At 42.0% G+C, this 144,179-nt stretch overlaps 2 protein-coding genes and 1 long non-coding RNA gene across 12 annotated transcripts; 2 read left to right on the top strand and 1 right to left on the bottom strand.

Annotated features, from left to right (window-relative positions):
• Positions 1–30,029: 30,029 nt before the first annotated feature.
• NSMAF (neutral sphingomyelinase activation associated factor) lies at positions 30,030–90,590 on the top strand (the record flags this gene model as incomplete). Of its 9 annotated transcripts, XM_079722622.1 has the most annotated exons (32): positions 30,030–30,088; positions 46,068–46,157; positions 49,031–49,109; positions 49,209–49,276; positions 49,356–49,392; positions 55,038–55,088; positions 57,608–57,679; positions 57,978–58,025; positions 58,130–58,182; positions 67,400–67,540; positions 67,987–68,110; positions 69,192–69,263; positions 70,936–71,044; positions 73,057–73,233; positions 74,271–74,350; positions 75,010–75,100; positions 75,199–75,262; positions 77,187–77,238; positions 77,342–77,462; positions 77,855–77,986; positions 78,718–78,760; positions 79,071–79,234; positions 80,690–80,789; positions 83,066–83,124; positions 85,337–85,404; positions 86,158–86,225; positions 86,632–86,755; positions 87,685–87,768; positions 88,642–88,792; positions 89,233–89,335; positions 89,455–89,564; positions 90,496–90,590. In XM_079722622.1, the coding sequence occupies 32 exons, from the start codon at positions 30,030–30,032 to the stop codon at positions 90,588–90,590; spliced, it is 2,889 nt and encodes a 962-aa protein (XP_079578748.1). The 9 variants fall into 9 exon arrangements, with proteins under 9 accessions (XP_079578748.1, XP_079578755.1, XP_079578750.1 ...); XM_079722629.1 differs by lacking the exon at positions 67,987–68,110 and having other exon boundaries at positions 67,400–67,529; XM_079722624.1 differs by lacking the exon at positions 67,987–68,110 and having other exon boundaries at positions 67,400–67,529; positions 89,233–89,359.
• Positions 90,591–90,712: 122 nt separating this feature from the next.
• On the top strand, positions 90,713–96,384 carry LOC307065765. The gene is made up of 3 exons (XR_013811348.1): positions 90,713–90,947; positions 91,322–91,395; positions 95,692–96,384. It is a non-coding gene; the product is annotated as an uncharacterized lncRNA (long non-coding RNA).
• Positions 91,717–123,357, bottom strand: SDCBP (syndecan binding protein). 2 transcript variants are annotated; one of them, XM_079722712.1, is made up of 10 exons: positions 123,227–123,357; positions 116,823–117,203; positions 107,171–107,236; positions 102,803–102,881; positions 101,571–101,680; positions 98,517–98,678; positions 96,601–96,776; positions 95,057–95,228; positions 94,212–94,303; positions 91,717–92,822 (listed from the first exon to the last, which is right to left on the bottom strand). In XM_079722712.1, the coding sequence occupies exons 2-10, from the start codon at positions 116,892–116,894 to the stop codon at positions 92,768–92,770; spliced, it is 984 nt and encodes a 327-aa protein (XP_079578838.1). In that variant the 5' UTR covers positions 116,895–117,203; positions 123,227–123,357; the 3' UTR covers positions 91,717–92,767. The 2 variants fall into 2 exon arrangements, with proteins under 2 accessions (XP_079578838.1, XP_079578839.1); XM_079722713.1 differs by having other exon boundaries at positions 98,517–98,675.
• Positions 123,358–144,179: the final 20,822 nt, after the last annotated feature.

The raw sequence follows: 144,179 nt of genomic DNA, 5'->3' as shown, positions 1-144,179 counted from the left end.
AGCTATCTATTTTACGTTTGGTAGCGTATATATGTCCATGCCACTCTCTCACTTTGTCACAGCTTACCCTTCCCCCTCCCCATATCCTCAAGTCCATTCTCTAGTAGGTCTGTGTCTTTATTCTTGTCTTACCCCTAGGTTCTTCATGACTTTTTTTTTTCTTAGATTCCATATGTATGTGGTAGCATACGGTATTTGTCTTTCTCTTTCTGACTGACTTCACTCTGTATGACAGACTCTAGGTCCATCCACCTCATTACAAATAGCTCAATTTCATTTCTTTTTATGGCTGAGTAATATTCCATTGTATATATGTGCCACATCTTCTTTATCCATTCATCTGATGATGGACACTTAGTTTGTTTCCATCTCCTGGCTATTGTAAGTAGAGCTGCAATGAACATTTGGTACATAACTCTTTTTTTTTTTTTTTTTTTTTTTTTGGTATGCAGGCCTCTCACTGTTGTGGCCTCTCCCGTTGCAGAGCACAGGCTCCGGACGCGCAGGCTCAGCGGCCATGGCTCACGGGCCCAGCCGTTCCGCGGCATGTGGGATCTTCCCGGACCGGGGCACAAACCCGTGTCCCCTGCATCGGCAGGTGGACTCTCAACCACTGTGCCACCAGGGAAGCCCCATGACTCTTTTTGAATTATGGTTTTCTCAGGACTCTTCCGCCATCTTGTAGCTCCTCCTCCAAGATCAAGTTTTAACTTGTCTTCTTCTTTACAAATTAAAAAAGGTAAAACATAGTATCCATTTTTGTTTAAACTTGCATTTTTTAGATTACATATATATTCATTCAAGGGATGCCTTCCAGAAAATAGCACAAATGAAGTCAGGAAAACACAGAGTCATCACAGCATGGTCCCCCTGACAACAGTCCCAACATTGTATATTGGCAATTGTTCTTTTTTTTGGAGAAATTTTTTAAAATTAATTAATTAATTTTATTTATTTTTGGCTGTGTTGGGTCTTCGTTGCTGTGTGTGGGCTTTCTCTAGTTGTGGTGAGTGGGGGCTACTCTTCACTGCGGTGCACAGGCTTCTCATTGCGGTGGCTTCTCTTGTTGCAGAGCACAGGCTCTAGGACCCGTGGGCTTCAGTAGTTGTGGTGCGTGGGCTCAGTAGTTGTGGCTTGCAGGCTCTAGAGCGCAGGCTCAGTAATTGCAGCACGTGGGATCTTCCCGGACCAGGGCTCGAACCTGGGTCCCCTGCATTGGCAGGTGGATTCTTAACCACTGTGCTACCAGGGAAGCCTGGCAATTGTTCTTTTTTTTGTTTAAAATTCCATGTTATCATGGCAGGTTTCCTACGATAACTCTTCTATCTTTTATACAATTTTTGGACAGTAATACAGACTGTAGGGATATTTATGAGGCCCCTCACAATATCAGTGGATTTCTACCAATCCCTAGCTGCACACCAGTCTACTTTCTGTATTAGTTATCTATTGGTGCTTGACAAATTAACCTCAAATTTTAGCGGCTTAAAACAGCATTTATTATCTCATGGTTTCTGAGGGTCAGGAATGCGGGAGCAGTTGGGTGGTCCTGTCTCAGGGTCTCTCAGGAAGTGGCAGTCAAGCAGTCACCTTGGGATGCAGTGGTCTGAAGCCTTAACTGCGGCTGGAAGGTCCTTTTCCAAGGAGGCTCGCTCGTGTGTTAAAGCTGGAATCCACAGTTCTTCCCTGACTGTTGGCTGGAAGTTTTATTTCCTCACCACGAGGGCCTCTCCCTCGGGCTGTTTGATTGTCTTCAAGACCTGGCAGCTCGATTCCTCCAGAATGATGAGTGATTGTGGGTGCGGTTTGGGGGGGAGAGAGAGGACACCTGAGATGGAAGCTGCAGTCTTTTATAACCTAATCTCGGAAGTGACATCATCATTTCGGCTCTATGTTATTGGTCACGTAGCCCAACCCTAGTCAATATGCAAGAGAACTAGACAAGGCTGTGAGCACCAGGAGATAGGGATTATTGGGGCCATTGTGGCAGAAAGAATCGTGCCCCTGCCCATGAACTGTGATTTATAATGAGAACGTATATTTGGTCTTTATCCCTATTCCTGGCACAGAGCTCCTAAAACCCTTGGAACTTCCTAAGAAGAGCCATTAAGGCGTCTTTGGTTATGTTTTACATAGAGAGTTTTACAGCTTCTAGTGTGGGTTTTGCTTGCCTAGAGAGATCACACCTGATCTTGTTGTGGCATTTGGGGTTCCCTAAGCTTTCTCTTAAATAGGAATGTCAATCATAAATCACTAGGAATAGGAGAAAACCCAGCAGCATAAAAGTCAAACATAAAGAAAGAGCAAACAGAAAATTCAGAAAATAGAAAGATTTTTTTAATGTATTTTTAGTATACTCAGGAAGAACTGAGATATTATAACCACACAAAAACAGAACAGTATGCCATGAAACAGAATAATCAAGAAGCCAAGTAAGAGCTCTTGGGAAAAAATCTTTAATGTTAATAGTAAAAGCAGAGTTTGTAAAGTATAATAAGTGGGTAAAGATATCCCCTCAAAAACAGAGAATGAGAGAAAAGAGGCACAAAGGATCAATCAAATATGGAAAGTTGGTAAATAAGGTTGAGAAAATATCCCAGGAAGTAGAACAAAGACTACCACCAAATAGGAGAGAATATATAAGAAAATTAAAGGATCATTTCTTTAGGTTCAACATCTGAATAATAAGTCCAGAAGGACGGGACCTACCACTTGAACGGGACCATGGAATGAGTGGGGAGAACATTTACACACATTGCTATGAAATTTAGATCATCAGGATAAAGAGAATTTCCTAAAAGCTGCCAGAGAGAATGAACAGGTTACCTACGAAAACTCAAGGGTCAGACTGATGCCAGACTTCTCATCAAGAACAATGGATGTGAGAGGACAATGGAGCACGGCCCTCAACGTTTTGACATAAAGTGAGTTTTAACCTAAATGCTCTACCCAGACAAATGATCAATCACATGTGGGGGCAGAAAAAAGACACATTGAGCCATTCAAAGAAAGACTTAGAAAATTTAACTCCTTCATACCCTTTCTTATTAGGACATTACTTGGAAGATGAAAGAAAATAGAGGAAAGAGAAAGATGGAAGGTTTGGTTAACCATTGAGGGGTTGAGCAGTGAAGACAAACCCAGAGGTGACATAGTTCAGCAGCTCCAGAGAACACATGACCCAGATGGGGGCAGAGGACAAAGCCTGGGGAGGACTCCCCACTGGGAAAGGGGACCCCAGGCAAAAGGACCTCCCACAACAGGGAGCACAACTGCAAGAATGTGAAAAGACGAGGATACGAGGCTATCAATACTACTATTTTGTGAACAAGAAATAAAAGTTTATTAGAAACTCTAGGCAAAACCAAATGCTGTAAAAGAAAACTAGGGTCCAAATTAGCAAATTCAAATGTCGTATGATTTTTATGGACCCACCAAAAAGGAAATATAATCCTAGCATACCACTTGGTCTAAAAGTAAATAATAATTTAGTAACCATAGTAAGGTAACTGCTTATCAGAAGTAATTCAGCATATAAAGAAGACAAGGTTACAGAATATAATACAGTGGTAGCAAACTTTAGCAATATTTACAATGTGAAAATAAAAGTATAATTTACAAAGGCAGGTAAGGGGGAAGAAATTTAGACGTGCCAATATCTTCATCTTATATGCAGATGAAGATGAAACAGTTTTATTTCATGCAGATGAAATATGAGATAGAGTTTTATTAGCGTTTTTAGAAGAACTGAAAATAGTTGTCAATCAGAGATGAGTAGTATAGCTCAGCTCAATCTAAAATTAAAATTTAGATTTTATCTAAAATTTATAAATCAAGAAATTTTACTTAGTGTTCTGAAAGTAACCACTAGAAGAAATAAGGATAGTGTAATAAGAGCCTCTGCGGAATGAGTCTAGAGGGTGGGGAGGACCAGGGGGTGGTTGTTGCTTGTGTCAAAGCTGTTATCTACTATTGGATACTGTCAACGAAGGATTAATCAGTCCATTTAAGAAGGAAATGGAAAATTTTATTCAAGCCAAATTGAGGATTAAAACTCAGAAACAGAACAGAATCTCAGAAAGCTTTGAGAACTGTTGCACGTTAGAAGTCAAGGTGTGGTTATATAAGTTTTTTGAAACAGAGGGCTGTACATTAGATGATGTATTATTGACAGTTTACACAATCCAGATCTGGCCCCTTACGTGATCAAGTAGGAATGTTATCTTCTAAGGAGTTGTCCTGTTGATGTTAGAAGAATGTTGCTCTTTATGGTTAAGCAGGTATTTCTGCCGATGGGGCAGGTTTGGTCAATGCATTATGTAGATACACAGTGCACAGAACTGGGGAGAGAGGAGGTCAAAGGGCAGAGAAAATTTTTTATGTTTAAATTTTTCTTGTCTTGCCATAAATACGAATTTTATTTCACAGTACTTTACTGTATGCATGTATTATCCTGATAGAGCTTTTAAAAATATTTATCAAAAGTCTTTGTGGAAGATTGCCGAAGGACAGACAATCTAACCCTTCCTCTACTCATATTGTTGGACTAAGGTCAGAGTGTCCTGGTGTTGGTTACAGGGCCCATATTCCTTAGGCTCCCTACCCAGAAAGTTGCTCATTGAACTGTGATGGATCTCTATTGAGATCTTCTCTATGAGAAGCAGCCCTGAGTAATTCATTACTCTGTTTACAGTATGGATATTTTAAAAGATATTGTTCAGTCCACTGCTCCTGTCCTCCTGATAAGAACGCCATAAAAACATTTTCTCTGGACTTAGTGCCAAAAATAAATGTGCTTCTCCTGAGCCGTGATTAAGTCTTCTCTTATGATCACTGACTCACCTGAGACACCACATTTCCTTCTCGATGTCATCATCTCAGAGTCCAAGAGGTGGTCCACTTCTAGATCATCCAAGCAGACATTATTTCAATTCACTTGCCCTATGCTGAGTCTCTCTTTGCCCAAATTTACTCACTTAATTATCTTTACTTTTGCTTTATCTAGTGCATGTTTGTAAACTGCCTTAAATCCTTTCTGGAAAAGATGGAGGGAAGGGAGTCAGGGAAGGGAAAGGGAGGAAATTTAGTCCATAGATTGAATAATATTCTTAAGGAGACCTTAACCCATTCAGGTACTTATGCACAGAGAGACGATGAAAAATAATATCTCTATGCTAATAAAGAAATATTTTCTCCATTTATAGAGAAGATATTAATTTAATTTGACCAATTAAGATGTTATAAATCTAATACATAAAAAATAAACTTTTGGGCTTCCCTGGTGGCGCAGTGGTTGAGAGTCTGCCTGCCGATGCAGGGGACACGGGTTCGTGCCCCGGTCCGGGAAGATCCCACATGCCGTGGAGCGGCTGGGCCCTGTGAGCCATGGCCGCTGAGCCTGTGCGTCCGGAGCCAGTGCTCTGCAACGGGAGAGGCCACAACAGTGAGAGGCCCGCGTACTGCGGGAAAAAAAAAAAAAAAGTAAATAAATAAATAAATAAACTTTTGAAAGTTGTAAAGAAAATTCTCAGAAAAAAAACCAAAACAGGAATAGGTAATATATGGCCTATGGATGGTGCTTAGATCACCCACAGATTAACTATAGGCAAAATTCTGAAATCATGTACATATTCCAGATGAAAGAGAACTATAGGCAAAATTCTGAAATCATGTACATATTCCAGATGAAAGAGTTCACAATTTTCATTAGAATTTCAGAGGTTTTTAAACAAATAGATCAAAGATCACTAAAAAACGTCCAACCCCACCATATGTGTTCCTATTCAGTTAGTTTAGAATAATTTCTTCCTATATACATTTTCAAGAATTTATCTATTTAAAAAAAAACTCCTCCTCTTCTGAAAATTTATTTAAAGAAAATACAAATTCAAGGAAATGTAAATTTAAAGAACAATGAGATACTACTATACACCTATTAGAATGACCAAAATCTGGAACACTGACAACTCAGTGCTGCTGAGGATATAGAGCAACAGGAACCTGCACGTGGTTATTTACAGCAGCTTTATTCATAGCTGCCAAAAGTTGGAAGCAACCAGCATGTCCTTCAGTAGGTGAGTGGATAAACTGTGGTACATTCAGACAATGGAATATTATTCAGCAGTAAAAAGGAGTGACCTATCAAGCCATGAATAGACATGGAGGAACCTTACATGTGTATCACTAAGTGAAAGAAGCCGATCTGGAGAGGATGTACACTGTCTGATTCCAACTCTGTGACATTCTGGAAAAGGCAAAACTGTGGAAACAGTCAAAAGATCAGTGGTTTCTGGGGAGGGCAGAACACGGGATTTTAAGGGCAGTGAAAATACTCTGATATCATCATCTTACATATACGATGGGTATATGTCATTATGCATGTGTCCAAACCCACAGAATGTACAACACTAAGAGTGAACCGTAATTTAAACTATGGACCTTGGGTGATTCTGATGTATCAAGGTAGGCTTATCAGTTGTAGCAAATGCCCCACTGTGGTGCAGGATGTTGATAACGGGGGAGGCTGTATAGGTGTGGGGCAGGGGGCATGTGGGAAATCTCTGAACCTTCCCCTCAATTTTGCTGTGAACTTAAACTGCTCTAAAAAAGTAAAATCTTAATAAAAAAAAAGGAACTGTGAATTGTGAACTCTGCAATTCTTTTGAAATTGATTTTACAAATAACACCTTTTTTCTGATGATCAACACATACATACATGTTGTTTCAAGAAGAAAATAATATCATGTTATCATTCAACTGTTAACAAGTTGGACAGATATTCTTCCAGACTTCCTTCCCATTCATCAGATAGTTTTTTAATGTGACAAGATCTATAGGTTTATGATAAGAGTTATCTGATTTTTTTCATAAAGCAAAAATACCATAAGCTATATATCTCAAATAATGTCCCTGAACAGCTAGTCACTGTAGAGTCGTGGTGGAGCTAAAAGAACATGGGATTTGCTGTCCCATGTCCAGATTAATCACTCCCACAGTGGACAACTACAGCACCTTGAACCAGACACTGGACCTCCACAGTCTCTATTTTCTCATCCACATGCTGGGGACAATCATCATCATCATCATAATAATAATAATAATAATATCCCTTTCATCTACTTTTCTGCTTTGTTATGGTTAAATGAGAAAATAAGGTGAAATGCTGTGTCTCCTCCAAATAGCTCGGCACCTTTTTTTTCTTTATTCCAAAAAATGCTGCTCTTTCCCAAGACATTTTAAAATTTCCTGTTTGGGAACTGCCTGGAAAATCCATTTACAAGTTATATAGGAAAACACATCTCCTTAATTAAGCTGAGGTTTATTTTTGACCCAATGAGCTGTGATTCAGCTTTGCTCATCTGTGTTATTAACCATACCTCTTCTGTCAGTTTCTGAAAACCAAAACCTATATCTGAAGATGGATGATTCTGCAGCAAGGAAGACATAACTCACATTCAGTATCCTCTGAAGTAAAAGCCAGAATTTTAGATAAAGTCTTTCTAGTAAGTGTTTTCTAGTAAGTGTTTAATTTCCCAAGGTTGCGACTTTGAAAAGAACGCTCATTCTGATATACGTCTAGGCTTGGTTTTTTGCTGTTTTTGAAAGTTTTTCACAAGGTTTTCTGGTCACATCATAATGCGGGCCAGTTTATCATTGTAATCCTTATGTGTTTTATTTCATTTCTATATCAGTACTTAAGTGTTATAAGTAACAAGGAAAAGGGCGTGATCAGACGGAGAGGAAAAAAAAAAGTCAAGTCAGAAAGGCACGGAAACTGCACACTTTAAAAAGGCTAAGAGGGTAAATTTAATGTGTTTTTACCACAATAAAAGACAAAGAGTAAATAAAAAGAAAGGCACAGAGACCTAGATCGTAAGGCAAAAGAGCAATGTGAACACAAGTCACTGAGCTCTTTCTTCTAACGATTCATCACCAAGTAATAAAAAGTCTTGGAAGGAGCTAGTAATTAGTCATATTGCCCCACTCTAAGAGACCTTAATATGAGCATACATAACACAAAGCCAAAGCACTTTCTCTACCTTCACCCCAGACTGAAAATTAGCCAAATTCAGCAAGCAATAGAAATACACAATGCATCCTTAACAATATGTTTTATAGTTCCAGGTGGAAGAAGAGCCTTTGCTAGAGTGGTTGTAACCTGCCTCCCCAAAACTCTCCTGTCCTTTTCCTGACAGTCACACGTTGAGTAATTCTTAATTTGTAAAGCTGAGCATCATTCTGCTGCAATCTATTGCACACATAACTTCTATTATTGTTTTGGTGAGCAGGTCTTAGCAATCACCGTGAGATGGAATGGATGCAGATGCTACAGATGGATGTGTCATAATAGCTGTAAACCACCAGAAGGCGCTCTAAAACAGACTCCTGGGAAATATTACACCTGCTGGCAAAGAGGGGGAAATAATACATTGTCTACAGATGGGGAGTTTAAACCACATTAAAACTTAATAAAGAATTACAGAGTGGCTGAGGGAATTATAACACTAAAAAGTCTCCAGAAGACAAAATACAGGTTTCTAAAGGCATTGGATTAGTACTGTATTTGGTTTTATTATTTTTATTTATTTTTTAATTTTTTTGCGGTATGCGGGCCTCTCACTGCTGTGGCTTCTCCTGTTGCGGAGCACAGGCTCCGGACGCACAGGCTCAGCGGCCATGGCTCACGGGCCCAGCCGCTCCACGGCATGTGGGATCTTCCTGGACCGGGGCACGAACCCATGTCCCGTGCATCGGCAGGCAGACTCTCAACCACTGCGCCACCAGGGAAGCCCTGGTTTTATTTTTTAAGAGAAAAAAATACACAAGAAATATTGATCCAATTAGTGAAGCCAGACAAGCCATGAGAGTACATTTTCACGAGCTTCTCAGCCCCTCCATCTGCCAAAATATTCCTTTTAGTGGAGTCAGCCTTTTGCATGAGCTTTGGAGGATGATTCCTAAGATGTTGAAAGTTTCCTTTACTCAGAAATCTCTCTCCTGATTAACTCCTGGTACCTGAAATTCTTAAGACTTATATCCCACCTTAAGAGCTTTAATTATGTCGTAGCATTCTTAACGTCTTTGAGTAAAGGCTTTATCTCAACTTGGAGGGCTAATATTGACTATTGCCAGGATTTAGCTTAAACAGCTTAATCTTTTGCTATGCACCATCATATGATAGGAAGGCAAGGCTTTGAAGATTAACCTGATGATAATTTTTAATTATGGGGAGAAGGCCAGGTGTACAAAGCTCTGACTGTAGCCGGTGGAATATTGTATTAGGAAATCTGCCAGGAACGTGGGCATCTGTGGAAAGAGACCAGTATCAGCAACTGCAGAGAAGCACAAACAAGGTAACAAGCTCCCTGTGCTGGTTTGCTTGATAGAGGCTGTCATAGCAAAGCACCACAGACAGATAGCTTAACCATCAGAAATATCAATAGACTTTTTCACAGTTCTGGAGGCCAGCAATCCACGATCAGGGTGTCTGCAGGTTTGTTTTCTTCCCCCCCCACCCCACCCCACCCCCGGTACGCGGGCCTCTCACTGCTGTGGCCTCTCCCGTTGTGGAGCACAGGCTCCGGACGCGCAGGCTCAGCGGCCATGGCTTGCGGGCCCAGCCGCTCCGCGGCATGTGGGATCCTCCCAGACCGGGGCACGAACCCGTGTCCCCTGCATCGGCAGGCGGACTCCCAATCACTGCGCCACCAGGGAAGCCCTGCAGGTTTGTTTTCTTCTAAGGCCTGTCTCCTGTGCTTCTGATGGCTGCCTTCTACCTGTGTCTTCACACATACATGTCTGTGCCCAAATTTCCTCTTTTCATCAGGACACTGGTCCTATTGGATTAGGGCCCACCCTACAGACCTCATTTTAACTAGAGACCGCATCTGCAAATATGATCACATCTGAGCTACTGAGAGTTAGATCTTCAGCATATGAATTTGAGGGGGATGCAGGTCAGCCCATAACACTCCCATGCTTTCAGCGTTGCCCAGTATTTCTTACAATTCTGCAGGGCAGCGGGGTGGCCACGAGGCAGTGGAGAGGGCTTGAGTGTGGCAGTTAGGTCCCTATTAAACGGCCAGCTTAAGCGTTTCCTAGCAGTGTGACCTGGGGAAATTATTTAGCTGCTTCTTAGCCTTGGTCTCTCCTTTTGCAAAATAAGGCTAAACATACCCTCCTTGTCAGGCAACGGCGAAAAGCAGAAGGAGCTGATAAATGTGGGAAAATGGGTACAGTGCTTCTCAGGTGTGGACGGAACCCCTCTGAGGCTCCCACTGCCCTGGGGAGACGAGTCCAGTCCTTCCACAGCCAGCGAGGCCCGTGTGGCCCGACTCGCTCTCACCAGCAGAACCCGAGGAGCCCGGGGCCCCAGCCACGTAGAATTTTAGAGGCTGTGATGGAGAAGAAACCCCTAGAAAGATAAAACGGGGAGTGAAAAACTATGGTATGTTTTACAGTGTTTACTTAACACACCAGTGCTTTAAACACTCACATGCTGTGACTGTAGACACAGCTTCAGCTGGAGAGACGGTCAGGGTCTAAAGTTGAGGCTCTTCTGTACTCGGGGCCACAGCCTTTTGCCACAGGTTCCCTCACAAGTCTGTGCTCCTGCGACTCCAGCTTTCTTCTCTTCAGTCTCCCTCCTGCCCCAGGCCCCTCGCTGGCCACACAGGACGGCGGGACAGTCAATGTTTCAGGTAGAGCCTCCGACAGCACTTCCTTAGGGAAGGATCCCCGCACTGGGGACGTGAGCGCACCAGGCGCACACGGGTCGGTTTCCATCACACCCTGACCTCCGAGGGCTGCGTGCTCAGCCTTTTCAGCAGTGACCGCAGTTGCCATGACGTAACTCACTGCATCTGGGATGTTTAATCTCTGCCTCTGCTGCTGGAATGCGGGCTTCCCTTTCCAATCCCAAAGTGCGTGCAGGCTCTGCACAGCCAGTCGGGCAAAAGCGAGACCCACCCGCCCTCCCGCGCCTCTCGCACCTCCTGTGCTCTGCCTTCGCCGCCGAGGACGACCCCTGTTCCCCAGTCAGGCCATGGTCTCTCATGATCTGTCTTGTTTTAATCTCCCTGAAATACCTTCCTTGCCCTGTCTGCTTGGAGAAATCCAACTTGTCTTAAGGCCTAACTCCTCCTTGAACTACGTGGCAGAAGGCAATTGCTGCTGCTGCTTCTGCCCTGTGCCCTCCGTTGTGGCACTTACCGCGTGGGGTCTATTTCATTGTGTACATGTCTATTCCCTCAGCTAGATTATACGTTCTCTGAAGACAAGCCATCATTTTGTTCTCATCTCCGTATCTCCCACGTCTGGCCTAGGGTCTCACACAATGCCTGGGGCAGCGTACAAATTGTGCAGTGATTCTTGAATGCAGTTCTTTGTTCTCATGGATACTCGAGGTGTTTGAATTGACCAAGGTTTGAGGGATTTATGCCAGTACTCTCTTGCACACGACCAAGGCTAATGCTCTTTAGGCAGCGTGATATTACAACTCCTCTTAGCAGGTTTAAAGGTAATACGTGTATGGACACTTGCTTATACGGGGGTTCTTTGGTTGCAAGCCAAAACCTGGGTGTTCAGGCTCTGGTTAACTTAATCAAAAAGGAAGTTTTCTGGACAGATATCAGGAGTTGAGAGACTCAGGGGCTGGAAGAGCAGGGTTTTATGGTCGGAGCCCAGGGAGCTCCAGGGGCAACTGACTGGAGCAACAGGAATGAAATGGCAGCAAGAACAGCTTTTTCTAGTTTGTTCCTCTAGAATAAATCCCTTAAGTCATCCTCAGTTTCTGTCACTCTATTCAAGATTTAAATTGAATGGAGGACGCATCCAGTTTGGGTTATGTACCCAACCATGGGCGTGGTGAGGCAGGAACATCTGTCTAACAAGAAGTTCCCCCAGATTAAATTCAGTGGGAGATCAGACAGTCCTCCAAAGGAAATGAGTATTCTATGGGAAAGAGGCAAGGGATGCTGCTTGCCAAAAAACCCACAAACGCCTTCTACATTTGTGTCCTAAAATTAACTGTAACCCAACACTGTAACGATTGTTTTGCAGTTATTATTAAATCATATGATTTTTCATCTATAGCTTCTCACTCAGAGTAGACCCTTAATCCAATTAAAAAAGAAAAAAAGCTTTTATATTTTTTTCTAAACTGCTAACTTATGGGGACTTCCCTGGCAATCTAGTGGTTAAAACTCCATGCTTCCATTGCAGGGCGTGCGCATTTGATATCTGGTCGGGGAACTAAGATCCTATATTGCTGCATGGCGCAGCCAAAATTAAAAAAAAAAAAAAAACAACTGCTTACTTATGAGACAGTAGATGTGCTGTGACGGGACTTAAGTGAATGAGCAGTAAAAAGAATGGCCAGTGGTACAGTGACATCGGTGAGTTCTAGCCATCCATCTGGATCACCGTCAAGTCGTTATCCTTGTGGCTGAAGGGTGTGGAGCAATGGAGTTCTTCAACAGCCCTTTCGGGCCAGTGCTGTGTTATAGCCCATTTAGCTCCTGTGGGTAGTGAGTGGAGCCCGAGCGATGAAGGAATCATTGGCTCAATTAACCAGCATTAAAATACTGTATCCCTAGATCATAATCAGGGGAACATGATCATTTACTCTGGAAAATATCTGAGACATTTTCCCTACTGGGTAGAGAGGGAAAATTAAATTACATGAAACGAATTCCCAGTTCTCCATATGTGAACTATTCACACTGCAGATCATCAGTTCAAGGGCTGTTATTTGCCACCATGGCCATGACCATGACCCAGCTAGTCAGTGACATGGCAGCTGAGAAGTTGTATGGATAAAAAATATGTTTTCCCTGGTTATTTACATTGATGGTATACTTTATAAAAACTACAGGAATAAAGAATGTTTCTTAAACTTGAGGTTTTATTTTAGCTGCCATATTACTCTTTTTGTTTCAAATATCCCTTCAGTCAAGTTAGAAATTCCAGTCTTTTCATGGTCTATAATTCTGTTTATCACAAAATTTCTTAGTGGCTATTTTCTCTAGAATGGCTCCACAACTCTTACCTGGTATCAATTTCCATTCATTTTTTTTCCTCCCTTCTTTTTTTTTTTTTTTTTTTTTTTTTGCGCTATGCGGGCCTCTCACTGCTGTGGCCTCTCCCGTTGTGGAGCACAGGCTCCGGAAGCGCAGGCTCAGCGGCCATGGCTCACGGGCCCAGCCACTCGCGGCATGTGGGATCTTCTCAGACCAGGGCATGAACCCGTGTCCCCTGCATCGGCAGGCGGACTCTCAACCACTGCACCACCAGGGAAGCCCCCTCCTTTCTTTTAATAAAGTACCATTGTCCCCGTAGCAAAGGATCAAAATGTCTTCAATACTTTTGGACTTTTTATTACATATAGGATAGGAAAATCTCTTTTATATTAAAGTAATTCATTTACAGTTCAGTTTATCACAACAACCAGAAATCTTAGCAGTTGTGTGGATAACTGGAACTATTCTTAGAACCTTCATATTTTTAACCCTTCCTGAAATGACAGGTGTGTCAAATAAACAAGACATTTCTGGCTAACAAATTTTGCAATCTCTCTTTCAGAAGCTGTCAGATTCTAGAACTTCCTGATGGCTTTGTTTATTTAGCCGTTCTCAAACTTCCTCTCCCAAACCCATTACTCTCTTAAAAATTATTGAGAACTTTTGTTTATGGGAGGTTACATATGCTAATATTTACCTTATTATAAATTAATAGCGAGGTGTTTTGAAAATATTTTTAAATGACTATAAGGGCTTCCCTGGTGGTGCAGTGGTTAAGAATCCGCCTGCCAGTGCAGGGGACATGAGTTCGAGCCCTAGTCCGGGAAGATCCCACATGCCGCAGAGCAGCTAAGCCTGTGCGCCACAACTATTGAGGCTGTGTGCCACAACTACTGAAGCCCGTGTGCCTAGAGCCCATGCTCTGCAACAAGAGAAGCCACCGCAATGAGAAGCCCGCGCGCCGCAACCAAGAGTAACCCCCCCTCACCGCAACTAGAGAAAGCCTCCACGCAGCAACGAAGACCCAACACAGCCAAAAATAAATAAATAAATTTATTTAAAAAATTAAAAAAAAATAAAATGACTGTAATAAACCCACTGCCTGTTAAAATGAATATTTGCATAAAACCATGTTTTGGGATTAAAATTAATTAGAAGAATAGCATTGTTTCATATTTTGACTATTTCTTTAATATCTGGCTTAATGGATTCCCACAATATGCTTGTGCATTTAATCCGTTGTGATATCTCACTTTGACTGAAGTATATGGAGAAAATCTGATCTCACAGGGATATGTAGTTAGAAAAGGGAGGAGTATTTAATAACCTTCTCATGTATTGATATTTGGATTTTCTTCTTTGGTACAACACTGGAACTCAACAAGTGGTAACTTCTTAAAGGTTGGTTGAATGGGGAAACCAAAACCATATCAGTGAACTTTTCTTCCTCTGTTACATGAAAACCCATCAATCTGTCTCCTACTCTGAATGGATCTTTCACCCATGTATGATTTTGTAACTTCCAAATGTTGACAAATTTCATTATTACTATGTTAACAAAAAATCACAGTTGCTAATATCCACACTGATTTCATCAAGAACATTCTTTTGAATATTAGGAAACTCTCAAGCTCATGGCGGTATATGAAGGTTTTTAAAAATTCTAAATTTTTAAAAAATTAATTAAGTAATGTATTTATTGGCTGTGTTGGGTCTTCATTGCCCTGCGCAGGCTTTCTCTAGTTGCGGCCAGCGGAGGCTACTCTTCGTTGTGGCGCATGGGCTTCTCATTGCAGTGGCTTCTCTTGTTGCAGAGCACGGGCTCTAGGCGCATGGGCTTCAGTAGTTGTGGCACATGGGCTCAGTAGTTGTGGCTCGCGGGCTCTAGAGCACAGGGTCAGTAGTTGTGGCACACAGGCTTAGTTGCTCCACGGCATGTGGGATCTTCCCAGACCAGGGCTCGAACCCGTGTCCCTTGCATTGGCAGGCGGATTCTTAGCCACTGCGCCACCAGGGAAGTCCCTAAAAATTCTAATTTTTGATTCACACATGTGTGTGTGTGTGTGCGCACATGTGTGTGTGTTGCTACCTTAGAGTATTTAGAAAGAGAATTTCTTACTGACTGGAAGACTTGCTCTTGGCTCATGATTTTTGTTATGAGTGACCTTTGAACCAGATCTTTTTGCAATGAATCATTTCTTCTTTTGCTCACTTCCATTTGTTTTTGGCCATATATTTTGTTAATATACAAAGTGATATATATTTGTTGTAGAAAAATTAAAAAACTAAACAAGTATATAGATAAATAGATAGCATCTATATATGTGTGTGTGTGTGTGTATATACACACACACATACAGTGTCCCCCCCCTTATCTGCGGGGAATATGTTCCAAGACTGTCAGTGGATGCCTGACACGTGCAGGACCAAACTCCATGTGTCCTGTTTTTTCCTATACATACATACCTATGATAAAGTTTAGTTTATAAATTAGCCACAGTAAGAGATTAACCACAGTAACTCATAATAAAATAGAACAATTAGAACAACATACTATAATAAAAGTTGTGTGAATGTGATCTCTCTCTCTCTCTCTCACAATATCTTATTATACTGTGCTCACCCTTCTTCTTGTGACGATGTGAGATGATGAAATGTCTACGTGATGAGATGGAGCGAGGTGAGTGACGTAGGCACTGTGACCTAGTGTTAGGCTGCTACTGAGCTTCTGACGCTAAGTCAGAAGGGGGACCATCTGCTTTGGGTCAGCTGTCAGGAGCACATGGCATCTGTGGCTGGGACCCTGCATTGGGTGGAGATTTCATCATGCTGCGCAGAATGGTGCACAACTTAAAACCTATGAATTGTTTATTTCTGGAATTTTCCATTTAATATTTTCAGACTGAGGTCGACGGTGGGTAACTGAAACCACAGAAAGCGAAACTATGGAGAAGGGGGGTACTGCTGTACCCACAATGTCACTAACTAAGACATCACTGTGAGCAGTTCGGTGCATATCATGTTGCCTTTTCCTCTGTTTTTTTTTAAGTAGTCATTGGACCTGTCTAGAAAAAAAATAATCACAAGTAATTCATGCTCCAAACTTACTTTCCTCATTTCCATCTAAATTAGATACAACTCTTAGCCAAGTTTTCACTGTTTTTTTTTTTTCCTTTCCAGAAAGCAGTTCTATCACTTTTACAATACTATCAAGTTTTAGTTTCCTATGGCTGCTTTGTCAAACTACCATAAGCTCAGTGGCTTCCAACAACACACTTTATTATCTTACCATTGTGCAGGGTCCCACAGAGCTAAAATCAAGGTGTCAACAGAGCCGTGTTCCTTTCTGGAGGCTCTGGGAGAGAATCTGTTTCTTTGCCTTTTCCAATTTATAGAGGTCGCCTACATGCCCTGGCTCACGGCCTCTGTCTTCAAAGCCACCAAGCATGGCTTGAGTGCTTCTCCCACTGCCATCTCATGGTCACATCTCCCTCTGACCACAGCTAGGAAAGGACCCATGTGATTAGATTGGGCACATGCAGATAATCCAGGATAATCCTGCCATCTCAAGGCCCTTAATTTAATCACATCTTCAAAATTTCTTTTTCCATGTAAGGTAAATAGTCATAGGTTTTGAAGATTAAAGTGTGGATATCTTTGGGGAGCTATTCTTTTGCCTTCCACGATTATTGGCAGCATTCGGAGGAGGCTTCATTGTTTTCAAAAGCAATTGATATCATTTAAAAAACAGTATGCCATATCTGCATAGTCTTCACCAAATATCTTACTCATTAATCTGTGCTAAAGTAGATTTGGATGTTTTGTATTGTCCTAACCATGACTATGTTCTAATTTCCACACTCTTCATGTATCCAGAAACAGGTAATCCGTTTACACCTGTCATTTGTCAATGCCCTTTAAATAAATGATTATATTAAATGTGGCAAGCAACACAGCACCCAGTGATCAGAAATCTAGTCTACTTTTCAGTTAACATCTCTTGAATGTTAAGGCCATGTGTAGAGTGATATTTTCCACTCATTCACACAATGACAGCCAGGCCTGTTTTCAGTCAGCTTTCCAAGTTGATCTTAAGCCCTAGTGAAGAGATTAAGAAACAAAAGTAGAGTAAAACAAGTAGTGCCTTTTGAATAATGAAACAAAGGGAGTCTATACTTATTAGGGTGGAGAAGGGCAACTGATGTGACTGAAACGGTGGAAGAGAGAAGGTTCATTGGAAGAACAAGCTGCAAAGTGCTGACACTTCAGTTTGTCAGGATATAGGCTCACACACACAGCACACACAATTCTAAAGCACGTGAGTAAGATGAGATGGATTTGTTAGCTGAGCTCAAAATGCTAAAGGAAGGAGCACCCTCTAAAACTTGAACAACATAAGTACAATAAATAAGAGGAAATACGACCTCACAAAGCAGGTAATAAATAGACCGATGGAGTTGAATTTCTTATTCTTGCAGTCAACTTCTGTTGATAAGGTGTGCATGGGACAGACACTCGTGAATTGCTATGATTGCTACAAATCAGAAATGAGTGACATGATCTCTGTCCTGAAAGGGCTGTTGTGAGAGTTAGGTGGACAGATACGTAGATGGATAATTACATTGTAGTGTAAGCTCAACCTAGGCTCTGAACGGGGGGCTGTGAAGATGCTTGAGCTTCCGAGTCTGCTCTGTCTGACTCAGGCTGTGGGTCGGTAAAAACAGTGATGGGGGAGCTCAAAGAGGAAGTGAAATTCGACTTGAATCGTGAACGGGAAGTCAGAGCACAGGGAAATTACCGAGTCAAAACAGCTTTACAGAGGCCTGAGTGTGTGGACAAGCATGTTCAGACTCCCAGTCAAAGCACCCCCTTCAGGCTTCTGAATCTTGGAGAAAGCAGAAGTGAGCAGTAGCAGAAGCCATGGACCCATATATTCAGGACCCCAAACTACAATTTTCCCACCCATCCTCCCATTTCTCATCTCTTTACTCCTGTTATGATTAGTAGCCCAAACTTCTCAAGCCGTTGACACAGGACACTCACTCTGAATCCCACCTCCTCGCCATTCTCCCCTGTCCTCCCAAACTCTTTGTCCTTTGTCCTGTGTACTCCTGGTTTCTTACACCCACACACCTTAAGACCAAGAGATAAGCATCTTCCTTGCTCCATTTTGCTGCATTCAAACGATTTCTTTTCCTCCCTCCTCCAAAAACCAGAATTCCTTAGAAGTTAATGACATCAGGGCTTATCATCTGCTGGCATCTTGGGAATCCGCCTGCTTCGTGAAAGGTTTTGGCCCCGCGCTCACCGAGTTCCTCTTTCCTACCCTATCATTACTCTTGATGACATCTGCACCCACACGGCAGACCCCGCCGACCTCCCAGTCTGTTGTTCTATGATCTCACCTCCAACCATGTTTTCCTCTGCCCTATGACAGCTAGCTAGTGTCATCTCATCTCTTGTTTCTTTTGTAGCACTCATGATCTGCAATCACTTTCTTTTGGCCGCGCCATGTGGCTTGTGGGATCTTAGTTCCCCAGACAGGGACTGAACCTGGGCCCTTGGCAGTGAAAGCGCGGTGTCCTCACCACTGGACCGCCAGGGAATTCCCTGCAATCATTTTATATGTTTGTTTGTTTATAGTCAGTTTTACCCACTAGATGCTCTGTAAGGACTGGGATTGTCTCTGCTTTGTTCATATTTATCCGCAGTCCTTAGCATTGTTTGGGTGCACAGATGTTGGATTAATGAATGAATGGACTACAAACTTTTGTGTCAGAAAATATTTAGAGATACAGTGGGAAAGATAGACAGAGAAAGGCTCTTAAAAAGTATCATGTGCCATGCTAAGAGCTGGGTTTTACCCTGGGAACCTCCAGGAGATAGCCCCCAGGACATGGGAGAAAATATATATTCCGGCAAAGACTTGTACTCAAAAATGTTAATAGCAGCTTTATTCATAATAGCCCAAAACACTGAACACATCCCAGATTTCCATCAACTGTTGAAGAGATAAACAAATTGTGGTGTATTCATACAAAGATTACTGTTCAGGGGAAAAAAAAAAGGACTGAACCAGTAGTCCAGGTAGCCACATGGATGAATCTCAAGAGCACGGTGCCGAGGGAAGGAAGTCAGACAGGAGTTAGTCCATACTTCATGATTCCAGTTACATGAAAGCCTAGACAAGGGGAATCAATAGACGGAAAGCAGATCAGTGGTTGCCAGGAACCAGGAAAGGACACAGGGCTTCCTTACAACAGGGCACAAGGAAACATTTTAGGGTGATGGAAATATCTGTATCACAAGCAAGGTGGAGGTCACGGGACTGTACACGTTTGTCAAAACGCATCGCGTGGCGCACTTAAAATTGATCAGTGTTATTGTATGTAAACTGTACCTCGATAAACCTGACTGAAATACAGATTTACGGATTTACAATATTTGTACAGATTTACAAATACTATAAATTACTAAGAGAAACAGAGGAAGAGCAAACTTTAAGATGATGTCAGAAACATGAGTTTGCCCTTCCCCCTCCTACCTTCTTCCCTTTGAAGCCACTGCTGTCAGGGAAGATTGTCCAGGAGCACCTCTCACTCTTTGGGGCCCCCCTGAGTGTATTGACAGGAGTGGAAAAATTTGTTTTCTTCCTGTGAGGTTACTTAGAGCTTTACTACAGGAATGAGGACTTGTGATTCTTAGTTTTTTTTAAAGACCTCAGAATTGCTACTAGACATGTACAATTGCAAAGAAAGTAGACTCTAGTCATGCAGACATCAGATCAAATCTTGTCACTGTCACTTAGTAATTGACATTGTCACTTACCATTGGACATGTTATTAAACTGCCTAAAGCTTCAGTTGTTCTCTTCTAAAGAATGGAAATAACAGAACAATCTTAGAGACTTGCCAAGAAGTCAAGCAGTTCCTCAGGAGTGGCCGGTGACAGCTGCTAGATCGGCATGGCAAATGTCCCTAGATTTGGCTGGTATGGGGACAATGTGCCCACGTGGATTTGGATAGTGTGTTACTTCCGACGGAGCAGGCAGCCTGAGTCAGCATCAGTCTCCTTGCCCCTCAAGTCACATGGGAGAAATGAAGAGGCCCAGTGGACGTGGGTGCACAGTGGTCCTGCGTCACAGCTCAGGAATACCGAGCTTCAGAAACCCCCAACCGCATCCAGAGGCTGCTGGCAAACCTGGCCGCTCTGTGCTCTGGAGAGAACTATTACATTAATTATCCTGAGATGTTAGCAAGTCTTCCCTGGGACAGGGAGGGTGAGGTCTTCATTGTTACTCTCCTGGATGTCTCCAGGGAGAGGATGCTCTGGATCTTTACTCTCCTGGAATGGAAATACTTCTGAACAAATTGACTGATGATGCCTAACATGGAGAAATGTGAGCAAGTCATGGAGAATTAGCTCCCAACAGGATTGAAGAATAAATGAATGCAAAGTACTAAGTGTAGTGTTTTCTACAAAGTAATCACATCATAAATTCAGATGGCAATAATATTGACAATTATGATGATGAGGCAACACAGTGGGGGAAAAATGGCATCTTTCCTTTAAACCTGGCACACAGTTCCTTTTAGAAAGGGAGCTGTATTCGTTGGGGAAAATGTGCTGATAAGTGCTTGCAGTTGCAGTAAAATGTGAGCACCCCAGGGTTTGCGTGTTTGCTGACACCAGGATGAATAGAAGGGAGTGGAACTGCTCTCTTTAAGAGTGGAAAGGAATTTGTTTTTCTAAAGCAGTGTTTCTCAAAGAGTGGTCAGAAGACCAGCATCAGTATTACCTGCGAGCTTAATAGAAATGCAGAATGTCAGGTCCCACCTCAGATCTACTAGATCAGAAACAACGAGGTGGGCCCAGCAATCTGTGTTTCTAACAAGCCCCCAGTTGATCCTGAGGCAGAACTACTTAGTCCTGGAGAGGCTAGATGGAAGGGGGGTGGGAATTTGTGAGCCTGGACTCTTTATGGAAGAACATGAGGAATCCTCAGCAGTAGACCTAAAATGACTAAGAAAATATTAATATGGATTTAAAAAAATTAATTACTTTATTTTAAAATTTATTTTATTTTTGGTTGCATTGGGTCTTTGTTGCTGCATGCAGGCTTTCTCTAGTTGCGGTGCGCGGGCTTCTCTTGTTGCGGAGCACGGGCTCTAGGCGTGCAGGCTTCATCAGTTGTGGCACGTGGTCTCAGTAGTTATGACTCCTGGACTCTAGAGCACAGGCTCAGCAGTTGTGGCTCACGGGCCCAGCCGCTCCGCAGCATGTGGGATCTTCCCGGACAAGGGCTCGAACCCGCATCCCCTGCATCGGCAGGCGGACTCTCAACCACTGCGCCACCAGGGAAGCCCCCCATCCAACTTTTAAAGCTGTCCATTTAGGTTCTGAGCTTCTATCAGGCTAGTTACAGTGTAGTCAAATTTTAAAATTTAAATCAGATCATGTCACTCCCCTGCTCTTAATCCTGCAGTGGCTTCTGTCACACATTACTAACAATGACGATAATAATAATGATAATAATAATAATAATGAATCATCTAGTACCCTCCCTGGCCACATGCCTTCTGGCCCCTTGTTGCCTCAGTTCCTCCCTCGGTGGCTCCAGCTGCTACAGCTCTTGTCTCAGGGCTGCTGCACTTACTATTCCTCTGTCTGGAGTGCCTTTGCCCAGGGTCTTCACATGTAAGTCTCTGACTTCCTTCATTTACCAGTTCAACTATCAGTCATCAGAGGGGCTTCGATGACCCCCTCATCTAAAGCAGTACCTACCCCCTTCACACTCTGTCCCTTACTCTGCTCTAGTTTTCTTCTTGGTACGTATCCCTGCCTGAATTTATATCACTTGTTCTTTAAATCTGTCAATCTCACCAGAATGTAAGTTCCATAAAGGAAAGACTTGACTTTATTCACAGCTGTGTCTCCAGCACCCAGAACATTTCCTGGCATACAGTAAACAGTCAGTAAATTTTTATTGAAGAGAAAATAAAGAAGAAAATAAAAGTCTCAAAGAGTGATCTTCCTTAAGAAGAGCTATCAATGTCCAGTTGTTGGCTATTTTTATCTTAGTAATGGGGTACACACTGCTGGTCGGGTGACCCAAGAACATTCCCTACCCGCTTCTTCTTGGATGTTTTCCACTATCCTGCCAGCAAATTTTATTATTTATTTATCTTATTTTTGGCTGTGTCGGGTCTTAGTTGAAGCATGTGGGATCTTTTGTTGTGGTGCTCTGGCTTCTCTCTAGTTGTGGCCCGTGGGCTTAGTTGCCCCGCGGCAGGTGGGATCTCAGTTCCCCGACCAGGGATCGAACCCGCGTCCCCTGCACTGGAAGGTGGATTCTTAACCACTGGACCACCAGGGAAGTCCCATGCCTGCAAATTTTAAATACTTGTTTTTCTTAGTCTTCAATGCTGCTATGAGCTTGCCAATACAACAGTTCTGGCTGATGAGACATAAGTGGGAGTCTGGAGCGTGTTTCTGGGAATGCTTTTGATTGCCTGGCAAAAGGAACAAGCAAGGCTGATTGTCTTTCCTCCTTATTTCAGCTCAGAAGCCAGGTTGATCATGGGGATGAAGCAGTGATCTTGTGACCAAAAGACTACAGGACTAAGAGAAAAGTCATCAGATGCCTGAGCTATTCAAACAATGCCAATAATGAGAAAATGAACTCCAACTGTTGACTGAGTTTTCTATTACTTATAGTGCAACAAATCATAACAGAGTGGTGACAAAAAAAAGTACAATATTTAACAAATATTTATTGAACATCATAAGTGCACAACGCTGTGGTGAGTGGCATTGTGGCTGCAATGACCAACAACTCACTGTTCCTGGTCCCCGAAGATTCCAACCTAATGTGGACACATACCCTAATAAGGTGGAATGAGATCACTGCTAAAGTCCCCACCTGACTGTGAGATTTGTGAAGTCACTACCCAGTGCCCACCACCTTGCCTGAGGTATACAGGTGTGAAATAAACGTACTGAGTGAATGGATGTGAGATGAACTCCCCTTGGGTGCATCGGGGAAGACTTCAGAGTCTTGAGTGGCAACTTAAAGTATGGGTAGGATTTCAACAGGGAGAAATGGTGGGAGAAAGGTAAACAGGCAACGTAGGCAGAGAGAACACAGACTCAAAGGCCTCATGGAAGGAACTCATAACATACATAAGAGAATGGAGATGGCCCCTTTTTTTCTAGGTATAAAATAGGCATTTTTTCTAGGTAAAAAAATGTATGCTACCGCTTCTAACTTAAGAAAGGGTGATAGGTAAATATTTATGTCTTCATAAGATTTTAAAAATTAAGCAGATACACACTGTGAAAAATATTTATTTTGCAAACAGAATACAGTGAAAACAATGTTCTTGTTTACTCTGACAGGTGATACCTTGCAAATGGGAGGTACATAAATTTGCATATCCTCATCTGCAACCAGATGCAATTTTTAAAGACTGATGAGTACAAAGCTCCTTAACGTTTTTAGAGCTTAGTCTGTGAAGTGAAAATAGAAACATTATCAAGAGCTCAAAGATGTGTTTTGTGTATGCAAAACAGCTCTGAATGGAAATTGTTTCAAGAGAACAAAGCTCTGAGTTTTATGGAAACTGTTTCAAGAGAGCAAAGCTCTGAGTTTTATGGAGATGAGAATCAGGGGGCCAGGAGGAAGGGATAAGGTCTCTCCCAGAGCTTACAGTATCTCCTGCGATGTGCAGTTGAAACAGGAGGGAAGGGGCGGGGCACAACCTTTAAAAGAATGACACAGCTGTTGAGGACACAAGAAAAACCGGTTAGAACAAACTAGGCCCTAGATGGCAGAAGGCTGAACTTCCAGTAGACCTTGATCCTCATTATACGCTCATTACAATACGTCAGCTAAATGACACACCCGTGGGCACCATGACAGTTCTGAGTCCGACCATAAAAGGCTAAAAAGTGGGCAGTGACCCAATTCATGGAAATCTCTGCCCTTTCTCCAAAACAGTTGGAAGAATCCTCCCCCTCATTAGCCTGTGAAATCACCCAGCCTATATTTCGGGGCATCTCGCCTTCTGAAATGGCCCACACTGTCTGTGGAGTGTGCATCTCTCTCAATAAATCCACTTCTTACCTATCACTTTGCCACTCACTGAATTCTTTCTGTGATGAGACATAAAGAACCTGAGCTTCATTAAGTCCTGAGATCAGGTGTGTGATCTCAATAGAAAAGACAGTGGGTTCAAGTCCCAATCTGAGTTATGTGGTTTCACAATCACCTTCATTTGAGGTACGTATTATTACCTCAAACTATGGTTGTCAGCAACTCAAGGTCAAGGTAAGACTGGCTCAAGGTTTTCCTCAGCTTCAGTGGAAGTCCAATGTCCTAAAACTTCTATTTCCTGAGGGACATCCATTTCAAAGTAACCTCTCACCCAGCCTCCACTGAAAACTGCTACTTGGCTGTATATCCTGAGACTTTTTCCCCCATGTCTCCCCTGGTAGATATCCACGTGAGAAAACCATGGAAATTGGCTACTAAATTTAATTCACACACAAACGGAAGATGTTATCCTCCCCTCGCCTGCCACCCAATCACAGCACTCTTTGGAATGACCTGTACAGTGAGTACAGAGACTCAACATTAAGACGTTATGCAGGAGAGAAACCAACCAGGGAGACTGAGAAAGAGGAAGAAGCAAGGTAGGAGGAAAGCAAGGAAACTGTGGGGTCTCAGAAGTAAAGGGGGAAGAGGTCCGACGAGGAGCGGTGTTGAAGGCCATGTTCAACTGCGCTGAATTCTGCAGAGAGTTCACAAGAGTCGAGGGTGGAGAAGTGACCAGTGACTGTGGTGAACTAACAAGCATCAGAGTGGAACCAGAAGTCCAAGTGGGATGGATCGACGACCAGGCAGAGAGAGAAAATGGAGACAGCATGGGAGGCAGATGTTTCAAGAAGTTTCACTGAGAATGGGGAGATGGAGGGAGATGTGGGATAAAGGGAACATTTTTTGAAAACTATATTTAGGGACTTCCCTGGCGGTCCAGTGGTTAAGACCCCGTACTCCCAATGCAGGGGGTTCGATCCCTGGTCAGGGAACTAGATCCCGCATGCCGCAACTAAGACCCGGCGCAGCCAAATAAATAAAAATATGTTTAAAAAAAGAAAACTATATTTATATTCAGATGGGAATGGCTCACAAGTGAGGGAGAAATAGACAAAGCAAGAGAGAGAAAGAGGGAAGAGAGAAAGGATAATTACAAAGGCTGAGTTGTTGAGTGGGAAGGAGAAGTTTGCCTTTGATGGGAGCAAATATGCTTTGAAACAGCAGGAATGAAGAGAACGGAGCAGATGCCGGGGACTGGTGATTGGGGTGGGAGGGTGAGGGAGCTCCTGCCTCAGTTCTCCCGTAGTTCTCCACAGACACACACCCTGTGACAGCAGAGGCGTATCCTTCCCAGCTGTTGTTCAAGAAAATCCTTTTGAGTGAGTTTCCTCCCCTTCTCTTGTCGAAGATAAGGCTGGGAAGTGCAAAATCACAAAAAGTGGGTGTAAATGCCGTGTCTCCATCTGCTGGCTGGCAGTTATCTTCCCATGGAGACCAGGAGACAGAAGCCCTGTCCTTCCTGATGATTGTATTTCAAAGGAATGGCATTCAAGTCCTTGAGAAAGGCCCTCCTGGGTTGTAAGAGATACAAATACATCTCAGGGGTTCAGAGAAAGAATTCACAGCTGTAAGCCCTTTTTAGTAAATGCCCCAAGAAACAGCATTCAGGGGCCCATGTCAGGTGTTGGCTATAACAAACAGTAAATTCTTTGGGCAGCCTTGCGCTTTCTCAGGCAGGCACTTAAGGGGGGTTGGGGTCATCTTAGGGGTGAGGCCTTGAGCTGTCAGAAACTGTTAGTGTTGGGACTTCCCTGGTGGCGCAGTGGTTAAGAATCCACCTGCCAATGCAGGGGACACGGGTTCGAGCTCGGTCCAGGAAGATCCCACATGCCGTGGAGCAACTAAGCCCATGTGCCGCAACTACTGAGCCCGTGCTCTAAAGCCCACAAGCCACAACTGTGGAGCCCGAGTGCCACAACTACTGAAGCCCGCACGCCTAGAGCCTGTGCTGCACAACAAGAGAAGCCACCGCAATGAGGAGCCCGCCTCCGCTCGCCACAATTAGAGAAAGACTGCATGCAGCAACGAAGACCCAACGCAGCCAAAAAAAAAAAAAAGACAGTTGTTTAAAAAAAGAAAAAAGAAGCTGTTAGTGTTTGTACAAGTCTTTTAATGTGGCGGGAGGGTGATGGGCAAAATCATTTGTGCTGAGGGTCTGTAGTTTTTCTAGGCCAAGGCTGAGGCCTAGTTGAGAAGAAAGCTCAAAGGGGCTTGGCTAGAGTTCAGTCAGGGAAAGAATCGTTGTCACTCTCCACCCACCAGGGTCACATCATCCTTTATCGTTTAACTAAATGGAGAAAACTTGCATGCTGTTTTCTTGCCTTATTCCAGCTGAGGTGAATTCTCTCTTCCGAACTCATAGCATCTATTGTAGTACTTCTCATATAGGAAGTTATCATGTTGTACCTCTTGGCAAATTTTATTATCTTATTTCATCATGTACCTGCTCATGTTTGTCTTGGCTACCCGACTACATCACAGTTTCCTATAGGAACATTGAGCTAATGTTGCCAACATCTTTTTACATTATAGATTCTGTGTAGCACTTGGTCATTACAAAACAGGAGGGAAGGGGGCAGGGCACAACCTTTAAAAGAATGATATAGCCATAGGACACGACAAAAATTGGTGAGAACCAAGTAGGCAGAAGATTCAACTTCCAGTGGACCTTGAGCCTCATACGCTTATTGTAATACATTAGCAAGGTGAATGACACACCCACCAGCATCATGACAGTTCTGAGGCCAACCATAAAAGGTTAAAAAGTGGGCAGTGGCCCAATTCCTGGAAAACCCCACCCCTTCCCCCAAATAGTTGGAACAGTCCTCCCACTCATTAGCCTATGAAATTACCCAGCCCGTATTTCAGGCCCTCTGACTTCTGAGATGGCCCACACTCTGTCCATGGAGGGTGTATCTCCCTGAATAAATTAACTTCTTAGGCATCACTTTGCCACTCACTGAATTCTTTCTGTGATGAGACATAAAGAACCTGAGCTTCGGGAGATGCAAGAGGGAAGAGATACGGGGATATATGTATATGTATAACTGATTCACTTTGTTATAAAGCAGCAACATACCATTGTAAAGCAATTATACTCCAATAAAGATGTAAAAAAAAAAAAAAAAAGAACCTGAGCTTCATTAAGTCCTGAGACCAGGTGTGTGATCTCAAAAGATTCTGGGTTCAAGTCCCAATTTGGGTTTTGGCTGAGTTCCATTCCTGGCACATGGGTTCAAGTCCTAATATGAGGTCCACGGTTTCAATTAGACTCAATCCAGGTCACAGGTCACCCATGTACCTTTATTCATTCCAAAAAATTGTAATGGTGGCCACCTTATGCATATTGTTTTCCACATACTAGAGAGCTGAAATACACATTGACCTTGAAGCTTTAAAAATTTAACCCTTCAGAACCTGGTCTGTAAGACAATATTAGGTATGTGTCAGCATATATACAACTTAAAGTTTGTTATTTAAGAATCCCTCAAAGGTGAACCACCACAGGCTCATTCTTAGGATATATTAAGGAGTCACAACTCACATCCACTAGGATAGCTATAATCAAAAAGTCAGATAATAACAAGTGTTGCCGAGGATGTGAAGAAATTGGAATCCTTATACACTGCTGGTGGAAATGGAACTCCTAGGTGTGTAGTCAACAGAAATGAAAACACATGTCCATACAAAAACTTGTACATGAATGTTCATAGTATTATTCATAATAGCCAAGTGGTGTAAACAACTGAAGTGTTCATCAGCTGCTGAATGGATAAACAAAATGTGGTAAATCCATACAATGGAGTATTACTCAGCCATAAAAAGGAATGACGTACTGTTACCCGAAAACTGGGTTCACCTCTTGGTGGTTGTAGAGGCAAAAGACACAACCAAGCCAAAGACTGGGAGAAGCAAGGGTTTATTATGACCTGCAGTGAATAAGGAGAACACTGCGAGTGTTTCCTGAAGCAGTGTCTCTCCAAACAACAAAATTAGGGAAGTCCTGTGCTATGGGTACATGCATATTCATGAAGGGGCTTGGGCCGTAGGCAGAGTGCAAACTTTAGTTGATTGAAGTCGAGCGTCAGAAAAGGTCACCATCATCATCCCTTAGATTGCACTTGATCTGGTGGTTGGGCACCGGAGGCGGGGATTTAAATTCTGCAGAACAGCTCAAGGCAGTGTTCTAGGCTAGTCTTTACCATTGAAATAGAACTGGGAGTCTTTACAACTGATTTGTTATCTTTGCTGTTGTTGCTTCTCCTGCCTGACAAGTTTGTCCTTTTGTTCTCTTAAGTTCATTATTACTGAGACCGGTTCAAGGACAAGCATTGTGTCCAGGCTTAGATCACAAAATGGCTTAGGCTTATGTCAAGAAAGCCATGCCTGGTTCACTTTCTCTGTGGACCCGAGAGGAACCTTGGAGACATTATGCTAAATGAAAGAAGCCAGACATGAAAGGCTATATAATCTATGATTGCATTTTATGAGATGTCCAGAATAGGCAAATTCCTAGAGACTAAGTTGATTAGTGTTGGATGGGGTTGGGAGGCTTGCAGGGATAACTAAAGGGTATTAGTGGGTGGGTTTCTTCAGGTGGTGCAAATGTTCCAAAATGCGCTGACAAACCCAAGTTCGCGGGCCTGACGCACAGTTAAGGCCGCGCAAACCGAAAACGTCTGGAGCAGAGAAAGGCTAACTGCAGGGGCCAGCCGAGAAGAACCGGTGGCCCGTGCTCAAAAGACCTGAACTCCCGGGATGGTTTTCAGGGAAGAGTTTTTAATAGGCGAAATTTGGGGTGAGCGACGAAGGGTGTGTGACTTATCTGATTGGTTGTTGGAGGTCACAGGGCGGAGCTCCAGGAATCCTGGGCTCAGCCTGAAGTTACCATCCTCCACCTGGTTGGGGGCCTTAGTTCCTACAGGATTCTGAGCTCAGAGATAGGTTATGTGGTTCCCTTGAGGAGGAACTAGGCCTTTGCTTGGTAGAAGCACTATTGTTTGACCGTTTTTCCTTTGTTTCTGCCTTCCCTCACTTCCCTGATTAGTAGCTGTTTGAATCTGCCCTTTGCAACTCAGCAAAGGCCTAGGAGACCAAAGCCTTTTTCTTCAAACAAAAAAACAAGGAGCACGACAAGGCTTTGGTACCCAGGATCCTCCAGCCCCGCGGGTCCTGCTTAGTTTCAACTCTAATGATAATTGGACATACCTGTGAATATACTTAAACACCATTGAATGGTACACTATAAATAGCTGAATTCTTTGGCATGTGAGTTATATAAAGCTGTTAAGAAAATGAGAAAGTCATGTGACTAATTATTTCAATTACCAAGAGATTAAAGGCCCAAATGTTATTCGGAACCCCTGTGGCCAACAAATTGGCAGAGGTTACGGGCCGCCTTCCGTCTTCAAGCGTAAAACGGAGCTGCGGGGTAGCTGGTGAAGCCGCGGACGTTTAGGGCCTAAGGAGAGACCCTAGGCCGGCCTCTGGGTCCCGGGCACCCGGCGGCTGAGCTCGGGGCGCCTCGGGTGACTGCGCGCCCCTCCTCCGGCCTGAGTCACGGCGCCCCGAGTCCCCACGCCGAGAGGATGCGGCGGTGAGCGCTGCCGGACGCCGGGCGCAGCGTGGGCTCCGGGACGCCAGCGCCGCCGCTCGGGACGCCAGGCCGCAGGCGCACTCTCCCGGCCGGGCCTCGCAGGCCGGCTGCCGGGCCCGCCTCCGCGACTCCCCGACCTCCTCGGCCGGCGGCGCAGCGGAGCGCCGGAGGAGTCCGAGCCGGAGCCGGAGCCGCGCGCGCCCCGCCCGCCCGGCCGCCCGCGCAGCACTCCCTCCCTCCCTCCCTCCCTCCCTCCATGGCGTTTATCCGGAAGAAGCCGCGCGAGCAGCAGCTGCAGCTCTACTCCAAGGAAAGGTGAGCGCCCGGCCCCGGGGAAGGGCCGAGCCGCGGGAGGAGGCCGGGCCCGCTGGGGGCCCGAGGCCGCGGGGGCAGCAGCGGGAGCCGGACCGGGGCCCATCCCGCGGCGGAGCCGAACGCAGGCGGAGCCCGGCCGGCCACGCGGGTCCCGCCGCCGCGGCGCGGCTCACCCGGAAGGGGCCGCGCGGGTGTGTGTGGGGGGGGGGCGTGGGGTGTAAGTGGGCTCGGCGGACCCCCGACGCGCACCCCCAGGCCCACGGCGTCGGGTTCCAGCGCTCGGCCCCCTGCCTCCGGCTTGTACTCTCGGGCGGCGCCGCGCGGCTCGGGGCCCCCCCCGCCTGCGGGGCAGACGCAGGTGCTCCCCATCACCGCGTCTTGTTACCGCGGACTTTAGCCTTCAAGCAAATGCCTGGGTAGATCCCAGCCCTCCTGGGCTGGGAGAGGGCCTCTGAGGGAGGCCTGATTCTGAGAAAAGCCCGGGTCCAACCCGCCAGACGTTGTCTGCCGAGCAGTGGACCTTATTGTAAGCGCATGTGGAGGCTCTGAACTCCTGAGGCACAGCGGTCATGATCACCGGCATCCCGGTGAGGATTTGGGGTCCCACGAGCAAAGGCTGAAATGGCCTCGAAGCAGTTACGGTTCGAGTTTCTGATCCTCAGCCTCCAAGGGAAGTCCCTTATGAGAAAGCTCACTTCTAAGTAGACTTCCAGTGCCCTTCTAGTGAAACAGCTTGCTGGTCCTTGGGTCTGTGGTCCCAGGTGCCAAAAGGAGCTGGGAGTGAGTCATTTTACAGAGTATTTTGGATGTGGGAGCCAGTTAGCTCGGAGCGCTGCTAGCCTGCCCTGATGTTGTGTGATCAGTGGGGACCAACGAAGCAGATTATACATGAGATAACAAGTGCAGACTTTAAGGCTTGTGCGATCTCGCAGCGCCCACACTTCTTTGGGGATTGACTGGACCCCGGTGCAAACATTCATACCCTTTTCTCATCTCTAATGTTGGCCTCTGCCAGGATATCCATAGCCTGGCATTTCACTTTCCACTGTAGAGAAGGAGATATACCAAAAAAACGTATCTTGGATAGGGCTTCCAAGAACGATTTTGGTAGCGTGATTAGGCTTTATCCACAGACAGGCTTGTTTATTGAGTAATGATAACTGGATCCTGAATGAAGTAACTCACTCTTGTAAGAGGCTTTTGGGACTTCGTTTGTAATGCTTGTTTCATGTGGAGAGAGTATGAATAGTTTCTTTGTTCAGTACCAACAACATTGACTTGGTATTCTGTATTAAATAGATGAATGTTCAAATTTACATTGTGAGAACTTTGAAACACTTGAATTGCCATCATGTTCTATGATCTAAGAGTCATTTGTAACAATTCTATGGCTTCTTTGATATACAGGGAATCCTGCTTTCTTTAGACCTGCCAGTTATTTCTACGACAGTAATTTGTGTTTAATTTGGTTAGCTTGTACGGCTCAGCAGCGTCGCACAAGCCTTAAAGTCTGCACTGGCATTTCTGTGTATAAGCTGCTTTGTTGGTATCCATTGACTGGGCAGCGTGACAGGCTAGCAGCACTCAGGGATGACTGTAGCTCTCACAACAAAATAATTATTCATCAGTCAGGAGGCAACAACTGTTCTTAAGCATCGGTAATTGGACAAAGTCAGTGCCACATATTTTTATTTGAATCCTACTTCCTGACTGCCCAAATTCTCTAATGCCCTGCCCCGTGGCTTTGCAACCATGGGTTGATGGGTACACTAACCAGGTGTCCCTAGAATAGCAGTTTAAATGACAGGAATATGTCTCACAAGCAGTCTCTTTCTAAATCTTAGAATTCTCTCTGAAAGACAAGAGTATTTTATTTTAAAATATTTATTTGGTTGTTTTTTTTTTTTTTTTTTTTTTTTGGCTGCATTGGGTCTTAGTTGCAGCACATGGGATCTTTCGTTGCAGTGGGCTCTTTGTTGCAGCGTGCGGGCTTCTCTCTAGTTGTGGCACGTGGGCTCCGGAGCACATGAGCTCTGTAGATAAGGCACATGGGCTCTCTTGTTGTAGTGCAAGGGCTCAGTAGCGCCGCGGCATGTGGGATCTTAGTTCCCTGATCAGGGATCGAACCTGCGTCCTCTGCATTGCAAGACGGATTTTTAACCACTGGACCACCAGGGAAGTCTCAAGACGAGTATTTTAAACCAACTTTATTGAGCCCCAAATTTACCGTGGCTGCACAGGTTTTTCCCCCTAGCTTATCTCTCTGTGGCAATAAACACCAATTAGCAAAATGATTGACAGAGGTCATTGACTCCGGCACACCCAAGAGAACTGTTACTTTCCTTGGAACTGTTTCAGAGGTCACCATGAAAGCCTCACCTCTTCAGAGGTGCAGTTTCATTGGTCCCTGTCACACTGCTTTAGAGATTTGAGATTTCTACTGCTACCAATAATGATACAGAAAGGAGAAACTTGAAGTTAGCATCAACTTCATACTAAGAGAAATAAATGCTGATATATTTAGAATAAGTGATATTTCTACAAAAGTAGAAGCAGAGAGGCTGTTGGGAGATTCTTAGATTGTGGCTTAGACCAAGGTGGTGGCAAAAGAAATGGAGAAAAAGGAATGGATTTTATTTTTATTTTTTATTTGTTTATTTATTTTTGGCTGTGTTGGGTCTTCGTTGCTACACACGGGCTTTCTCTAGTTGTGGCGAGCGGGGGCTACTCTTCGTTGCGGTGCGCGGGCTTCTCATTGCGGTGGCTTCTCGTTGCAGAGCACGGGCTCTAGGCGCGCGGGCTTCAGTAGTTGTGGCTCGTGGGCTCAGTAGTTGTGGCATGTGGGTTCTAGAACGCAGGCTCAGTAGTTGTGGCGCACGGGCTTAGTTGCTCCGCGGCATGTGGGATCTTCCCAGATCAGGGAATCGAACCCATGTCCCCTGCATCGGCAGGCGGATTCTTAACCATTGCGCCACCAGGGAAGCCCATGTGGATGGATTTTAGATATTTTTAGGAAGTAGCATTGATAGGTCTTAGCGGAGTGGACTGCATGTAGAAGGCAATAGAGGAAGAATCCCAGCTTAGAGTTCTCAGATAAAATACAGGATGCCCAGTTAAACTTGGATTTCAGATGAACAGTGAGTAACCTTTTATATAAGTATGTCCCATGTGATATTTGGTATGTACTTATACTAAAAAAATGTTTGTAATTTATCTGAAATTCCAGTTTAACTAGGTGTCCTGTATTTTTACTTGCTAAACATAGCAGTCCTACTCTCAGGTTTCTGATTTAAACAACTATACAGTGGTATCATTTATTGGTGATGCTATAAGGAAATGCTTTGGGTAGTTTTCAGTATTAGAAAACAAGAGGTACTGGCTGTTCAGATTAAGTAACCTGTTATCCCGCTTAAGACTTAGTGGGAAGGAACCATATTGATCTTACTGGTGTTCTAGAATGTCCATTGCTGGTGTTAAGATAAATGCAAAAATATCTAAAAAGACAATTCACATAGCTTCCCTTGGAATTGTTGGGAATGGCAGATGTGTACAGTGGGCTAGCATATGAGGATATTCTACAAACAGCTGCTATTTAAGATATTTCTATTTCAAGATTTAGGAGTAAGCTAATTGTATATTTTTTACCTTCACATCTAAGAGTGGTGTGGTGGAACCACAGCTGTTTTCTTTTTGGATGATATAGAAATTGAGATAGTTGAGGCATGTCCGCACTGGAAGAGAGTCAGTTTTCTCTCTAAGTGTCAGAGAACAAATTACTTAGCTGTGGCTTGTAAGCTGCCATTCCAGGATAAAACATGATGATGATGAGTTCTGTATTGGGCTCACATATTACATTAATCGTTTTACAGGCATTCCTTAGACTTCAACTTTGCTTCAAACATTCCATGTGTGGATAATTCTCTTGCTTATGCTGATATTAAATTTCTTGGCTGATATTACATATCTTTTACTTAATAGGTTTATTTTGTCAATTGATTCTGTATTTGTTATACTGAAAATACTTGCTGAGATGACAAAATGATTTGTTAGACTCTGGTTTAATCTTTCGTTTTTAAGACTGGTCATCCTATTCCTTTAATACCTCTCTGGGATTTGCCAGGTGTCGAAAATGGAGATAAGCTGCAGAATCAGCGCTCAGTTAGTCAGGACTGCTGATGGGCTGAGAGAAATCGACATAAATCCTATTTCTTTACATCATAGTTATTCTTACATAACAAAAAAAACAGTGAAAGTGGAAATAGATGTTGCTAATTTTTTGATTAACTTAGAATTTATACTGGCTTTACCCAAAATCCGTTACTAGCCTATCACCTTATTACTGTCTCAAATTAGCATCTTCCAAAATGGCTACCACTTAAGAAGACACCAGAATCTTCCATAAATGGATTCTGAGTGTGTTGGCTGTATGGTTTTTCAAATGTGATATAAAATGGGCATTTAAGGAATTCATCGCTTGTTTTTTTCCTAAATGCCACTGTGATTTCATCTTTTGCTCATCAGATATTTAACATTTCCAACTCATAGATTTTGAAAGTTATCTTTTTAAAAAAAATTTTTAACGTGTTCAGTGATTGGGGTCTGTATAATACTAATACTCTGAAATTTTGTATTGTGACTTAGTATGTAGTCAGTCTTCACAAATGTTTGATGTGAGGTGGAAAATAGATGTATATTAATATTGGTACAGGATTCTGTATATATATCTATTACATTAAGCTTGTTTAGATCTTGAATGAATTTTTTCTGATTGAGAGAGGGTTCATGATGCTAACTTCACCTTGTATTTCTATCAATTTCTGCTGTAACTGTTTTCAGGAGTATGTTATTAAGTCTATTTAAGCTTAGAATTGATGTCTTCTTAGCAGATTGAATCTTTCATCAGTGGATAACAACCTCCTCATTCCTAGTAATGATTTTTTTCTATTTTGTCTGATATTAATATAACTATATTAGTTTTCTTTTGGTTATTTGCATTATATATAATTTTTCATTCTTTTACTTCCAACTTGTCTTTAGATTTTAGGCTTATTTCTTATAAATAGTTTGTAGTTGGACTTTTTATTAATTTGTTCTGATACTTCTTGTCTTGACAGATTAGTCCATTTACATTTGTTAATATTACCAATTTATTTGGAATCATTTTTACTTTTTTATTTTGTTCTTTAATTTTTTCTTATTTTTCCTTTGTTTGGATTAACTAAGATCCCCTTGTTCCCTTTCATTTTTCCTGAAGAGTGTGGAAGTTATATACTGTTTCTGTTTCTCTAGTGCTTACCCTCGAAATTTTAACATTAATATTTAACTTAAGGTCTGAGGCTAATCATTCTCTTTACCCTCCTTCCTAACAATATTGGGACCTTGGAACACTTAATTCCTGTTGGCCCATCTTAAATTATAGTCTGGGGCTTCCCTAGTGGCGCAGTGGTTGAGAGTCTGCCTGCCGATGCAGGGGACGTGGGTTCATGCCCCGGTCCGGGAAGATCCCACATGCCGCGGAGCAGCTGGGCCCGTGAGCCATGGCAGCTGAGCCTGTGCGTCCGGAGCCTGTGCTCCACAATAGGAGAGGCCACAACTCAAATAAATTGAAAAATTATATTTTTCAATTTCTAGTTTTGTTTGGGTTGCTTACAATTGCCAGTGAGAGGCCTGTGTACCACAAAAAAAAAAAATTATAGTCTGTTATTGTCCAGTATTTTCAATATATTTTAAGCCTACAAATTAGGCATTATAATTATTAATGCTTGTATAGTTTACATGCATATTTACCATTGTCTTGGCATTCCTTCTTGCATATAATATCTTCCCTCCAGAATTTTCTCTTTCCTGAAGAATGTCCTTTAGAAGTTCCCCTGATGAGGGTCTGATGATAGTAAACTATGTTTGTTTTTGTCTGTCTGAACATGTCCCTATATTGCCCTTGTTTTGAAAATCGGTTTTGCTGGATGTATACTTCTCTCAGCCTTTTGAAGATTCTGCAAATGAAGGCAAATGGCCAGGAATATGCATCAGGCTTTTGCTGGAGCAACATTGGTGGGGGAGACTCAACACAGGAGAGAGAGGTCAGTAACAGATGCGCCGTGCCCTCCTGGTGTGGCTCTTAGTTCCCTGGCAGGGTCAGGCTGCAGACTCCAGGAGAAGCCTGGACCCCATGGGGTGACCCAGGGCTGGGACACAGCGGAGTTACGCTGTGATGGAACCTTGCTCGCCAGGCCCAGTGCAACATTTGTGGCTGTGGGTTGGCCTGGTCCCTTCCCTGGCTTGACTGGGGGCTGTCTAAGCGTTGCACTTGAGTCTGCATAATATGGCCGGGTAGGTTCACGTGTCTGTGTTCATGGTTAGGGAGCTGCCAACACTTCCTCTGGCATGATTAAGGTACTGGGGTCCAACCTTGTTGTTTTGTTTTTTAATATTTATGTATTTATTTATTTATTTGGTTGCGCTGGGTCTTAGCTGCGGCAGGTGGGCTCCTTAGTTGCGGCAGGTGAGCTCCTTAGTTGCGGCATGCCTGTGGGATCTAGTTCCCTGACCAAGGATCGAACCCGGGTCCCCTGCATTGGGAGCACGGAGTCTTATCCACTGCGCCACCAGGGAAGTCCCAGGGGTTCAATCTTGTTGACCCAGACTGTTGCGTTTAACACAAGTCAGGGCAGGTCTCTATGGAGCTTTGTGGGCGGCCACCTTCCGTTCTGGGAGACCAGCCTGCAGCAAACCCCTGTCATTCGTCTCATTGCTATTTGTAAGGAATCTGCCTTTTCCCTGGCTGCTTTTAAGATCTCTTCTTTGTAGTGTTTTGCTGTTTGTCTATACAGACATTTCCTTCTATTCCTCTCTCCTGGATGGGGTTCCTAAAGCTGGAATAGTTTTGGAAAATTTGTAGCCAAGCCTTTAGCTTTTGGAATATTGCTTCTCCCCATTCTTTTAATATCTCAAAATGACTGTTTAATACTTGATTTTTTCTGTGCTGCATTGTGGCTTATTTAAATCCATCTTACAGTTGTTTACTAATTTTTTTCTTCTAGTTGCCTAATTTGCTGTCTATCCCTCGAAAGTTTTAATTTCACTTATTACATTTTTAAATTTCTAGCTTTGTTTGGGTGGCTCACAATTGCCTGATTTTTTTTTTTTTTTTTTTTTTTTTTTTTTTTTTTTGCGGTACGCGGGCCTCTCACTGTTGTGGCCTCTCCCGTTGTGGAGCACAGGCTCCAGACGCGCAGGCTCAGCGGCCATGGCTCACGGGCCCAGCCGCTCCGCGGCATGTGGGAACTTCCTGGACCGGGGCACGAACCCGTGTCCCCTGCATCGGCAGGCGGACTCTCAACTACTGCGCCACCAGGGAAGCTCTGCCTGATCATTTTTGATAAAAGTATGTTCCTTTCTTGTACTTTTGATATCCTTCTATTTCTTTAAACTTATCCTTGTAATGATCAGATACAGAAAATAATTATCTGTAGCCTTTACAGGTTTCATTGAGTAGCTTGCTACTTGTACTGACCTCCATTCAGTAATCTTACTTCCTCACTTGATTTATGATTTTGGATTGTGGCCTTTTGTTCCTTGAGTTATTTTCGGGAATTCTTGGAGATCTGGGTTTAAAGTGTATTTTTCCAGAAAGTGTTTGCATGTATATCTGCCTGGGGTTGGGGGAGAGACCACAGTGGTTTGTTTTGAGTTTTATTCCGCTAAAAAGGTAGTGTGAATGCTAGCCCCAAATGTGTGTCAAGGCAGGCTTGTGGTTTCAGACTCTAAAGGAAACTTATTTTGTCCCCAGCCAGAGCCAAGGTCCTACCATATCCCTCTGGGGAAAGTAGGGTGGGTGGCTTTTTATTTCCACCCTCATAGGGTGTTACTTTAGGGATCCTAGCTTTTTCGACTCCCTCCTCCTCCACCCATGACTATCCCCTCCTGAATTCAGGCTCTGTTACTCAGAGTTGGGAAAAGACTGCTCCAGTGCCTGCTGACTTTTGTTTCTCTCTTCTAAGACTTTCCCTTACTTTTCTGTCACCTCAGCCAAGCATTTGAAATTTTTAGCAATTTATCCAGCAGTTTTAGAGGATCTGTATCGAGATTGTTTCTTTGGACATCTAATCTGCCGTGATGCCTGAAATGGAATTCCTGCTGATTTCTTTAAGCCCAGGTTTATTTAATCTATAAACCCACTGGTTAAGGAAGGACTTTTGAGGTAATCTAATCTATAGCTCCCTCCCCTCACTTTATAGCTGGAGGCCTGAGTAAGCAAAGTGGTTTCACTAAAAGTCCAAAGCCAAGACATGGCTGCACTAAGCCTAGAGCAAATGTCCTCTGATCCAGTCCAGCCCCTTTTCTGCCACAGCATGCTGCTTCTGTTTTAAATCCTAGGCCAGTGCTTATTTTTATGGTATCTCTGAAACTTAGTATGATTCAGGAATGCTCCACGCCTGGTTTATGGCGACATTAGTACCTTGTTACTAAGTGTGGTCCATGGGCCATCCCATCAGCTCTGCCTGGGAACTTGTTAGAAAATTCAGAATTTCAGGCTCCACTCAGATCTTCCACATCAATATCTGCTTTTTTTTTTTTTGTCTTTTTTTTTAATTTGATTTTTTTCTTTTCTTTTGGCTGCACCACACAGCACGTGGGCTCTTAGTTCACCGATCAGGGATCGAATCCACGCCCCCTGCATTGGGAGCACAGAGTCTTAACCACTGGACCACCAGGGAAGTCCCCCAGAATCTGCATTTTTTTTTTTTTTTTTTTTTGGTGTACGCGGACCTCTCACTGTTGTGGCCTCTCCCGTTGTGGAGCACAGGCTCAGCGGCCATGGCTCACGGGCCCAGCCGCTCTGCGGCATGTGGGATCTTCCCTGACCGGGGCACGAACCCATGTCCCCTGCATCGGCAGGTGGACTCTCAACCACTGCGCCAGCAGGGAAGCCCCAGAATCTGCATTTTAACAAGATCCCCAGGTGCTTAAAGTTCGAGAAGCACTGTTGTAGATTACAGCAATTAAGCATTCATCTAGATTTCTTGTTGTCTGTTCCTTCAAACTTATCTTCCACCTTTTATCTTCTTGATAGTGTAGAGAAGGCTCATGGAAGTATCCTCCCTGGGGCTGTGACCCTTGGTGAAGAAATTGAAAGACTTTGAGAGCGTAGGTGATACTTTGGCCATTTGTTCTCACAGGTTGTTGAGACTTGAAAATAGAAACGACTGGCTTTATGGATGGTGTCAGTGAAAGGGATTTGGGTATCTGAACCATCTTGGCCAGGAAGTAACTGCATCTCACATAGTCAAAGGAGAATGTAATTTCCTAGGGTCTGATAGAGAGAGTTGTAAACTTACGCCCAAGGGAAGGGATCAGAAGGCCAGATGAAATAGTGAAATTGGTTACACTGGGGGACAGTGGGCATGAAATGCTGCTCCAGGGGGGAAGGGCCAGTAATTTACATGAGAAAACAGTTGGTTCAGGGGCTAGAAATAATATTTAATCACTCAGATGTCTCTATGCAAAAATGCATAGAACATGGATAATAAAATGAGTCAAGTTTTATTACAAAAGGGGATTAATATGTGTTTAGGTGTCACTGAAGCTTGATGGGATGGGACTCAAGATCAGAATCTAGTGCTAAAAAGCTGTAGACCTATTCAAAAAGGGGAGACCCATTAGGAGGTGAGGCAGTGGGCTCTGAAGGCCAAGAAGATCTGTGTCTGCAGGGGGAGTCCATGAACCACATGGAAAAACCCAGAGGACTTATTGGAAAGAGGAACAGAGATAACATAATTGTGTTCATTTGTTACAGGCCACCTAAGTGGGTGGAAAAAAATGGTGGATGTGTACCTGATAGAGATTGGAAACAGGAAGTGGCAACACAGAAAATGAGAGACCTTACCTAGCCAAAGCTTGATGAGATCTAGTTCCCGTTCCTGCCTTCCCTTGTTGAAGTTTTAAATTATTTTAAGGCAGAGAACTTGAGAACTTTTCAAAATTCTGAATATTAAAGAGTCATTAACCAAGTAGCAATGACAGAAACCATCAGAAAAGGCAGTCCTATCAAGTCATTTATTGTTGAAGCCCAGGGGGATTAAGAAGGATTCTGACATGCATAGAAACTAAATTTTTCAGAAGGCAGATATTATAAGTTTCAAGGAAGGGGGAAAAACCAGGATCATTACTGGACAGTTCTGAAAAGGATATTGACCTAGGAAGTTTGTCAAACTGTCAGAAATATAATTCAGAACGTCCAATCCAAATGGTCTTTGGTGAAGAGTTACAAAATAATCAGACAAGCAAATAAACATAGAATGGTGGTACACGTAGTGTTCCTCCGAGCTTATAATTTAAAAATATATATATATAAAGCAAGAAGGGTAACAACCAAGGACAGATTAAGAGGATGTCACAGTCCTGTAAGTGAGCATCAAGAAAGTTAAAGCCCCAGACGAGTGCTTGCTTTAAACGATGCTACAGATTAAAATATATATATATATATTAAGTCTCCTGGAGTTGTGTGTAAAACTAGACTCCTGCCTAGGGCCCAGCCCAGCAGTGTAAAATATTACTCATGACAGAGGAAGTGGCTCTTATTTTGTATTCTATTAATGATACCATCAGACTGAAAGTGACAGGCTAGACTTTCAGAAGATGGGTAAAGATGAAGAGGGCACCCACGTGCCTAGGTCTCCTGGTGTAAACTCCTGGGAGAGTTTGAGTTTGGAACCACAGCTTGTTTCCATGATCTAGGAACTTGGAAAGGTGCAGAAAGAGCATATGTGCATAAGTAGGTTCAGTGCTAATTCTAGATCAGACAGATTTTTGTAAACGGCTAGAAGAGGAAGTCATCATCCGTCTCCAGCATGAATTCAGTATGAAGTCATCTCATGCTAATTTGATCTTTTTTGACAGAGTTCTGACTGGTAGGTCAGGAAAATTCAGTAGATTTAGTTCAGCTGAACTCTGGCAGAGAAAAAGGTTTGGTTTTGTGATGTCTTAATAGCAGAATTGAGAAAGGAGAAATTGATGTTCGTCTAGTTAGGTAAGATTTGTTTGACTATTCAGAGGTTGCTGTCAGATGTATTCTTGGGGGCACATTCTAACAGTGGGTCACAGGACCGTGTTCTTGTCTCTTAAACATTTTCTTAATTCATTCCTTGTTTCAGAGGCCATTTTAAGAAGTTTACCAAAAATGCCCAGTTTAGTTCAACCAGCTCTCTAGGTAGTAGGGGCCCTACAGTCTAGCTTAATCCAAGGATAGTGGGGTGTTCAGAGGAGAGATGCAAATACAGGCCACTCGGGCCCTTTCTCCCGCCATGCACATGTCACTAAGGTGTCCTGGCACTTCCTGCGGTCTCACAATCCTCCTCAGCACAGTGAAGCTAGTTTTACATCTCCAATAGAAATGATTGACTAGCAAAATCTTCTGGCTCCATTATAAATACTGTTTATCAACAGAGTGTTGAATAATTGTTGGGTAGCCGTGAAGGCAGGGTTAACTCTGAGGGCTGGCCTGGAGTGGACTTGTTTTACGTTGTTGGTTAAGTGTTGAACGGTATGCTTTGCAATTTAGGTGACATGAGGATGGGACAGCATCTTTTTCAGGAAAGTTAAATTGCGGAATGAGTCAGTGTGTCTAAAGAAAATGTCACTACACCTCTGAAAAGGTGGAGTAAACTAAGGAATACCCAGGAGCGGGGCCCCGAGTCTCCTAAAGAGATAATTTACAGTCTGAGACACCACTAATGAGGGAGATCATAAAATTATAAAACTGTTTTTATTTTTACTTTTTTTAAAGATTGGAACCTTTTACTCCATGGAATGCACTTTGAAAATCATTGTTCAGAACACCATGAAACTTTACAGTAATACTTTTTACATACAAAAATTTTCAAGTAGGTATAACTGAATACTTCAGTAATAAGAAAAACTCAGAAAAGTTTCTTAGTCCTTTGACTTTGAATAATATGATTTGGTTATATCCCTTTAGCATGTGTTTTACATTACTTACAAAATAGGCATATTGGTAAATTAAGGAGGATATAATTCATTTACCAAAGTAATGACTTTAGTTGTACAAGAGCTGGTGTGATTATATTTTTATTGTCATAAAAAACACATAAGATACTTAAATAAAATTTTTAAAAATCCAAAGAAAACTTAAAAAAACACACACCTAAGATTTACTGTTTTAGCCTTTTTTTTTTTTTTTTTTGAGGTACGCGGGCATCTCACTGCCGTGGCCTCTCCCGTTGCGGAGCACAGGCTCCGGATACGCAGGCTGAGCGGCCATGGCTCATGGGCCCAGCCGCTCCGCGGCATGTGGGATATTCCCAGACCGGGGCACGAACCCTCGTCCCCTGCACCGGCAGGCGGACTCTCAACCACTGCGCCACCAGGGAAGCCCTATTCTTAATTTTTTGAGGCACCTCTATACTGTTTTCCATAGCAACTGCATCATTTTACAATTCCACCTGCAATTTCTTCACATCCTCGCCAATGTTTGTTATTTTTTTAATAGTGTATGAGGTTTTGATTTGCATTTTCCTGATGATTAGTGATGTTCAGTGTCTTTTCCATACACTTTCTGGCCATGTGCGCATCTTCTTCTCTGGAGAAGTGCGTATTCAAGTCCTTTGCCCATTTTTTAATTGGGTTAATTGTTGTTGCTGAGTAGTTGTAGGAGTCCTTTATATATTCTATATATTAACTCCTTATCAGATACGGTTTGCAAATATTTTCTTGTTTTATAGGCTGCCTTCTCAGTTTGTTGACTGTTTTCTTTGCTGCATAGAAGTTTTTAAATCTGATGTAGTCACATTTATCTATTTTTGCTTTTGTTGCCTGTGCTTTTGGTGTCATAGCCAAGAAATCATTGCCAAATCCAGTGTCATGAAGCTTTCACCTTATGTTTTCTTCTGGGAGTTTTATAGTTTCTGGTCTTAAAATTAGGTCTTTAGTCCATTGTGAGTTAATTTTTATATATAGTATGAAGGGTTCAATATCATTCTTTTGCATGTGAATATCCAGATTTCCTAACATCATTTGTTGAAGAGAGACTGTCCTTTACCCATTGTGTGGCTTTGAATCTCTTGTCAAAAAGATCCAGAGTTATGAGAGTTTAGTTCTGAGCTCTCCATTCTGTTCCTTTGGTCTCTATGTCTGTCTTTATGCCAGTACCACACTGTTTTAATACTGTAGCTTTAATATCTTTTGATATAGGAACTGTGAGGCTTCCAGCTTTGTTTTTCATTCTTGATTGTTTTGACTTTCTGATTCTGTATAAATTTTAGGATTTTTTTTTTCTATTTCTGCAGTAAATGCCGTTGAGATTTTAGTAGGGATTACATTGGATCTGTAGATGACTTTGGCTGGTATGGACATTTTAACAGCATTAAAGATAGGATTATATCTTAAAAATTATATGGAAGAGCTGGTTGTCTATGAAGGCTATTTTTTTTTTTTTTTTTTTTTTTTTTTTGCGGTATGCGGGCCTCTCACTGTTGTGGCCTCTCCCGTTGCAGAGCACAGGCTCTGGACGCACAGGCTCAGCGGCCATGGTTCATGGGCCCAGCTGCTCTGCGGCATGTGGGATCTTCCCGGACTGGGGCACGAACCCGTGTCCCCTGTGCATCAGCAGGCGGACTCTCAACCACTGTGCCACCAGGGAAGCCCATATGAAGGCTGTTTTTATAGCAACAAAATTATGCCATTGTCTTATTGACGAATAGTTATTTTACCCTCTCTCTAAGAGGAGGAGTGGGGAGAGGAAGGAGGAGAGAGGGTTGCATAGTTCCAGCCCAAGCAAAAGGTTTCACCTTATTAATATACAAGCTAAAAATAAGGGCCAAGGTACTTAGTATCTCTCTGATTCATACCTTCTTGGAAATTATCTCGGGCATCAAAGGACGCTCCTACCAATCTGAACTTCTGTGGTTGCACTGAAATTCAGAATAAGTATTAATAGTGAGTATTTTACACTGAGCTCTGGCAGTTTAGCCTATGATTAATTCTTTTTTTTTTTTTTAGCCTATGATTAATTCTTGTTCATGGCTTTTAAAATGTAGAACAGGCCAATAAAAATTGCCTGTTTTGATGGTAAAGCTAGTTCCTGCTGTCATCATTTTTAATTTATGAGTTATTTTTCTGTTGGTTCAGTTTGTTTTAAAGCAAGCAGTATCTTGTTTCATGGATATAATTTCTTCTTTGTAAGGGTATTAATTATAGTCTTTTGACCTTTTCTTCTGTTCATTTTCTCTAGTCCTTCAAGCTGTGTTCTTCTGCTTGTTTGGTCTAGTTCTTTCACATTAGAGGCTGGTGACCTTGGGGTGTCCATTCATATTTAAGGGTGAAGCATGTAATTCTGTGTCACTGTGGGTAGGCCTTTTCTGTTGGGCTTCACTGTGGGATGATGTTGTAGAAGGTTCTTTGAAATGTTAGTATCCATAGGTCTTTTCTCTAGGGCTATTTAGTTTTTTCCAAAAATAACCCACAGTCTGCTGCTTAGAGTGTTACATGTCTTCCTGCTTTCTGTTTAATCACTATCTTTTCATGCAGTAGCGCTGCTCTCCACTGTGCTTGATGCCTAGTTTGGAGTCTCTTGTTTAATTTTGGTATTGAAAAACCATGTGTAGGGCGAACCATCAGGGGAGGAATCTTGGCTGCTGGCCTTGTTTGGACTTTCAACGATCCCCCTAGGCTCCATCCCTACCTTCTTGGTACCTGATACCTGCAGTTGTGGAACTTTTGTTTTCTCCTGGTTGGTACCTTTTCTGGAGGCATCTGCTCTTCTGGCTTCTGATCACTGCTGATTCCTCCCATCTGCTTTCCGTGTCTCACAAATTTATTGGTATCTCTCATCTGCTTTTACGTCTCTCCAATTTCCTTTAGTCTGTGGGTTTTACTATTTTTTGTGTGTGGGGGTACTATTTAAAAAATATTTTTGTTTACATTGTAGTGTTTTTCCAGAGGGAGCAGAAATAGATACTTATGTTTATTCTGCCGTATTTAATCTAGATGTCTTCTTCCTCTAATACACCGGAACTTCATGATGCATCTCAAGTACCACACTTTTCATGAAAACTTCTCCCCGTAACTCTGGATGCCGTTGATGTTTCCTGGTCCTTACCACAAAACAAACAAAACCGTTGTTTTCAGTTCTTTGCCATATATTTGTTTCTGTGGCCATGCAACTAAATTAATACTTTTTCTGTTACTTTATCTTGTCTTTATTTTGTTTTTAAAAGTTTAAATCACTTAAAGCTTTAAAAAGAACTGATTTTCATTCCCATTTGGTTCAGCTTACTTGTTTTATCTATTAGATACCTGTTGTGTGCAAAGCCTTAGATTGGTTGTAACAGGAATATCTAAAGTTCTGCCTCTCAGAGGCACTGGTCTTGTGGAAGCAGCAAGAGAAACTCACCCACCCACGAGCCATGACAGTGGAGAACGGCGTGTGGTGGGGAAGAGGGGTGGGGAAGCCTCGTGTGTAGTCGTGGGGAACACTCTGTAGGTGGGAAAGCTCCGAGCTCTGTTCAGGCAACAGTAAGTTTTGTTGTTGTTGTTGTTTTATTGGAGTATAATTGCTTTACAATGGTGTGTTAGTTTCTGCTGTACAGTGAAGTGAATCAGCTGTATGTATACATACAGCCCCTCCCTCTTGGACCTCCCTCCCACCCATCTAGGTCGTCACAGAGCAGGTTCCCACCAGCTATGTGTTTTACACATGGTTTTATTTCATGAAATTTGGAGTTTCTGTAAAAGAATAATAAATCCACCTGGTAAACAATTTTATTTATTTTATTTTTGGCATAGCTGGGCAGGTCTGTCTTGATAGAGAAGAGTGCCTGGCATATAATATACACTTAATAAGTGTTTGTTGATGTAATGGATGGAAAAGCACTGTGGGAACACATGCTTGAAATATTCTGTTTTCTTGTACTTAAAAAAAAATAAACATGTGTTTTGTTTTGTTTTTTTTTCCCAAATTAAGATTTTCCTTGCTGCTGCTTAACTTGGAGGAGTACTACTTTGAACAGCATACAGCTAGTCATATTCAGCACAAGGGCAGTCAGAATGAAAGGTAAGGAAGATTTTCGGATCTCTGAAAAGGCCTGGTTAGAACTCAGCAGCGGTGAGCTACTCTGCATGCGACTCTCCACTAAAAGGGACGAGGGCTCTTTGGAGAAGTGTCTCAGTCAGGGGAGGAAATGTGGGAGGTGAGCCTGGACCATCTTGTCAGACTGGCAAGGAAGGAAGGTATCAAAAATGACTGCATGTGAATTAAAAGGGCACAAGGCCACCCTGAAGAGCTGGGCAAAATATGGGACAGATTGAACACCAGAAAAGAATAATGGGGGCAGTGGATCGAAGTGTATCCGAAGGGCTCAAATCCATGAGTTCATAGTGACGCATATGTAATAGAGATATATTATTTCATGTGTGTGTGTATATATATATGTGTATCAGTTATCTTCGAAGGATACTAGGACACCACCTCATTTTTCTAAAACTTGATAAACGTAAAGAATCAAGCATTTTTCCTGCTTTCCTTGTACAAATTGTACTTTAGGGTAACCAAATCACAGATCATTAAAGCTGCTCTTTGTTGAATTCTAGATAATAAACACAGAGGGAATGTTAAAAATTTCAACCCCTAGTGAATAATGGATCTATATCAGGAGTCGACAAACTATGGTCACATCTGGCCTGCTACTTGTTTTTGTAAATAAAGTTTTATTGGAACACCCACTTGTTTACATATTGTGTGTGGTTGCTTTCCTGCAACACGGAAGTAGAACTGAATAGTGACAGAGACCAAATGGCCTGCAAAGTCGAAAATATTTACTATCTGGCTCTTTATAGAAGAAGTTTGCCAACCTCTGATATAGACAGAATCTTCAATGGCTGCTAAACCAGCAGATGAAAAGCCGCTGAGAAATTTTTTAATGCACGTATCAAGATAGGCATTACCTGAACCCACTGCGGCCTCCTGATATGAGGGAAGTACATGTGCACTGCCTCTGACAAACCCTTACCAGAAAATCAAACCTGCACTGGTCAAGTCTTTTAATCTTACCAATTATATAAAGGAAATGGGATAGAGGAAAACCACAGAGATGCGTTTAGCAGAGTTTGTAATGCGGGAAAATGAAAGTTGCCTTAGATTAAGAGATACTGAGAGACATGTCAACTAAATGTAATATGGACTTTGTGTTCCAATTTGAACAAACCAACTATAAGAACACACTTATGAAATAGAAAAATTTGAATCCTGGCTGTATCCTTGATGATATTAAGGAATTATTAATTTTTTTAGGTACAACAATGATAGGTCATTTATTGAAAGAGTTTATCTTCAGAGATTCATGTTAAAGTATATATAAATGAAGTATAGGATGTCTGGGAATTTATCTAAAATCCAGCAGGGTTCTGAGGTGTTGTACACAAAACAAGAATGACTGCATGTTAACAACTGCAGAAACTAGGTGATTGATACTTGGGAATTTTCTATTCTATTTGTATTTGTTTAGCAATTGCCATAAAAGTACTTTTCTTAAGTTATTATTAGGTAATTTAGGGTGTTAGGAAAGTAAATGCAGATAACAGCATGGAAAGAAATGATATAAAATAAAAATTTAAAAGAGCTTTTGAGGAGGAAGAATTGCAGGCTAAATCATGACCTTCAACATGACCAGCCTTCTTGTGCACTGGGTACATATTATCTACGTACACAGAGGTAGGCCTTTCTCAGACTGTGATGGGACTTTATCCTGTGGGTTAGAACGCCATTGGTGTATTTGTAAGCCAGGAAGGATGTGAGGTTTCTTTGATAGAAGAAGAACTGACTCAGCCGGGGGTGGGGTGGGAGGTGGGGTGGTGGTGGTGGGGTGGGTACAGAAGCAGGAAGAGCAGGTCGGTCTTTCTAGAGTATAAGTAACATAATTGCTTCAGTTAAGAGGCCCTGGAACGGCCAGAGTAAGAAGCGTTCACTAGGACACTGAGGAATGACTGGAGAAAAAGTCCAGATGTCATACAAGTGATTTTAAAAAACGTAAGATCCTTAGAGCTTCACTTGTAGATAAAATGTACTCTTGGAAACTAATCTTAAGGTGATTTTTTTTATAAGATGATGTTCCAGCATTTCTTAACCTGTGTTTTGATTATATAATAAGTTATTGCCTTGGTTTGATCGATTGATAAAAGTCATCTAGTCAATAAAAGATAATCAAGTGTATAGATTTTTATTGGCTTCAGGCAAGTGAGGCATATGGGCCTCTAACATGCTCAGGCAGGCTTTTCCCCAAAACTCATTGGAGCCTTATAAATGTCCCAAGAAAGGAGAATGGTGAAGCTGATAACTGATTTATTTGATATTATAGTAGTAGGCAGATAGTCTTTAAAATTGCTTATTATCATAGAACCAGTTTTTCCTGGAATTCCTTTGTACCCCAGAATCACCGGTAAAAGCGTTCTGTGTTCTAAATTCAAACTCTTGTTAGTTTTGCATGATTATAAATAAGAAAACAAAAAATCCCCTACCTAATCAACGTTAGATACTTAGTATTGCTTTCTGAATAGTTCTTTAAGATATAGGAAATTAAAAGTCAAAAGAATTTACCACAGACAGGATGGATCCGCGTTTCTTAAGGATCAGAAAACTGTTTCCCTTTCACAGTAGTTGTGAGGACCAGATGAAGTAATGCGAATAAAATACGTGCGACACTGCTCAACCAGTGAGGCCGTATTATAACACATGCAGATTCTTTAACCTCTAGGGAGGGGGAGATGAGGAAAATATTTTTGCTGTATTTTCCAGCCTTTCATACCCTTCTCTCTGTTGATCTTTTATTAGTTGATACTTTAGTCATCTACATTCTAGTTAAAATGTATTATGATTCTTTTGTGACTTTTGTTACATTCATTAATAATAACCTTTTGTACTTTCATCTCTAGGAAAATCAGAGGCTCCTTAAAAATATGTTCAAAATCAGTTATTTTTGAACCAGATGCAATATCCCAGCCCATCATTAAGGTAAATGCATTTTAAATGTGAACAGAAACGGTCCTATTTTTTTGTATATATTTTACCTTGGCTTATTTTTTATGGTATTTCTCTCTCAATTTTATCCAGATTCCTTTGAGAGATTGTATAAAAATAGGAAAACATGGAGAAAATGGAGCCAATAGACACTTTGCAAAGTACGTCATTGTCACAACTGTGTAGTTTTACTTCTACCAAAAGATTACATATATTTAATAACTTTTATCTGCATTTTAGGGCGGTATCCGGGGGGATCTCACTCATTTTCAGTCAGGTAAGAAGCACCTAGTAAACATTTTTTTCTGACCTGAACGAACATTTAAATGAATAAATACATACATATGTGTGTGTGTGTGTATATACATACATATATATACACATTTTTTTAAGCACAATGAAACTATTTGTAGAAATCTCAAATGAAGGCCACAGGGAATGATGTTTAAATTCTTTTAAAGTTAGTCATTGAGAACTATATGTCTTAGAAGCAGTGATCCCTGATGCGTTCCTTAATGTTCATGAAGCGTGTGGTGCCTGCAGGCTGTGTGGGTCCGTCCTGAGGAGTCCTGACAGTGTGTGAGGGTGGAGATAAAGGACTGCAGTTGGAAGGTGGGAGGCCAGCGCCCCCCGCTTCAGTGAGCTCAGATGGACTCATGGTGACAACCGAGGCCATGGCTCAAGATGCGTAGCCTTGTCTAATTATAGTATAATGTTTGGGGTCATGACCTTTTCTTCATTTCACATTTACTCAATATAGATTTTTGCATCCAGTACTGTGTGAACACTGGCAGCACGGAGATAAATCACACGTTTTTCCTCCTGTCATACACAACTGACCCTTGAACAAAGCGGGAGTTGGGGGCACTGACCCCCGCGCCCACACACACAAACAGGTGAAAATTTATGTATAACTTTTGACTCCCCCAGACTTACTACGAATAGCCTACTGTTGCCTTACTGATGACATAGACAGTTGACAACACGTTTTGTATGTTATATATATTATATACTGTATTCTTACAATAAGTTAGAGAAAAGAAAATGTTATTAAGAAAATCATAAGGAAGAGAAAATGCATTTGCAGTATGTACTGTACTTATCCATACTGTAAGTTTGTGTCATCTGTTTATAAGATGAATCATGTCTGTCAGTACCTACATCAGTATTGTCTTAATGTGATACAAAACACTGTAGATGTTAGATGTGTTACTAACATTAGACATCAAAAATGAAAAGATAATGTGAAAAAGAAACGTGTTATTCACAAGTGTGATTCATGCACTGATCATGAAGAAGCAGCAGGATGATTGCTTGATCGTAGCCTGTGTCATCAATACGATTGCTTCCCAGTAGCCCAGCCTGTACACTGTTGAGTGAATCGTTCTAAAAGTGTTATGGCACACAGTGTTGTATCAGATTCATAATTCAGTATGGGAAACGTGGTTACATTTTATTTTTCAAACAATTTTTTTTAATTTATTTATTTATTTTTGGCTGTGTTGGGTCTTCATTGCGGCAAGCGGGGGCTGCTCTTCCGTTGCGGTGCGCGGGCTTCTCATTGTGGCTTCTCTTGTTGCGGAGCACGGGCTCTAGGCACGCGGGCTTCAGTAGTTGTGACGTGCGGGTTTCAGTAGTTGTGGCTTGCAGGCTCTAGAGCGCAGGCTCAGTAGCTGTGGTGCATGGGCTTAGTTGCTCCGCGGCATGTGGGATCTTCCCAGACCAGGGCTCGAAGCTGTGTCCCCTGCATTGGCAGGCGGATTCTTAACCACTGCACCACCAGGGAAGCCCCAAACATGATTACATTTTTTTTTTAAACCCGGGATGATAGAGAAAGACATCTGAACAGTAATGTAATTCTTTGAAAGCAAAGTTATGAAACCAGAAAACTAACACATGATTAATTTTATATTAAAATCACTCCCCTTATGCCTATGCAAGGGTAGGCTGTCCACTTCAGTACAAGTCTCGCACACGATGTTCTACACTATGAATACTTAGGTGGTGATGACAGTGATGAACACAGAAATGTATCATACACTTCCTCCACATGGTTATTAGATGTTCACATGAAGACAAACACAACAGGTGAATTTATTAACTGCATGGTAGGATGATTGTTTACTAGTCATTAGGTGGAAGTGGAGCGTCACAGAGGTCTTCATTCCTGTTGTCTGTCTTCACGCTGAGCAGGAGGGTGTGGGTTGGTCTTGCTGTCGCAGGTGGCAGAGATGGAGGGGGGATGGAGGGCAGGAGAGGCAGACACACTCAGTTTGACTTTACGGAAATACATCATGATCTCTGGCTGACTGTTCTGCTTTTTTATTTCTCTCAAAGTGTTGCTATACGGTACCAATCCTTCTTCCACCGTTTGCTTTAGTTTCAGTGCCTGTGTCCTAGAAGGGTCCATGTCATAAAAAGTCAAAAAGCAGTCTCAGAAATCAGAGCCTGCTGCTAGGTGGTCTCATGTCAGTTTGTTTCCTGGCACTGCTTCTTCTACATCTACTTCCTCATCATCTGGCTCTGGTTTGGAAGCTCTCATCTCCATCCAGTTTGTTTCCTGGCACTGCTTCTTCTACATCTACTTCCTCATCATCTGGCTCTGGTTTGGAAGCTCTCATCTCCATCTGGTTGTCTTCTGTTAATTCCTCGGGTGTGGTGTCCATTAGTTCTTGAATTTCTCCAAGATCCATATCTTGAGACATTTCAACCCCCTACCTTTTTTTGCCATATCCAAAATCTGATTCATGATTTCCTTGATAGGCTCTGTTGTAAATCCTGTAAAGTCATGCACAGCATCTGGACACAGTTTTCTCCAGCAGGAATGTATTGTTTTGGGCTTGATGGCTTTTTCTATAACAACCGTGGCATCTTCAATGGTGTAATCCTTCCAGATCTCATGATGTTCTCTTCCACGGTGTTGACGGTTCTTTGCACAGAGTACCATATGTAATAAGCCTTAAAGGTTCTTATGACCCCTGATCTAGAGGCTGAATTAGAGATGCTGGGTTTGGGGGCAAGTAGACCACTTGGACACCTTTGGTGTTGAACTCATGGGGTTCTAGGTGGCCAGGGGTATTGTCCAATTAAAAGAACATTAAAGGGCAATCCTGTACTGGCAGAATACTTCCTGACTTCAGGGACAAAGCATCGATGGAACTAATCCAGAAAAAGGGTTCTTGTTGTCCAGACCTTCTTGTTGTCCAACCAAAAGACTGGCAGCTGGGGTTTCCTCTTCCCTTCAAGGCTGGGGGTCAGCAGCTTTATAGATCAGGGCAGTCCTGGTCAGCGACCCCATTGCATTTGCACAAAACAGCAGAGTTAGCCTATCCCTTCCTGCCTTAAATCCTGGTCCTCGTGTCTCTTCCTTATTAATGAATGTCTTTTGTAGATTTTTTTTTTTTCCTCTCAGAAGAGGGCACTTTCATCTGCATTCACACCTGATCAGGCAGATATCCTTTCTCCTCAGTGATTTTCTTAATGGTGTCTGGGAGCTGGTCTGCTGCCTCCTGGTTGGCAGAAGCTGCTTCTCCTGTTATCTTGACATTTTCAAAGCGAAATCTCTTTCCAAAATTATCAAACCGTCCTTTGCTGACATTAAATTTTCCAGCTTTAGATTCTTCACCTTCCTTTTGCTTTAAGTTGTCATATGATGACTTCATATTTAGTCATCACGCAGCAACCCTGCACGCACATAAAAGCTGCATTTTCAGTACGTGATAAAAAGGTAGTTGACAAAAAGTGCCAGGCTCTCCCGCCTGCTGGGTAGCTGCCTGATGGCTTCATGAATTTCCTTTTCCTTTTTACAATGGTGTATACATTGGATTCATTTATCTTGAAATGGTGGCAACCGCAGCTGCTGACTTCACCTCAATCAATGGTACACATATCAAGTAATTCAGCTTTTTCTCGTCATGTCATGACTTTACTTCTCGGGAGCACTGCCAGCATCACTAGTGGCACTTTGTGTGGGTCCCATGGTGTTATTCCAGGTTTGCGATCTTATACTAAACACGATGAAAAATGCACGAGAACCAGGAGGGGTCACTTTTTACCGCGATGCCCGATTCACTGCTGCTTATGCGGAGGTGAATAGCGTCCCGCGGGCTTCGGAGGTTCCTCTCAGCACTCGACCTCAGCGCAGTATCCCAGGAGGTGGCTGTGAAGTTATGACCGTGATACAGTGTGAACCACGGTGAACGTATGCAGCTGTGATTTCATGCTGCATCTTTATAGTTATTTACATTTCTCTCAACTAAGATTGGTGCCATCCATGTACGGTCTGTTAGCGTGTGCATACGTTTTGATAAGTTTTAACTTTTTATAATAGATTTGTGTCTGTTTTATGGCTGTAAATGATATGATAGACTAGTATCTACATATATTTTATGCACTCATGACATAACAATTTCTTAATTTCCTGATATTTCTAGGCTACACAGTTCATCTTCTTTCAGATTGTCCCAAATCTCCACATACTTTTCCAGTATATTTACTGACAACAATCCACGTGTAAGTGGACCCATGCAGTTCCACCCCATGTTGTTCAAGGGTTAGCTGTACTTAATTCATCTGTAGATCTTTAAAAAATTATAGATGAGAGAGGAGTTGAGCTCATACCACTGCCTTTTTGCTGTGACTCTCACCTTCTTCACCTCGAAAATGAAAGGGTGGAGGAGGTCAGCATTGGCTCCACTCTCTGCGGATCTCCAGCTTCTTGACGTGCTCAAGTGCTGTGATCGAGCAAGCATGGGAAAAGCTGTGGGAAACACAGAGGCAGAGATTTCTTTACGCTAGGACTGGACGCGAAGCGTTGAGATTCTCAAGGGCCAGCCTCCGGTGGTTTTTGGATCACTTAGCCCTCTTGTTCATGGCTCTTTTTAATGCATATTGAAAATTATTTTATGAAGCCTGGGAGATATCAGATTAGGTGATTTTCTAAGTCTGCCTTCCATGATTCTAATAATTTTAGGGAAGAAAACATTTCAGGGGCTATCTTTGACTTCATGTTGTTTTGACTGGCAGATATGAAAGCAGTTATGGCCATCTATTTGGGGAAGGAACACCACTATTGATGATTCCGGTCCACACCTGTGTTCTCATTATTTCTAGAGTATCATTCTACACTGTCGCTTTATTCTAGAAAGTCCTTATCTTGAAAGGAGTAGGTACTTTTTCATTTGAAAGTATGGTTTCCATTATAAAAATATACATTTTAGTATAATTTTAATAAACTTAAGAATAAAGCCCCCAAATCCTTTCACCTCCTTTCAATAGTTTGTATAAGAGGTCTCATATCAAATAAACTCAAAATCAGCTTTACATCAAGGCGTGACTAGATATAAGCTACTCTTTCAAGTATTAAGCTTCCTGGGTTAAGCACACAACCAAATAAACACAACTTTTGTGTTTTTGATTACTTACCAGGTCACAGTGTTTCAGAAATATGTTATGGTTCTTTAGGCTTTTAGAGTTTTGCTTCCAAATATTCTTTTGCTGATAGAATAAAGGGGAATGAGTGCGTGTCTGTCTGTCTGTCTGTCTAGAGAAGAGAGTTTTCTTTATGTTGATGAATGGATTTCATACCACAGTGACTTTGTTTTACTCATTTCTTAGAAAATCAGCCTTAGATTAGCTTCCTTCACTTGTCTGGTTACTGGGTACAAGTGATGACATTCATAAGACATCTTAGACATTGTATTTATCCAGCAGTGGTTGCTACCTTGTTGCCTTGATGAATCTCTTTTTAATTTAATGTTTGTTATTTTAACATCAGAACTTTAAAGCCATACTAATATTAATGCAAGTGCTTTTGGAAACATTATGTAACGATTTAAATTTGATTCATAACATCCTAATTAACAGTAACTCATTACTGTGATAATGTTTAATATTTTACAAGTTTTGATTTGTCTTTCTCAGGTATATTTCATTAAAGAACACAACATTGTTGCACCATATAAAATAGAAAGGGTAAGTAAAGCTTTTCATTTATCCCCAGCAATTTACATAGTGATTTTGAGCAATAAGATTCTGTGTCTCTGTTAACTTCTTTAACGCAATATAATGGGTATTTAAAAGCTTGTTCCCTAGCAGTTATAAAAAAAATTACCCAAGGGAATGACAGACTTTAGTCCAAGAGATTTCAATTAACTTTTTAACTTCAAAATAGGTGTGTCTATTAGGGGAAAAAAAAGCTTAAGTTATTAGGTTAAAAGTTGAAATCAGAATATGCATCATTTAAAAGATTATTTACTGGATATCAATGAGAACTTCTTTTAAATGTTTGAGAAATACTTACAGGCTATAAAAATACCCTTATTTAAGAGCTCAGTAATAATTTATAAATGCTGATTGGGTAGAAGCTCTGAGGGGCCGTGAACACAAGACTTGTAACTAGACGCTACATCCAACCGTTCTGTGCTTTAATTAATGCTTTATGCTGCAGCTTAGTATGCAGTAAAGGGATAACTCCTAGCAGAAGAGTTTTTACGAGACCTAGAGATGGGACTAGTGCTCCTATAAACGACACCTCTGAATTAGGAAAAGCCACCCTCTCTGAGCAGACGTCCTACAGGCTGGATGGCAGTTCCGGTCACAGGCCAGCCTGCGGGTTCTCAGTAGCAGCTTGGAGGGGACGTGCCAGCCACGTGCAGCCCCCTCTGAGTTTTATGTACAAGAAACGTCTGCATGCACCAGTCACTCAGAAACGGTGAATACTGAGATCTCGTCACTCACAGGTGGTGCTACTGGCACTTTGGGAAGGACGGTTCTTCACTGTGAGGGGCTGTCCCTTACGTTACAGGCTGTTCCCACGCACGGAGTGCCCCCTCTGCACTGTCCCCCTTTGTCCTGTGGCACCACACATTGACAAGTGCCCCGCAGGGGTGGTGGAATGCCCCCCTGCCCCCCAAGCTGAGAACCGCTGCCTGCTGTACTCTTCTGGCAAAGGCTCTCCTGTCACCCACTTGAAGTGCAAAGCTGCTGAAAAGTTCCATAGAAGGAAATGAGTAAGGTTTTCTGAAGCAAAGAAAAGCTCTTGTGAATTAGGACATCAAAGGATTCTCAGGTTTAAAGGGGCGGGGTTGTGACTTGGACCATGATCATGAGACTTGATCTCTCCCCTTATGGAGAGACTGACTCAGTTCCCTTTGTGAGAAATCCAGAAACCAGTGAAGAGTGCCCTGCGCCCCAGGTGAGCATGAAATGAGCCACACTGAGGCTGTGGGAACATTGTAGCATCCTTTCACCGTAGCCCCTCCCCTGGCACTGTGCCACGTGCTGGGAGGGAACTCCCAGCTCCCATCTTCTCCCTGCGGAGGGAGAGACAAGATGGGACCGTAGGTCCAATGTTCTGGCTTTTGGGGGCAGCTGCCTGAGGGACTGGCTTCTGTCTCACCTGTCCTGGACCTCTGACAGGACCCATAATGCTCTAGATGCCTGGGGACCCCTGAAAACAGGAAAGAGCTGGGCATTGTGCAGCCGCTCCAGGGGACCCTGCGCCAGAGACACGGGCAGATACAGCCCAGCAGACTCACCCTCGGGAAAGAGAAGAGTGCAGCTTGTGACACATAAAATTACCCGTCACAACACTTGCACACCCAGCCTCAGAGCACCTGAGTGTATGAAGCCAGCACTGACAGGACTGAAAGGAGAGACTGACAGGAGCACAGGACCGAGGAGACTCCATCCGAGCCCCGCCTTCAACAGTGGGTAGATCAGACAGAGGGTCACTCAGGAGACGGAGGACTCGACCAGCACTCCAGCCGGATGGGCCTCACAGACGCATACAGAGCATCCTGCCCCGCAGTAGCAGGGGACACACTCTTCTCACGTGCACACGGGACGTTCTCCAGGACAGGTCACATGTCGGGTCACAAAACAAGTCAACAAATCTAAGAGATACCAACCACCATGGAGTGAAACCAGAAATCCATGGCAGCAGGAAAATTCGCACGTATGTGGAAATGAAACAGCACTCTTGAACAACCAATGGATCAAAGAAATAAAAAAGAGAAATTAGACTCAAGAGGGAGGGGATATAGGTATACATGTGGCTGAATCACTTTGTTGTACAGTAGAAACTAACACAACATTGTAAAGCAATTATAATCCAATAAAGAAGTAAAAGAACAAGACCCAAAAGACCTCAAGATGATCAAAACGAAAACAGAACATACCAAGACTGAAAAGATGCAGCAAAAGCAGTCCTAAGAGGGAAGTTTAGTGTTAAACGCTTACCTTGAAGATCTCAAATTAAAAAACCTAACTATACACCTCAAGGAACCAGAAAAAGAAGAGCAAACTAAGCCCAAACTTAGGCTTAAGGAAATAGTAAATATAACAGTAAATCCAACAGACTGCTCCCCCGGGGCCCTCATTCCGTGTGGGCTGTGGGAGGACACGCCAGGCAGGCGCCTGCACAGGTCAGCGGGGGCTGCAAATGTCGTAAAGGGATGGGTCCTGACGTGCTTGGTCTCCCTCTTTTTTAGGGCACGATGGAATATGTCTTCGAGTTGGATGTTTCAGGGAAGGTGGAAGGTGTCGTGGAGACATTGCTTCAGGTAAGCCAGGGCTTTTCTCAGACATTCACTGGCAAACTGAGGCATAAACGTTTTTTTAAAGAATTTCATACTCATACGTCTTACCAAAACCATAACCTTTTTTATAAATCTGAAACAGATTTACTTGAATATGTTGAACTTGAAAACTATACATTAGGAAGAAGCCATAGATATTATCAGAGTCATTCTTACCTGTTACTAAGTAACAGAATGGTGGTTGTGTTTCATTGTTTCTAAGGAAATATCTTCAAAGCATCTGAGAGAAAAAATAAATTCATGTATATTTATATAATCGTAGCTTCACAGAGCATCCTGTCTGGACAAACTTGGGGACCAAACTGCTATGGTAAGAGTTTCTAAAGATCTGTATCTTTATTGTGAATGAACGTGTATCGATATGTCACTTATAAATCCTCATATCCATACTTTTTAAATGATTCTGTTTTAAAGATAACAGCCATTTTGCAGTCCCGTTTGGCTAGGACGTCATTTGACAAAAACAGGTAAGTTTTCAATGATTTTGTTCCCTGATTACGAAAGCAGTGGCATCGTCCCCTGGTGCCTCATTCAGTGTGTCCAGAACCGATAGTGGGTGTTACCACGTGCCTCACCCCAGACCTGCTCGTCTGGGGGAACGGCCCTGGCATCAGTGCCAGAGCAGAGTCTGGGGCCTCCTTGCCACTTGTCCCAGCTGACATCTGTCCATCAGAAAGGCCTGGTGCCAGCTGCTCTCCGTGATCTTCCCAGTCTACAAGCTTCTGTCCTTTCACACGTTAGCGCCTCCATTCAGGCCACCAGCCCCTGCCACTAAGATCACAGTGACAGCGTTTAGGTTGTCCCCAGCTCCAGCCTTGCCTGCTGCAATCCTGTCTTCTGCACTGTGTCGAATGTACTTTTTTTTTTTAACATCTTTATTGGAGTCTAATTGCTTTACAATGGTGGGTTAGTTTCTGCTTTATAACAAAGTGAATCAGTTATACATATACACATGTTCCCATATCCCCTCCCTCTTGCGTCTCCCTTCCTCCCACCCTCCTTATCCCCACCCCCAGGCGGTCACAAAGCACCAAGCTGATCTCCCTGTGCTATGCGGCTGCTTCCCACTAGCTATCTAGTTCACATTTGGTAGTGTATATATGTCCATGCCACTGTCTCAAATGTACTTTTAAAATCCATTCTTTCTAAAGAACTTATTTCTTTATATCGCTTGTCTGTTGGAAACTCTTCCAGACTTCCAGTGCCTTCCGGGTAAAGTCTTCACCTCACCTGCACACGGGGCGCCCTGGTTTAGCCTCTGTCACTGTTCCGGCCGCCGGTGGCTCTTGATCTCTGCGTTCTGGGCGATCCCCGAGGCGCCTTGTGGCCTCCTGCCTCTGAGCCTCTGCTCGGAATGCTCGGCCTCCTGCCTCCTCTGTACCTGCCCAGCTCTTCCTGCTCTTCTCGTTTCAGCTGAGCCGGCAGTTGTTCTGGAAAGTCTTTCCCGACCCGTCAGGCTGTTAGGTCCCTTCCTAAGGTGTCCTGCAGGGACCTAGAGACCACGTTCTTACTGATCTAGTGGAGTTTTGTTTCGGTTTTTGGTTTTGGGGTGTGTTGGGTTTTTTGTTTGTTTTGGGGGGTTTTTGGCTTTTCTAAGTATCCAATATATTTTCTGCAAGTAAGTATACTTTTATATTAACCTGTTCTCTTATTTGTTTCTTGCCTTATTTTAAGTAGATTTCCTTCTGTTAAGTAGATTTGGGCTATTTGTCTCTGTCTCCATCTGCAGTATCACTGTATGAATTACGGTAGCTTTAGGACAACTCTTAATATCAGGCAGTGCAGGGTCCTGCACCATATTTCCCTTCTTAACTTACGTCTTCACTGTTCTTGGTCTTACGCACTTCTGTATAAATTTAGAGTCAGCTTGTCAAGTTTCATAAAGGAAAAGCGTGCTGGGATTTTGACTGTGATTGCAGTGAAACTTTCCATTTATTTAAGTCTTCTTTATGATTTTTCTTTATAAAGTTCTTTCTTCTCTTGTGCTAGATTTATTCCAAGTACTTCGTATTTTTGATGGTGTTGTAAATGATATCCTAAAATATTTCATTTTATTGTTGATACTTAGAATGTAGTAGATTTTTGTGTATTCGTTTTGTTTTCAGCAACCCTGCCACACATTGTGACCCATTCCATTAACTTTATATATAGATTCTCTAATATGTACAAAATCTTATGTAGCGATTGTTTCAGTCTCTAGTCACTAGATATCATTTTTATTTTAGATATTTATTTTTAGATTTTTGTATTTGGAATCCTCAGGCCTAGGACAAAGTAGAAAGTATTGGTTGAATATTCATTTATTATGTGCTAGGCTTTTGCTAGAAGCTTATGTGTATAAATGAGATTCGTTTGTAATATTCTGTTTTATTGCTACCTTTGTGAGATTTGTGACCCTTACACTACATTTTCAAGTGTTAAAGAATTTGCCAGAAAAGCCATCTGGCCAATAACGTGTTTTCTGTGTTTATATTTGTTTACTTCTTTTTCTGTTTCACCTATATAGTATTAATTTTCTTTTCATTTTTGTACTTGTAGGATATATTAGTTAAATGGATGGTTGGGAGGAAACAATAGCTTCCATTTTAGGAAGGAAAAGGAGTAATAAGAATTAGTTTCTTTTGACCCACTTAGAATGCGTAATTTTTCTAAGTAGCGATTTAGACTTTAATCCTGGGCTTCAGCGTGACATTACTTTTAAAAATGGTTCACTATGAAACTTTTGATTTGTCCAGTCTCCAAAGTGTTAGGCTGAAGAATTTGGGGAAGACTTTTTTGCAGCGTGAAGTGAGATATTTCAGGATTGTATACTTCCTCTAAAAGAAAGAAGGTAAATTTTTGCTGAGATAAATTTTCATCATACTTCCAAGGAAGTGCTTTTTTATTGAAACTATATTTAGTTTTCCCTGTTGTTCATTCTGAAAAGGTTCAAGTCTTCACAAGTTGAAAGATAATATAGTGAACACAGATACCCTATGAGTCACCAAGCGTTAATTTGTCAACATGTTACTGAATTTGCTTTGGTTCTTACATGCTCATGCTTGCTCTGTGTGTGTGTGTGTGTGTGTGTGTGTACATGTATAAATAATGCATATATGTCTGTATATATGTTGTATGTATGTATACGTGTATAGCTGATATGCATATTATGTATGTTTGTGTGATACATATAAAATATATGCATACAACTTTTCCCTGAACCATTTGAAATGACACTGCAAGACTTCCTGACACTTCACCCGTAACTACTTCAACATGTATCTCTCACAAGAAAGTTCTGTGACATTCCTCCGTACTGTTATAACACTCAAGTAGCAATATTCTGTATGCCGGGTAATTTATAGCTCCATATTCAGGTTTCCCCATTTGTACCCCAAAATGTCCTCTTTAAAATACTTTGGACTAATTTTAGATTTAAAGAAAAGATGTAAAGACAGTGAGTGCAAAGAGTTCTTTTCCCCTCATCCAGTTCCCCCATTATTATATGTTTAGTGGGTGTGGATGCTGTAATCCTAGATTTGTTGGCTGTAATCCTAGATTTTTTATTTTTTTGATGCTATTGAAAATTTATTTTCCAATTATTTGTTACTGGTATATAGAAGTAGTTTTTTTGTTGTTGTTGTTTTTTGTTTTTTTGTTTTTCAGAAACAATGACCTTGTATCCTGTGACTTTTCCAAATTCACAATTTACTCATTAGTCCTAGCAGGTTTTTTTTGTAGATTCCATAGAGTTTTCTATATCCATAATTATTTAATCTGTGAATAATGACAGTTTCACAGAAATACTTGTGGCTTTTATTTCTGCTTCTTGCCTCATTGCACAGTTTGATTAATAGATGCAGTGGGAGCAGACATTCTTGCCTTGTTCTTGATCTTACAGGAAAAGGGTTTAATGTTTCTCCATTAAAGAATGATGCCAGCTGTAGGTTTTTCATAGATGCCCTTTATCAGAGTGAGGAAGTTTCTTTTTACTCCTGGTTTGCTGAGAGTATTTTCAAAACTAGGTTTAGAATTTTGTTAAGTACTTTTTGTGCGTTTATTGAGATGACTTTTTTTTTTCTTTAATTCTGTTAATATTGTGAATTATGTTGTTTTTTCAGTGTTAAAACAACGTTGTATTCATGGGATAAATCCAAATTGCTTATGATATATTGTTCTTTTTACATATTGCTGGATTTGCTTTGCTAGTATTTTGTAAAGGATTTTTACATCTCTGTTTATGGATATTACTCTAAATCTTAGTATTTGTGAGGTTTTGCCATCAGGGTTATGCTAGCCACATAACATGAGTTTAGAAATTTCCCTTTATCTTCTTTTTCCCAAAAGAGTTTGGGTAGGATTGTATTTCTTGCTTAAATTTTTAACCACATTTACTGGTGAAGCCATGTAGGCCTGAAGTGTTCTTACTTAGTCAGTCTATTTGCTTGACACATAGGACTAGTTAGATTGTTTCTTCTTGTGTCTATTTTGTCAAGCTGCATTTTTCAAAACCTTTGTCCAGTTCATCCAAGTTGTCAGGTGCTGGCATCAAGTTGTTAATGTCCTCTGAACCTCAGTAGGATCTGCAGTTATGATCCCTCTTTCATTCCTTACGTTGATACTTTATGTTTTTTCTTTATCAGTATTGCCAGAGGTTTGCCGATTTTATTAACCTTTTTAAAGATCCAACTTTTGACTTTATTGATTTTTCTCTATTTTTATATAAAAATCATTTTATACAAAATTGATTTCCATGCTTATGATTTCCTTCCTTCAGCTTACTTTGGGTTTAACTTGTTCTCTTTCCAGCTTCCTACAAAGTTTAGATCACTGATTTTAGACCTTCTTTTATAAGTAGGACTAGAACATAAATTTACCTCTAAGCACTGCTCAGCTGCATCCCTCAGATTTTAATATGTTTTTATTATCATTCATATGAAATATTTCATGATTTCCTTTGTCATTTCTTCTTTGACCCATTGGGGTTTTCTTTGGGTTATTTAGAAATATGTTGTTTATCTTCTCTGTATTTGGGGATCTTGTTACTGTTGTATTGTTATTGATTTCTAATCTAATATTCTCTTGGTTCAGAGAGTACATGGTTCAGTCTTTTTTTTTTTAAATAAATTTATTTATTTATTTTTGGCTGTGTCGGGTCTTCGTTGCTGCGTGCGGGCTTTCTCTAGTTGCGGCAAGCGGAGGCTACTCTTCCGTTGTGGCACGTGGGCTTCTCATTGCAGTGGCTTCTCTTGTTGTGGAGCCCGGGCTCTAGGCGCACAAGCTTCAGTAGTTGTGGCACGTGGGCTCAGTAGTTGTGGCTCGTGGGCTGTAGAGCTGTAGAGCGCAGGCTCAGTAGTTGTGGCTCGTGGGCTGTAGAGCGCAGGCTCAGTAGTTGTGGCGCACGGGCTGAGTTGCTCCGCGGCATGTGGGATCCTCCCAGACCAGGGCTCGAACCCACGTCCCCTGCATTGGCAGGTGGATTCTTAACCACTGCGCCACCAGGGAAGCCCTGGTTCAGTCTTTTGAGGTTTGTTGGGATGTGTTGTATGGCTCTGCATACAGCCTGTCCTGACACGGGTTTCCTAGGCCCGTGAAGGGAACGTATGCTCTGAAGTTGTGGGGTGTAGTGCCCTGTACACGTCATTTGGGGCCAGTTGGCTGATGGTTGTTCAGATCATCTGTACTTTACTGAATTTTAGTTGACTTGCTCTGTCAATTACTGAGAGAAGGGTGTTAAAGTTACCAGTGATGATTGTGGAATTGTTTATTTTCCCCTGTATTTCTGTCAGTTTATGCCTTGTGCACCGGCAGGCTCTGTTATTAGGTTTACATACATTTATAAGACACCAGTTTTCTTACATGTTGTGATTGCATGCTATATCTTTTTCTATCCTAAAAAGGATAGACACTTGTCTGTGTCTTATTCTGTTTCCAAAAAACACACTTTATATAGTTGTCTTTTTATATAGTCTGAAAGTCTCTGCTTCTTAATTGGATTGTTTAATTCATTTATAATTATGTAATTATGGATATAGTTGGTTTTTAAACCCACTATCTTAGTATTTGTTTCCTAGCATTTCATTTGTTCTTTGTTTCTCTGATCCTCCTTTCTTACCTTCTTTTGGGCAAATCTGGTATTTTTAAGTATTCTACTTTTTAGCTGTAGTGCTTGGTGTCATTCTTAGTGGTCACTCTGGAGCTCACAATATGCACCTTGTACATAGCGTACCTTCAGGTAAGAGTATATTACACTCCTCTACAGTTGTTCAAGAGCCTTACAGCAGTGTGTTTCCACATATCCCCTCCTGCCCTTTGTGATCTGTTTTTTTTTTTAAAATAAATTTATTTATTTATTTATTTATGGCTGTGTTGAGTCTTCGTTGCTGTGCGAGGTCTTTCTCTAGTTGTGGCGAGCGGGGGCCACTCTTCATCGTGGTGCGCGGGCCTCTCACTGTCGCGGCCTCTCTTGTTGCAGAGCATAGGCTCCAGATGCGCAGGCTCAGTAGTTATGGCTCACGGGCCCAGTTGCTCCGCGGCATGTGGGATCCTCCCGGACCGGGGCTCGAACCTGCGTCCCCTGCATTGGCAGGCAGACTCTCAACCACTGCGCCACCAGGGAAGCCCTGATCTGTGGTTTTATATTAAATTTCTACATATACTATAAAACCCATGATATGGTGTTCTTATTTTAGGTTTTTAAATAATTTTTTTTTACAGTAGGTTCTTGTTGGTTATGTATTTTAAATATAGCAGTGTGTACATGTCAATCCCAAACTCCCAATCCCAAGAATTGAGATACATGCATTTATAGGTACATAAATTAAAATACTGAGAAATAATTCTTTTCTATTTACTTGGATATTTGAATACTTATGTTTCCTGATGCTTGTCTTTCCTTCCTGCAGAACGGGTGTTGCATCTGGTGTCATTTCTCTTAAGCCCAAAGAACTTCCTATAGCATTTCTTACAGTGCATATCTGGTCAGGATGGATTCTCCCAGCTTTGTCTGAAAATACCTCTATCTTACCCTCAGTTTTGAAGGGTGTTTTTGTTGGAGATAAAATACTAGGTTCACAGGGTTTTCTTTCACTACTTAAAGGGTTTTCGTTCCGTTGTATGTTGCTGTCCATTGTTTCCTGTGAAAAGTCACATCATTTGTCCTGTTGTTACTGTGAATTAAGGTGTAGTCTCTCTGCGCCTGTCCTGCTGGGGGTTTCCGGGTAACGGAGCCTGTGAACTGGTGTCTTATATTAGACAGTTTTCACCACTTTCCACCGGTGTCTCTTCTGCCCCGTCTCCTGTCTCTTCTCCTGTGACTTGAGTTACACTCATGTTAGTATGTTTTATAGTTTCGCTTAGATCTCAGACACTCTGTTCTGTTTTTTTAACAGTTATTATTGTTATTATTATTCTCCTTTTGTCTTGTTTCACTTAGGACTTTTTTATTGGCCTTGTTTTCAGCCGCATTGGACTTTTCCTCTGCCGTGCCCATCTGTTAAGCTTGTTTAAGTCATTCTTCATTTCCTCTCGCCCAGATTTTCATTTCTAGCATTTCCTTTCAGTTCTTTTTCACAGTTTCTGCTTCTCGGATGAAGTTTTCCTTCCCTTCACATGTGTTTTCCATCTTTTCTTCTAGATCTTTTAGTACATTTATTACAGTTATCTTAACGTCTCCCTCTGATGGATCCGAGTCCAGGTCCTCTTCCATGGAATCTTCTCTCTCATGAGTGTAGGTCATATTTACTCACTTCTTTGTGTTTCTTGTAATTTTTTGTGTGCTGGGAAGTTTGTTTTAAAGGAACTGTAGAGACTGACCTAAGGAATATTTGCCTCCGGAGGTGGTCATGCCCACTCCCATCCTGCCTGCTGCTTGCCCTGGGGTCTCTGTAAGTGTAGAGTGGAGCTGGGTTAAATCCAGGTCCCCATGCCCGGTTCCACAGCGGGAGTGAGCAGAACTGTCCTCAACGGGGCTTGGGGTCGGTGCCCTTGAAGGATTTGGAGATATCCTTGTGCTTCACAGCTGAGCCTCCAGCTCTCCGCCCATGGAGCATCTCTGCCCTCCAGGCCTGACTCCTGCTGTCTGGCGTCTCCCTCATCCTGCAGCCCTTGCCCCCTGTGGAAGATTGCCCCTCCTCCTGCCTCTCAACTGCTGGTCCCTTCATTTAGGTTTCTCTGCACCTGAGCTTTCTGATGGGTTTCTAAACATAGCAAGGATTGTGTAACTCATTTGGCAGGTTTTGTGGTTGGGATGAGAGCTGTGAGGTCTCCTTCACGTCCAAACTGGAAGAGGAAGCCTGCTTCTGTGTGATTTTGTGTTTGTTTTTTTTAATACATTTATTTATTTTATGTATTTATTTTTGGCTGCGTTGGGTCTTCGCTGCTGCATACGGGCTTTCTATAGTTGCGGTGAGCGGGGGCTGCTCTTTGTTTTGGTGGTGGGCTTCTCACTGTGGTGGCTTCTCCTGTTGCGGAGCACGGGCTCTAGGCCTGTGGGCTTCAGTAGTTGTGGCTCGCAGGCTCTAGAGCGCAGGCTCAGTAGTTGTGGCGCATGGGCTTAGTTGCTCCACAGCATGTGGGATCTTCCCAGACCAGGGCTCGAACCCGTGTCCCCTGCATTGGCAGGCGGATTCTTAACCACTGTGCCACTAGGGAAGCCCTGCTTTTGTTCTACTACTTACAGAGGAGACTTTTTTTTTTTTTTTTTTTTTGACTGCGTTGGGTCTTCCTTGCTGTGCGTGGGCTTTCTCTAGTTGCTGCAAGCGGGGGCTACTCTTTGTTGTGGTGCATGGGCTTCTCATTGTGGTAGCTTCTCTTGTTGTGGAGCACGAGCTCTAGGCACGTGGGCTTCAGTAGTTGTGGTGCGCAGCCTCAGTAGTTGTGGCTTGCAGGCTCTAGAGTGCAGGTTCAGTAGCTGTGGCGCACGGGCTTAGTTGCTCCACGGCATGTGGGATCTTCCTGGACCAGGGATCGAACCTGTGTTCCCTGCATTGGCAGGTGGTTTCCCAACCACTGCGCCACCAGGGAAGTCCCAGAGGAGACTTATTTTTAGCTCAGTTATTTAACTAAGTAATTGCCTAAACTCTTGATGATTTGGTTATTTCCCTTCTATTTTTTTTTAAATTAGTGAAGCAGAACGAAAATGGACTTTTTTGATGAGTTAACATAATTTAGGAGGGAGTGGTGGTCACCTTTGACTGGTTTTACTGCAGTAGATCCACAAAAGACTATACGTTGGAACTGACATGCAAGTAATTGTAATTATGTGCCCATAGCCTTATAGAATGTGGTGTGAAGTAAGTGCCACCCATGCCAAAACAGTTTCTATGACAATAAAATAGGTCTTAATGACACAAAAATAGAAAATTATGTTAATGTAAGAATAGTTTCAAGGCCGACTTGCTTATTTGGGGAGGAATGAAGAGTGCCAATAACAGGGTTATTTGGTATTTTTTACTTGTCTGTCTTCTCTTCTTTGATACGTAACCTCATCTGCTTTTAAAAAAATCAAGTATTCATTATACCATTGAAAAGAAAGTCAGTTTTATTTAGGCGACTGATTTATATCACCAGTTTTCTTGTATCAGATGCAGTGTTTAGACACCTGTTCTGCAGAGTCACTTTGTAGCTCCCTCAGATAAAGTTAAATCTAGAAAGTAGATTGATTTCTGATTTTTCTTGCTTTTGCTGGAAAAAACATATTCTCAGATTCCAAAGTGTTTCTGAAAAGCTGCACATGGAATGCAAAGCAGAAATGGTGACACCTCTGGTGACGAATCCTGGCCACGTGTGCATCACTGACACCAACCTGTATTTCCAGCCTCTCAATGGGTACCCGGTAAGTAGTCTGTAAGCCAGCGGAGGGCTCCTTTGGTATTCCCGTTTGCGTCTTCAAGCTCTCTTTCCTGTGAACTTGACTTCACAGTTTCAGTGTTCTCACATTTTGGGGAGGGTCAGAATTATCCCCCGTCCCCATCCAGCATCTGGTATTTAACGGCTCCCCGTGTAATCCTGATGCACCCTCACCCGTGTTTGAGCTCTTCTGACTTACTTTCTGTTACTTCAGGGGAAGAGAAACCCTGCCCCCTCTGATTTTAGTAAAGGGTCATTAGAGGTTTATGCCTTTCTACTCGGAAGCACATCTGCAAGAGAGCAATGAAATATACTAAGGTTAAGGAGAGATGGATGTTTTCTGTGTATCTGCTTGTATGTACACCTAAGCTGTATTTCTCGTTTTCCCTTAATTACAAACCAAATCAGCAGATCTGCCTCTGTCCCAGAGGAGCAGTGTGAAGTGGCCCCTCCAGCCAGTGCAGAGCTGCATGTGGCACTGCTGTCACTGGGCAGCTGCAGTTCTGCTGCTGTGATGCTGGAAACATCTTCTCTTGCACGATGACTTTAGACTCACGAGGCCACACAGTAAAGATGAATTCAGATTTCTGCACTAAAACTTGTAAAGATTGGCGGCTTTATCTAGATACGGACCCTTTTCAGAGTGGTTCACTGAAAGAACGGAAACCCTAAAACTCTGCTAGTGCAGTTGGACCGCTTGGCAGGTAGCTTCAAGAACAGGAGTGTTCTCTGCCATGGAAGAAATTCTCCAGGCTGGTCAGTCATTACATGTCACTGAAACGTGAACACTTTCCTAGGTGAAAGGTGATGCTATAACAATTCTGTCCACCAGGTGGTAGGGCACACTCGCCGGGCCCTCCAGCGGACACAGTACACGTTGCTGATGGCATTCTTTGTGGCCTCATCAATTGGCTGGACCAACGCTGTTGCTGTGGCTTGGGTCAATACTTGAGCGACAATATCTGAGTATAAGCCACAGCTTCAGGGTCCCAGGTCTGGGCTGGGGGCCTTGGCCGGTCTTCAGGCAGCTTCCACGGCTACATACCCTGCGTCTGCAGGCTCTCCCTCCCTCTTACTTGGAGGGAGGGTGGACCTGTCGCCTTTTAGCCAATCTCAGCACCTTTTACGACCTTGCTCCTCTCTCACTAGCATTTTAAGGCTCCAGAGAAGCGAGAAAATTTTCCTCCTTATAAAGCTTAGAGGCCCTGCTTCATACTATAGCTGTTTATGAGCCTTATTACACTGTAGTTTAAGGAGCTAAAAGACAGGATTCTAAAAAAAAAAAAGCTGTATGTCAGTTCTGAGCAAACCATAGGTCTATAAAATAGGAACATTCCTGAGAGGAGGTCTACACCAATCCTTTAATATGTCTTACCACTCAGCACCCCTGCAGAAACCTGAAAGCTAGATGCCTGCATTATCATCCTGGGGGGTACCGGCCAGGGGGGTGGGTAGGGGGACTGGTCCACGGTCATAAAGCTAGTGAAAAGGGCAGACCAGCGTGTAAAGTGAGGCATGCCCTGTTCTCAGAGCTCACTTTCCAGGTGTCCAGGTGTGACCCGTCAGGAAGTTAAGGTGGGGCAGCTGAAGGGTGGCGTCTAATTGTGTCAGAATCTTGACGTTTGAGGTTGTCTTTCTACTTTTAAAGAAACCCATGGTCCAGATAACACTCCACGACATCCGCCGCATTTACAAGAGGAGACATGGTCTCATGCCTCTGGTGAGTTCGAGGGGAACATCCCCTCGAGAGGATGACTGTCTTGTCTTCCGTTTGGCCACTCGGGCTCGTCTGAAAGGCGCGGCTGTTTGTGTTATGAGCAGAGGGGCCGTGAGGCCCGCCGCCCTTTCTTTTGGCTGCGCTGGAAGTTCATCTATCAAGGAGCGACTCTTCCTGTGGGGGGAGGGCTGTTGGGAAAGAGGCTGTGGCTCCAAGAGCAGGAGGGCCCAAGTGCCCTTGAGTTTTCTCCCTGCCGAGTTCTCAGGGTCCTCCTGGGTTTGTGTGGGGACAATGGATGCAGAACTGGTCCAGTTACAGCGGCGACATCTCCAGGCAAAGTTGGGAAGCTGCAACAGCAGGTCTCAGTGGAACTGTAGTATCCTCACGGTTAACTTGTATTAATTCAGCCTTCAGGCTTGGTGCGAGGGAGAAATGGATAAAATAACCATTTCAGTCACCTGGGCGGCCCTCCCCGCCATTCTCCTGAATAAGCCCGTGTCCACACTTCTGTGAGTCTCACACGCTTATTGTAGAAACCAGTCACCACGGAAGGTGTGACTCCAAGGGGTTTTAGCTTCACATCGATATAAATCTATTTGTTCTCCTTCAGAGATTAACCAGTAGGTGGCATTACAAGAGCATTGTGGATATTTCAGCATCTCATTGTGGTGTTTTGTGTTTATGAAATTTAACTGTTTTCCTGCCTATTTTACTTAAAAGGCAATTCTCCATTTCGAGTGCCAACAGAGGATTAGGGAAACAGATTCTGTTTAAAATCTCCTCCTCCTTTGGGTATAGAGATGCAGTCAGAAAAAAAGAAATTGGCATTGATTAAGTACCTTCTGCCTACTGGGCAATTTATGTACAATATTCGTTTATCAGCGCAATCCCTGTGAGGTCGATGATACCCTATTTTACAAAGGAATTGAGACTCCAGGAGTTCACTCCCTCGGTTCCCTCACTAGTAACGCTGGAAGCCTGTATCTGAACCTAGGACAGTGCTGCACTTTCATCCTTTCTTTGTCTATTCCTGTCCCGTCTCGGCTTCACCCTCACAACATTCACGCAGCTCATAGTTTTCTTAAAATAATTGCATCCTACTAATTAAATGAGTTATTCAATTATCAGTTTAAGTTGACATAATTATGACTTAGTTTGTAAAAGAAAGCTAAACCTTTGTCTCTGAAGAAGATAGGTGAAGACGTGGATCAGCCAGTTTTGAATTTCAACATAATAAACTCACAAATGCTGTCATCAATAAAGATCCTCGAGGTCAAAAGGGATTTTGTAAAGTTTAGCTGAGACACGTCTTGTGCTTATAAATCAAATTCATTGCTGGGGAATATGCATACAAGACCTGCAAATAAAAAATGCAGGGGCTTCCCTGGTGGCGCTGTGGTTGAGAGTCCTCCTGCCGATGCAGGGGACACGGGTTCGTGCCCCAGTCCGGGAAGGTCCCACATGCCGCGGAGCGGCTGGGCCCGTGAGCCATGGCCGCTGAGCCTGCGCGTCCGGAGCCTGTGCTCCGCAACGGGAGAGGCCACAACAGTGAGAGGCCCGCGTACCGCAAAAAAGAAAAAAAAAAAAATGCAAGTGTTTAGTTGAAAGGCTTTTGTACTTGCGTCACTCATGTTGAGATGCCGTTTGTTTTATTCTTCTCTTTCTGGATTTGTAGGGCTTGGAAGTGTTTTGCACAGAAGATGATCTGTGTTCCGACGTCTACCTGAAGTTCTATGAACGTCAAGACCGAGATGACCTCTATTTTTACATTGCTACATATCTAGGTTTGGGGCTCACTCTTCACTTTATCTGTTCGTGTGAAGGTGGTTCAGCTCCCGAGTAACTGGGGTGGGAAGTGAGAGGACAGCAGTGCTGCATCTGGAATCACCTCTGTGGTCCTACTTAGTCCTTCTCATCAGTAACTTCAGTTAGCAGAATGGCACACTGAAAATTACGGGAAATATAAATGAAATTTGGTAATAGTTCACTCCAATCCTGTGTTTTAAAAACTTTTGATAAATATATTTAAATGTTTTTTGTATCTTAACAACCCCCAAGTTGAATGGATTATATACGAATCCACCTAATTATTTTTATGTCCAGTCCTGTCTTCTGTTAGTTTATGAAAACCAGGACTCAGTTTCTTTCTGTGAGACAGTGGGTTACCCAGTCGTGTGTCTGTGATCATTAATTGTGGTCTTAATCACAAAGCTGGAAAACGGTACAAAAGGAACATAGGAACCTTCTATGCTCAGTATGGTACCGTGGGACTCAGTTTGCTTATAACTAATATTTCCTCAGTCTTCCTTGGGAAATGTGAATTTTCCCACTTTTATCAGAGAGAACACCTGTATTTTTCTTTTCAAGCATAAACATATTAAGTTGTATGGTTGAATTATTCTTGTTTTCAAAATTGCCAGATGAGTAGAATGGAATTTTTAAAAATCAATATTGGGATTTTATTAATATCATCTTAGTTTGCTGTTCCCGTGTGCAGTGAAATCATTTATGAGATGTGTAGTGACTTACTCCCTTAGAAAAGAAGTTTTCTCTCAAGGAGGAATAGTTTATTTTCAATAAAGAGCGTATTTTACAGTAGGTTTGAGTTCATATTTTTTTTCTTCTCACACTAAGCTGTTCACTTAATGCTTAAGTATAGCTTTGGTATAAGTTTACTGTTATCTCCTGCCTCTTGATTTAATTTTTTTCATTTAATTTTTCTAACTATAACAAGATGACAACAAAAAACTCAACTTTCATGGTGAGTCCTAAAATCTCAAGTCAAAAAACTTGCCGTGGCCTAAAAGGTCTGCTTCTGTGAAGCGTTTATTCTCTCTGAGTTCATTCCTGAGATTGTTCAGACTTTCTCTGAGACATTCTGAGAGCAGAAAATCAGAGGATAAGTGTTTTGAGTTTTTAAGCCCTTTCCTGGTAGCTGATTAGAGAAGAAACTTGGCAAAGTATATAAGAATAAATATTGAATCAGCAAATGAGTTAGATAAGTTTGATGCAGCCAGTACAAAGCTGAAAGCAGAATTTTCTAAACAAAATAGAACAGTTGACTCATTTTACAGGAACGTTATCATTGGTGCCACACCATCTGTGCTTCCATCTTTCCTGAGGTTATTTCTGGGCAGTCTTTCTGGTCCTTCTAGTTTGAGAACTCTGACAGATACTTGTTTTCTCCTTCAGCAGTTTCTATTCTTTTCCTTATTCCTCACTTGCATAAATAATACGCAGTCAGTGACAAATCAGCCTTAGTGTACCCTGCTTCCAGATCTGAAAGAAAACTAAAAGATTGTTTCGTTTTACTTTCATAAGAAATGGAGGAAATGAGCTTTTACAAATGGTCACGGCTTCTTAAAGGCATTAAAACTCAAGCACGTTTGGAAGGATTCTTTGTTAGTACATATTGTAGACTATATATAAATATAGCAAGTGTTATATATATTACCATGTCATATTTATGTATTTGCTCCATACTTTAATATTTGTTTTATATCATATATTTCATAGATGTGATATGTTTTATATATTTAATAGATATGAGATGTTTTATATCATACATTTAATAATTTCCCTCCTGGATCTTGGAGATGCTCATTCATACTTGATAGAACAACTCTTTGGTAAAAACAAACTGTAGCCTACTTTTCTTTTTTTAAAATGTACTTTTCAAAAATGGGTTGAAGGGTCTACACTGAAAGCCTCTGTAGCGCCCTCACATGCTGAGTGACCATTGCCCGCACACGTGGAGCTCAGTGTGACCCGGGCCTGTCCTCACCTGTCCCCCCAGAGCACCACGTGGTGGAGCGCACGGCCGAGGGCTACACACTGCAGTGGCAGCGCGGGCTCCTGTCCAACTACCAGTACCTGCTGCACCTCAACACGCTGGCCGACCGCAGCTGCAATGACCTCTCCCAGTACCCTGTGTTCCCCTGGGTCGTCGGCGACTACAGCAGCTCCGAGCTGGGTGCGTGCCACAGAGCCGGGCTTTTAGAGCAAAGAACACATTCCCTCTTAGAACCACGTTGTGATTCGTGAACAGAGTAGAACCCATTTGATTTTATTACTGACGATGGCCCGTCTCCGTGCCACGATACTGGATGGGTGTCCTGGGAATTAGGTGTGTTCTATATGTTTTCTCTACTGTCTCTGAATTTTTTTTAATTCTAAAAAAAAAGTACTCACATACTTCTTGAAAGCCACACCCAGAAGACATGCATGGGATCTTCAGCTAGTGTTACCACTGCTACCAATAAGTACTATGTTTCCAAATACTTAAGTTTTCACTTTGAAAATTGCGCCTCAGGTTACCGTATTACTTTTCAATTCACATTAAAATATGTGATTACCAAACATAATAGCTGTTCATTAAAGAACACTTAGAAAGTACTGAAACACTGAAAGGAAGAAACAAGACTCATCAATAATTACATTACCTAGAGAGAACCATTTTAACTTGTGGTATATATACTTCTTTCTCTCTCTCAAATTATTTTACCAAAAATGTGATTGTAGTGTAATTTTATTTTGTAATATCTTAAAATTTGATATTGTGAACACTGAATTACTTTTGACAGTTCACTGATTGCACCCTTGTAGTTGAAAGAGGTAGCAGATTTTCTAGGAATATAATTTATTTATCTGATAATATTCAGGTCCCCAGTTCTCAAATTATGCTATTATCACAGAATAATAATATTCACTATAATTCAAACTTAAAAAGTAAATTTTGGTACAATAATGGCTTTTGAAATTTATTTTTCGTTGTTTAACTTGGAATATAGTTTTTTTATCAGTAGGTCTTCAAATTCTAACCTTTACAGCTATATTAATAATCATCAGAAATATTAATTCTAATGGATCTGTCTCAATTTTTAAAAAGCTATTTATTATTTGGAAATAAATGTGTGCATGTGAATTCATTCAGGGAGATAATGTTATTAAAGGTAAGCTTGTTTGCTTTATTTATTGTAAGTAATTTTTAAAAATTTATTTCTTTTATAGATCTGTCAAATCCAGGGACCTTCCGGGATCTCAGTAAGCCAGTAGGGGCCCTCAACAAGGAACGTCTGGAGAGGCTGCTGGTACGTGGACTCAGGGATTCCTGGTGTCTAAGCAACCCGGGAGCCTTGGCATATGTTTTGTTTGATTGTTTTTGTTGGTTTTTAAAATTTTATTTATTTACTCTGTGGCCACACCACACAGCATGTGGGATCTTAGTTCCCTGACCAGGGATTGAACCCCCTTCCCCTGTGTTTTTATATACCTGAAACTCATTTCTTCAAGACTTAGGGGAAGTATATCTGGAGAGACCGACGTTTCTGAGCATATTCTCTCTCTCTCTCCCTCTGCCCGCTGCCTTCCCTATGAATTTAGCTGCTCACCGTCTGCATTTCTGCTTACAATTCAGGAGGTAGGGAGCTGAGCCGGTCACAGGTTTACCCATTTATTTTCACGAAGGGGCTCTCTGGTGAACTGCACAAGAGATGCATAAAATTTCTTCTTTTCAGTCCTGCCCCAGCAGACATTGTTACCATGAGGCCAAGAAAACCAAGATGCTTATTGCAAGAATGCTGTGTTTGCTCAGATTTCCCCCCCGCTTTTTTATCTTCCCCTTTTCCTCTTTAGGAGAGACATTAGGGGCTAGAATGTGTCCAGGCCATGATTTCCTTAGGCTTTTACTACTGGAGTCGGTTACTGTCTTCACAGCCAGCACTCAGGACTTTTTCTCCCTGTGTTGTAGGCACGCTACCAGGAGATGCCGGAGCCCAAGTTCATGTATGGAAGCCACTACTCCTCCCCTGGCTACGTGCTGTTTTATCTGGTCAGGATTGGTAAGATTCCTCGCCGTCTCTCCCAGGGACATGTTACTTCACGTGGACTCTTCAGTGGTTCTGTGGTCTTGCTTAACTCTGACCTTTTCCCCCTCTAGCACCAGAGTATATGCTGTGTCTGCAGAACGGAAGATTCGACAACGCAGACAGAATGTTCAACAGGTTGGGCATAAACACCTCACTTGGCGCTTTGTAAACTTTCTCATCATGCACGTGCGATGCGTTCATTTCAGAAAACCAGATTTAAACAAAAATGGAAGGAAACGAAAAAAACCACTACAGTAATTGTTGTATCTATTCCTCTCAGGCTTTGTGTAGTCGTGTGTGTGTGTAAATGTGAAAACATATTTTATTTTTTAACATCTTTATTTTTCTTTTTGATATTTGTTCAATTGTGTAAGTATTATATATATATATTTAACATCTTTATTGGAGTATAATTGCTTTACAATGGTGTGTTAGTTTCTGCTGTATAACAAGGTGAATCAGCTATACATATACATATATCCCCATATCTTCTCCCTCTTGCGTCTCCCTCCCACCCCTCTAGGTGGTCACAAAGCACCGAGCTGATCTCCCTGTGCTATGCGGCTGCTTCCCACTAGCTATCTATTTTACATTTGGTAGTGTACATATGTCCATGCCACTCTCTTTGTCCCAGCTTACCCTTCCCCCTCCCCGTGTCCTCAAGTCCATTCTCTACGTCTGGGCCTTTATTCCTGTCCTGCCCCTCGGTTCTTCAGAACAATTTTTTTTTTTTATTCCATATATATGTGTTAGCATATGGTATTTGTTTTCCTCTTTCTGACTTACTTCACTCTGTATGACAGACTCTAGGTCCATCCACCTCACTACAAATAACTCAGTTTCATTTCTTTTTATGGCTGAGTAATATTCCATTGTGTATATGTGCCACATCTTCTTTATTCATCTGTCGATGGACACTTAGGTTGCTTCCATGTTCTGGCTATTGTAAGTAGTGCTGCAATGAGCATCATGGTACATGACTCTCTTTGAATTATGGTTTTCTCAGGGTATATGTCCAGTAGTGGGATTGCTGGGTCGCATGGTAGTTCTGTTTTTAGTTTTTTAAGGAACCTCCATACTGTTCTCCATAGTGGCTGTATCAATTTACATTCCCACCAATAGTGCAAGAGGGTTCCCTTTTCTCCACACTCTCTCCAGCATTTATTGTTTCTAGATTTTTTGATGATGGACATTCTGACTGGTGTGAGGTGATACCTCATTGTAGTTTTGATTTGCATTTCTCTAGTGATTAGTGATGGAGAACAAATTTTAAATACAGTATTTTTGTCCTGCCTTTTGTATTTTATAGCCTTTTGTTAGATCTTGAAGTTTTCCCCCATATTGTTGGATGTTCTTCAAAACCGTGATTTTTTTTTAATTTAATGTATCACATCCTAACATATGCCATAATTTAACTATTTTAACTATTTCTCTATGGTTGGACACCTAGGCTGTTTCCAACATCTCATTATTCTAAATAATCTTGCTGTGAATTGAATACAATCCCTGTCAGTGTTTAAATAATATTTTTATTATAAAGGTAATCTTTTCTTACCCCCAAAAATCAGAATATGAAGAAGAAAATAAATTTCATGTGGCACCTGACCACACTGAGATAACACTCATTGTTCATCTTTTGGTCTGTGTCTTTCCAGTCTTTTTCTAAGCTCTGCACATGTCTGTTTATAATCCATTTTCGAAATGAGTCCTTAAAAGAACTGCTGATTTTTCATGTTTAAGCACCTGCCCCGAGTGGCCCTTCGATAAGGCCATGTCTGGGGGAGGTCCCCGGCCTGGACTTGGGGACACCCCCCAAGGTCCACATCCCGACTCCTTGCTCACTCCCTATGTGGGCCCAGAGTTTTCTGTGAATCTCCAATATCCACACGAGCTCCTCCGGTGGGGCAGCTCATGTGAATACTGGGGATTGTGAATTAATGAGCGAGATGACGTAATTTAGGTAAAGTGTAGAATAGCACCCAGGAGCCTCGAAAGTGCTGCTGTTGCTGTTTCCATACCCTGGATTTAAAATCAGTTGAATTTTTTTTTTCATATTTAGTATTGCAGAAACTTGGAAAAACTGTTTGGATGGTGCAACTGATTTTAAAGAGGTAAGCAGTTACCAAGCCAATGATTCACTGGGCTTGAGGTTTGTAACTGCTTTAAAAAATGTTTGTTACTGTTCTTCTTTTTTCCTTCCCCTGAAACTTTCAGCTGATTCCGGAATTCTATGGTGATGATGTCAGCTTTTTAGTCAATAGTCTGAAGCTGGATTTGGGAAAGAGACAAGGAGGGCAGATGGTTGATGACGTAGAACTCCCCCCTTGGGCCCGGAGTGAGTACCACCTTGGAAGCACTGAATTATAGAAATTCTCTGCTTAGTCGTGCAATTTCAGCATTATTATTTAGTTGCTTAGATTTTTCAAAATAACGGTATAATCCTCTATCTAAATGAGATGGTAAAGTCTTATTCCAAATTGTAAGTATTCTATGCGTCTGTGATGTAAAACCATAATTATGCATTCCAGAGAGCTAAGTGTTGTAACAATGGTTTTTGCCTCTCCGCCCACCCCCCAAATTTATATTTTATGTGACTGGGGGGAGACTCATTAAGAAATATGTCCCTCGTGCCTGTCCCAGAAGCTCTGTCTGCATATGAATAGATGAAAGGAACGGGAGAAAGTAAAGTGGCGACTTGGGGTGTTTTGATCGAGTCTAACCTACTAGGTCCCGAGGACTTTCTCCAGAAGAGCAGAGACGCACTGGAAAGCGATTACGTGTCAGAGCACCTTCACGAGTGGATCGATCTCGTGTTTGGCTACAAGCAGAAGGGGAGGGATGCTGTCGGAGCCCACAATGGTGTGTAACAGTTGCTGAAACTCCATTTAGCGTTTGATGGAAACAAAAGCAACCCCCAAACTGAGCTCAGAGCAGCTTATTTCCTTAGCAGAAGCATCTTGTCTCAGCAGGCGGTGCCTCCTGGCTCAGCGACCCCAGATTAGATACTGAATAAAAGGCGGGAGAGAAAGTGCTTTTGTCTAAAAATACCCGCTTCGCCGTGGTCCCAGGAGGTCTTTTGCTAGAGTCTTCTAATTTTAGCATGTACTCGCCATCCCATTCCATCACTTTTACTAAAGCTCAGTCAGAGTAGGATGGAACGGTGGCCTTGGTTCCCACGAGGCCCCAGAGCGTCTTTGTGACTGAGCAGAGAGAAGCCCGCAGTCGCCCCCTCCTCTTCGGGGCCCGTCCTTCCTCCGCCAGGCTTCTCAGCGTTGGCGACGGGGATGGGTGTGGACCTGACCCCTCACATGCCGCACAGGGTGCTTTGTGCTCTCCCGGGGAGAGGCATGCTGACCGAGAAGTACACCGAGGTAGCGGACTGTCTCACGGCCAGTTAGATCGCTGCTCAGAAAAGATAATAATAGTTCAGCTTGATATTTACCCAAGCTGGATATTATTAGGCTGTTTCGCAAAGTGAAAATCAGTTTCTTTGAATAAAAGTTTAAAGTTGTTGAGTTTTTAAAATAAAGAGTGTATATTATAACAAAACAGTACATCTTTCAATAGTGTTTTACATCTCTTTTTTTCAGTGTTTCATCCCCTGACCTACGAAGGAGGTGTCGACTTGAACAGGTATTTATATGTCAGTAAGGAGTTTCTACTTTACTACAAATGACCTCTTTGTCTAAATGATTAGTGCAGTCATTTGATGATATTAAGGTATGGAAATGTTACAGTGAATTACAGCTTGCTTTCACTGCTATGTAAATTACCGATCCTCAGAAATTAAAGATGTGTGATACGGTCTAGACAGTCCCGGCACGTAGCGTCTATTACTGTTTGAGGGTTAATCTCTCTCCTGTTGAGTGCACGAATTTCAAGTGATACAGATCAAGGAGCTTTGCACCTAGAGGTCACCAGTGGTCTGTGCTCTGCCCTAAAGCATTGAGGATCCTGACGAGAAGGTAGCCATGCTCACCCAGATCTTGGAGTTTGGGCAGACACCGAAGCAGCTCTTCGTGACCCCGCATCCTCGAAGGATCACCCCAAAGTTTAAAAGCTTGTCCCAGCCCTCCAGTTATAACGCTTCCACGGCAGATTCTCCAGGTAAATTTTGAAAAGAGAATAAACAGTGTGAGCACCTTCTGTTTCTCTTGTCTGATTAAGACGTTTCTGTGGATTCTGGAGAGAAGACCAGTCATGAACCCTGGGCAGCTTAGAGATGATTCTGTTTTCCTGTCTCACTGCATTTCTCCTGCAAACAAACAAATCTTTTCTGTTTTATTGTTTGTTGTTTTGTTGTTTTGTTTAACTTTTGACCTTAAAGGAATCAAATCACTTTTACTTCCTGGTAATTTAATGAGACTTGGCAGTATTTTTCACTGTTGTTGTTATGTTCTTTCTCTTCGGAGGTTTGCCCGGCTGGTGGTTGATTCCTAGCCATTCTTGTGTTCTTGTTGGCCCGCCCTGGCCGTGGCTGCTGGAGCTCCCCGGCGCCCTGCTCTTTCCTGCTCTTGCCCCGGAATGACTTCCGGCGTCCTCACTCTCCTCTTCTGCCCCGACACACAGAGGTTGAATTCGGGGTGCTCTGTTTTCTTCATTTGATTCTCTTTTCTTATTCAGTCACTTGACAGACATTTACAGAGTGTCTATGCCAGGTGCTAGAATGAACTTGACTCCGTCTCACATCTGGTATTTGGAAAGGGAGGAGGAGATGCTCGCCTTCATCCAGTCAATCCACGTTTTACATTTCACACAAGACAGCCTCAGCCCCCCAGGCTCCCAGGAGTCTGACACTGTCTGGAACCTCGGGAGCAGATCGCTGGATTTCTCATTTTCTCCCGCTCTGCGCTCTGTCCTAGGAGCGTCCAGCCTTCTCGGGCCACACAGCTGGGCCTCTCGCGGTCACGCGACCCAGGGCTGGCCGGCAGCGCTTCTCTGGGGAGAAAGCCCCACAGGTTAAGTCATGAAGGCTGGAGATTATCTCGTGATGCCCTTAAACCCGTGCTCTGCTTAGTCACCAGGCCCATCCACGAGGATTAGCTTAAAAGGGAAATTGTTCCAGCCTTTCTTAAAACAGAAGTGAAGGGACTGCTTAGCTAGTCCTGTCCAGGAGCGCGGTAGTAATTGGTTTCATCTCTTCTTTCTCTGTCTGGAAACCAAAAGCAAAGGGCAGTGTTCTTAGGGAACTGTCAGGTGGTTACGAAGATTGCTGACAAGGAAATGGTTACATAGTTCCTGAAGTTCCCAGTTTAGGGGCGGAGTGAAAACTCTGCAAACATTGATAAAAGTATACAAAGACCCACAGTATTCAAAGATACTTTTTAATCTTTCTCCCTATGATTGCTATTTTATTTCGATTACGCACCTCATTCTTCTCCCTTGACTAACATGGAGCTATCTAACAAATACCTTTCGAAGCAGTTCTGTTTCGGTGGGCGTTTTGCTTTCTTGGTTATTTGATTTTAATAGAAAATCTTGTGCCTCTGACGCTTGTCGTCTCCGACACTGGTCAGAAATTTAGCTGACTGACTGAGCTGCAATTTAACGTAGTCTCTCCAGGTGAAGAGTCTTTTGAAGACCTGACTGAAGAAAGCAGAACGCTGGCTTGGAGTAACATCACGCGACTGCAGCTCCACGAGCAGCACAAAATCCACAAAGAGTAAGAACATCTCGGCCGCGGCTTCGCACGTGCCGGGGTCTTGGCCTGGGGGTCTTGATTGGTTTTTATCCCCCTAAACTGTCCATAGTAGTGATCAGCCACCAGGGGTCAGCGTGGCACGGGAAGGCTTGGCACAAAATGGGTGTCATTTCTGCTGTCGGTCATTCTAGAGCACGGGATGGGGTCTGCAGACAGCAGGCAGCTGTGCGCCTCTCAGAGAAGTACACGGCCCTCCAGTCCTTGATGGTGGGAACCTTTGGGGAGGAACAGGATATGTCTTACCCACGTGTTGCATTTACTGATATTGTCAGGGAAAATGTATCTTTTTTAAAACATGGTAACAGATGTGTGTGTATACACACACAGAGAGAACATTGCAAAGTTCATTGCAGCACTATTTACAGTAGCCGGGACATGGAAGCAACCTAAGTGTCCATCGACAGATGAATGGATAAAGAAGATGTGGCACATATATACAATGGAATATTACTCAGCCATAAAAAGAAACGCAATTGAGTTACTTGTAGTGAGGCGGATGGACCTAGAGTCTGTCATACAGAGTGAAGTAAGTCAGAAAGAGAAAAACAAATACCATATGCTAATGCATATATATGGAATCTAAAAAAAAAAAAAAATGGTACTGATGAACCTAGTTGCAGGGCAGGAATAAAGACGCAGACGTAGAAAATGGACTTGAGGACATGGGGTGGGAGGGCGAAGCTGGGGTGAAGTGAGAGTAACATCAATGTATATATACTATCATATGTAAAATAGTTCACTGGTGGGAAGCAGCCGCATAGCACAGGGAGATCAGCTCGGTGCTTTGCGATGACCTAGAGGGGTGGGACAGGGAGGGAGGGAGGGAGGCTCAAGAGGGAGGGGATATGCGGACATGTGTATGCATGTGGCCGATTCGCTTTGTTGTGCAACAGAAACTAACACAGTATTGTGAAGCAATTATACTCTAATAAAGATCTATTAAAAAAACAAACTAACAAACCTTTTCTTCCCCAAAATCAGGCTTGCTGTTGGCCCTAGAGGGGTCATGAGTGTCCCTGGTCCCCTGTCTGCAGGGATAGTGATGGACTTTGGTGGGAAGGCTGGGGAAGCACTGACCTCGCTGACCCATCCTGTTCCAGAAAAGAAAACTCAGGGCCAGGGACGAGGCCCACTGTTCTGCTCCAGGGCCACCGACGTCCTGTCTGATATCACGTACACTTGGTCATGGGTGGAACGGAACGGGCCGGTCCCCTTCCGATCGGTGGCTCCAAATCAGAGCACGGCCTCCTGCAAAGCAACCCAAAGTCCCACCTTATTCGTTATAACAACAGCTTTCCTTTGTCACCTTCTCTAAACGGCACGTAGAAAGGGGCCTTGTCACCCGAGGCAGTGAAGACATGAGTGAACCTTTAAGAGGACGTGCCGGGACTGATACCAGGCAGGGTCCATGGCCTCCTTAGTCAATAGAAATTGGTAAGAGGCCAGACAGGAGATTCAGGCGAGGCTTTATCGGGGCTCCTGCTGCCGCGGGACAAGGGGAACAAATGGCAGGGGCCCTTGCTGGGCCCACGGGGCAGTGGCGAGCTGGGCCCCTCTGTGGGGTGAGGGCAGGGGCGTGGCCAGGGGTCGGCTGGAGCAGGGCTTAGGTGGCGTGCCCACCCCTTGGGTGGTGCTGTGTGCAGGGGGCATGGGCGGTGCCCTGCTTTTGCTCCCAGCTCTTCAGAAGTGGCAGTTGGGTTTTTTGGTCTTTTTGTATCTTGCTGCCCATAATTTGCCCCAGCTGGGCATGCACGAAGTTATTTTCAGTCCCTTACAGTTTCACAGTTTCTTTGTATCTGTGGCTGTTTGTCCGGGTGCAGGCACTGTGGCAAAGGGTCCCTGGTCCCAGCCTGCCTCAGGACCAGACAGTGACATCGTCATTGGCCAGATGCTAAGTGATGAAGCGAGTGCAGTGACTGCTCGGGGGCGTCAGTGGTTTGGGTGGTGGTCACCTAGCATTACTGGTTATCCAGGGGGCAGACGTGGGCAGGCAGCCTTCGCGCAGGGTGGCCCAGGAGCTAAGGGTCGGGGTGTTTTCCAGCCGCAAGCGTTGCCAGGACAGAATTAGGAGTTGCCAAGCCATGACTTGCTGGAAGCTGGGACAGGTCCTGCAGAACGAGCTGTGACGAAAACAATGACAGAAACTTGGGCTGAATTAAATTAAATCAAGGCCTTGAAGGAGACCAGTGTCCTAGCACGTGGTTGACGGTAATTTATGAAACCTTGTTTTCTAACAGGGCAGTCACGGGAATAGCAGTCTCTCACAGTGGGTCGTCCGTCTTTACAACCTCACAAGGTAGGTTTTCCTACCTCAAAGGGGGGTTACCTGGAATCACAAATATCCAAGTTTCCTGACTCGGTCCAGGACTGTACCTCCATGTGCCGCCTCCACGTAAAATAAATTTTGAGCAGTTAGTTTGTGGTGTATTGCGTAACATTCCACTGTGATTAGCCGAAAACAGTAATGAAAAATGCCTCTCTGTTGCTGATGAGGTTTCCCAGGATTTGGGGCGCGAGAGCATGTGCTGGGACCTTTCCCGCCCTGAGGGCGGAGCCACACACGGGGCGTCGCCGGCACAGGGCACACGTGCTGTCAGCTTTTCACGTTCGTCACTTGGTGTGTGCTTCTGGGTGTTGACTGGAGGATTTAGCTCAGAATCTAACTCACACATTGTTAATGTCTTACACGTTACCAAAATCACGCAGAAGCCCTGCAGTGGCTGGTTGATAGGACTTGTAACTGTAGCTTGATGACACACCGGAACTTCACTGTTTTGATCCTACAAAAGGGCTAAGCGTCAAGCCTCTGCTGGCAGCCACAGCGCTGCCTTTCCCGGCCGTCTACACCGTAAGTCATTGTTTATCTCGTCCCCATCCTGTTTGAAGCGTGCTGACAGGCGCGCCGGGGGCAGCGGAGGTGAGAAGCGAGTAGCTTAGCTGCCCTGTTTGAGCTTTAAGACACCTGGTTTGGACAGGGTTCGTACCTGGCTGTGAGTGGCTGGCTACTGGCACTTTCGTCGTCATCGTAGGAAATTCTACTTTTCATCCATTAAGTTAAGGGAAGGTGCTGTCCAACTGCACACCTCCGGGTAAATCAGTTACTGCTCTCAGGTTCTAGGATCGTGGCTTCACATCCGTAGCGTCCTTCCTTTCTCTTTCAAATATGAGCTCAGATTTTGTAAACCAGAGTTTTCCACAAAGCACAGAAAATGATCCCATTGTGGACCAGAGTTGGTTCACACGCAGCGTACACACGGGGCCGCTCCAGGGTCACCGAGACGACAACGCGGTGGCACGAGCGAGCAGTCGCGCTTTGCCAGGGTTCCTGCCAGCGCCACCACCCGAGACGAGACCCTGACCTGTTAGCAAAGCCGGCATTCTTGGCTGGATTTGTCTGTCATGGTTTGTTAAACCCCTCCGTTCCCTGTACTGGTCTGACCTTGTAAACCTGAGTTTTACGAGCATCAGGGCTTTAATCCTCTGAGGCTTATTAAGCCTAGCACTTCTTTGTGAACTTGCCAGATAAGGAGGCATGGGGGGGTTCTTTTCAGTCAAAAGCTTTTGGGTCTTTTTCCTGTTTGCTTCTTCACTGTTAATAACTCATGTTGCTGATCTATATGCATTTTTGTTTACACCTGCATTACTGACTTACGTATACCCTGATGATCACCCCAGAGTTACGGTTCTTCCTCAGAGGTGGTGTGTGTGTCCAGGCTTATGGGCGACCCCACGGGTGACCCCATCACCTGGGGGACCAGCTCTCAGCAGCCTCTGATGTGATTACCTCTAGTACAAGAGGGAACCTCTGATTTTGAGAAAAGCAGCTTTACACACCAGGCTGGCTGACCGTTTTCTGTAGGACGCCCCAGTGCATGTCTGCGTGTTGGTGTTGGCAAAAATTAGGTGGAAATGTTAGATTTTACTATACAGAAGACATTATTTAAAGCTCATCTGACCTTTTATTTATCATGCTGTATGTTTTCAAATTAGGAAACGTAATGTTACATATTGCAAATATGGGATGTTTGGAGCACACTGTAATTTGCAGTCTTGTCGTTTAAGAGGTTTACCTTGATGCACTTCTAAAAGCTTCTGTTAGGCAAGGAAATTAAGAGCTTGGACGTTGTAATCCCTAGTTTATTATTATTTAGAAAGTTAATGCTTCTCTTCCATAAATGGTCATGCGCGACAAGGATATCACACCATGATTGGGCTACGTGAAAAAGAGAAACTTACACTGCCCAAATCCTTTTGTTTTCTTTAATATTAAAATTGCTCTTTTCTTCCTCTTTAGCTTCTGTCAGTAATTAGGCTTCATTCTGCCTTCAGTCATGGCTTTAAGTTGACCTCCTTGTGGTGGAGCCACAGATCACAGAACTCCACAGACCGTAGCGTCCTCGTCGGGGACATGGCCCTCGGTCACCTCACCTGTTACCTCTGCGTGTGCTGGTCATCTGTAAGGGTCAGGAAATCTTTCTTATATGTTTGCTTTGTCATTATTAAATTAGATTCCACCTTGAAGATGTTTTCCAAAGAATCCAAGATGCTACAAAGAAGTATATCATTTTCAAATATGGTGAGTTCATTTTAATTTTACATCAGTGTTATGGTGGAATTTCATGTAGCAGTTTGTTTTATATACACACATATATGACACTTTGTTTCTTCCCAAACAGTCGGGTTTATTTCTGTTCCAAATGCCTTAGATTCCTTCTAAACTAGAAATTTTTTCAAGTTGCCTCTTTCTCATGTTATTGTGGTTTTATTTGTAACCTAAAAAGTAGAATTCTCCTTAGTAAATCTTGCCTTTTTTGGAACTGTCAGACTAAATGTCTGTGTGCTGCTTATATAACTTAATGCATTTCTGAGTTGATAGGATACCTAATACTAGAAAATCAGTTCTTCTGAAAAAATACATTTTATTGTTAATGTAAAGCATCCGAAAGATTTTGAAATTCCCTAAGGACTTTTGGAAGCTTTCCTTCCCCACCTGAGTCTGTAACCCAGAGCCGGTGTTTGGATTCTTGAGGACAGTCCCCACCTGCACCCCTCCCGACTCGCTCTGATGTAAGTAGGGGTCCCTCAGCCCAGGGCAGTGAGGACCGTCAGGCTAGGTCCTCATGCACTCGACACCCTTTAACTTTCCTACATTTGGGAAGAAACTAGGCATCTGGAATTAGCCAGATGAAAAGACACTTCATGAATATGAGGAAGGCCAACATAAACGGAATTTGAGCATTAATTTTGGGGGAACTTGTAAGATAGCTTTACCCCGTTAAGAATTCACTAAGTTTTGTAAATTATTAATGGTGGATCGTTTGTATTTCAGGCTTTATCATCGTGTTTACTTTTACCAGGAGATGCCACCGTCGTAAGCTCTTCGTGGGATAACAACGTGTATGTATCTGTGCGGGTCCCCTCGCGACCCCACACGCAGCGCAGCTCCCTCTGTGGACGGGAAGCAGCAGAGGGTGGGTCTCCCGTTGTTTTCAAAGGGAGCCGATGAGGACAGTTGGATTTGGACGCGATTATCTGAGTCTAGTAATTTCTCCAGCCGGACTCTATTTTCCTCTAAGCTTTTAAATTGAGGTGAAAACACAGATGAGCCAGACCTGGAAATTTCTAGTTTTAAATTCATATTTTGAGTATTTGGTTTAATAACATGAGAACAAGTAATCTGTAATTCCAGTGGGCCTTAATAAGTATAGAATTAAATGATCTAAAGTTTCTTGAAAATGTATTTAAGAGTCTTAACATGAAGCTGGAATGCTGTCTTAATAGTTCTCATTATCTTTTATGTTAGCTATTTTTATTCCATTGCATTTGGAAGACGCCAAGACACATTAATGGGACACGATGATGCTGTTAGTAAGATCTGTTGGCGTGACAACAGGCTGTATTCTGCGTCATGGGACTCTACTGTGAAGGTCTATATACAATTTCTAAATTAAAATGTTTGGATAATACAAATATCATAAGCCATTCAGCTCCCTGCTGTTCAGTCACTTTTTCACAAAGTGTGAATGATGTATAAGGATGTGGAAGGTTACTGCCTGTGTTTAGTGTGTGCACGTCTTAATATAAGAGGACGTTTTCCTGAGTTTGTCTTGTGTGTTCCACTGGGGGTTGGGTGGCTCATTAGACAGCAGACTTAGAGGGAAACATACAGCAGCCCCTCTTACCTCACGCAGCAGCTACGGAACTAGCAGTTGATCAGTGAATATCAAGTTAAAGTGGAGAATCACTGAAAGGCAAGACATTGTATTTAAAGTCAGTACACAGAAACACACATTCCTTCACCATTATTGACGTAGGACCATACTTGGCCTTTTCTTCGGAATTCTGCACAACTTTATTGCATAAACCACAGCAGTATTCATCCTCTTTGGTTTCCCATTTGCATTTATATAAACAGAAAGCAAGAACCTAAAACCATTAGAATTCCTTCAAGAGGTTTTCATCATCTCTGTGCCCCCACCCCTGAGGGGGGCATTCTTGTAGGTTAAGTTTTCTTGCCTACGTGTGATTTCAGTTAATTTTTTTGGTGACTTGCCTTTTTGAGTTTTCTCAAAACCTTAAGACACAACACTTCCGCACTCTGATTTCTTTAGTTCACACAATCCTTAAGTCACAGCAGCAAGTGCAAGAGACGGAAGCAGACACGGGTACAGCGGACTCTCGGGAAGCACGTGGTGGCGGGAATAAAAGCTCAGGCAGGTGGCAGAGGGACCGAGCCTCACGGCATTTCATTTTGTTGGCAGCTGGGGAGTTGGTCAGTCAGGAGAGTTTTTCCTGCACGTGTTAGAAATGCTTTTATAGTGTCTGCAACTACCTTCTGCTATGGGTCCCGTCCTAGGTGTGGTCCGGGGTTCCTGCAGAGACGCCAGGCTCCAGGAGACACCAGTTTGACCTGCTGGCCGAGCTGGAGCACGACGTCAGTGTGAGTACCGGCAACAGAGCCACACGGGAGCCCGGCTGAACCATCCAGGGTGGTGGAGGTTCTTGGCTTCACTTGTGTGTTTATGATCTTTTGCTTTGCTTATTCTGCTCATCGGAGGGGAGAGCACAGGCGAACTCTCAGCTCTTTTCTTGGAGCTGACTCTTTGGGCTTCCAAGTCTTCTTTGTCTTTTTTCCTCCAGTTTGCCGTTTCTTTGAGAATTAGCTACCATCCAGCTAGACTTCCAAAAGACCAGTGTCTGAGCACGACGTTGAATACCTGGGTATCCTCACACTATTGGGGCAACTAGATGTGTTTTCTGACACCAAGGGTGGAGAAGGGGGCCCTCTGTCTAGGGTGAGGACACCAACCTGTCTGCATGGTGCATGCAGTGGGCGCACAAGGCTGGCACCGCGTCCTCTTCACCCACTCTGTCTTCACGAGGTCATGGCCACATACCGTGGCCTGCAGTACTGCCTTTCCTCTGAGGTTGTGAACTGGTGCCTGATCTGCATGGTCAGCAGACTGGGGTTGAGACATATTATTTACTGTGTAGTTCAAGAAGGGCATGCGAGTATAACCCGGAGAGGTCCCCACCTCCCCAGATGATCGTGGAGCCGCTGTGCTTCAGGCAGTCTTGCACCCTGCCACCACTTATTACTCATGGAGTTATCATTCTGAGACTGTCAATTTTAGGCTCTTTTTAAAACAGCGTTACATTTACCCCAGCAATACTTCATTGTATTCACTGACATATGAAGAATTTCACTTTTAAATGAATTATCATTCAGTAGGTGGTGTTAAAAGAATGGGCTGGGGAAACACAGCTCAATGACCATGATTCTAAATGGAGTACCGTCCGTTTTCTTCTCTAGGTCGATACAATCAGTTTAAGCGCTGCAAGCACACTGTTGGTTTCAGGCACCAAAGAAGGCACAGTGACTATTTGGGACCTTACTGCAGCCACCATATTGCACCAGATTCCATGTCACTCAGGGACTGTATGTGATACTGCTTTCAGCCCAGGTAGTATTAGCCTTTTTAATACAGATAACACCAGGGGAACTGGAATTATTATTTTGAAATATATAAGAATATAAAAAGAAAAGCACTGTTTGCTGATAAAAGAGGTTTTGCCTATGGGTAAGGCTGCTTCGTGGTAAAATACGGTATATGTGGCATTTGTATCTATTAGAAAAGCAGTATCAGGTACTGTTCTTAATTCCTCACCTCACTGGAGAAATTAATTTATAAGGTGTAAATGAATTCACACCAAAGGGTCATCAGCCCAGTGTCTTAAGAACAGAAGCATTTCAGGGAGAGGCTAGTCATCATTGGTTAAATACAACAAGTAGCTGCAGCTCAAGTGAACATCTGGCCCCTGGATTCAGAAGTAAAATCTCAGATTAATCTAAACCACACTTGTGAAGCTGTAACCTGTATCCACGTTCCGCCTTGTGTTACAGACAGTCGCCACGTCCTCAGCGCAGGAGAAGACGGCTGTCTAAATGTCGTCGATGTGCAGACAGGAATGCTCATCTCTTCTATGACTTCGGACGAGCCCCAGAGGTGCACTTTCTCGAGTTACTCGGGGTGCAGACATTTACGGACAGGCTCACGATCATGGCGCAGGGCCTGCTCTGGCCTTTCCTTCACGACCAACGATGATTTCTGAATCCTTCTTGCAGGTGCTTTCTCTGGGACGGAAATTCTGTTTTATCCGGGAGTCAGTCCGGTGAGCTGCTTGTCTGGGACCTTCTCGGGGGGAAGATCAGGGAGAGAATCCAGGGCCACACAGGTAAGCTGTCTGCCGCTGACCTGGCTCCACCAAACCTGCTTTTCCCACCAGCGGACGTGCCCTTCTCAAGCAGAAAACTCCCCGTGTGTCCTCTGTGCTGTGGACGTTCCCCTCCAGAGCCTGGCTGGCCAGGCCATCTGCATCTCTTGGGTTGAGAGACATTAGACTTCAGAATGGAAGTTTTTAACTTCCACGTGGAGAATTAAAAGCCAAGTAAAAGCTGCATGTGCATTTAATACATGCACAGGGTAGAAAGGAACAATACAAACGTAATGGAAACAGTACAAAAGTAATGAATTACGGTGGAAATGAAGTCTTCCTCCCACAGACCCCCCCTCCCGGGCCTCCTCCTGGGAAGACTCTGCAGCTGGGTTTCTGGAGGTGTCTCGTGTTATTGAAGGACGCGCTGCTGTGTGCGTCATCGTCCTGCCCGTCGGGTTTTCACTCTGCTTACATTTGCACATCTTCCTCTCCTCTAGAGCCCTTGGAGGATTTATGGTTAATTCTTGTAATGGCTACGGTTCTAAGTATCTACTGACTGCCCACCTTACTCTCTTCCCTCTGTCACTGTTGTGTGTGGTTATTACTTCGTTACATTATACATTAAAGTGACTTGTCTATGCCTTTCTTCCCCAGCTCACAAGGTTTAAATAACACTTTGACTCCTGATAGAAATGGAAGTAAACCGGCAAACTCACACCAATTCCCTACTTCTCATCTGCTGCCTGACTTTTGTCACAGGTGTATATAATATTTGTATTCTGTTCTGCAATTCCCAGTTGCTTTAGCTTTACATTCAAATAGTTTCTTATTCCTCCGAAGTTCCTTGTACTGAGTAGTTATTCTGGGTTCATGCAGATTGTATTATAGGACAAGACCACGTGGTAGCTCCTGGTCAGCTCACCTCCTAACCACACGTCTCTTTTCGCAGGTGCCGTAACGTGTATGTGGATGAACGAACAGTGTAGCAGTGTCATCACGGGAGGGGAAGACAGACAAATTATGTTCTGGAAATTGCAGTATTAAGTGCCTTTTCCTCGAATATTATTGAACTCTATGTAATGCATTTTTAAACCAAACTTTTAAATGAACTGGTGAATGTGCAATTATAGTAATTAGAAGTCTTACCACATGAGAAATCTGTGGTTTTAAACTTTATAAATCATGGTGACTTCACTGAAAGCCATTAGTTGTCATCCTCTAAGGCAGATGCAGATGTGGCAGCACTGGGGAGAAAAACTTAACGTTTGTAAGGCAGGTGGTCATCCCAGGACGACGACAGTCAGAAGACAAGTTTGGGTGGCAAAGAGCGTAGCTGAGAGATACTAAACCAGCTGGGGAATTCCCAAAGCACTGAACAATTTAAGGACTTTCCAAGAAAATGTGAGTATTCTCTGCTGCCCAGTCACTCTGTTATGTCTTCCTAATCGACACAGTTGCTGCCCACTGGGTTTTGGGATGTGTGCTTCCACAGAGTGGTTTTTCTATAACCGACTGGCCCCAGATTCTAAGAACCTGGGGAAGGATTAGCAGTTCTTATAACAGTTTACTGTGTATGGGAACAGTTTATTTCATTATAGCTATTAATGCTTATCTTTTCTATGACATTAAAAATATTTTTCTGTAATGAAAGCAGTTTTCATTTTCTCATTTAAATGATTTATTAACAAAGTACTGGGTACTTTAAGTACTGATCCTTCTAGAAAACCATACTGAGTATCGTGAACATCATCCTGTACTTTTGTAACTACCTTCAGACTGGTCCAGATAACGAGGTAGAGAATCAAACTGAGAAACGTGCCGTGCTTGGCTTCTCTGAATTTCGCACGAGGTAAGCTGTGACGCGGTAGCACTGACCACCTCTGAACCACAGAAAGTATGCGATGTAAGATTTTTCTACACTGTTTAAAAACCCTGGTGGATCTTGAATGTTAACTGTCACTCGGCCTGGGTGCCTCCAGGGAGAATCAATAGGCTCGGTGCGGTCCCGCTGCTCAGCTGTAAGTGTGGCTGGGCTTCCCGGCTGGAGGCCCTTCTCCCAACACTCAGGCCCTCTCAGTACAGAGGGGCGTTCCTCAGGCTCCCGGGTGGCGGCCGCTCTGGGAGATGACTCTCTCCCACAGGCCTAATGTTTCCAATGATGCAAATAACAGACAGACTAAAATCTAAGTTTATTTATACATTTTCAATTAAAATAGAATAGGCATAAACCAAAGAGAAGGGAAAACAAGTCAGGATGAAGTGTCACTGTCATTCTGTTTGCAGGGAGGGGTCAGGAAATGGAACAAATTCCCAGGCCAGCATTGTAAGACATCCCAGAGCAGCTAGGTTACATGTAAGTGCCAAACCAGGTATTATCCCGCTTAATCTACACACATGAAAAAGAAGTCAAAGTTTATCCTATTTAGTACAAGAATTTTTACATTACATATAGTGATTCATTTCTCAGAAAGTGATACCAGTAACTTTCAGAGGAAAAGTTTCCATTACACAAGGACTAGAAAATCTCAAATGCAACTAAGCAGCTGTGCTATTTGCTCAGTATGTACCCCTTACACTGCTCTGGGCTAGTGTCCATTTCAGTTTAACAGAGAACTGCATTTGGGGTTTTAGAAAGGCAGCAATAGTTTGGCTTTATTCTAAATGCTTAACGTTGTTTGTTAAGGTGACAGTCCAAGCATATTAAGTAAAGGTAGTTAAAACGTAATGATAGTCAATTCTCTTGCAGCCTACATACACTGTATAATGCTTACATGGAATGAAACCAGTGTTACTTAATTGGTGTTTTATACAAACAGAACTGAAAGAAAAAAATCATTCTAAATGTACTATGGTAACAGTGAAAATGCACATATACCATAGAACTAAAGTGATATGAACAGCACTACCTGATACCCAGGTTCCAGCAAAGCATCAGTCATCCTAATGACACGGATTGTAAAAGCATCTGGATTCCAGTAAAGACACTGGTCTATGAAAGTAAGTCTTTCAACTGTAAAATCAGGATAAGGCTACAACTATCTTGAAGTCTGAACAAGATATCAGATCAAACAGTAAGATTCCCAGCCCTACTGTAAGACAGGAAGGTCCTCATGCAGCATATGCTTGCTGGCTCCTAGAAAGCTTCATGTGCATAATATAAGGTAAGTTGCCAGAGACGTAAACGGAAGGACTTCAGTGAAGTTTCCACTGTGCCGTGACTTCTAAACCTCAGGAATGGTGTGATCCATCAAGCTTTTCATAATGCTTGGTGCCATCCTACAAGAGAGTCACTTTTATTAAATACTGAGGTTTGGGTTCCCAGAAAACTCCAATCCAAACTAGCACTGTTAGCATCAAGTTGGAATGCGGGGGGAAGGTTTTTTTTTTTTCCTTAATGAGTTCAGATCTAAGGGTTTCAGGTAATCTAGTTGTTTGCAAAATACCCAGTGTGAAAAGCTATCTGCATCCTGGCTAGTAAAGTTAGATAAGATACAGAAAAGTCCTTGTATCTTTGTATAGTAAGGCTGGATAGTTAAGAAGAAGAGACAGAAAACGACAATGCCACTATTGTTGGCAGCAAGTGGGTGGGAGCTATTACATTTAAGAAAAGTGAGCTCTTGCAGGATCAGTCCTGACAACTCTCCCCGTGAAGACCCCAAGAGCGGCTAGCTGCATTCTACCCAGAAGCTGAAACAAACCATTTACAGGTGGTATGTTTTTAATATTTTAAATTCTATTTCCACATGCAAGGTAGATTCTGACAGAAGAATTCTACACTGGCTTAGCCAAGCCAGAGTGTAAACGCTGCTGGGCAGACAGCCCTGGCCACCGCCCCCTTCCTGTTCTCCCTCCTCAGCTTTCCAGTCCCCGTTCCTGAGGACGGACAGCACACCCCACACGCTCTGCCGCCTCCTGAGATGCTCCCGGGAATCAAGACTGTTCCCCCAGGGCTTCCCTGGTGGCACAGGGGTTAAGAATCCGCCTGCCAGTGCAGGGACACGGGTTTGAGCCCTGGTCTGGGAAGATTCCACATGCCACCGAGCAACTAAGGCCGTGTGCCACAACTACTGAGCCCATGAGCCACAATTACTGAGCCTGTGCTCTTGAGCCCCCGAGCCACAACTACTGAAGCCTGCGTGCCTAGAGCCCATGCTCCGCAACAAGAGAAGCCACCGCAACAAGAAGCCCGCACACCGCAACGAAGAGTAGCCCCCGCTCACCGCAACTAGAGAAAGGCCGCACGCAGCAACGAAGACCCAACGCAGCCAAAAAAAAAAAAAAAAAAAAAAAACGACTGTTCCTCCAGCACCCCACATGCAAGAATTCGTCGTGAACCACAAGTAGGTGTGGAGGAGCTGCAGGCAGCCCACAATCTACGATTTCACTGAAAACTGAGACGAGAGCCTGCCCACCTCTGCTGTGTACCTTTTTCTACTAGGAAACATCAAAATTTAGGAAGTGGATTTTATCCCATACTTGGGAATTTGTGAGGGGTCATCCTTACCAACCAACTCCTCTGATTTAAATAATTTACTTCAAATTTCTAGATAATGCCAATGTCATCTCTTAGGTAAAAAAACCCAAAGGTTTGAGAATTACAAGAAGCACAGTGCTTCTATGAAGTCACATGAACGTAGCATCAGGTTGAAGAATTTGTCTACTTACCGTTTAATAATATGTTCAAATATAAAAGCAGGCATGATTGTAATAGTAACTACATTCCCAGCTGTTGACAGTATGTCTGCGATTTGAGAGTCCTGTTGAAAACACAATGAAAATTAATTCTACTGAGGCTTTATTAAATACATATAAAACGTAAGTTATTCTTGGTAAAAAAAAAATATATATATATAAAATGTCCTTTCAGGTTTTGCTAATGTCTCTAAAATCCTGACCCTTGGTATTTATAGTTTTTCTAGTTTCTTTACCAAGTTTTAATTCAACAGAATCACAATTTCATCAGTGGTAACTGTTAAGTAAACTGAGTTGAAAATATGTCAACAAATCATTGTTTTCATTACTTACAATTAATCACTGTCCCCATATACAATATTACCATAGCCCCTCGGCTAACTGTGTATTCTTAACCCAGGTTAATGAAACGAGAAGGTCTTAATGAAAACCTTTAGACCTCAAAATAGTTCTATTTAGGAACAGGTAGAGGGAATAAGCCATAAGAATGAAGTACTAATCTGAACATAAACTACTACGCATTTCCTACAACTCCTGGATTGAAAAAAGCAATCATTCATCCAGAGTGTCCTCAAAATCTTCAATGCTCTCAGGTCTCCACAGTTCTAGGTCGAGGGACTTCAGAGATCTAGCCTAGCCCTCCCCCTGCTACAGAAGCCACAATTCCAGGTGGTAGCCCCAGCCTGAGAGCACAGCCAGAGCCCAGGACCCCACGGAAGTTCTACATTTTGGTCAATAACAGCACCAGTGAAATAGACATGAAAGACACCTGCTAAAATAAAACTGCAGTAGAATGAGTCCTAAGTTCTGCTCCTGACCTTCAGTCCAATGACATTCTGTCCGTTGACCTCACAGATGTTGTGTTCCGTGAGAAGACCGTTTCTAGCTGCAGAACTATCTTTCACTATGGATGTGATTTTTCCATTTTTAAAGACAAAGCCAACGTGTCCAGTACTGTCCTTATGCATGGTAATTGTCCGTTCAAAGGGCCTGTAAACATAATGGCTTCAATTAAAACTTTAATTCCAAAGTAAGCATTTTCATGGATTTCCACTCTGACATACTGGATACTTTGTCACAATAAACTCACTGTTTCCAGTAAGAGCTACTTAGTACGTATGGCACGGATTTAGTGCAAAAGATGACTTTCTAAGAAATTCTCTCCATTATGGTTTGCCTAACTTACAATTTCCTTCTTATAAGCATCAAAGACTTAACGCTTCATGCAGTTTATCAATATGCTCTTTCCTTGACATTACAGTACTCACTGTAATGTAACATGAAGACAGGTTTGAACAAAAATCAGTCTTAAAAATGAATTTTTATCTTTTTTAACTTCTTAATATTTCCTGGAGCTTAATTTTTCTTAGGAAATACTTATTTAGAACCTTTAAAATATTTCTCACATCTTGATGTTGAAAACTTTATAGAAGATATTTTTGCTCTGTTTTAGAAGAACCACAGAAGCAGCGAGATGGAAGCTCCCCAGCCCCTTAGGAGAAAAGGCGGTTCAGAAAGAGGGCCGTGTGCTTGCATGTGCCGCCCACCAGCCGCACCTGCCCACTCTACAACTCTGCTGCCACGTGACTGCACAGGTTTCACGACAAAATACGAACTGCACGTTATAAACGTCACAACAGTCATGTCTTCGTGTTAGTCCAAGTTACTTTTTGAAATTTCCCTTAGATATAAGCAAAGGTGGCATTCGTCTACAAAATGTTTACTGAACACCTACCATGTGTGAGAAATGGAAACACACAGGTAGATAAAACAAGTTTAACTAAGACAAATAAAACCCCCAAAGCTAACAATGTGATACAGGTCCACCCTCAACGCCCCTGTGGCCGGGAAGGAAGCCCGCAGTACATGTGCTGAATGTTTCCATTATAAATAAACAAGCTAAAGAAAGCGTTCCATTCTCCCACCTGACAACTAGAGCCTCATCCACCCCAAAGGCCAGATTGGGTTTTCTGAACCTGCGGGCCCTGTGGAGTCCTGCAGGGGCCCTGCATGCACCACGTGTCTACCCTGAGCAGAAAACCGGAAAGCAAGGCTGAGAAGCCTGCCTGCTGCTTACTTAACCTTTCTATCCTTCTTTTCTGTTTTCTAGAGAAACAGAAAGTACTTCTTAGAGGACAAATTTCTATAAGCTCTGAAATAAAGTGTATGCTAAACCAGAATGCTATTTTTAAAAAGTCAAACTATGAAAGAACAATCTGCACTGCACAACTGCAAGGGTAGAAGGCTAATCAATAACATTTGATCATTTTCTGCAACAAAATATTATATTCACAGCATCTTAAAAGCCCAAGAAAAGGAAAACCAGTCTTGAGTTTCCTGGTGAACCGTTTAGCCGGCTCACCTGTCACGAATGGTCATAGTAATCTTCTCTCCAAAAGCCTGCTTGAGCACCTTGTGTGCCCGGTCGGAGCTCCAGCCAGCACAGTTCTCCCCGTTGATCTGGAGCACCTGGTCCCCGAATCGCAGACCAACCAGCGAGGACGGAGAATTTGCCTGGACTAGCTGAACAAATACACCCTAGAGAAGAGGAAAATCACTGGTCATTTACCACTGCTGCATGTTTAAAAAGGCTGGAAAATTAGGAACCAACTGGTTAGGAATCTACCCTATTAAAAAAAAAATTACATGAGTATTGTGTCATTATCCCCAAGAACAAAACTAAAAATTTTATCAAGGCAGTACCCTAAGAAATAGGTAAAAAAGTGAGATCTCAGTGGTAATTTCTACCTCAAATCATGACCCAGCCAACCAACCTCCATCACCCCCTCCATCTTGGAATAAAAAGACCAAGGAAAATAAAGTCAGATTACTATAATAAATGTAAGCTTCTATGAGTTTGATAGAATACCAAACAGGTATTAGCACCTGATCATTATTTAGGGGAAAGGGAGTGAAGTGTTAGAAGTTATGTGATTTCTCTTACAGTTTAAAAAATGAGAGTCTAAGGTCAGAACTCTACCTTTTGAGCTGAAGAATTCCTTTACCCACTTGCTAAATGATGCATAATCACTACAATTAGATTTAACAGCCTAAAAAGGTGGGCACATTCAATACCATTCCAGTTCTTAAAGGAATCTACTATGAAGTAAATACAGAAAACTGTACAATTAACTGAGAACTAAACCCACAGGGATATTTTTACTCATGTAAACTCTCAATCTCAGATGTTGAGCACAATATAAATAAGTAAGCATAAAGGAAAAGGAAGCATTTATAAGGCTAGATCCTTTCTCTCATCTTAAGCTGGGTCAGACGTGATGTCACATGTCTTACACTTTAGGGCAGTGCCTGAAAACTAGGCGGCACCCAGCGAAGTGGCTGGACCAACGAGCTTCGGCCAAGTGGACAAACCGGCTGCAAGGATAACTGCTGTGGGGGACGGGCTGTGAAGAGTGTGGTCCTCCTTTAGGACACAGGAAAGGGCAGCATTGTACTCTATCCACCGAACAGGAAGGGAGAGCAGAGAAGTCCGAGCTTCCCAGAGCAGCAAGTTCATGTGTCCTGCACAAGCCACGAGTGTGCGAAGACAAACACAATGCCCTCAGCCCCCTTCTGCCATGGGCCACACCATCCTCTTCTATGTGCAAAGGTGGTCACACTGAGCTAAGAAGACCGAAGACTGAAAAGGAACCCAATAAATAACGCATAAACCCACAAATCAGGGTAAAGACTCAGCACATCCTCAACATTCCTAAATGTTTCCTCAGAGTAACTGGGTTTCATTTCTTCCATCTGGTAAGGTGAGAGGCAAAAGTAACTCCAAAGTACTTCTGAAAGTCACTGGTGCCTAGAAAATGCCTCATTAAACCCAAACTGAAGGATGGAAATAACAGACCTGTAAAACCATGTTACAACAAGTTACATGATCTTCATTTAGTTGAAAAACACACATCACAAGACCACTGATTCCCACTGGTCAGTCTTCCCTTAACTTCCACACGTGTTGCCCTATTTCAGTGCCAGAATTCCACCTGTATAAACTATGTTGTGTTTACATGCAGACTAGTCAACTTTATTCCAAGAAAAGGACTCAAAAAAGAAAAAACAATTTCATTCAAGGTAAAGCTGGAAGTGCCACCTCTGCCTCCTCAGAACAGAGCAGCATCTCCAAGTGGAAAGTCAGATTTAAAATATTCTCGACCACGGAGCACCATTAAAACTAATTAAAGCATCTACATTTTAAATTATTCGAACGTTGATCACTTAATAACTATTGAGACAAATTCAAATAAATAGTAAAAAAAAAAAAATACTTACATTATCTATGGATTTAAGCCTGAGCCCAAGTTTTCCATCTTGATCCTTACACAAAATGACCTCCCGAATCCCCTGCTTAATTTCTGCTCTGCGGAGTCCAATATCATTACCAGTTACAGGAGCCACCATGTAGTTCACACTGGAAGCTCTTGCTACCACCTGCTGGCAGAAACATACACAACCTGTCAATATTTAGAAACATTCTCCCTGAAAATGTCTAAAATGATCATTTACTTGAATATATTCAGTTGTGGTTTCCCAAAATATAATCTGAAAATTATTTCCTTCAGATAAAATTTGATATTTTGCAAAAATGACTTTTTTTTTTAAAAACTAATTCTTCAGGTAACTTATTCCCACATATATGTCTCCAAGGGACTCTCTCTGTCTGCTGCCTCGAATTCACTGGCATTTATTTCATGTGTACTTTGGCTTGTCTTCAACTCAAATTATCTTTGTACGTTATAAAGGCCATATCATGCTTTTGAAATTCACTCAGCATTTTCCAGAGGGTTCTTTTATATGGCCTGATCTTCAACAATCTACTTACGCTTTCAGAATTTCTATAAAAGGGGAAAACTTCTTAGCTCCCAGCTCCACTGTGAGGATGAAAAGTGCACGTTATACGAGTGCGGACACACAAGACAGTCAAATGGTATTTGTCGTCCCCAGTGATAAACATCTATGGATTAACCAACTGTACAGACACACCAAACAGCCCTAGAATAGCTATACTAGGGACTCCGTCAGGTACCACTGTTTCAAGTTCCTCATTTTTTCCAAGTTTTCTTGACCAAAATCGGTTTATTGTTTTAAGTGGACCCTTTCCTCTACCAGAGACAGTGAGGGAAGAGCTTATTTATTACCAAGGCTTCTTAATTGGAATCTGTCATAAAAAGCTCTGATCTACCTAATAATTGCGATGCTCAGAGCAGCAATGATAGGGAAAGAGGGAACCTCAGTTACACACATACCACAGACTGCAAATTTGTTCGTTCAGAATTCATGGTAATTATGATACCATATTCTAAAGTTGATGGTCTATCGGAGTAACACACACACAGAGCTATACTACAAATTAGAACACAATACCAGAAAATATAACTTTAAGTTACAAGAAGTCAATGATTACAGCTATAAGAGGAAAATGAGGTAATAGGATAGAAAAAGAAAAACTTAAGAAGCAAATGAATTATTTAGTTTAGCTGGAATATAGGACAAGACAAGGAGCAGCTCTGGAGTGGCTTTACTTTAGAAATCTTCATTCTTTCCAGCAAGTTCTGTTAAGCACTTGCCTAGTGTTCTTACTGAGACCGCACGATCACCACCACGTGACCCCTGCCTGCTCCTGCCACGGGCAGCTACAGTAACCTTCCAGATAGTCTCCCTGCTTCCATCTTGCCCTCGGTTCATTCGCCACACAGCAAGCGCAGAAACCTTTTTTTAAGTAAATCAGATTATGTCACTCCCACAACTCAGAGCCCGATCCCTCACCATGGTCTACGAGGCTGCAGACCACCTGGCCCTGACTACCCTTCCAATGCCAACCCCGCCAATGCCATCTGCTACCACGTCCTGCCTTGTTTGCCCATCTCCTAGGCCTTGTCTCTCGGGTCTGCCAAGCTCACTTCTGCCTGAAGGCCTCGAGTTCTCTGTACTGACATATGTGGCTAGCAAAGCCTAAAATACTTACCATGGTTCCCTTAATAGAAAATATTTGCTGAACCTCAATCTTAGGAAGAACTGCATCTTTTAAGGGGAAACTATAAGGAAGCGTGTGGATATACTGAATGGTCACAGGAGCGGGCAGCACCAGGTATAAGCTACTGTCAGCTCCAAACCCACCCTAGCTGGTGCGGCTGGGGCCTGACCGTGCAAATGACATACTCCTCTGCCGGGGGTTTCTGGTTAGCACCCCAGCACACGCGGAAGAGGGCAAGTGTCTCGTTCCTCCTGCCTGCCCCCTGGCTCCTGGCAGCACTGCCTGGGTCTAGCCCTTAATGCTGCCGACAGCAGTTGATTCCATTCTCCAGATTTTATTGACACTCCCAGAACCAGCCTCCCTGGTACAACCCCTCAGAGGCACCAGTACCCACAGCCAGGGTCCCCGCCTCCAAGGCCCAGGTCACGGGGCTCTTCCACCATGCTCGTCAGCTCTGATAATGCCAACCTCCACCCTGCGTAGCGCCCCAGCCCTAAGAGAAGCAGCTACTTTCTGCAATTACATCTGTGTTCCACTTTTGCTTTTTTAAATTCTACAACCTGTCTGTGATTTCTTAAGTTATCTCTGTTGAAAAATCTAGTGTGGTTTCTATTGTCCCAACTGTCCTGACTGATGTAAGTAAGTTTTTAATAAATATCTGGTGAATAAATAAAAGCCAGGTACTGTGTTAAGCACTGGGGTCATGGCAACAACACAGACATGGACCCTATCTTCATGAAGTTAAGCATTTACCTATAATTATGACAAGTGCTATAAAGTTCTATGGTCTTATCGCAATAACCTTAACAAAAGACTGAGATACACTATATTTAAGCCGAGAATTTGGTGTCTAATTACAAGGAACTTTAGACTAATGTTAGAAGATTACGAGCAAAAAGAAGGTATGACAGACCTATATTTCAGAATGATGAGTCTAGCAGCAGCCTAACACTGTTTGATATAAGAAGTTACTAGAGAAGTCAGAGACTACTATAATAACCTAGGTTACAAGTACAGAAACCCTGAATAGGGTTATACCAGGCCTGGAATGGGTTACATGAATAGAAGAAACACAGCAGAAACAGAATCACTAGGTCTTTAACTGACTAAATGCAGAAGATGAAGGAGAATGGACCAGTCAGAGGCATCTGAATCTTTCACTCCTAATAAATTAGAAAAGCAGTCATAGCACATAAGTAGACTACGTAAAAAGTGATATCCAGAAGGCAATCTAAAATTCCTAAGAAGTCAATGCTAAAGTTATAAATTTGTGAGTTAACCACAAAGACGAGTTAGCTTATATCGATGTGTAAAGTATGATTGTATATAATTCACAATCATACTATACATACCCCCTGACTTGGTGCTCCAGGGACCATGGCCATATTTGCACGTATTTCTTCTTCATTTAAACTCAGGCCCATGTACTGAGAGAGCTCCGGATACAGTTTAGGATAGAGATCTAATATAAACGAATAAATGAATAAAGAAAAAACATTGGTAGAATATTCAAAAACTGTTGTTATTATGGACTTTTACTTGTGTTAAAAAATTACATTTAACTTATAAAATCTAAGATGGATTTAAATTAGCAATTTGGAAAATCCCACTCTCTCTGTAATGACAATTAGAAATGGAAAATACAGAAAAAGTTAAAGATGAAAGTAAAATAAGACATTTGAACTGAAACCTCAGATTTCACAATACTCAAGAGTAGAAATAATTTTTCCAAATTACCTTGCCTTTCCTTTTTCTTAAACCTATTTGATTAGGAATTTTGTAAACATACCACTGCTTCTCCACTTAAGAACAACTGACCAAAATGTACACTGTCCAGTCAGCTACTTTTTAAATTCATTCAGGAAACACAGCTATGAAATGATCCTTCTGAACTACAAAAAAACAAACTGAAAGCTTGTAAATTTATTTAGTGTCATATCATTTTAAGAATGTTAACCACGTACCAATGAAATCTTGGAAACAGTACATTTAATACTGACAGTATTTAACTGAGTAGTAAAGTCAGGTACTATTTCCAAAAGCTCTTTCTGACATGCTTCGTGACTTAAAATGAATTTTCTAAAAGAAACAATGTTGTAAGATGACAGGCCATAAAAACCCACTTAACACTCCTTTTGTATCTTAAGTCATGTTATTTAAGAGTTCTGTCCTGAATCCCTATGAACTTAGAAGGAAGGAAAAGGGACCAGGAAGAAGGATATGAAACCCGGGGAGAGATTCCAGGATTTGGGAAGTTCCCTCAAAAGGAGGTGGCTGGAAATTTCAACTCTACCAACCCCCGAGCCCTGCAAAGACAGAGGACAGTTCAGCCAGCGAGTTCCATTTAACTTAATTTTCATTAAGTCATAAAACACACCTTCATATTCACAGTTCACTTTCCTGATTAAAGGGTTATTTTTTGAAATGAACATTTTTTTTCTTCTTACTATTAGAGCTTTAACCACCATTTCATGCTGTATATGTTAAAAAAAAAAAAAAAAAAATCTTGGATTCCCTATTTCAGCAAAAGAAGGCCTACCAAGTATCTCTGTTCAAGGAGAATGAACCCAAAATATAAACCTACTTCCATCTTGAGAGATGGGCGCAGAAGCTTCAGATAGAATTGCTGGATTGGCAGGGTTTGCAGAAAAGGCAGTTTGAGCCTGAAAAAGAAAAGAAGAAAATTCTAACACCAATGCTATACAGATACTTAAACTTCTTATATAATTTATAAGTTAAATCCAGTAATTCCCAAAAGAAACTAAAACACTTTAGTTTTATTCAAGAAATTTTTATTCCAAACACTTTCAGCAATATATTTTTCAAAGAAAATCCACAAATCAAAAATGTATTTCATGTTATATTTAACACTATCGTATAAAACGTGACTTAGCACCATTCCACATATAATCAATATTTCACAGTGCTACCGCAAATTAATATTTTCAAAATGCATTATAAAATGATGCATTATAAAATTATAAAATGCATTACGTTTTCATTATTCTTTTGCTAATTAGTCTAAGTATCTTATTTACATATGAAAAAAGCTTAACCGTATTTATATAAAACGTCATATATCAGAAAAACACCTAAAAATTTAAATACTTATTAAGTTACTTGTATTTATTTTGCCATTTTAGCATATCCCACTGAAATAACCTTTATCTACATTTTAGCAAGTATGAGAAGGGGTTATGTTATACTAAATACATAAATAATACAAAGTATGCAAAACACATACTGTATCACGGACATAAAAATGACGGTAAAGTAATGTAATTTATAACTGTCAAACTTGCAGAAACTTTGCCAGTGCGTACACTTATCGGTACGACTCATGCGCAAGCACGCCAGGAACTCCTCCCAGGGCTGCCTTTGCAGCCTGTGTCGTTTTAAGTGTTCCACTGAAGGAACTCCTTTTTCCTTTACAGATACATCTGACTTTCTAAAATAGACACATGGCATTGGTTGGCAGTAAGTTTTAAGATCCATCTCTAATATCATTTTTTACTTAGTCAGAAATGTCGATTAAGTAATGAAGTTTATACCTACATATCAACCTAGCACTGAAATTAATGCTAAGAGTAGTCCCAAAGATGCTTGGAGAGATGGAAGCTTAATTAAATAAGGAAAGTCTCCAAAACCACTGAAGGTGCTTCACTCTCTGGATTGTAAATGTTCTGATATGCTTGTTATTGAGTCATTCTTTAATATTTACTGTTGCATAATTTGTCACAATCTAAATTGAAATAAAATGCAGCATGAAAATCTTTATAATTTTAAACATATCCACAGACTCAAAGTATGCTGAATTATGAAAATTCTTTCACCAACTATCAGCTAAAAGGAGCTAGTGGCCAGTGGACTGCTTCCTGGCTGATCTCTAAGAAAAAAATACTGTTCAGCACTGAAAAGAAATGAGCTGGCCGTGAACAGGCACGCAGGAACCTTAAATGCACGTCACTAAGCAAAAGACACCAATCTGAAAAAAAGGAGGGGGGATGGACAGAGCACAGAGGACTGTGAGGGCAGTGAAAATACTCTACACGACACTACAGCAGTGGCCGTAAGTCACCACACACCTGTCCAAACCAACAGAGCGAACAACCTCAAGAGTGAATGTCAAGTGTAACTCTGGACTTGGGGTGGCAACACTGTGTCAGGGCAGGTTAATCAACTGTAACAAATACACGGCTCTGGTGAGGATGCCGCAGTGGGGAAGGCGGCACTGTATGCACTGTGTAGGTGGAGTCGGGGGGGAGGTGCATGGGAGGGGTCACTGGCATGGAAACCGCCTTCCATTCAATTTTGCTGTGAACCTAAAAACTGCTCTGAAAAAAACAGAATTTACTAATTTTAAGTTATTCCTTCTTTACACTGATCTATTATTTTCTGTTCTTTCGTTCACTGCTATTGCTCTCATCCAAGGAATACTGAAGTAAGAACACACATAAAAAGCTCTCTGCAAACAAAGTTATATATTTACGTACTATATATTCTGTAGTAAAAGCAAAAAAAAGATGGTACAATAGGGCTTAAGGACTATAAGCCATTAAATGCAGCACATCATTTCACACATACTTGAAATCTCAAACTATTTTTAAAAAAAGGGTGGGAGGGGGATGGTGTCTGGAAGCAGGGGGGTCCCACAGAGCGCACAGTTATGCCAGAGCGTGTTGTTTGTGCCATTACAGAAAGCATGTGGAGACACCACGCTCGTGGAGCCAGCAGTGTCAATCTCTGCTCACTGTGACAGGAAACTGATGAAATCACAGTTTCTTACCAGCTTATTTTGCGTAGGTGTGGCAACCACAGGCTCCTGTCAAAGACTCACAGTGGACAGGGAGGTGCAGGGACTGTATGATACTGAAAGCCACAAGCCTAATGGTTATTGCAAAACAGTTTACAAAATAGGAACTGCCAGTTCACTGCTGCAATTTAGTTCTGCCGTGGTAGAGAAGGCCAGAAGATGAGAAAATGAATACCACCTTTACAGAGGCATCTCAAAAACAAAAACCCAAGTATCACCTACCATATAAAATGAAGAAAAAAAATAAAACAAAACCAGCCCCAGACTGCAGTGGCTGGGTTAGGAATCTTTTTAAATCCAGTGGGAATTTAACAACCATGTGTCCCCCTCCTTACTTGCTGTTACATCTCCAGGCAGCTAGCTTTCTGCTCAGGACAGAAAAAGTCTTCTAATGGAAATACCCATATAATTTGCTTCTCCTTAAAGAGGTCAGCCTGATGTAGACTGTAGCCCTCTTTATCTTCCAATCCAACATTTGCCAGTATCAACTGTTTCCTTCTCTTTCTGCTGCTTTCAAAATAAAAAAACCTCTGCTCAGAGTCTACTATGGTTAATTTAAAGTTCAATTCCATAATAAACCAAAAAAAAAAAGGAAGAAAAGGAAATTAGTTGTTTTCTCAGACCCACCTGCAAATCCTATCACTTAGTGCTCTGATATCACATTAATGGCTTAACTGTTATTCTTGAAGGGTAAATATTTCAAATAAAAGCTTTTTAAAAAGAAAGTGCCTGTTCAGATGAACTTTGTGGAAATAAAAACCATGAGAAAAACAATGACAAAATACCAAAGAAAAAACCAGAGATTTCAGATGACCGAACAGTTCACTTAAAACAGTCCGGCATCAAAGCCTTTGCAGCTGAACGAATGTCAGAGATTTTACAAACCACCCAACATCCATAGGGGAGCTATGATGGAAAACAAGTGCTCATGATCTCCCCCCCACCTTTTTATCCAAACACTGCTACACGGCTAACAATTTCAGCTACACATTTGTTACTATTTTTGCTGGGGGGTTTTTCACCCTAAAAGGGCCAACATTTTGCCTAAAAAACACTTGTATTCTTGTATTCTCATAAGTTTCTAATAAACGTTTTTATGTTCATTAAATAATTGTTAAAAAGTAAATCTCATTTAGAGTAAACTGAGGTCAAGACCTCAAGTAAAATGATCTTTAGGGGAAGAAGCTCTGAAGTACTAAACAACTCAAAATGAAAGAATTTCATCACATTTATCATATCAGAAAGATTTTAGGAATAAAGAAGTATAACCGGGAGTTCAATTTATCTTGTCAAATTAGAAGAACAAACGACAGCTGAAAAAATTCTGACTTTGAGAGAACAAGTTGAAAGTAAACTGGAAACACAATTGCTTCATTAAATACAATTATCTCTAGCTAAAAAGAAAAATAAAAATTTACAGAACAGCAAGAATTGATCCCAATCGCAAACTTTCACTTAAGGAGAAGCATCTATCTTCAAAACTAATACTTACATAAAGGAATACAAAAATTTCTGACTTAATGAAATTAGAAAAACTGTACTAATACAGCCACTTAGAGCAGGAACAAGTAAACTGCTGCTTACATTTAAAAAGAAACAAATCACTACACTTTCATCTACACTTTCACTACACTTACATTTAAAAAGAAACAAATCACTACACTTTTGCATTTACACTACTACTCTTCCTAAAGCAGCATGTACCTATTTCTATGATTTTTAACTTCAGAGAAGACAATTACGTTAAAGACTAGTCATATCTGAAAACCCAAAAGAACAATGTACAAATTTTAAACAAGAAAATGAACGTCTAAGAAGTTGGAGTATATTTTACCAACTTAAAAATGTATTTAATTTAAACCTTAGTTATAAAAGCAAGCTACCTTTGAAGAGATTAAGTCCCGTTTCAAAGAAGTAATAACCTGTACGCATTAATCCACAGTAAAATGAAGAAGAATCTCTAGCTTTTCTAACTTTTTAGTTAGAAAAACTTTAGAAAAAATTGAAAAGTTTATAAAGTGTAAAAACGGACAAATACATCTACTATTTAAGTTTCTTGCTTCACTTCACCTATAACCAGAACGTATGGCAGAGTACATGGAAAAAAAAAAGTACTTAAATTAAAGGTCTTAAACATACCTGAATCACCTTGTCTACCTTCAGGTCTTCAAGAGATGGGTACAGAGACATCTTTGCAGGATTTTCCTAAAGAAAAAATAAAAAATTTCTATGATTCAGATTTTATTGAAATTTAAACAGTACATGCAGCCAGCAACATACACATAAACGTGTATAAATGTTTAACACAAGGGACATTTAATTTGCAAAAACACATGGAAAAATATGAGCGTGTAGCTATACTAAAAACTGCTGGCTGATGAATGGTTGCCAAACTACCTCTCCCTCCCTTCTGTGATCAAACTACATCCATTACAGATCTTAAACTTCCCTTAGTAAAAAGCCCCTTCATTTCTGAAGTTTAGAAAGTCAAAGAGAACGATTATATGACTCATCTAGCTTACACAAGGGCTTGGCAACTGGGCCAGTATTATTACATCCTTCTAACAAAAATCTGCAACAGCTCTTACGTGTTATCTATGTATAAAACCTCTATTATTAGGAAAATATATATATACACATATTACATAAGCATGTATAGGTAAAAAAACAACACACAACAACTGTTAACAATAGTTCTATCTTTAAGAGAAATGAATGAAATAGATGGTAAGGGACTGAGGGATAAGAGGGACATTTTTATATTTTAAACATTCCTATATTGTTCAATGACTTTTAGTGACCATGAATTGCTTTTTGTAGTAATTTAAAACAAAATTCTCTAAAAGAATTACAGGGATATACACTCCAAAATTTTGTTTAGCTGTTTTGAGATGAACACTTCCTTTAAACCCAACAAAACAGAATATATTCTAAATTGGTACAGGGTTTGACATATCAATTTATTACCTCCCAATCAAAATCCACCCATAATTGGCTGCTCTGTGGAAATGGAGGTGGGCCCTCTAATTATCTGCTCTTCTGCCAGGTGGCAAGATGCTGAGCTCTGCCAGCAGAGGAAGCTGGAGGCACACCGCAGGAGAAGGGGTGTTTTCTTCTCTAAGTTCCAGTGCACAGCTCCAGCCAGGCGCCAGCGTAGAGCAGCCTAAGCACCCAGCCTCTGCTGTGCACAGCAGCCAACCGTCCCCAATACTCTGTCGAGCACGTTCCCAGCAATGGTGTCGCCAGCAAGGCATCCCCCGTGAGTAGCTTTCCCTGGCACCCCTTCCTGTGGCTTGCAGCGAGTTCCAAGGTGCAGCACCCCAAAAGGAGACTTATCCAGTAAGTTTGGTATCTCAGCAACTTCACCGTCCACTGAGTGACGGCTGCACTCTCTCCAACAAAGCTTGGATCCCGATACAGGAAGAGGACAGCTCATCCTGGGGCACTTGTCTCAGCCCTGGGGTGAGCAGACACTCACTAAATGTGCTCTTCCTGTATTCTTTAAAGTCCTCTTTACTTCTGACCGGCCAATCCCTGTTTCTTCAATCATGGTATCGTTAAAAATTCTGTACACTCAACTTTCACTGTTCAAATTACTATATGGTTTCTGTCTCCTAGTTGGATACTAAATGACAGTTCTTTTTAAAACTGATACACTTTACATACCACAAAATTCACTCTTTTAAAGTATACAATTTGACAGTTTTTAGTACATTCCGAGTTGTGCAACCGTCCCTATTGTCTAATATTACAACATTTCCCTCACCCCAGAAGGAAACCCCATGCCCACCCATTCTCCCGTCCCTCCAGCTCCCAGCAAGCATGAATCTACTTTCTGCCTCTCGATTTGCCTGTTCTGGACATTTAACTTGGAATCACAGGACATGTGGCCTTTTGTGTCTAGTTTCTTTCACTTATTATCATGCTTCCAAAGTCCATTCATGCTGGAGCAGGTACCAATACTTCACTCCTTTTCAATGGCTGAACAATATTCCATTGTATGGATATGACACTTCTGGGTATTGGTCAATGACATTTTGGATGGCTTTACACTTTGACTTATGAACAATGCTGCTAATAATGCTAATGAGCATTTATATCCAAATGTGTGTGTAAACATATAATGCTTAATTGTCTTGGTATACAGCTAAGAGTAAAACTGCCAGGTTATATGGGCATACTCTAACTTTTTGAGGAACTGAACTGGTTTCTGAAGTGACTGCACCACTTTACATTCCCACCAGTGCATGAGAGGGTTCCAGTTTCTCCCTATCTTGGCCAGTGCTGTTGTCTCTCGGCATCTGCAGCGCACTGGTTCTAAGAGCTCCGCTCCCCACCCCCGCATACACTAAAATCTGTGAAGGCTCAAGGCCCTTCCATAAAACGGCATAGTACATACTCGCTCTCGTCTTTTTTCTATTACAGCAATCCTACTGCATGTGAAGCAGCATCTCATCAAGGTTTTGATCTGAATTTCCCTAATGACTAATAATGTTGAGCATCTTCCATGTGCCTAGGAGCTATTTTATATCTTCTTTGGAGAAACGTCTACTTAAATCCTCTGCCCATGTTCTTTCTTTTTCTTGCCTAATTGCCCTGGGGTGGTAGAACCTCCAATGAAATGCTGAATAGCAGTAGCCTGATACAGTTTTGAAGAGGAAAACAGGGCCTAGGTTTGTGAATAAAATGCAAATTCTTGAGAAAGCACAAACATGGCTTAACTCTATTAATCCAGGAAAACAAAATGAAGTACCTTTTGTGTCTCAAAAGATCACTTCCCTAGAAGCTTTCTCCTTAAACGCATTTTATTTAAACTTTCAACCATTTTATCAACATCATAAACACAATCATTTTAAATTCACTGTAACTAATGTTGACCAGTAATCCAGGTGCTATTTCTATTTTTGGTTCTGCCACTGGTCACTACAAGATCCCATTTTTCCTCATGAAAAATGAACTGGATGAGTGGCTCATTTCAAAACTCACGGAGTAGTTTTCTCAATTTTTTTCCCCATAGAAGCTTTTCTTCAAACTAATATTAACTGAAGTTGTCTCAACAACTCTGAGGTCACTCATACCCACACACTCAGGCCAAGAAAAGAAATAGGCTTTCCAGAATTTTTAAAAAAATAACAAATATCACCAACTTATACTTTTTAAAAAATTTAGTTTGTTCATTTTCAGTACGTTGACCTTAATTAAATCTCACCATTCTTCTAAAGTACAAAGGACTCCTCAATGTTTTTACTTCAAACTATTTCTTGGTCTCATTCCATCCAGCTTCTTTCCAAACATCACAACGTTCCAGCCACAAATGACTTGCCATTTCCTACCCAGGTCAAGTGTTTCTGTGTCTCCACATCTTTATAAAAGCTTTGTCTTTTTCCTGGAATATTCTCCCAGGACTTTTCTGTCAAAATCTTAGTGACTTCTGTGAGGTCACGTTTGATGACTTCAGTATGACATTATTTGTTTCTCTCAGTTTAGCAGTTTCACTCTGCCTTTCATTACAGCTAGTTTATGTTTAACTCTGCTACTTGAGATCAAGGCCCACATTTAATTTTTTATTTATCTAACACAATACCTTATCGTGACAGGAAACAAATGTTTATTAAATATTTTAGCCAACAGTATCAAAATTACAGTAAATAAAATATGGTTAAACTTTTATTGGAAAGTTCTAACTGTCTCACCTTGCAAGTCTACTACTTTGTTGGGTTTGGTTTTTTTAATGTTTTTTGGGGGGTTTTTTTTGCTTTGTTTTGCTTGTTTTTGCCACATCGAGCAGCTTATGGGATCTCAGTTCCCAGAACAGGGATTAAATCCAGGCCAGGGCCATGAAAGCCTGGAATCCTAACCCCTAAGCCACCAGGGAACTCCCAAGAAATCTACTACTTCGAACAACACTGTTAAAAGCGTTCCAGGAAAATAATAAATTTTTGTATTATTTTTCTTGAAGGACTCCATTAACTCACTTGTATGGTATATTTAAACCTTTGACCTAAAGCTAAGTGTCAAAAATACTTAGCCCTGGGGACTTCCCTCGTGGCGCAGTGGGTAAGACTCCACGCTACCAATGCAGGGGGCCCGGGTTCAATCCCTGGTCAGGGAACTAGATCCCACATGCATGCTGCAACTAAGAGTTCACATGCCACAACTGGGAAGACCGCATGCCGCAGCTTAGGAGCCCATGAGCCGCAACTGGGGAGCCTGCCTGCCACAACTAAGACCCAATACAACCAAATAAATAAATAAATATTAAAAAAAAAATACTTAGCCCTTTTTGAAGAACCACAAAGCTACTCTCGAAATCCTTTCAATTATGTTTGGAATTTCAGAATGATCAATAGTGAGATTTAAGAGAACTCTGAAAATAATTCCATTACATCAGCGTGAGAATTCCCATCTTACTCTCACTTAAAACTCTATCAAACACTATGACTGTACCAACTAAAGACAAAATTCTCTTTGCAGGCCTTCCCTTCAGCTGACGGAGCAACCAGTGAGAAGGGAGAGCTTACAGCTCCCTCTGCTCCTGAGATCAGCAGGCACAGCACCTTTGCCAGCTACTCTAACAGTCTGCTCCCAACATTCCTGACACAGTAACAACTTTGTTTCATTGGTCTAATTCCTGGAAAGAACCGGTGCTCTTCACTGACCCTTAAACCCAGGCTTGGCCCACTCTATGCTTCCGGCAACCGCCTTGCATCTCACACCTCACTGACCGCCTCTGCACGCCGGGGTGCAGGCCTTTAGAAAATAACCCCCCAAATCAATTACTGCTAAGAGATTTCTCAGTGCTTAGAACAGTTTCAGGTTCTTCCAGAACAACTGAAGACAAAACACTTTTGACTATTCTGCCTCAGTATCAAGTTTTCCATCTCACCCTCCACCTCCTCAGGGCAATGTCAGGGTAACTTCCTTAGTCCTTAAATATGTGCACAGGCCAAAGAACTCTGAAATTCAGACACTGTATGTGATATTTTGGAACAACTAGTTAATTTGCTTTCTGGCAGCAATGCTCTGATTAACAAAGTAGAAAACGTGCTCGTAAAGATGTCCAGTTAATGTCACCTAAATGGCAGCCCTCATCATTTTCTGAGCGACTCACTCATTCCTTCTCTCAAACCACCCACGACAACTGGCCTCCCCTCTTAAAAATGGTGCGATCGTTCAAGTTAAAATAATGTTTCTCAGCTTATTTAGTCTGAGTTGTTTTTAAAAAAAATCTTGGGATGATGAAAATTCAGCACTGCAGAACCACTGATCTTAAAAAAAAAAAAAAAATACGGCGCAACACATCTGGTGCTCCGGTCTCTGTAGCTGCCGCCCAGGGGACAACCCCTTGGTCGCCTGGCTCTGGCTGCCAGCAGGGCGTACATTCGCAGGTCCCACAGGACTACAGGGCTCCTACTGACGGCTGCATGGAAGGGGCTGGAGCTGTATGATACGCTCACCCCGAAGGCAGCTTCAGGTGTGAGGAAGACCCGACCTGAGTCCCCGCCACCACCGACAAGCCAACAGTGCGCTGCATCTGTGGAGAGGACAACGGCGCCATCATCTGGCTCCGTCGGCCCAAAGGTGCGGCCCAGTGATGGTCTAACTGTGGAACACATACAAGTTGGTGCCCCACCAGCTGGCCTACCGAGAAAACAGTTCTTAACAGGTTCTCCCCCAGGGCACAGTGTAAAGACAGCAGACTGAAATGCACCCTAGACTCCCTATAAAAGAGGTCGATTACCTTATCTTCAAAGCTGGGGCCTGAAGAGCAAGCAGGCTTGTAATTAAACACACCCCAGGGGCTATAATTCTCTCCAGAAACTGGGAGCGCCAGCAGGTACCATCTGTGCACTCTCCCTCCGTCCCATCCGAGGCAGCCCGCGTCTCTGAGGAAGGACCTAGTGCCAGTGTACACGTCTGCCGCCCACAGGGGACATCCCTGGCTAGCCTGGCCCTGGTGGCCAGTGGGGCTTGTATTCACCAGTTCAACAGGACTGTAGCAAACAAAGCCACAGTTAACTGGCAGTCTTACCAGGGCTCAGTGCAGAGGGAGCAGACAAAAATGCCTATTTCCCAATATTGCCCTGAAACAGGTAAATTCGCATACTTTTAAAACTGCTGCCTGAGAGTGCGGCTTCCCAACGGCCTGAATCTAGGTGCTGACCGACGGCGATCCTCCCCTTTGGGCCAGTGACAGACCTTGACACACCCTCAACTACTGGGAGCCAAAAGCAATAAAGTAGGCTGCTGGGAAAGCCGAAAGCTTATGAGATACAACCAAGAGCTAGTGCAGGGCCGAACGAGAAGGCTCGTCTATATGAGGGCCAGTCGTTTAAGACTAGGAGAGGTGGTTGTTTTATCTAAACAAAGAGAGTCAAGGAAAATGAAGAAACAGAAGAATATGACCCAAACGAAAGACCAAGATAAAAGCTCAGTAAAAAAAAAAAAAGACCTTAATAAAAGTGATTTACCTGATAAAGAGTTTTAAATTACAGTCATAAAGATGCTCACCAAGCTCGGAAGAACAATGGATGAACAAAGTAAGAATTTCAGAAGACACTGAAAATACAAGAAGGCACCAAGTAGAAATCATAAGGCTAAAAAATACAATAACTTAACTAAAAAACACGGAGGAGTTCAACAGTAGACTAGACAACGCAGAATAAAGGAAGAAATGAATCTGAAGAAAGGAAGAAACAAACCAGAAGACAGGGCAGCGTAACTCATCTGATCAGAGCAGCAAAAAGAGTGAAGATAGCTTAAGAGACTTAGGAGACAACATGTAACCAACATCTGCATCATAAGGTTCTCTGAAGGAAAGGAGAGAAAGAGGCAGAAAACTTACGTGAAGAAAGTTTCCTTCACATAAGAAACAATGGCTGAAAATTTCCCTAATTTTGGGAAGGAAACAGACATCTAGATCCAGGAAGTTCAGGGAGTTCCAAAAAAGAGATGAAGATACCCACACCAATACGTATTATAATTAAAATATCAAAACGAGGAGAGAACCTTAAAAAAGTGACAGGAGAAAACAACTTAATATGTACAAGAGAACTCCCAAGAGACTCTGAGCAGATTTTTCAGCAGAAACCGCAGGTCAGAAGCAAGTGGCAGGATAGAACTCAAAGCGCTGAAAGGAAAAAACTGCCACCAGGACTAGTCCACTCAGGGGACTTCCCTGGTGGCACAGTGGTTAAGAATCCACCTGCCAATGCAGGGAACATGGGTTTGAGCCCCGGTCCGGGAAGGTCCCACATCCCGCGGAGCAACTAAGCCCGCGCACCACAACTAGTGAGCCTGCGCTCTAGAGCTCGCGAGCCACAACTACTGAGCCCGTGTGCCACAACTACTGAAGCCCACACGCCTAGAGCCTGTGCTCTGCAACAAGAGAAGCCACTGCAAGGAGAAGCCTGCGTACCACAACGAAGACCCAACACAGCCAAAAATAAATTAAATCTTTAAAAAAAAATACTCCACTCAGAAAAGTTGACCTTCAGATTTGAAGGCAAGGTAAAGAGTTTCTCAGACAAGCAAAAGCTAACAGAGTTCATCACCACTAGACCAGCCTTATAAGAAATTTTATAGAGATTTAAGTTGAAACAAAAAGGTGCTAATTAGTAACAGGAAAACATAAAGTATAAATCTCAATGGTAAAAGTAAATATATAAAAAAAATTCAGAGTAACCTAAAGCTGTAAACATGGTGGATTAATCACAAAGCTAGAATAAAGGTTAAAAGACAAAAGTTAAAAACAAAACAAAACACAACTAACGACAACCATTTGTTAAGGAAAACACAGATAAAAGGATGTAAACTGTGACATCAAAAGTATAAACGGGGGTGGGGGATGTAAAAATGTAGTCACAAGGATGCCCACCTTGCCACTTTTATTCAACATACTCTTGGAAGTCCCAGCCAGAGCAATTAGGCAAGAAAAAGAAATAAAAGGCACCCAAATTGGAAAGGAATAAGTAATATTGTCAGTATTTGCAGGTGAAATGTTACTAATATGTAGAAAAACTGAAAGAATCACCAAAAAAATGTTAGAACTAATAAATTCAGTAAAGCTGGAAGATACAAAACCAATACACAAAAATCTGTTGCCTCTCTATACACTAACAATTAACTACCAGAAACAGAAATTAAGAAAACAATTCCATTTACAATTGCATCAGAGAAATTAATTTAAATAAGGAGGTGAAAGACCTGTACACTGAAACTATAGCACACTGATGAAAGAAATGAAAGACAACACAAATAAATGGAAAGATATTCCATGCTCCTGGACTGGAGGAATTAATATTGTTAAAATGTCCATACTATCCAAAGTAATCTAACGATTTAATGCAATCTCTGTCAAAGTTCCAAAGGCATTTTTAAAAGAAAGAAAATAAACGACCCTAAAATTTGTATGCAATCATAGAAAACCCCAAATAGTCAAAGCAAACTTGAGGGGAAAAACAAAGCTAGAAGCATCACACTTTCACTTCGAACTATATTACAGAGCTATAGTAATTGAAACAGTATGATACTGCATAAAAACACACACATAGACTAACAAGAGAATAAAGAGCCCCAAAACAAACCCACGCATGTATGGTCAATTAATTTGTGACAAAGGTGTCAAAAATATACAATGGGAAAAGTACATTCTCTTCAGTAAGTGGGAAAACTGGACAACCACATGGAAAAGAATGAAATCTGACCCCTAGCTTACACCATACACAAATATCAACTCAAAATGTATTAAAACTTGAACACAGACCTGAAACCATAAAATTTCTAGAAGGAAACGTTGGCAATAAGCCACTTGACATTAGTCTTGGTAATGACTATTTGGATTTAACACCCAAAGCAAAGGCAACAGAAGAAAAATAAACAAGTGGTACTACATCAAACTAAAAAGGTTCTGTACAGCAAAGGAAACAATACATTGAAAAGACAACCTACCAAATGGTAGAAAATATTTGCAAATCATGCATCTGATAAGGATTAACAGCCAAGCTAAAAAAGGAACTCATATAACTCCACAATGAATAAAATAAAAAATCCAATTAAAACAAGGGCAGAGGAGCTGAACAGACATTTTCCCAAAGAAGACAAACAGATGGTCAACAGATACATGCAATGGTGTTCAACATCATCAGGGAAATGCAAATCAAAACCACAGTGAGATAACACCTCACAGCACAGGCAACAATTGAAATGCTCTATCAGAGAAGAAACCTAAAGTACTTCCATATGGTAGTAAAGTAAAAACCTTCTTAAGGTCCTAAAACATCGTGTCTTCAGGTCCATAAGGATAACCTGGAAATCTCGTTAATAACACAGATTCTTGAGTCCTGGCCCCAGAAACTAAAAGAGTGACTCTGGAATAGAGTCCAGAAATCTGCCCTTTAACCCTTTGTATACCATCAGAGTCCAATGGACACAATTTTAAATTTTGAGTTTCTTTTTTCAGAAGTTCTATTTCACGACTTTTATTCTTTCTCAGACAAAAGAAAGGGAGGGAAGGATGAACTGGAAAAAAAAAAACTTTAAATAGAGTAAAATCACCCTACCTTACAAATATCACAAGGGTTCAACTGGACTCCTTTATAAATCTAAGATCCGTTATGGAATCTTAGTGAACTTATTTTTCCCATATCTTGAAACAGTTTTGCTACTTTATCTAGGGATTACTTAATCATTATTCATCCCTTATTCCCAAGTATGCTAAAAAAAAAAAAACCTAAAATGACAATAGGAACAAAAAGTAGAAACATTCTTATTCATTCTAGGAATACATTACGTCATCCTTCAGTATGTGTTGCCCAAAGTACTGCATCCTCTTCCAAAAATGTATAAAGTCTGGAGACACCATCTTTGTAGCCTTTTTTTTTTTTTTTTTTTGCGGTACACGGGCCTCTCACTGTTGTGGCCTCTCCCGTTGCGGAGCACAGGCTCTGGACGCGCAGGCTCAGTGGCCATGGCTCACGGGCCCAGCTGCTCCACGGCATGTGGGATCTTCCCAGGCTGGGGCACGAACCCGTGTCCCCTGCATCGGCAGGTGGACTCTCAACCACTGCGCCACCAGGGAAGCCCTGCAGCCTTTTTTCTAAACTGTATTCTTTGAACACAGTAGAAAATGTGGGATTTTTCATTTTTCACCCATGATGGCACAGAGACTAAACTGGAAGAAAACATTTATTAGACAAATCAGAAATGAATACAAAAAACCAAATAGCTGTACTCTAGACTTTTATGATGAGGGAATTGATCAAAAGCAAACCTCAGACTATGAGTTTTCAGATGAAAATATCCTAATTGAGATTCCTCAAACTTAAAGATCAATGAGTAAACAATATGCCTATACTTAATTAAACAAATACAATTTTTCAGTTAGTCATCCCGAAGGAAGCACTTTATCATGCAATATTTTGAAACAAGTCCCTAGATCCTGTTTAAAGGGATATTTAACATCTTCTTTCCTCTTTTATATCTATACAGCAAAACTTACTTGATTTGGTTTGTAAGTAGCCAAATGAAGGCAGGTATTTAAACAAAGGTGACCAGGTGAAAACAGCAATGTAGGGAAATTTTAAAAAATCTGTTGCACTGACTATTCTAATTGGTATTTATAAAAGTATAAATGAAAATTCTTTGCAAATGTTAAGTTAGATGGTCATCCCTGCAAAATCATGAACCATGAAAGTTTGCAAAAATACTGCATTTTGACAACGCAAGTACAAAAATTACCAAACAGTAACGTTAGAACCTATTAGAGATGGATATGAAACCTAAAATCAGTATTGTGTTTTTACAACCAAGTGCATGAAAAAAAACTAAAAGTAATGATAAGCTAAGATATACTAGAGATGTAACTGAAATCTGGAACAGTATTTATAAAAAGGATATCTCCCAACTGTATGGATGACAGTTGATGAGCAATTAGTTGTACTCAAAGATGTTGCCCGTTTCAGCTATATATACCTTCAAAACCAGGAAAACTTAGAATAAAATTTTTGGTTTCTCATGTTCAAGCTGTTATTAAAATTCTGTTTCTAGTAAAACCGTGTTTCCCTATGCCTTTATTTTCACTTCTGCAAGTTATTCATAAAATGACCTAAATTATAAAAAATAAAAATATCCACTGGACCCAGAGGATAAATAGTAATGATGTTTTCTAGTACACTGTGGATTCATAAGCATTCCAGACGATTCACATATGGTGTCAAGCAACACACTTTGATAAAGTCCTAAACAGTCTTCATGGCAGTGTTTCTCAAACTTGGCTCACCACCAGATCAGAATTATTTGGGCACTAATTAAAAATACTTTACCAAGCTGACACAGATTTCATGGAAGGACGTAGGAATTATTCTTTTAATAAATATCCCAGGAGACTATGATGATAAGCAATTAAGAAATATGGTCATATGAAGTCTACTCTAAGTATAACTTCTTTTTACCCCTAAGATTCCATTTCCCATCTACTGAACTAGCAAAAATCCAAGGCTGGACAACACTCTCTGATAATGAGGCTTTGAGAAACACTCATACATTACTGGTCAAAGTGTAAAGTAGTGTAATTTCCACAAAGAGTGAGTTTGCAATATCTACTAAAATCGTATATGCAGATACCCTCCAACCCAGCAATACCACTTCAGGTTTTAGTCTATAAATATACCTACATACAAAAAGCTACAAATGTAAAGTTTTATTCACTGAAGCACCAACTATAATAGCAAAATTCTTTAAACAATGGAGGAAGTACTAGATACAGAAAATAGTGAACGAGGTCCAAAATATTATCACATTAACTGGAAAAAACAAAGCATTATTTAGTGCAGTATATAAAGTATGCTCAAATTTGTGTTAAAAGGAAGGGGGAACTTAAGGAGCCAGAAAAAGAAACACAAACTAAACCCAAAGCTAGCAGAAGTAAGGAAGTAACAGAGATTAGAACAGAGATAAATAAAATAGAGAATAGAAATAAAGAAAAATCAGTGAAAACTAAATTTGGTTCTTTAAAAAGATCAACAAAATTGACAAACCTTTAGCTAAATGGACTAAGAAATAAAAAGAGAAAACTCAACATGTTAAAATGAAAGCGGGAATACTATCAGAGTTTCTATAGAAATAAAACATTAAGTCTCTCTACAACAGAGCACTATAAACTGTACACTGAAAAATTGGATAAACTAGATGAAATGGACACATTCCTAGAAACACAAAACCTATCAAGACTAACTCAGAAAGAAATAGAAAATCTAAATAGACCCAAAACTAATAAAGAGACTGAATCAGTAATCAAAAATCTCTCAACAAGGAAAAGCCCTGAACCTGATAGCTTCATTGGTGAACTCTACTAAACATTTAAAGAAGAATACCAATCCTTCTCAAAAATTTTGCAAAAAAATTGAAAAGGGGACACTTTCATTCTATGAGGACAGCATTACCCTGATACCAAAGCCAGACAAAGACACAAGAAAGAAAACTACAGACCAATACCCCTTATGAACACTGATGCAATCCTCAACAAAATACTAGCAAACAGAATTCAACAGCATGTTAAAAGGATTAGACACCTTTTAACAAATAGGATTTATTTCTGGAATACAAAGATGGTTCAACATATGAAAATTGTTCAAAGTAATACATATCAACAAAATGAAGTGAAAAAAACACAAGATTATCTGAATTGATGTAGGGAAAGCATTTGACAAAATTCAACAGCGCTTTATGATAAAAACACAGAACATAACAGGAGTAGAAAAAAACAACCTCTACATAATAAAAGCCATATATGCAAAACCCACAGCAAACATCATACTCCATGGTGAAAGACTGAATATTTTTCCACTAAGGTCAGGAACAAAGCAAGCATGCCCACTTTCAACACTACTCTTCAACACAGTACTGGAAGTTCCAGCCAGAGCAAGAAATAAAAGGCATCCAAACTGGAAAATAAATAAAATTATCTGTTTTCAGATATGACCTTATATGTTTAGGGTTTAGAAAACCTTAAAGACTCCACAAAAAAGCATTAAAACTAAAAAACAAATTCAGCAATGTAACAGGATACAGTCAATGCACAAAAATCAGTTGCATTTTTATACATAAATAACAAGCAATCTGAAAAGGAAAACACAAAACCAAATCCATTTACAATAGCATCAAAAAGAATAAACTACGTAACGAATCTAATCAACAAGGTAAAAGACTTGTACAATGAAAACCACAAAACATTGCTGAAAGAAATTGAAAACAATCTTAGAAACAAAACTGGAGCACTCACACTTCCTGATTTCAAAATTTACTATAAAGCTAGAGTATTCAAAATGGTAACTACTGAAGCCCGCACGCCTAGAGCCCGTGCTCCGCAACGAGAAGCCACCGACTGCATGAGAAGCCCGCGCATCGCAACGAAGAGTAGCCCCGGCTCACCGCAACTAGAGAAAGCCCACGTGCAGCAACAAAGACCCAACACAGCCAAAAATTTTAAAAAATAAAAAAAAAAACAATCAAAATGGTATAGTATTAGCATAAAGACAAACAGACCAATGGAACAGAACAGATAGCCTAAAATAAACCCTCGTATACATGGTCAAATGATTTTTGACAAGGGTGCCAAGACCATTCAATGGATAAGACAGTCTTTTCAACAAATGGCGCTGGGAAAATTGGATATCCACATGCAAAAGAATGAAGGTGGACCCTTACCTAACACAATATATACAAAAGTTTTTTTTTGTTTTTTTGCAGTACGTGGGCCTCTCACTGCTGTGGCCTCTCCCGTTGCGGAGCACAGGCTCCGGACGCGCAGGCTCAGCAGCCATGGCTCACGGGCCCAGCCGCTCCGCGGCATGTGGGATCTTCCCGGACTGGGGCACGAACCCGTGTCCCCTGAACCGGCAGGCAGACTCTCAACCACTGCGCCACCAGGGAAGCCCTGTATACCTACATTCACAGCAGCATAATTCGCAACAGCTCAAACGTGGAAGCAACCCAAGTGTCTATCGACAGATGAATGGATAAAAAATGTCAACACATATATATGCGTGCACACACACACACACACACACACACAATGGAACTTTATCCTGCCTTAAAAATGGAAGGAAACTCTGCAATGTGCTATTGATACAACATGGATGAACCTTGAGGACACCATGCGAAGCGAAATAAGCCAAACACAAGCAAGACAAATACTGTGATCCCACTTACATGAGGTACTTGCAGTATCAAAATCATAAAGACACAAAGTACAGGGATGGTTGCCAGGGGCTGGGGGGAGGAGAGAATGGGGCGTTACTGTTTAATGCGCAGAGACTTCCAGTGTTACAAGATGAAAAGACTCAAGGGGATGGACGGTGGTGATGGCTGCACAGCAATGTCAGTGTATTTAATATCTCTGAACTGTACACTTAACAATGGTTAAGATGGTAAAATTTACGTGTACTTTACCACACACACACAAAAAAAAAACAGAAGGGGGAAAATATATTTATATGTTTGTACAGGTATAAAATATCCCTGGAACGATACCTAAGGAATGCCGAACAGTTGGCTCCTACAGGAAGCGAATACGGTTGGCTAGAGGACCTTGAAGGAAGGAAAATTTACACTGTATACCCTTTTTTTGCTTAAATGCTGAACGCTGTAACTGCTTACCTCCTCAAAAACTAAATAAATGTGCAAAAAATCTTGGCAGCACTTGGAGAGAAATGAATAAATGTGAATATAACTATGACTAGATGTAACAGTTGTTTTGTGGGGGGAATCTTTCTTTTTAGAAACTTATGGCATTTGCTACCTAAAGAAGTACCTAAATCCGAAAAAAAAACAGGGAAGAAAAAATAGTTGAGTCATGCTCAATTAAAGGAACTGTTTACTGAATAGCACACTCAACCGCCAACTATTAGTAAATGCTTCCTGTTTTAGTCACGATTTTCATATCCTTTATTATAATGCCCAAACGTAACTAAAAATTAATGGTGCCAAAGTTAAATGTGGATTATAATAGAATGACTCTTTCCTGAACCTATTAAAAGACATTCCAACACCACTGTAAAGCAATTATACTCCAATAAAGATGTAAAAAAAAAAAAGACAGTCCATATCCTTATTTTTATTCTGCAGCACAAACTATCTAATCTATAATATTTACGCACAGTTCAAAGAACAGAAGTTCGTAGAACGAAATTGGTAACAGAAAATAAAAAAAAACCACATTTTTACCATTTGCCCTCAACCTCAAAGAGAAAAACTTAAAAGAATGGACACATTTTATTTCACCATTTGTATATACTGGCGATAAAGCTAACCAGGCTGCGGCTGCGTTCCCCTGTAACTTTCCTTTTTAATCAACTGTTTCTTCTTTGAAACAACTGGGTGTTGTGAGTTTCGTAAACCAAACGTACTTCCTAAGAGAAGTATATAATATTAAAAATAACCGTGAACAGCTGTACAGATAATATACACAGACCAGGTAAACCTAGAAATCTCCCGTTAAACAGTAGCACCTTAAGAGACTCCCTGTTTAAATGAATCCATTTTGGTAAAAAGGGAAAACTTTATCCACATCTACATGCCTCCGCCTGCCTCGTATTACAAGCGAATCCTGAAACGAAAGCTGAGAATCGCGACCCTCGAGGGAGGGTTCCTGCTGAGCGCACCCTGCTGGGGGCGTTTCTCCCTTTCCTCCAACTTCTCCAGAAGCCAGCGCCCCACGAACACCTCTCCCCCTCCCCCTCCCGAAAGGGAAGGCTTCGCCCGCATAACGAACACCACCTTCCTCCGTCCACGTCCCGACGTTCCGAAGCGGCCACCGAGGAAGGCGACGCAGCCCAGCCCGGGAACGCGGCACCGGGACGGCCCGCAGCCGGCAACTCTCCCCTCCCCGGCCCCGAGGAGCTCACCCGACACGAACAAAAAGGGTCGAGGCGGACGGGGACTGGGGGCGGCGCCCCCGGCCGGGCCCCAGGCTCGCCCTCCACCCCCGGACGGGACCCCGAAACCCACAGGGTAGTGGGCGCTCGGAGGACGCCGCTCGCGCAAACTTTCGCCCCGGGCCCGGCCGGGCGCCGGGAAGGGCGCGGAGCGGAGCCCACGGAGGGGAAGGCGGCGCCGAGACGCCCTCCGCCCAGCGGCCCGGGGCCCCACGCCCGGGACGCCGCGTGAGGGTCTCCCGTTCCCCCCAGGGCTGCTCACCGAGGCCGCAGGGACTCACGCGCTGCAGCAGCCGCCGCCGGTCACTGGCTCAGACTTCCGAGACCCAGAGAGAAAAGGACAGTGCGCGCCCGAGAACCGCCCGCGCCGCGCGTCCCCGCCTTCCGCCCGCGCCTTCCCCCAACGCCTTCCGTCTCCGCGCTCGGTCAGGTGACCCGCTCCCCATGGTAACAGGGCGGGGGCGGGGCGAGGCGTGCGCCTGCTCCGCCGCTCCCGCCCACCTGCTCCGCTCTCCAGACAGTTCCCTGCCTAAAGGCTTGGAGCCCCCCAGCTCACGGCTGTTCATCCGCACTCACGGTCACTTAGTCCCCCATCACCTCCGACACATCGAGAGTCCCGAGACCCTACCGTTCGCCCATTTCCCAGCCAGCCCTAAACTTCCACCACACCCACGGGCTCTGCAAAGTTCCTCCCGCTAACCCTTCTCGACTCCTGCCTTCTTTGCGTTACAACTTTTGGCATTTATTACTCTTTGTCCGTCTGAGCTGAAGTTTGCCGGTTGTTGAAGGTTATGTGTGGTAGTGCACAAAAATAATAGCTTTATCCTAATGCAAAAACTGAAAAACTGTATTTCTTAAGGACTACGTTCCAAGCACTGTCCGAAGAACTTGATGTATAGAGCAGTCTTATTTGGTCCTTACATCAAAGACAGATACAACATCTTCTTTAACATGCAAAGACACTGAGGCACAGTTTGCCTAAGTTTTCTGTACTTACCATGGAGTAACAGAGTACTTGACAAAATAGCATTAACTTAGAAGCATTTTATTTCTAGCTAAGTTATTTAGTGCCATAATAATTTAATCTATGGTAAAATAAAAATCTGAGCATAAGAGATGACAATAAGATGAAAACTTTGCCCTCAGAGAGAATGTGGTCTGCTAGACATTTTAAAATAATTGCAATGGAAAAAAATAATTGCAATGGGAAGGAAGAAACAAAACTGGTTTTGTTCACAGGTGACATGGTTATGTATAAAGTCCCAAAGAATTGACAAAAAAAAAAACCCTAAAACTAATAAGCAATTATAGCAAGGTTGAGGATTCAAGGTTAACATACAAAAGCCAACCACTTTCCTACGTAACAGCAATAAACAATTGGAATTTGAGATTAAGGACACAATATCACTGATATTAGCACAAAAAAATGAAACAATACTTAGGTATAACTCTAACAAAATATGTACAAAATTTATGAGAAAAACAAAGATTCTGATGAAAGAAATCAAAGATACAAATAAATGCAAAGATAGTCCATGTTCATGAATAGGAAGACTTGTTATTGTCAAGATGTCAGTTTTTCCCAACCTGATAGATTTGACACAATCACAGTCAAAATCCCGGCAAGTTGTATTTTGGATATCAACAAACTGATTCGAAAGTTTGTATGGAAAGACAAAAGTCCCAGAAGAGCCAACCCAAACTGGAAGAAGAAGAACAAAGTCACGGGCCTGTGTGTGCCCAACATCCAAACTTACTATAAGGCTGCAGTAGGGACTTCCCTGGTGGCGCAGTAGTTAAGAATCTGCCTGCCAATGCAGGGGACGTGGGTTTGAGCCCTGGTCTGGGAAGATCCCACATGTTGCAGAGCCCGTGTGCCACAACTACTGAGCCTGCGCCCTAGAGCCCGTGAGCCACAACTACTGAGCCCGCGAGCCACAACTACCGAAGCCTGCACACCTAGAGCCCGTGCTCCACAACAAGAGAAGCCACCACAATGAGAAGCCCGCACACCGCAAGGAAGAGTAGCCCCTGCTTGCCACAACTAGAGAAAGCCCGCGCACAGTAACAAAGACCCAATGCAGGGCTTCCCTGGTGGCGCAGTGGTTGAGAATCTGCCTACCAAAAAAAAAAAAAGGCTGCAGTAATCAAGACTGTGGGGTATCAGCAAAAGACTAGAAAAATCGATCAATGGAACAGAATACAGAGCCCAGAAATAGACTTTCACAAATACATTCAATGGATCTTTGACAAAGGAGCAAACGTATTCAATAGACAAAGGGTAGTCTTTTCAACAAATGGTACTGGGACAACTGGACCTCCCCATGCAAAAGAAAAAAAATTTTTTAAAGAATCTAGACACAGAACTTACCACTTTCACAAAAATTAACATGAAATAAATCATAGGCCTAAATTTATAACTCAAAACAATAAAATTTCTGGAAGGTAACATAGGAGGAAATCTAGGTGACCTCTAGTTTGATGATAACTTTTTAGGCACAACATCAAAAGCACAATCCATGATAGAAAAAACTGACAAGTTAGACTTCATTAAAATTTAAAAATTCTTCTTTATGAAAGACACTGTTTAGAGAACGAAAAGACAAGCCACAAACTGGGAGAAAATATTTGCAAAATACGTATCTGCTCAAAGACTTGCAGCCGTGGAGGACATGGAGGAACCTTAAATGCATATTGTGTGTGAAAGAAACCAGTTGAAAAGGCTACCTCTTATATGATTCCAACCATGTGCCGTTCTGGAAAAAGGCAAAATGATAGCAGCAGTAAAAAAAGATCAGTGGTTGCCAGGGGTTTGGAAAATACGGGGAAGGATAAGGTAGGTGAAGCACAGGGGATTTTTTTTTTTTTTTTTTAGGATGGTGAAGCTATTCTGTATGATACTATAACGGTAGATACATGACATTACGGACAATACGTGGTATAATTTTATATATATATATACATATATATATACATTTAGTCTTTCAAAAACCCTCGGAGTTTCATGAGTGCCAGTTTGTCCTTGTTATGCTAAGGAGGTAGCTCATGGCTGAAATGTGAGTGGGGGAATAGCGGCCCTAGAAAGCTTCATGATGGAGGCTGGTCACCAGAAAGACCAAGCACAAGATTACAGGGTTGGTACTTTCAGCCCCACTCCCCAACCTTCAGGAAGGGGAGGGTGCTGAAGACTGAGTTCCTCTATGGGCCAGTAATGTACTCAATCACGCCTATGTCATGAAACCCCAAATAAAAAGTCTGAACACCAGTGCTTGATGGAGCTTCCTGATTAGTGAACATATCAGTGTACCAGGAGAGTGATGCACCTCCAACTCAAGAGACTGAGGCTTCTGCACTTGGGACTCTTCCAGACCTTGCCCTGTGTATCTCTTCACCTGGCTATTTGTGTACTTTATAATAAAACCGTAATCCAAAGTACAGTGTTTCCAGTGAGTCACTCTAAGCACCAAATTTGAAGGTGCATTGTGGGAATCACCGAATTTATAACCAAGCTGGACAGAAGTGCTGATGTCATGAGGATGCCATCTGTGGCTCCTGTGTGATATGGGTGCAGTCTTGTTAGAGACCTTGTCCTTAACCTGTAGGATCTGACACTCACTCTGGGTAGCTAGGGCCAGATTGAATGAAATCGTAGGACACCCAGGTGGTGCCAAAGAATTGTTGATGGAATGGAACACACTGTACAATGCCAAGGGTGAACCCCGATGTGCAACAATGTATCAATATGGGTTCATCATTTGTAACAGATGTACAACACTAATACAAGAGATTAAGGGTGAACTGTGGGGAGATGGGAGTACTTGAGAACTCTGTACTATTTGCTCAATTTTTCTGTGAACCTAAAACTGTTCTAAGAAATAAAGTCTATTAATTTAAAATATAATAATTACACAAATAGAGTTGTGATGGGTGTTTAAGAAAAAGCTCAAGGGCATATAGAGAATGGATAAACAAGGTCCTACTGTATAGCACAGGGAACTATATTCAATATCCTGTGATAAAGGAAAAGAATATGAAAAATAATAGATATATGTATAACTGAATCACTTTGCTGTACCGTAGAAATGAACATTATAAATCAACTGTACTTCAGTAAAATAAATTAAAAAACAAAAAAGGTCAAGGGACTATGGAAAGATACAAGGGAACAAAAATTAGTCTAAGAGTTCAAGGAAGGCAAATTTGAAGATGTGAAATTTTAAACATTAAAGAGAAGATCCTATAAGTTCCCAGGTAGAAGAAACAGGCCATATACCCATGACTGAGAATCAGAATAGATTGGACTTCTCAACAGAAATGCCTGAAGCTAGAAAACAATGGAGCAATACCTTCAAAATTATGAGGGAAAGTGATGCCTAACCTGGAAGTCTCTACTGGGCTAAACTATGTCATTCCAGTTTGATAGAATGAAGACACTGATATCAACCAAGGAATCAACAAGCTTCTCTCTCATGTTCCCTCTGTCAGGAAGTAAATGACAAAGGAAATGTACACTTTGCTGCACTTAGAACACTACAGTAAAGGAAAACGGGATGAGAAGGTTCCCAGAGCACTGGAGAGAGGCCCAAAGAGTTAAAGGGACGATGTTGAAGGGAGATTCTAGGATGATGGCTATGGAGTCCCACATGAAACTGGGTGATAGAAGCCTCTAAGAGGAATGTTCCAGAAAAAGCAATAACTTGTTTTTGTTTTTTGGGGGCCATGCCACACAGACTGCAGGATTTTAGTTCCCTGACCAGGGATGGAACCCACGCCCTCAGCAGTGACAGTGCAGAGTCTTAACCACTGAACCACCAGGGAATTCCCCAAAGAGTAATAATTTGCACACTGGGAGGGATTCTTGCTTCTGGGAGCGGGGAGGTGAATTAATGATACGAAATTAGAGTACAAAGCAGTGAAAAAATAAGTGAGGAAAATTGACCAAGACATAATCATATCACTCTACATGACTCATCTTTGAATAATATTTGTGTAGACATAGTAAGATCAAAATATTATTGGTTTAGAGTCAAACCGTGATAAATATATTAGCTACAGCTCAAATGTAGTTATTTTCCAGAACATGTTACTTTCTTTAGAACTTTCAGTGGTCTGATACAAAAATAGACCCACAAATATGAATATATGCTAACAATTACCATGGGAGGGTATGACTACCCAAGGATATTACTGCACATTAACATCTCTTTAATATTCCATGTACAGTGGAAACCTGAAGTACAGTGCCTCTTACTTAAAAGGATGCCTCTTAGATATCTTTCTGGTTGATAATGTTGCTATGGGAAGGAGTAAAGAGGCGAATACATTTGTATTCAATTTTCAGAACTGAGAATTTTGTCTTTTTAAGGTTCCTGAAATAGGAACACTATCTTAATTAGTAGTGTTGTTATTTCTCAAGATTTAACTTCACCATCAAGACCAAAAATAGTCAAACCCTTGCAGACCACTTGATCTACTTGAATTATGTAACTTCTTCTTCCTTTTAAAAATCTCAGCCACATGACAAACCAGACTACCCTAAACTCATGACGTTAGCCTTTGTTCCGGAATACATTTCCCTCCTCAGGGTTTTATATCAACAAGGTCATGAACAATGCTTTGTTCAGAAGTGAAACTGCCACTCAAAACACTCCTCAGCTGACTTTCCTGGAACAAATTTGTTTATGTACCTTCTAGAGAATCTCACTTAAAAGGGAATATGTTCCTGGAGGAAAAAAAATGTAAATGATATTTTGGCAACTCGATCACTTTTTAAATGCACAAGGCCTGCTCGCTGTTTAAAAAGAACATTGAAGCAAATCATTCTGTACAGCCTAGACATTTGTGAATGGCAAGTAATTATTCCTTAGTAAATATTACTTTTTAAGTTTGGATCGAGTGTAGCTGGTTATTTAATAATAGAAACATTCCTCTGTAAACGATGATAGTCTCTCATCCTAAATTACCATTTCCCCATGTATTTACCATTTTTACGAAGCTATTTGTAAAGTTCTTTCATCAGAGGTTATTTTGCCCCTAGTGAAGTGATCTACTGTACTAAAGATTCCATCACAGTCATGAGCCATGTCTCTGACATTTGATACAAATATGGTTGGTTGACATCCCATTAAGTTCAAACATAACTTGCAAATATAAGTTAAATTAACTTACCGTATGGCATTTGTCTCCCCTTTCAAAGGTGTATGTTGAATTCTGCTTTCTTAAAAAATTAAAACAAATCTTATGATATTTAGAAATTTCTTTCCACCACAAAATATTTTGTGGGGCTGCTGTAAAATTTTAAAGCAAAGGTAAAATAACATGCGACTTTAAAAACAAGGAGCTTCAATTGTCATTTGGGTCATTTTCAAGGTTCTATTCTCTACCTTCTTGCATTGGCCATGATGGATAATAATTAGAAGGAAAGAAATTTAAATATATCTTACCCCCCAGGATTTCTATAACAGGAAATATAAAAAAGTAATCAATGATACATAAAATTTTACTAGTGTAGGTTTGAAACAGCCATGTTGGTAAAGGGAGGCAGCTCTTTGTACATCACTGTTCAAAACAATTATTATAGGAACACTACAGTATTTTGTGGCCACTTCTTATTCCGTTTAATTTTTAATAATATCTGGAATACTTAAGAGCATCTGGGTTCCATTAAGAATTTAAAGTCACTGAAGTCTCTGAATACAGCCACATTCCACAGGACATGTGCCACGTGGACATTTGTGTTGCCCTGGGTTCCACCTTTTATTGGCTGGTGTTTCTCTACCACACAGGATAGTTCTCTTTCAGTATGTTAAAAATTGTATTTGCTTTTAACTGTGGAATTCTAGTTGAGATTCCTTCCCAAGTTGTGAATACACACACCCTTAGAAAGGATGCCAAATGTTCTGTTCCAAGTTACACGTGGCCAAAAGTGTTCCAGATGTTCAGAATCAACCATATTAGTTGTGTTTACACAGCCAGGAAAATGCACAACTTCTGAACGCTATTTTCATTCATTTAGTTCCGTGTGTGTGTGGATAACAGGGCAATTGTATTAACTTGACCTTTGGACCTCACCCTTGTCCTGCAGCTCTTGTTACAGTCCTTACCATATTTTACATGTGATCAGCAGTGGTCTTTGCTTTTCTCCCCTGTGGTTTCTTCTGTATTAATCATTACTTCATCTTATAGAAACTTCCTGAGGGCTAGGGCTATGCTTTAAAACGTCTTTGATGCCTGGCACAATTCCCAAGAAACAAAAACGTTTTCTGGAGTTCTGGAATTACCGTATTTTCCTGGTTCTATGAGCCACATTGTTTTCCACATTTTTAACAACTCAGAACTTCAGATTTCTGTAATAATCAATGTCAGTGGAATATTTCAGCTGCCGGGAGAAGAGAAGTTGAGACAGTTTTCTTTGCCAGCTCAGTGTTCCCTTCAGCTCCACAGGCAACCCTGTGAACAGTCACCTAGTTGCATTATTAGCACTCCAACTGTTACATTTTTAACTTAAATTTGGATTCCTCGTTGTCACTGAAAATGCCTTCAAAAAGATTACTCAGAGAAGTAACTCAAAACCACTAGGGGAGAAGCAGATGGCTTGTGCAATTAAAGGCAACAAAACAAGGCCAGAGAGAATGTAAAGGCCAGAATTCCTTTCCGTCACACCGGGCAGTTTTTAGGGGGTCTCGCTTCCTCCAATTAGCCTCTTCTCCAGAGATTGACCCTAAGAAGGCCCACCCTCTGCAAGGGGGGCATATGTGACCGCAAACCTAACATCTGTAAAGGAGGTGGATCAAACGAGCAGGGGACACTTTGAGGTGTCAGATCTAGGCTGGACTTGGGAAACGGGGCGAAGGAGGTGCACCGTTGTTACCTGAAGCCAAAGGTCTGGATAAGGATACTCGGGAAGAGCCACAGGAATGATCAGAATTTTACGCCCGTGGGAAGGTGCAGAGATGGGGCTCTCCAGCCAGGATTCTGGGAGACGGAGCCGCACTCTGTGCTTGGCCACTAGCACAACAGCAGGAAATATTCCATGTGCGTAGTACAAGTAAATCTCCTATTTGAAGAACAGGGTTGTTACTGGAACTCTTGAAAAGGGACAAGATGACATGGCTTTTTTCATTCTTAAATCCTAAGAGCCGACGCAGGATGTGTGACCCGCAAGTACCATCCTATCTCGTTTCTAAACCAAGTTGGAACTGGTTCCGAGTGGTCTTCCAGCTAACTCTTCCTGGTTTCCCCAATCCAGCTGCAACAGACCTTACGGCGTGACTTTCACATCTGCACAGCCTCTCCATTTCCCCTGGGACCTCCCTTCCCGAGCCCCATCTGAGTAATTTACTCCTCTGTCAGCCTCAGAGCTGTTTTCTGGGGACTCTCCATCACCATCGCCCTGGTCCTTACACCCCTGGTCTCCTGCATCCCGGCCTCCTGCACGCCTTCCTTCACACACCCTCCCGGCTTTGGAAGAGCTACATCCTCCAGTAGCTTCCTGAGAAAAGGAGTGTGAAGGGTAAAGTGTTTAAGGCTTTGCATTTTTCAAGATTTTATTCTCGATGACAAAAGAATAAAATCATGGGAAGTGGCAGTTTGGAAAGCCAACCTTGACTGAAGAATTAGTGTTGAGATGTGACAGGAGTCTTTTTTTGGTTATACTTTGCTCTGATGCTATTCTTACTATTTCCTTTGAACAGCCGGTTCTTTATAAAGTCATACGTGCATTCATTTAAAGCTTTGCATTCTCCAAAAGCATCCACTAAAAATAACAGGGCATATGGGATAAACAGGGTTGGGGCAGACCACACCACGCAACTTTATAACACGAGCACCAACAAAAACAACAAACAACTATTTAAAAGAAAAAAAGCTCAGTCAATCTCCACTGGAGCCTGCCCTATGCAGCCTTTGAACTTGGGGGCTTGCATTTTCCCCTTTGAGATATAGGGGCATTTGTTTCTAAGAGACCAGATTTCTCAAAATTAGAAATCTGATTTAGGAGCCTTCATTTATTTATTTTTTCTTAAACACAAAGGAAAACACTTTTGCAACTTCCTGATGTCTTCATGGCTTTACCAGATAACGTTGGGAAATGCATAGCAGTTCCTGAAACCACTAACCCAGTCCTTGCTTTCACTAAAGGAAGGTACCTCTGTAGGATTTCTTTCTTAAGGTGTTTGCATATTGCTATGGCTTGCTTTTTAATTGTGAGGAAAGTTTGCTCCCGGTCTCTTGGAAATCCCATATCAGCATCATTACACTGATATCACCCCGCATTTATCAATTGTGTAGGAGCTAATTCACATTCCCAAAACACATGTGATAGCAGAACAAACCATACATTTTGTCCTTTGAAAGACTTTAGGGCAAACACCACCCCTAGAATCTTAACACTGTTTTGGTTTGTTTTTTGCATCCTGTTTCCTCAATCCTCTCTCCATGTTTCTTTTCTTTTTTGCTCTACAAGCCAAAAAAAAAAAAAGAAAAAAGGCTTTAGTAGTATTGTGTTCAGCTGTAAACAGAAACCTAAAATAAAGTAGCTTAAATAAGATAGACATTAACTTTTTCTCACATAAAAGAAATTCAGAACTAAGATCATCTCATAATACAAAATTCCTGCTGTGCTCCAGCCATCACATCCACATCCCAGACAGAAAGAAGAGGAAGAGCAGATGGCCTAAAAGCCCCCCTCTTTTTATGAAGTGTTGGGGAATGGGAAATTTCCCCCTCCGCCCCTCTCAAGTTCTTGTGGCTGGACTCAATAAAACTGGCACAAGACAGATTAACAGGAGGAAAAGAAAAATTTTCATTGTGCACACAGAGGCCTCATAGAAATGGGGCCTAAGAAGTGGCCAAAGCAGGCAGCTTTTATACTTTCTAGACAAATAAACAATACATTTGTGAGGAATTGACAGGACAAATAAGCTTAGATTTGGGTGCCCAATTAGTGAAGAATGTAAACTCAGTTTGGGCTTGCGGTCGTCAATTACAGAAGTAACAAGGTTTACTTACAGAGGCTTCTCAGCCCTGAGATCCAGATCTTGGATGGCAAGCGTGTCCTTCCACCTCCATATGCAGGGAGAGCACCTTTCACATGAGAGTATATTTCCTGCTTTTGGGTAGACAGAAGGGAGGGTCAGAGTATTCCTCCTGTGTTGGCCATTTCCTAAGTAACTTGAATTCAAAATAATCAATATGCCATGTGAGGCACACTTACCCAACAGAAGCCTTCTGAGAAAGTTCAGAGACCACTTAAATTATATCTCACTGGCCACATCTAGTTGCAGAAGGGTCTAAGAAATAGCGTCTTGTAGCCAAGTACATTTCCTGGGGTTTTGACATTAAAGAAGAAGGGAGAATGGATCTTGACAGGCAATTGGCATTCTTTGCCACAGTATTACTTCAAAATATTTAATGTGTACTGAGCATTTTTAATATGCCAGAAACTGTCAAAGGTAAGTAAAACTTGGTTGCTGTCACTAGAGATAATGAATATGATGTGCAAAGTTAGTCATAAAAATTCATGGTAAGTCACACGATGAGGATTTAAGCCCAATCATGGGTGTACCACCAAAACCCACATTTGTTTAACTTTTCTCTTTATATAGAGAGATTGCCACTTGATTTCCAGTCACAGCCAGGGACGGAAAAATCATCTTGAAGCAGATTTCTTACACAGGAGGAAGACCCAGTTCAAGTTCAGTTAAAGAAGTCAGAGACTTCTTGGAGGAGAGGAAGCTATACTCTAATCCTCTAAGATTTGAAGTTATGGAGTCTTCTAGAATCAAAATGATGACTTAGATAAAATTTCAGGGCTAGGTATAGAAAATTCCCCCCCCATCAAGTAGAGTTACTGCAAAGTTAGAAGGGGGACCAGCTCTGATACTGAGTCAGAGAGAAGTGGTGAAGGCATGGTGCATCTGGGCCCTGTGAGGTCGGGTCCTGGGATGGGCCCAGTCTCCAGAAGGCACCTTGTGATTGGGAAGCACCCACCCATCTGAAAGAGCCTGTTGTTTCTAGATGTAGGAGCTCGGGTGCAGAACTGGAAAGACATAATCTTAGAGATTTCCTTCCCCTGTAGACCCACTGCCAAGAGTCCCTGGGGGAGCCAGGAGGACCAGGCCTTCCTCCCAGCTCGCAGGCATGGGTCCCTCAGGGCAGAGGGCCCTTCTTTGCTTGCTTCGTTTCCCCCACCTTTCTGAACCATATTTCATCTTTCACCAGCCCCAGTTCCATGCCTGGGCTGTTTTGCATTTCCAGCAGCCAATAGGACGCAACAGCACTGTTCCAGGGAAGCGCACGCAAACCTCCACACTGCCCCATCTGTGCAGTGACCGGCACTTGTCCGTTCTCTTGAGTCTGGGGCAGGGAAGGAGGAAGCAGGTTTACCTGAAGAGCTCTGGCTGGTTTGGTTGGGACCACCTTTCACTGAAGGTGGCATGGAGAACAGGTAACCCACACCCAGAGATCACTACTACTGGAGAAAGATGCCACCTGCCTTAGTGTCCTGTCGCTGCTGTAGCAAAGTATGACAAACTTAGTGACTTAAGACAGCACAGATTTATTATCTTGCTGCTCTGGAGGTCAGAAGTCAGAGATGGGTTTTATGGGCTGAACTCAGGGTGCTGGCAGAGTTGTATCCCTTGTGGAGGCTCCGGGGGAGATGTCGTTTCCTTCCCCTTCGGGAGGGTGCCTGCATCCCTTGGCTCAGGGGTCCTTCCTGCGTCTTCAGTACATCCCTCTAAACTCTGCTTCTGCCACCACACCTACCTGTCCCCTCCCTCTTATGGGGACCCTGGGATTAAACAATAGGCTTTCCATCTCATGATCATTCACTTAACAGCACCTGCAAAATCCCTTTCCAATGTTAGTGGTGCTCTCTTGCTTCTTGTATTTACTTACTTGGGCTTGGAGTTGCTGTGAAATGTGCCTGCCTTCAAATCAGCTGTTCTGCCTATGTTTTGGGCTAACGTTTCCTTCAGGCCTTTTTTTTCTGGTGGGGCAAAAAAGCAGCTCAGCATCTGTGCACGTTGCCTGTGCACATTCTCAAGTTCTGGGGATTGGAACGTGGACGTCTTTGGGAGGTCATTGTTCTGGCTACTACACCACCCTAGCACACATGGCCTCTGTGAAAACAGATTGTTTACCTTCCTGCCTTGGACACCACTCCCCATGGCCACCTGTGACTCAACTGGCACGCCGTCTGCTGCTGGGAATTCACTGAGGCAGGTCCTAGTGGAACAAACCCCTCCCTCTGAGACACTCAGAAGCACCTAGGCAACGTGCACAGGTGCCGAACTGCTTTTTGCCCCACCAGAAAAAAGGCCTGAAGGAAATGTTAGCCCAAAACATAGGCAGAACAGCTGATATGAAGGCAAGCACATTTCACAGCAACTCCAAGCCCAAGTAAGTAAATCCAAGAAGCAAGAGAGCACCACTAACACTGAAACATCAATTCCTAATAGCTAATATATAAACATACAGATATATATTTTAGCTGTTAAAAGTAAGTGAACATCTGAAAGAGCAGGTTGCTTCTAGGTATAAGAATTGGAATACAGAACTATTAGGACATAATCCTGGAGGTTTGCTTCTATGTCTATATTCTCCTTATATATAATTTCAATAATATATACATTATTTCAAATATACATAATTTCAAATACATATATGTGCATATATACCTACATATCTTCTATGCCACAAGAGAATGAAAATTAAATATAGAGGGGAAAAAACCCCTCAAGCCAATAAAAGTAGGAAGGGGATAAGAAAGTGATAACTGGAAAATAAAACATAGGATGGACAAATAAAAAGTAGAATGGACACATGAGAAACCAAAATAAACATGAAAAGGATAGTTTCATTCTGTTAAAAGACAGAAGCTCTCATTCATATTGTGATAAAAACCAAATTTCAGCTCTTTGGTCTTTAAAAACCACACATTAAAAAATTATAAATTGTAAGCATGGAAAAGATATTCAAGGCAAACACTGATATAAAGAAGATAGGTTAACAACATAAATATAAAACTAATTAGACTATACAGCAGAAAGCTTTTATTAATGAGATAGTCATTCCTTAATCATGAACCTATTCATTTGTCCCTGGGTATCCACTGGGGACAGGTTCCAGGACCCCTCATGGATACCAAAATCCACAGATGCTCAAGTCTCATATAAAATGGCATAGTATTTGCATATAATCTACATACATCCTCCCATATACTTTAAATCATCTCTAGATTACCTGTAATACCTGATACAATATAAAAGCTATGTAAATAGTTATAAATACAATGTAAATGCTATGGCAGTATGCAAATTCAAGTTTTGCTTTTCGAACTTTCTGGAATTTTTATTTCAATTATTTTCGATCCAGGCTATTTGATTCCACAGTTGCAAAACCCATGGATACTGAGGGCTAGTTGTATATACCTATCAACACAGCTTCAAATATACAGCAACCAAAAATTGACAGAATGATGAGGAGAAACTGAAAAATCTTCAACCACAGTAGGAAAGGTTATTATAACTCAGAAATCAAAATATCAAAGGATATTTAAAAATTTAGTATAATTAATAATTCTTATTAAAAGAGATATAGAACCTACTCTTTTTTTTTTTTTTTTTTTTTTTTTTTTTTTTGGTATACAGGCCTCTCACTGCTGTGGCCTCTCCCGCCACGGAGCACAGGCTCCGGACACGCAGGCCCAGCGGCCATGGCTCAAGGGCCCAGCCGCTCCGCAGCATGTGGGACCCTCCCGGACCGGGGCACGAACCCGCGTCCCCTGCATCGGCAGGCGGGCCCCCAACCACTGCGCCACCAGGGAAGCCCAGAACTTACTCTTAATGTGTAAAAATATATAGTACTTTATTATGAAATCCACATGGAGTACTCACCAAACTGATGATTAGGCCACACTGAAAAAATTTAAACAGAGCCCTAAAAACAGAATTCATAAAAGATCACATTTTCTGACCACAATGCAGAAAATGTGGAAATTCACAACAAAATAATAAATCAAAACAAAACACACCTCTTCCTTTTGAAGACTTACAATCATCCTTTTAAACAGTTAACCCTTGAACAATGTGGTGCTGACCCCCAACTCAGTCAAAACTCTACGTGTAACTTTTGACACCCCCAAAACTTAACTACTAATAGCCTCCTATCGACCAGGAGCCTTACCGATAACATAAACAGTAGATTAATACATATTTTGTGTGTTATATGTATTATATACTGTATTCTTACAATAAAGCTAGAGACAAGAAAGTGTTAAGAAAATCATAAGAGAAAACACACAGTGCTGAACTGTATTTATGGATACAGTAAGTTTACATCCTCTGTTTACAAAATGAATCATCTGTCAGTGCCTATATCAATAGTCTTGGATGATACATATAACATGCAGTGTTTTGTATTATAATATGAGAAAAATACTCATATTTACAAGTATAACGATTCAAGCACTGATAACGAAGCAGCAGCAATATGACTGCTCTATTGTAGCCTCATGAAATCAGTACGATTGCTTCACAGTAGCTCAGCCTGTACACTAATGAATGAATCTTTATAAAAATCTCATGGCACACAGAATTACAGTCAAATTCATAATACAGTATTGGAAATATTGTTACACTTTAAAAAAGAACACTTACTCGTGATGGTAGGCTGACATACAGTTCTTCCAATTATGACAGAGAGGCATACTGTACTGTAATTCTTTGAAAGCAAAGTTATAAAACAGTAAGGAAATATTAAATATCACTTACCTTATGCCTATGTAAGGGTAGGCTATCCACTTCAATACAAGTCTTACACACTTTGTTCTCCATGCATATTTTTGTATATTTATTGAAAAGAATCTGCATATAGGTGAACCCACACAGTTCAAACCCTGTTGTTCAAAGGTCAACTGTAACTCTTGGGTAAAGAAAAAATAGAAACAAGGGTTTTAAATTTACTTAGTGTATTATTTTTCTACATCAATTAAACATAAAAACAAAACACATACCAAATACTGAGTTACTAACCATTTTTAACAAAGTTGATGGACTTGATATTTATCATTTATTATTCAGATTAGAATCAAACTTTACTTGCTTAGTCTTACACATTTTTGTTTACATAAACCAGGGAAACAATTTGATAGCAATCTACCGAATAAACCAGAATAAGAATTCACAACTTATCATGTGCCAAAAAGATTTAGGTAAAAAGGGAAACTTCGCTTTGTCCAAATGAACTATCTAGGAACTAAGCCACAAAGTGCAAAATTAATGGTCAAGTAATACCGAACATGCAAGATGAAAGAATGTATGGTAAACATAACTTAAGATCTGGCAATCTTTTAAGTTGATCCTTTATTTTCCTTTTCCAGTATGTTTTCCTGATCCTCTTGCTCTTGATAATAGCAGCTACTCTTCAAGGCTGGACTTCCATGTATCATATCTAGAAGAGACTCTTCCCTCTCCGAGAGATGGCATGACTTTTTAACTATCTGATACACCCTTATATTTAGGAAAGACTGAGTGTGTACCAGCCTCCCCTTATTCGGTGGCCTCTATGCGGGGAAGCAGCCAAGGACTCTATTTATGTATTAAAATGCCCAGTAATATGTTTAGGAGGTACCTGTGGGAAGAGGCTGAGCTGTGTGGGAGCAAACCCACCTGCAAAGAAGTGATCAAACTTTTCTTCGAAGTAACTGATAAGAGGAATCAATGTGCTAAAACAAATCATGTTGGTAATTGGTGTCTACACATTCCACTTTAAAGCAATGTCTAGGATGACTGCCAATGTGAACACAGTGAGAAGGTATACCAGAATATATCCAACAATATTTGAGCATAAACTTTTTTTTTAATTGGAGTATAGTTGCTTTACAATGTCGTGTTAGTTTCTGCTGTACAGCAAAGTGAATCGGCCACACGGACACAATATATCCCCTCTTCCTTGAATCTCCTTCCCATCCAGGTCACCACAGTGCACTGAGTAGAGTTCCCTGTGCCACACAGTAGGTTCTCATCGGTCAACCATTTCATACATACTAGTGTATATATGTCAATCCCAATCTCCCACTCCATCCCACCCCCCTTCCCCCTTGGCATCCGTACGTTTGTTCTCTACATGTGTCTCCGTTTCTGCTCTGCAAACAAGTTCAGTTACACCATTTTTCTAGATTCCACATATATGCGTTAACGAGTATAAATAAATTTCTACCAGCAAGGCAAACTATTCGCTAAGTAAAGAAATTCTTTTTCAACTTTGTATTTGTGGTATATAACAGGGATGCCATGTGGAAATGTTTCATTGCAGCCAATCCTTAAAAATTCTGTGGACTAGAGAAACATGCAAACCTGGAATAAGAATGCATAGAAAGGAATAAACCCTGACCCGGCTGTAGGAATGGATGGGCTGGGACTGAGGTCGGATGGAGGGTGGGATGTGGGTGAGGAGAGGCGCGGTGGGTAGGGACTGTGGGAATCTCTGGGCAGGGGTGCAGCTGTGCACAGCTCACGGTGTAGTGTCCGAGTTTCCAGTATTTAGTTATCCTTGTGGGTTAAGTTATCCCGCATAACACCTGTGCCCAATCAATAGCTATAGTGGACCAGGTACAGACAACCTGTGGAATGATGAAACGTGTTCAGATAAACTGGAAAGTAGTGTTGCATAATGAGTCACGGTATGTTAAATACATATGTCACACAGGAAGCAGAATTGATAACAGCCAGGTAATTAATAAGAGATAAAAGCTATGCCCCAGTTCTAGGGTATGATATCAGAGTCTCACGGTATATGAAGATCTGAAATCTGCCCAGGAAGTTTCCACGTCCTCAGAAGTATCAGTTCTCTATTTTTCTTCTAACCAGAGGTCTTCGATTTTTAACTTATGCTGGTGATTGATGGCTTCCCTTTCTACATGGCTAATCCTACAGGAGATTTTACTGGCTCGGTTTGGGAACTCTGGCATTTCTGTCACCACATCTTCTGAAAAATATCTGCCTTGCTCTAAGCTTCAGGGACAGTGGGGGCCATACTGTACCACTACTGCTTGGGAAAATGCTGGGCAATTCTTACATTGATCCAAAGAAGGATGAACGATGATTTACTGAAAGCAATTAATGTCATTATCAATTATCAATATTGCTTTGAAGGCCACAGCCTGAGAGGCTATGGGAAATATCTCCTCATCGGCTGAAGGAAAATCAAACACCTCAAAAGGAGAATTTGATGTTTGGATCAAAACTATTAGAGCCAGAAATAACATCACTGGGCTCACCAGCTTAAAATTTAGATCATCTTTATCACTTTAAACCAAAATAAAATAATGTTATCTACTGCTGTATAAAAAGTCAATACGATATAGAGAGGCCATAAAGTTATTCATTAAACAAACCTAAAAACAGGGTGGACACATTGCCTAATTAGTAACCAGTTTAGAACTCATAGATGGTGATCCCTAAGCAGCGGGGTAAAGCCACCCATGCATGACAGTCCTGCCTTTGCATGTCATTATTTCACTGTTGCAGCTGAACCAGATAACAGCTATTTTCTTGCACTTCATCTTGGCTAATGGCCAAATGCAAGGATTCATTATGCCCTAAATACATCCATCAATTTCCAATCAGTAAATGCTGAAAAGTAGACTAGGCTAAGGAATCTTTAGAAATCGTGTCTCGCCAGCTAAGGTTTCTTGGCAATTTGCCATGTCACAGTACTTCCTTCATTTGGGAAAAAGGGTAGACCAAATAAATTGTCACTTAGGAGAGCAGAGTTCCACACAATTTGAGGCCACGCCCTTCTCAAGAGGAAGTTTAAATTATAGCAAAAGGAGGAAAAAATGAGATGTGTTGCTGAATCATTATAGCTTGGTCTAAGTCAGGGAAATTCACTCTTGCTTACTGACTTGGACCACATCCTAAAACTGAAGAAATCTGTCTTTCGGTACTCCTAGAGAAAAATTGAAAAGTTATGAAGTTAAACATTATCGCTGCCAATTATTTCTGGATTCCATGACCAGGCTCTTTCACAGAGTTGGTGTGTGAAGGTCTCTCTTCTGTGTCTCTCCCAAGACATAAAGACATAAAAAGGGAAGTTTCTTCACTGTACACAACTCTGAAATGATGTTGGAGAAGTCTAAATATAAGATGGTTGGGAAATCACGGCAGAGAATATTCAATTTCTTAATGATCTTAAGTGAAAAATAAATGGGACTGTCTTGAAAAACTATTTCATCTGAAGCCTGTCTCATGGCATTCTGAATCTCACTGCCTTATGAAAAAAATTTACTTGAATACTGTAAAAGGAAAAGGGTGTTTCTGCAATCTTTGGTTAAGAATTTAAAAACAGTGTTAAAATAGTATTCAATGAAAATACAGCCTTAAAAACAGACATTAAAAAACTAGAAAGATTGAAAACGAACTAGGCATATAATTCAGGAAGACAGGCAAAGTGTATCAAATAACCCCCCAAAAAAACAGAAGGAATCAATATAAAAGCTGAAATGAAACAGGAAACAAAAACATAGATTTGACCAATATCATCAGAAGTTTGTTATTTGAAAAACTCACTAAAATAGATAAATCTGATCAAGAAGATACATATAAACAACAGTAGAAACAAGAAAGAGATGTAAGTACAGGCATAGAGATTTTTTTTTTTTTTTGCGGTACGCAGGCCTCTCACTGCTGTGGCCTCTCCCGTTGCGGAGCACAGGCTCCGGACGCGCAGGCTCAGCGGCCATGGCTCACGGGCCCAGCCGCTCCACGGCATGTGGGATCCTCCCGGACCGGGGCACGAACCCGTGTCCCCTGCATCGGCAGGCGGACTCTCAACCATTGCACCACCAGGGAAGCCCCATAGATTTTTAACGTTATAAAAACCCACTAGGTACATCTCTATTCACACACTTGGAAATTTAGATTAAATGATTACCCAGAGAAATGTACTGAACTGGCTCATTGAAGCAGCTGTTTATTAGGGATGATAGTTTAAAATAGCTCATTTTTTCCCTGAATAGCCGAGGGTTGGGGGCAGATCCCACAGTTCCTCTTGTCTTAGGCGCAGATTATTTTCAAAGTTTGATTTCTTTAGGTGCAGTTTAAGCCTCTCCCCTCCACCTGATAATGTCTGCCTTGAGCTTGGAAACCTGCAGCGAGAAAGGGAGGGGCTTCGCACGTCTTCTGTCTCCTCCCTGACCAGCCCCCCCGCACTGCAGGTCTGAGGTTTAGTACAGCCTCTGGCCCCGCCCGCCCTCCAGGCAGGGAGAGTTGTGGGTGGAGCTTAAAAGCTGGAGCGGCTGTCATCTGGCCTCCAACGTCTATTTCGGTGCTTTCTCCGATGGTCCCCTCGGTATAGTCTTAGCGCCCGTCCTTGGGGGACCTCCTACCTGCAAGCCCTTTTTTGTAACCCGCCCTCAGCTCCTGCTTTTTGAAGTTTCATCCCACGTGCACCCTTCCTACTGGAGCCGTCTCCCTCGTCTCCCCCGGACCATCCTTTTGGGTGTGTCCTTTTCAAGATGACTAAACTAGAGACTCTCCCTGCCCAATTCTGGCGGTAGAGGCTACTGCCTATGAAGGTCTCTCTCCTCTCAGTCTCGTGGCTCCAGCAAGTCTATTAGCTGTGTCGTCCGAATGCCAGGGGCACATGACAAGCTCCCGGAGTAGTTCTTTGAAACCCCCTGATTTGGTTTCAGGTGAGGGAAGAAAACCCCTCATCCTTCCATCGTCTGGGGAGCACACAGCACATCAACAAGTATCAGAGCAACTTCACTGCTAACCTCTTGAATTCCTCCTTTCCACTAAAACCCCTAAAACACTAGACAAAAAAATTTTTTTTTGTTTAAACGTCTAAGCGACGTTTTTCTTGTTAATTCTTTGTCTTAGGATGCCGCCTTCTGAGGGTCCTGGCTATATGTGCCTTGGTTGCATGCTCCAGCTTGCACAAATCAGAGAAATTCCAGTTCTCCCTCACGATTCTGATTTTCCATTTTCTGCCTCAGTCATATATTCAACCAGAGTCAGCTCTTGACCAGAAACATTCAAGCCTTCCTATTGAACCACAGTCCCCAGTATAGATTCTCTCACAATGAGTTTTTATTTCCTGCTACCTAACATGGATGAACTTAAATCTCATCATAGATGGATTCTACAAAAAGTAAAAAAAAAAAAATCAAACCACCTTCAAGAAATAAAGCATTCAACAGATCCAGACTCAGAGATGACCATGATGTTAGAACTGACAGGGAATTTAAAATAATGATGATTAAAATGTTAAAAGATCTAGTGGAATAAATGGACAGTGGGCATTAACAGATGAGGGATTTCATTAGAAAGATGGAAACCATAAAACAGTCAAGTGGAAATGCTAGAAGCAAACAACATGGGATCAGAGATGAAGAATTTCTTAAATAAGCTTACTAGCAGCCTGGAAACTACAGAAGAATCAATGAACTTGAAAATAAGTCAGTAGGAATCAAACAAACAAACACAAAGAAAAAAAAAATAAAGAGTAACTGTGGGATAACAAACTAACATACATGTAATTGGAGTCCCAGAAAAAGAGAACGGGGCAGAAGACTCCTTGAAGATACAACAGGCAAGAATTTTCCAAAGTCAATGAAAGAACACAAGCCAGAGATTCAAGGACACAAACCCCTAAAAACATCACTGCCAAACTGCTGAGAACCAAAGTTAAGGGAAAATTCTTGAAGACAGTCACAGGGGAAGCACATTACATAGAGATCCAGCACCACCGCCTGGCCAAACAACCGTGTGGTCAGCATGAGTCAACCAGCAGCTGTGACTGGCAACCTGACCCACTGCTGGGTTTCTCATCTTTGTCCGCATGCTACAAAAAAAGAAAAGCTCACGTGGACTGGTCCTGGTGTCTCTGGGTTCGGAGCTTCTCCAGGGTCCTGCACCTTCCTGGGCTTGCCACCTTGTTTTGAGAACACCAGTGCCTTGGCTTATAACAACGGAACGGAGGCTCCACAAGCCTAGGTTCTGGTGGCTCCAAAGTGTGGGGTGCAAGACTGGGCTCTGTTTCTATGAGTTGGGTTTATACAGTGCTTTCTAGGATTCTAGTTCATGGTTCCAACAGTAAGAGTTAGGGTGGGTTGCTTCTGGTTTCTGTAACTACAGGAAGTGTCAGTGTACATGGCTGTCCACTAGAGGGAGATATAAGCACTAAATTTTTAAAACATGACGCAGAAT

This window comes from Hyperoodon ampullatus, assembly GCF_949752795.1.
Source record: "Hyperoodon ampullatus genome assembly, chromosome: 17".
In the NCBI taxonomy this organism is placed as follows: Eukaryota; Metazoa; Chordata; class Mammalia; order Artiodactyla; family Ziphiidae; genus Hyperoodon; species Hyperoodon ampullatus.
The sequence above is the reverse complement of the archived record's forward strand: the minus strand, read 5'-3'. Positions and strand labels throughout refer to the sequence as shown.

What these genes read in the sequence shown, in the direction of transcription:
- SDCBP (XM_079722712.1), bottom strand. Translation starts at nt 116,894, where the DNA reads ATGGTGTCTCCAGACTTTATACATTTTTGGAAGAGGATGCAGTACTTT. An exon ending in AGGTAGACAAGGTGATTCAG is followed by an intron (nt 102,882 to 107,170) that starts GTATGTTTAAGA and finishes TTTCTTTTTCAG; the next exon opens with GCTCAAACTGCCTTTTCTGC. An exon ending in GCCCATCTCTCAAGATGGAA is followed by an intron (nt 101,681 to 102,802) that starts GTAGGTTTATAT and finishes CGTTTATATTAG; the next exon opens with ATCTCTATCCTAAACTGTAT.